The sequence below is a fragment of the Halichoerus grypus genome, chromosome 5, assembly GCF_964656455.1.
Source record: "Halichoerus grypus chromosome 5, mHalGry1.hap1.1, whole genome shotgun sequence".
In the NCBI taxonomy this organism is placed as follows: domain Eukaryota; kingdom Metazoa; phylum Chordata; class Mammalia; order Carnivora; family Phocidae; genus Halichoerus; species Halichoerus grypus.
The window spans coordinates 124,781,729-124,925,907 of NC_135716.1; the positions used below are offsets into that span (position 1 = coordinate 124,781,729).

General features: G+C 36.1%; 1 protein-coding gene and 1 pseudogene across 1 annotated transcript; one reads left to right on the top strand and one right to left on the bottom strand.

Annotated features, from left to right (window-relative positions):
- Positions 1–9,759: 9,759 nt before the first annotated feature.
- PIGK (phosphatidylinositol glycan anchor biosynthesis class K) lies at positions 9,760–118,228 on the top strand. Its single transcript, XM_078072888.1, has 11 exons — positions 9,760–9,914; positions 13,411–13,464; positions 17,624–17,715; positions 41,603–41,738; positions 43,416–43,527; positions 46,814–46,910; positions 49,246–49,363; positions 50,377–50,487; positions 54,790–54,962; positions 79,608–79,692; positions 117,873–118,228. The coding sequence occupies exons 1-11, from the start codon at positions 9,822–9,824 to the stop codon at positions 117,987–117,989; spliced, it is 1,188 nt and encodes a 395-aa protein (XP_077929014.1). The 5' UTR covers positions 9,760–9,821; the 3' UTR covers positions 117,990–118,228.
- LOC118522242 (protein tyrosine phosphatase type IVA 1 pseudogene) lies at positions 32,863–33,438 on the bottom strand (annotated as a pseudogene).
- Positions 118,229–144,179: the final 25,951 nt, after the last annotated feature.

The following is a 144,179-nucleotide window of genomic DNA, read 5'->3' on the forward strand; positions in this document are numbered from 1 at the left end:
CGGTGTCCCATATACATTATCATATTTAAAGTTCACAGTAACTCTGTGAGGTATGTCCACTTTAATCTCATTAAGTTAAAGATCTCTGTTCAATGAAGGACAAATGGACAAAGCTGAAAGACCAATAATAGGAGGGGGAGAACATATCTGAAATGTCTAGAACCAATGAAGGATTAAATACCTGTACTTTGTAAGGAACTCCTGCACATAAAAAAGGAAAAGATAGAAAATCCACCTTTAAAATAGGCAAAGAATTTGAACAGGCAGTTTATGAAAGAGGAAATCCAAAAGGCTAATAAGACATGCTCAAAAGTACAAGTACTCAGAGAAATGCATATTAAAAGACTAGGCTATCACTTTCCCCCTATAAGAATGGAAAAAAAAATCAAGTGTGGGGGGTGTAGGAATCCTCATGCACTACTGGTGGTAGTTTAGATGGGACATCTATTTTGGAAAGAAATCTGGCCCCACTTCATCAAATTAAATATGCAGATACTTTGCCCAAGTGATTCTACTCCTTCTTCTTTGCTCACAGAATCTTAGCTCTTTTTCTGGAAACAATGTTACCAGCAATAAAGGACAAGTAGTGATTGATCTTTGCTAGTCCTACCAATCCTGCACCTTTTTGTTGGGTCTGGAAATGGGCATGTGTCCAAGTCCTGGAAAAGCATACTTAAGGGAAAGCCTGCTGGGAGGCTACTAAGATCGCCTTCTTGATATACAAGGATATGATATTTGGAACTTCAGCAACCATTCTGCTACCATGAGAAACAAATAAGAGTCCCAAAGGCAATATGCTGAGACGGAGGATCAGGAGGACACTTGGTCTTTGAAGAAATCATTGAGTTTGCAAACCAACCTTGAAACTACCTTTCAGTGGACTGCTTGTCTTGCCAGCTAATTGAATATGTTTTTTGTTGTTTTTGAGCAAAATCATCCTTACTGATGCAGTGCTCAAATGGTCATTGAATGAATAAATGTTGATTGTGATAATTATCAGAAAACAAATTGTTTTTTGTTGGTCTCTATTTCTACAAAAGAAGATGGTAGAGAAGTAGAGGAAATAATGAATGCAGATATTATAATACTAAAAAATATTGGCTATGAAAATAGCTACACTAGATCCTGTTTAAGACTGCCATAACAGATTACTGCAAACTAGGTGGCTTAAAACAACAGAAATTTACTCTCACAGTCCTGGAGGCTGAAAATTTAAAATCAATGTTGGCAGGGCTATGCTCTCCCTGAAGTCTCTTGGGAAGAGTCTTTCCTTGCCTCTTCCAGCTTCTGGTGGCTCCTAGCAATCCTCGGTGTCCTGTGGGTTGGTAGTTACATTAATCCACCATTTTACGTGACTCTGTTCTCTGTGTGAGTCTCTGCCTCTTCTTGTAAGGACACAATTATTGGATTTAGGGGCCCATCCTAATGCAGTATGATCTGTCATTTTGATCCTTATCTTGATTACATCTGCAAAGACCCTCTTTTCAAATCAGGTCACATTCTGAGGTTCCAAGCATTCATAAATTTTGGGAGGACACTATTCAATCCACTACAGATCCTAGATGTTTTATTTATTTCATCGATAGCAGGAGTATCTGAACTCTAAATCTTCAATTTATATAGCATTCTCATGAATATCTTTATAGTCTCTCTTATTTGCATTTTAGCTGATATAAATCTGTTGTGAATAATGTAATTTCTCATTGTGTCATTATTAAAAGTCAGTTCTACACTATGATATATTATTTGTGGGAAATAGTTACCTTTCTGCTGATTCTTGTTAAAGGACATTACCACTCAAAATATTACAGACACCTCAGTGTACTGAGAAGCAAACAAGCAAACAAATAAAAATGATCGCTTAAATAAAATTGACAGCACTTTACTTATTTAGCATTTATGGTGGCATGGTATTTATTAACAGACTCTATTTTTCTTCCTTTTGGTTTTCCTAGAGATGTTAATCCTTAACAACAAACATCATTACAGCATTTTTATTTATAGAGATATTATTCATCATTACAGCATATTTATTATAGAGATATTATTCTACCCTCTCCCCTTCCAAAGCTATCTCAAATTATAGTATGGAAAATACTTATCTGGAAATTGTAACAGAAGATTCTAATTTTGAGAAATTTGGAATTCCAATTTTTAATATCAAATTATTTCATTTATGAAATTCCTTTGAGAAAAATTCCTTTAGTGATATATTTTGTGTTGATTTCAAAATGACTTCTGTCCTTTGTTCCTTCACTTGTGTTCCTTAATTTTGATCTGATAAAAATAGAACTTCAACTAGCAAAGAAGCTGGGTCTTATTTCCCTCAAGGTCAATGTTAAGTGCATTTCACAAGCTCTCCTTGGTAGATCGGCTACCAAAAGTAATAAATTTAACAGTTTCCTAATGTTAGCTTTAGACAAGGAGGCTATTTAATCATTGTTTTATTTTACTTGTCTAGTGGCTTTATTAACTTAAATATTTTATTTGACTGAAGTATTTGAGAGAGAGAGAAATGTCTGATTGTTAAACTAAATTTGGCTAAATCAATCAGTGAGCAGAGCATTTCCAGCACTGAGCAGCTGTTGTTACCAGATATAAAGAGAGGGAGAGATGTTAGTTATTCCTTTAAAAACCACTAAAAGTATTCATTTTTTATGAAAATAAAAGTGATGTTTGCTCTTCGTGGAAAATTAAGAAAATTGTATTTCCCATTTCTTTCTGGCAAATTCCCATTTATCCTTGAGTTCTAAGCTGTAGTTCCTCAGGAAAGCATCCCCTGATTAGGTGAGGCTGCCCTCCTATATGATGATGTCACCAGTACTTCTTTGTTGAACTTATCACAATATAATTAATTAATAACTTGTGTAATTGTCTGTTTAATATCTGCCTTCCCTGCTATTTCTAAGTTCTATGAGGGTGGGGACTGTGTCTATCTTATTCGCATCTGCATCCTCAGTTCTTAGCATATTCTCTAGCACAGGGTAGATGCTCAATGAATAACCGTTGAGTAAATGAATGGATAAATAGAAATAGAACATCCATAATCTCAATACCCAGGACTAGAAACTGATAACATTTTAGTAAGCTTCCTTCTTATTTTTGTCTTTTTTTTTTAGATGGTTAAGAAATTATTCCATATAAAATTTTCTACATTATTTTCACTTAATATTATCTAGTTTTTTTAATGATTATTTTTATTTAAGATGCTGTATAAATCCATCAGGATTTCAGAGAAGTTCAAATAATTCTGAAGAATGGAGAGTAAAAGCCCTCTAAAACCCCAGTCTCCCTTCTCAGATCTCCAGGGGATAACCACTGTTTACAGTTTAAGTACTGGTAGTAGTCCTCTCGCTGCTGTAACGAATTACCACAAACTTAACAGCTTAAAACAAACAAATTCACTATCTTAGAGTTCTGGAACTCAGAAGTGCAAAATGGGTTGGTAGAGCTGAGTTTCTCTTGGAGGTGCTAGGGGAGAATCCATTTCCTTGCCTTTTCCAACTCCTAGAAGCTACTCATATCCTTGGCTGGTGGCTCTTCCTCACTCTGACCCCTGCTTCCGTCACCACATCTTTTCTTCCCTGACACTCTTGCCCTCCTCTTATAAGTACCCCTGTGATTACATCGCGCCCGCCCAGAAAATTCAATATAATCTCCCTTACTCAAGAACTTAATCACATTTGCAAAGTCCCTTTTGTCCTGTTAGGTAACATATTCACAGGTTCTAAAGATTAAGACATGGACATCTTTGGGGAGCCATTATTCTGCCCTACCAAAGTACCTTCCCTGCAAGTTTCTGTAAACACACAACTCCTTCCCCTCCTCCACACCACTCCTGTGTCTTCCTAAGAGAGGCCTTCCAGGAAGTCCCACGTTTTATTAAACAGAGTATAATTAAAATATTTATTAAATCTTCCTGGGACTTCAGAGAATTTCACAAGATGCTTATTGAATAAAAGCAATATACAATTGAATAAAAATCAATTGAACAAAAGCAATTGCACTTATAGGAAATTTCAGCTCATGGAGAGTTGAACTCTCTCAATTAGCTTTGTACCAACAGAACCAGATTGACAAGAGATGATTACACTGCTAATGCGATATCAAGTCTTACATCACTAAAGCACTCGACATGATTTTCTGTCCAGGTCATTATGGCATTTTAATGACAACACAGGATTTCCAAAAATGAGACTTTGAAGGGCAATTGCTCTATTCTTACATTGAAGCAATGTTATTATGAGTTAGTTCTGAAGCTAATGAGAAGGTCATGAGATGGAAATTGATTACAGCAGGACAACAAACTATTATTAAATGGCTCACTGGAAGGAGGGAGGGAAAGTATTTGAAGCCAAACTGAAATGGAATTGAAGGTGGTCCAATATCAAAATTAGTACTAGGAAATGATACAAATACACTGGAAAGAAAACTCTTTTCCTTTATTTTAATTGATTTTTTCTATTTATATTTTATTAAATATCTCATTTCCTTTTTGAATTTTATCTTGCCAAAGAAACATTTTCACTGTTAGATATGAAGTGCTGTATACATCAGATCCTTGTGGTGCTGATTATTGTAGGAAACAGTTTTGCCTGAAGCAATTAAACTCTATGGTAAAAACCACATTGCAAAATCTCTCTGCCCGGCCGTGTTCTGATCCTGATTAAATGTATCCTTCCCAACATTTTATTTTGTGACAACATTTATTTAGTAGCCACAAAAGTATTGATAATAAGTTTATGCAAGTTCGTCTTCCAAATTGTTTTGGGTAAATATTTAAACCAGATCTTACTTGTCTAGGAATCCTAAACCTGGTCAACTTCCTGTGATCCTTATGTTGAAAAAAAAAAAAGGTACTACAAAACATTTGGTTGTACAAGTTGATATCCAAAAGTCATTCTTGAAATTGTCCTCTCTCTTGCTTTCTAAATATAATCCATCATTATATTCTGTTGGTTGTGATCTTAAAATTCTATTGAATTTCTATCATCTCCACCCTCGCTGGTCCAAGCTACCATTGCCTGGATGGTAGCCATGGCCTCCCAAATCCTCTACCTGCAGCCATTCTCATTGAAGCCAGCATGATTTTTGCCATTCTGAGGCTTTCCTCAACCTGACCCCCAAGGCTTTGAAGGGATGTGACACCTGCTTAGCAATGCAGTTTGCTCTTGCAGCACTCTCTTTCGTTCTTTGAACTGCATGTATAAGGTCGTTCAAAAAGTTCCTTTAATAATCCAAGCTTCCTTCTTCCATAAGTTCTGTGTAAGAGCTGGTTCCTGTCTTGAAAGCTCTTTTCTTCATTTCTGCCTCATTAACTCATTAATTTCAGCCTAGTCCATTTCCTCAGGGAAGCCTATTCTGGTTTTCCTTACAAGGCTGGTTCCCTACTAGAAATTCTCTTGTTAGACTTTTAACATTTGTTTAAGTGCTTCTACTGTTAATACCTGTCTCCCCTAGACGGTAAGCTCCAATGAGGGCAGCAAACTGCTCAGTTTTTGATTTCTCTCTTATTGCCTGTGACCAGCACAGTGCCTGGCACGTAACTGGTGCTTAATAAATACTCACTCAGCGAAAGAATAACACAGTGGTGTTCTTGGTGCAGACAGGAGGAGAGAGAAAAAGGTAACAAAAAAGAAGAAACAGTAGGGGCATAGATAATAAAAAAGAGCAAGAATGAACACTGATCTAACACTATGGTCAACAGAATTAATCTGAGTTATTGTTTGATTGAAGAACAATAGTAACAACATGGATAGACTCTGTGGTGAACTCCCTGTGAGGGTCATGCATAAAAACTTTTATTAGAGACGCTATGGATGTGTGTGATTTTGATCTCATAATCAAATGCTTGTTTTCTCTGTTAGTTGCTAAGTTAAGTCAATTATTCACTAAATGAGTAATTGAATGCTAGTCTAAATGCAGATTCTCGTTAACAATTTTTTTTAATTGAGATATAATTGACATAACATTGTTATAGTTTTAGGTGTATAGTTTTTTCCTTGTGATGAAAACTTTTAAGATCTACTCTCTTAGCAACTTTCAAATATACAATACAGTATTGTGTTGTTTTTTTTTTTTAATACAATGTGATTTTATTCCAGCTAAATAAAGCAGTGCACCAGTCACCTGGGCAATAAGGGTCACTCATGGGGCAAAAGCCAAGAAAGAAGGATTTTTCATGTTTTCTTTAATTATCAGTCACTGCACATAGCTCTCTTGCACACCTCCTCTCAGAAAATGTGGGCTAACAAATCCTGTGCTAAGAAGGAAAGAGAAAAAGGGAAAATGGAATTCATCTAGCATACTGTTGAAGGTGGTTTCTCCAATTTCTCTTCTATAAACTGCTCCATCAACACGGTTCATTCTGGATTATTTTGATATCATGACCACCTTCCCTGATTTTCATGCACAGAGTACACTCACTGGGATAAGCAGACATGTCCTTTCTGCACACAGGGCTAAAGTCTCTAGGGCATCCTGGTAATTTATACTGATTGCAGTTTGGTTTCTGTATTCTGAAGGCTGGCTAAACTCGAGTTCAGAGTCCAAAGAGGTTGCCAAGTCCCCGGCCAGGAGCAATAGCACCAAGTGCAGCGCCAAGAGCGCCTCCATGGCTGGCCGTCAGGTCACTGTCTGCTCCGGTGCCAGTGGGACACACAGTGTGCTCCAGGGTCTGGCAAGTGACAGGCTGGGGTGCGGGTGGGGCTCAGAATTATTAACTAGAGGGCGCCTGGGTGGCTCAGTTGGTTAAGCGGCTGCCTTCGGCTCAGGTCATGATCCTGGAGTCCCGGGATCGAGTCCCTCGTCGGGCTCCCTGCTCGGCAGGGGGTCTGCTTCTCCCTCTGACCCTAACCCCTCTCATGTGCTCTCTCTCTCATTCTCTCTCTCTCAAATAAATAAATAAAATCTTAAAAAAAAAAAGAATTATTAACTAGAGTCACCATGCTGAACATCACATTTCCAGGATCTACTTATCTTATATAGCAAGTGGAAGTTTATACCTTTTGAATGCTTTTACTCCTTTTTCCCACCCCTGCCCCCTGCCTCTGGCAACCACCAATCTGTTCTCTGTATCCATGGTTAACAATTCTAACCAAATTTTAAACAATGCTGTTTCACATATTAACAGATAAAAAAATTATTTCCCATGTTGAGTGGTGCTTAAAACTGTTTGTGTGTCCTACATTAGGGTATGAAGCTGGCTCTCTTCCGTACTTGAAATCGAGTGGTTCAATGAAAAAACAAAGAGAAATAGAAATCTACTTCCTTAACATGACAATGAGTATTCTAATCCTACAGCTAATGATAGACTTAATGGAAAAATCTTAAAACCATCCCTTTTAAAACAAAAATGAAAGAAGAAAATCTTGCTATCAACATTATTAGTTAGTATTCAGCCATAATATAATATAATCACAGCCATAATATAAGCTGTGAAAAAGAAATACAAGAAATAATATTGGAAAGGAAGAGACAAAAAGGTAATTTGAGGATAACATTAAAAAGCTAGAAAAACCAAAATGATTTGTCAAACAAAAGTTTTAAGTAATTTTCATTATTAATATAATTAAATACTTCTTATTAAAATGATGAAAGAGTACTCGGACAGAAAATATGATCTGCCTATCAGCAATAACTGATCAGAATACATAATATTATAGATATTACCTATTTATAATTATTATATATATGTATTTCCTATACAATGAAAAAAGAAATCCATTAAGAATAACAACAAATATTAACAATAAAAAAAATGTTAACTATGCTTAGGACGTGGCTTGGTTTAGATATCTCTGGCTTAAAGTTCTACTGAGAAATTAAAAAAGGAACCACAAATAAATGAGAGAGTTCCATATTCTAGAAAGAAGGACTAAATATGATAAAGATATCAGCCTTTCTCAAATTTATTAATAGATTTTCTATTATCCCATTAAAATCCAAAAGTATTATCTTCTTGTAACTTGGAAAAATTATCATAAAATTCACTTGGAAAATTACCGGGCAAAATCACAAAAATCAAAGAATTTTTGTGAAAAATTAAGTATACTAAAATGGTTAGCCCTAATGGCCAAATATTAAAGCATTTAAAAACAACAGCGGCTAAAATAACATGGTACTGGCCCCAAAATAGACATATATTTTAACTGAAGAGAACAGAAAGTCCGAAATACTTTATTTCTGATAGGTGTTTAATAAGAGAATTATTATGAGTCAATCGGTAAGGTAAGCGTTATGTAGAAAATCCTGTTGGATAATGGAATACCAATTTTGATAAAAGTAGTAGATCGTTACAGCAATGGCTCCCTAGAATCATGTCTCCATTTCTACACCCTTGTTTCTCTAGCTATGGACACACTACAAAGTTTTGGGTGGTTTGTTATGCAGCAATAGATAACTCACATAACATCTCATGGCATATACCGAAATATATTCTAGATAGTTGAATAGTTAAATATAAAATCAAAAGAAAATAAAACTTGATCTGAGACCTGCATGAACTTGTGACATTTCAGGTGTAAGACACTCTGGTAGTGTGCTTTCTTGGCTTTACAAGGGAAAACCTGAAATTTGACTACCTAACATTAAATACATCACAAAATACGATAGCAAAAGAAACAAAATGGAAAGAGAGACAAGAGACTGGGAAAAACAATAGCATAAAATATGGCAAGGCTTAAGGTCACTTCATAAAGGTATTCAAATTCATATGTATAACAAAGCTATGAACAGAATATGTACATCAGAGTACATAAGAGAGTTTATAAACACAAGGAAAGACATCAGATCTTGACAGCAATCAAGGAAACTGAAGTATAACAAACTAGAGGTAACATTTTGTAGCAAGGAATTTAGAGGGAAAAAATGGTATAATTTGGTGTTAGGTTGTATTTTGATGGCACTGTGAGTGTATACTTTGGAAAGCGATATTATTGATAGGCACTAACATTTTTGTACCTTTTGACTTACCGGAAATTATCCAAAGAATGTAATTCAACAAATGCACAAAGATTTGCTTTACAATATTATTTTTGTAGTAAAACTTGGAAACGTTGTATTGTCCAGTAGAGGGGCAATTACTTTGTCTCAGGCAACAATAAAGGGTGGAATTCCAAGTTACCGTTCAATTTTAAAATTATGAAGATCACGAAGCAGCATAAATATGTTTATGTAGTGCTAGATAAAAATAATTTAAAATTGAATGCATATAATAAACATAATGGAACGAATACACATGATCTTATCAAATCCTCAGACTCTCTTTGAAGTAAATTTTAGCTCCATAATTACGGAAGAAACAAAAATTTAAACAATTTATCCATGTTCAAGCTTTTAATAATAGACCCCCAAGCCTGTTAATTGCAGCATCCACCCATTTTTCCGTTTAATCCAATTAATCATCTTTTTGTGCCCAAAGGCTTGCACTTCCCGCTACATCCCGCTTCACAGCTTCATATATGCAAAGAATTGGCAGCGCTATGCAAAATAGGAAATAGCTTTTAAAGTTTACGGGATCACAAGTTTTCCTCCCTCGTCTTTCAAACAACTTTTTAAACGTTATATCTATTTTACAATAAAAAACTGAAAATGCAATTAAAGATAAAGGATCAAAGTCTTCCATCTATCATGCCCCATCCATCCCTGGAACTTGAACTCTGTGCAAGTGCTGTTTACTAAAGACTGGTAAAGGGCCGGCCTCAAGGAGGTGGGGCTGCGTCGCAAAAAAAAAAAAAAAACACACACAAACAAAAACCCGCCGCGCTGCTTTACGGCACTCGCTCCGCCCCTCCAGGTGCGGGAAGCTGAAGCCGGGAAACATGGTGGCCGCCTGCCTTCTCAGCAAGGGTTTGACTACCCTGGCAGGGTTGTTGCTTTTGTCCTTCGGCAGCTTGGCCGCTAGTCAGATCGAGGTAGGAGTCAGGCCCTCCGAGCGACAGGGCCCTGGGAGGACAGCTCTGTCGTGGCTGTGAGCGCACCAGCCGATTGCGATTCACAGCAGCCGAGGGGAGCATCAGCATCTTACTAGGCTGACCGGGCTGTGTGTGGGGGAGGGTGTCTGTTACAGGGGATGGGATAGGACAGTGTCGATCTGTTTCACCCTTTTAAAACGACGTATATAAAGAATCAAATGTCAGGAGACGGGGGAGGACCTGATCCATTGCTCTGACGAGTGTGCAGTCCCTAGCAGTTGAAATGTGAGCACAGGAGTGAAGCACCTACTTTCCTACTACTAAACTACACTGCTCCCCTTTGATAGGAGTCAGATGGCTACGGTGTTTTATTTTTGGCTCACAGGACGTTCTGGCCCTTTATCAAGCTTTTACTCTATCCAGTACTCTGACAGTACTTCAGGCCAGTTCTACTGGAGTCTAGATCTGTTTTCAGGCCTGCATATCCTGTTGGCTAGGGGGCCGGGATAGTTAGCCGACATTTGAAAATCTATATCCAAAGTTTAATCTTCTGCCTAGCCCACCTCCTATGGGATTGCTACTAAGTCAGAAACCTGCTTGTTTGTTTGTTTTAATAAACTCTTTTTATCTCATGTGTTGATCATCACTAAATTCTATGTTCTGAACTTTAAAAATTGCTTTCACCCTTCCAGTTCCACTGGCATAAGGTGGGCCTTGGTCATTTCTTGCCTACACTATTGCAAGAACTATCTTGTTTACCCCCAGGCTTCCAAAGTCCCTCACTTAGATGCTAGATTAGTCTTCATAAAAGGCAAACCCAGTCAGGTTATTCTTCTGATTTAATCCTTTTCCCGTTGCATACAGAGGAAAGTCTAAACATCATAATCTGGTGTCTGCCCATGTTTTGATCTTCTTATTGGAGTCCATTCTTTCTACCACCTAAGTACCTTGAGTTTAGACCAATGAGTTCTAAACTTTTTGAATACATACCCTCCAGTTAGAAGAGATGGCACATGCACCCTCTCTCTGTATCCATGAATTACTGCTAATCTATATAGTCAACATTTATAAGGTATATTTTTTAATGTAATACAAATAGGAATAGAAGTTCTGCCATTTTTCTCCTTTATTTTAGTGGATTATCTTGTATACTTCATTTTGGACACCATTATATTTTTTGTAGTTATGTTGTTGCTGTGCTTTTTCACATTAACCATGTTGTTTTTTTTAACCTTTTGTTTCTTCTCTCTTTTTACTAAGATGCAGTAAAAGCATTACCTCTGTAGTAATATGTACACTTAGCTAATGTAGCATTCATCTGCTCTAATCCATATATGCTTTGTAGTATCTATGATTCCTTAATCTTTCACTTAAGAGTACAATAGCTCCCTAGCTGGTCTGCCTCAAGTCTTTCTTTCTGCCAGTCTTTTCCAAGCTGCAGTCAGAGTAACTTTTAAAAATGCAAATCAGATCGTGTCACCCATAAACAACTTAATGTTTCCTTAAGGATAAAGAACAGAATCTTTGTTATGACCCATGAACAAGGCCCTTTTCCTGTCTTTGACTTCTAGTTGTGCTAATCTTTTAGTTTCTCAAAGCCTTTAAGCTCCTGTCTCCCATTAGGGTGGATGTTCCTTCTGTCTGGAATTATCTTCCCTATTCTCTTCATCTTTTGAATCCTAAGCTAAATGTCACTTCTCTAGGGAAAACTTCGCTGATGCTTTCCTACTTCCTACTGCCAGAATCAGGTCAGGTCAGATCTGTCTGGGAATCTATTGTATTCTTTCATGATACTGTGTATCTTATCTCTGTATAGAATTTATAGTTTGCCCTCATCTGCTTGATGTATGACTATCAAATTGGATAGTGTTCTCTTTGGAGGCAAGTACTATGAATATTTTTGCCCATCATTGTATTCTGCGCACTCAGGACATTGGCTGGCACATGGCACCCAATGAATGTGATGAATGAATGAATGTTACATTGCCGTGTGACATGTTTGCTTGCTTCTTTATTGCACTCTGGGGTTCTTGAGAGAAAGCAGCTTGCTTTTTAGTGATTTTTGTATCACTGTACATTACATGTAACTGGCACATAATAGGTGCTCCATTCGTTATATATAGAATGAATAATTTTGCAGTGCCTATATTGTCTAAACAATCACAAAAGAGTTTTGCCATATCAAATTTTTCACTAAAGTCTTAATGATGTAAGAATTTTCAGCTAGAAGGCACCTTTGAGATTATTGGGTCAGATCTTACTTTCTACATGAGGAAAGTCAAGTCTAAAGAGCTAAGTGACTTATCCCAGTCTCATAGTCATGTTCAAATTTTTAAATGAATGCTTTATCCACTATAGCACATTGTTTTCTTTTGCATCGAGGCAGCTCTTGAGAAAGGTTAAAAAATACATATATATGTACATATGATAAACAGATTTGAGGGAATTTTTTATTTTATTCTCCCTGAAATTTTCTTGCCAGATGAAAATTAAAACAGCTAACATTTGTTATGCAATTACTATGTTCCAGTCACCATTCCTACCTTCTGTATGTCAGGTAATAATTACTACTCTTTTACAGATGGGGAAATGGAGGCACAGAGAAGCTTTCCTAAGCTTTTACAGCTAGTAAATAATAGGGTCCAGATTTCAATCCAGGCAGTATGACTTCTCATAATTAATACTGTTTGATAGCAGATCTGGGGTCATTAAGGTTCATATTCACAATTATTTTAATATATAATAAATATCATGTTCTTTTGGTGTCTGGATATTATTGGATGTTGAGGTTTTCTGATGTTCCACAATGGCAAATATGGTTCAGACTTCTAACAGATTAGCGAAATGGTACATGGCAGCGTGCTAGAGAATGTGCTCAATCAAATATATTGATGTATTCAAATAAAGTAATTGGAAGCATCCACTACAGAGTAGGAAGTAATGAATGAGACTTCAATAAGGGGTATTAATTGGGTGCCTGGGTGGCTCAGTTAAGTGTCTGCCTTCGGCTCACGTCATGATCCCAGGGTCCTGGGATCGAGCCCCACTTCCCTGCTCGGCAGGAAGCCTGCTTCTCCCTCTCCCACTCCCCCTGCATGTGTTACCTCTGTAGCTGTCTCTCTCTGTCAAAAAATAAATAAAATCTTTAAAAAAAAAAAAAAAAAGAAAGGTATTAATTGTTATGTGGAGAATCAAGGCATGAAAATAAGTCATTCACAATTTGAAGACTGAATGGAAAACTAGAAGCATATGAGGAAGAGCTGGTTGTGTTTGAGATAAAAATGTTTAAAAACAAGCAGCCCCCCACCTCTAGGGCTCCCCAGCAAAAAATAAAATGTTTGTCCTTTATAAGGTTAAATACTAGAACCTTTATAAATTTGCATAATGATAACTTACTGTCGTTATAACTAAAGACTCCATGAATCTTAACTGTTCTTTATCAGTCTTTATTCTCAGAAATGTGGCTTTTCTAATGTTTTTGAAATTTGATTTGTAGGATCAAACAGAACATTTCTTTAGAAGTGGCCATACAAACAACTGGGCTGTTTTGGTAAGTATGTTCTATAAAGGTATATGTTGTTGTTCACATTAGATATGTGTCTGAGAACTTTTGTGTGAACCAGATTTTTGAAAAAAAAAATTATTTTCTCATATAACAAATTCCTTATTTTGATTTGACTATATTTTAAATTGACTTTATATCAACTAATATTCTGGCCTTCAGTATATTGTCAAGTGGTGATGTGTAAATAAACATAAGAGTATACTAGGGATACTATTGTTAAAGGAAGCATCTTATAAAATGTACAATTATTTTAATGATGGAAACTAGTAATTGTATTTCTTATATATAATATTAGTTTGTAGATATTCTCTATTTAGGCTTTTTTTTTTTTTTTTTACTTTTTTTTTTCTGCCCACAAAAAGAAATGATCATCATAGAAAATGCAAATTATATGGAAAAGTTTAGGAGGGGACAGATTAATTTTATCTTAGGTGACTCTCCCCTCAATTTAAAAAAAAAAAGGAAGACAGAGAAAATATCTTCAAGTCCCATACATGTCAGAATTAACATTTTGATTCTTCTGGCCTTCTTTCCCTTCCCATATAAGCATAAAGATAAATGATTTTATGTAACTAGGGTCATCTTATACCTGTTATTTTGCAACCCCATAGCAGTATATCTTTGGAGATCTTCCCCTGTCAATATGGAGATGCATAATCATTTCCAAAGGCTGTATTATTTTGTATTTTATGAATGAACCATAGTCTCTCGTTCATGGGCATTTAGATTCTAAATATTTTATTTTAAACAAGACTCTTGGACAGCCTTATACATACACCTTTGTGAACTTGACTGATTTTCTCTTTAGGATAAATTCCTAAGCCATAAGGCTTGTAAGTTATGGAGCATAATTGCTCTCCAGAAATGCTGTACCTCTTTTTTCTAATTCCAAGAAAACTGTGTATTATTAACTTTGCCATTTCTTTTTGACTGCTGGGTAACATATTAAATTTTGTTTTAATTTGAATTGTTTTGATTCTTAGTAAGGTTTGCTTATTGGCCTATTGTTTTCTTTTGCCTTTTTTTTTCTTGGTGTAAATTACCATTTTAATTTATCTGGATTTATAAATTTGTATTTTTAATTTCCCTAATAGAATACATGCCATCAATTTTGTTTTTCCTGCACTTGGAAAGTATTTGGATAGTAGTTTCACTGCTGGGGATTTATTTAATGGCATTTACATGATTAGGAGATATAATAAATTTGACTTAATGAAAAAATTGTAGAAAAGGGTTGACTGGAAGAAAGAATGAGGAAATAAGGAGGCAGGAAAGGAAGTGAATTTTTGTGAAAAAGGAAGGGGGTTCATGGGTCATTTTATTATTCTTCAACAAAGAACTCCTATATGCTACCCCTCAAAAGAGATTTTATGAAGGAATCGAACAAAAGCTGCTCAAGATAAGGAGACAAGTTTTCGGTGACCACTTAAAAGAGAGGGAAACTTATCAGGAGGCAGGCCACGATCCACCAGTTCCACAGGATAACTTGCTCTTCAGAAACCAAGGGCTCTTCAGTAACTAGTCTCTCTATGGGAATTCTTTAAAAAGGGAGTAACTGCCTGTGTCCCGACAACTAATTGCCAAAGGGCTCATCCTTTAGAATAAGAGCCTATTAGCTTACACTGCACACACACTGAAGCTTTCCTTGTCTGGAAAACCTCTAACTGAGCCCCTCTTCAACCTCAGTAACTTGAATCTCAGATGAGAAATGAAATGAGGATGAAAAAGAATTATTACTGAGCATTTCACAATTGCAGTTTCGTATTGTGTACAATAGTTTACACATTAACTCAGACTTTAGTAAAGTGAGACTTTAGTGAATTGTTCTTTCTAAATGGAAAATCATGAAATTTGACCAGGGCCAAGTTGAAAGTACTAAACATGCATTTTTTCAATGTTACGTAATTCAGATTTTAAAAATATACGTTTTTCTCTACCAGTTTGAATTACTTTGTTTTTACTCTTGACTAAATGATCAGAGGTAAATGGAATGCCCCTTTGCCATTGTACTGTGACTAAGAAACTTTCACCACCAGAGGGAGATAGAAGGAAAATTGGATTCCGTTTTAGTTTCAAGATCTGCTGAGTAAATCATTTTTGCTCCTGTTTAATAAAAAAAAGTTAAAATGATAATCCTTACTCATGGTTAAGAAAAAGTACAATGAGGAAGGGTATAAACTGAAAAATCATTGTACCCTTCTTTGATTCCCATTTTTATTCTCTGTGATCGCTATTATTATTTTCTTGTGCATCCTTTCAGAAATTTCCAATGCATATAATTACATTTGTGTCTACCCCTCCCTCCTTTTAAAAAGACTAATGGATCATATCACATGCTGTCTTACAACTGGTTTTTTTTGGTATTTCATTTTGAGAATATGAATAATTTATATTAAGTTGATATTTCTTGGTCCCTTCTCTTTTGCCACCTTCATTTCATGTCTAGTAAATTGCTGGTGAAAGTGAAGGCAGTTTCTTAGGTTTATGCTTAAATACTGTAATAGCTGAGAAAAGCCTTTTGGGTGTGGTAAATTGCACTGAATATACAGATTTTTATTATGACTAATTCAGATATAAATTAAATTATTTCTGCTTAAGTTATGGAATCTGTAGATTTCTAGCTTTTTGATTTCAGTTTTTGCTAGTACAGGCAATGTTATAATGAAAATTCTTGATTACATATTTTTGTGTACTTATATAAGCTAAATCGAAAGATAAATATATATTCAAACTTGATATATGTTGCAAATTATCCTCATAGAAGGTTTATATTAGTTTACATTCCCAACAGTAGGATATGAGTTATTCATTTCCCCACATGATTGCCAATACTATGAATTGTCATGGACTTTTGAATACTCAATTCGATTTGTGTTTTTTAAATTATGATAAAAGTTGAGCATCTTTAAGAGTTTATTGTCCATTTTGAATACCTTTATTATGAAATGGTTGGTCTCATCCTTTTCCCATTTTTTGAAAATTGGGTGGTTCATTTTTTCTTATTGAGTTATAACTATTTCAAGTTTTTTTTTTTTTAAAGATTTTATTTATTTATTTGACAGAGAGAGACAGAGACAGCTGGAAAGGGAACACAAGCAGGGGGAGTGGGAGAAGGAGAAGCAGGCCTCCCGCGGAGCAGGGAGCCGATGCGGGGCTCGATCCCAGGACCCTGGGATCATGACCTGAGCCAAAGGCAGATGCTTAATGACTGAGCCACCCAAGCACCCCTATTTCAAGTGTTTTATCTCATTTAGGACTTTATGGTATTTTTGACACATGGAATTTTGCATTTTAATGTAGTCAAAAATTACAGTCTTTTCCTTATTGGATTCCAGGTTGAAAATTCATTTTAATAAAAAAATCTTGTAGTTCCTTTCCATTTGCAGGGGCAGGAACATTTATGTGATTCTCAAAGCTGTCATTATACCTACGACCAGCAAAGGCATGTGGTAGGAGATAGGGAGGGTGCTCAGGGGTAGGTATACTTCCTTTGGAATGGATTTCCCAGGGGGCTGATTTTTTGAGGCATGGTGTTAGATTTGCCTAGTACCTTTGGTATCATTTTTAGGAATCAGTTTGTTGTTGTTTTTTTAAATGTAAAACTTATTTGGATTGTTTCTAGTTTTTTATTTGGTTTAACAGCTTCTTTATAATGTATTCTCTTGTGTGCATGTAAAAGTGTTTTGTATGTTATCTATCTATCTAACGTTTTTCATAACTAGAATTAGGAAGCAATCCAGAGTAAAAGGAACATTATATAACCCAAGATAGTTAATTTTCTATTCTGTGAAGAGATTATGGGCATTGCCTTTGATTCTAAAGAATTTAATCTTTTAGACTTAGGAACATTATAGAATCACATAAATTGAGAGTAACTAAGTTGGTTCAGTATTTGATTAAATTCCCCAAAGATTTGGTTTCCCTTAAGCTGACTGGCCTTTTTATTTAATAGCAGTTATGAAAGACCTCTTTCTAGAGAGATTGGTTTTTTTGACAATTCTTTATATGCTTTCCTGTTTGTAAGCCTATATTATGATATACTCTTTTTCTAGGCATCTCTAAATCCTACTTAAAGAGAAATAATTCTGTAAGTTGGTGGCTTATTTTCATTCATAACAATAATGTATTTGTTTTAATACTTTAGGTATGTACATCCCGGTTCTGGTTTAATTATCGGCATGTTGCAAATACTCTCTCTGTTTACAGAAGTGTCAAGAGGCTAGGTATTCCTGACAGGTAAGAATTCTTAATAAAGCTTAACTCTGAACTTCAGTGAAAATTACCCTTAGACAGTTGTTATTATTTTTGCATTTTTATGTTGCTTTGGAAGAGATAAACCTGATTTGAAGGTTTTTTTTTTTATTTTTGTTAGAGCATACCATCATGTATAAAATAGCTGTTACTTAAGACCATAATGTCAAATTATATAAAACAACAATCAGTACCTTATAAGGTGAAAAGATTTGATAAAGTATAATTGTTTAGTGTCATTTACTTAATTATTAAATGCTTCAGTCTGTGTTTTTAATTGCAGGCAACAAGACAATTTTGACTGATTCAAGTAGAAAAGTAATTTACTGAAAGCATATTGATTAGTTCACTAACTTGCTGGGAAGGCTGTATATGGACTTAAGTCAGGACATGTTAGACTAGGTAGCAAGAAAGACATCTGAAAATGGCTGGCATAAAACCATGCATTGACAAGAATGCCGCCACAGATTGCTGGCTGGACTCTGCTACTGCATAGCTGCTACCATTACCTTGGGAAACTTAGTGTTGCCGCTGCCAAAATCCAGCCTTTGCCAGCCCAGCCCCTTACTGTCTCTAGCTCTTAATTTAGACTCCTTGGTGGGAAAGTCATATTGGCAGAGCACAGATTAAAGTGCCTGTGTTCACGCTCAGGGGGTGACAGGAAGAATGACTGTATGGCATTTTTAGCTTCTATAAATGGGGGTGGGCTCTGCCTTCTATGGAGACTCATAAAGTGGGATATTTCCTAATTACATGAGGGAGTTCAGGTATGAGGCAAAGCCCCTGTGCCTCCACCCAGATACATGTTCTCTGCATTTGGTTTGTCAGGTACGATAGAGCTGTTTTTGCTACCACCAACAGAGTTATAGAAGAAACTGCATTCAATTCGCTTATTTAGGTTTGATTTATTTAGTCCAATGTTCCTCTCTTCCTTTGAGGCAGAATGGAAAGAACTTTGCAACCAGATAGATCTGAGTTTGAAATCTGGGTTAGTGGTGATTTTCATTAAGTCACTTCATGATGCTAAGCCTGTCTCCTTGTCTACTACATGGTCATAATAGTACCTTCTTTGCAGGATTCAGATCCTCGCAGTAAAAAGCAAATAGAGATATGTATAAAGTGCTGCAGGAGCAGAAAGGAAGCAGTGAATGACTCAGGAAACAAAGATATATTACATTCTATGTAAATAGATCATGTTAGCCTGAGAAGCTGACAAGAACTCTAATTTAATTCCTGGATTTCATCTGGAAATTAAAGGCAACTCAATAATATTACCATTTTAAAAAGTATATTAAATTAAGTCTGAGAAAGAATGCTTTGCTATATCAAGTTTACAGGTATTATTCTTGTAACTAGCCAGTTATTATAATTTGTCAATTGGTTTTCTTCTAATAGGGCTATGTAGTTAGTCCTTTGGCTTTTAACTGCTGTTGCTTCTATACCCTATGTGCTCCTCCAGGGAGTTACTATGCACAGTTTGGCAATAGTTTTCACTTAGGAAATGAATCTTTGTCTGGTCTATAGGTTATTATGATATGTTTAAATGGTCTAAGTAAGATTTAGAGGGACTTTTTAGAAATAGAATATAACTGTAGGATGTATTTTATATATTATAATTGGTAGGTTTGCCCCTAGGTTTCTGAAGAATGTTCTTTAAAAGCTTATTCCTGTTTCACCTGATAGCCTGTCTACCTCTCTGTTTATGACATCTTTTTTGGGGAATGAATTGGGGATTTAAACCATTTGTTATTTTACAAACAGAGATCAATATAAAAGATTCAATTTGGCTTTTAGCCTATTTATGGTGAATATTCCTCTCATTGGTGACTTGTCTTACTTTACTCCTACCTGGAATTAAGTATAAAGATATCTCTAGCTAAATTCTTAGGAAGTAAAAAATTATTATAAAATAACAGTTTGGAAACTTAAAATCATTAAGAACAGTTTTTAGTTTTAAAGCTTGAATTTCAAAATACAGTTTGAATTTATTTTTACACATTATGGAACATTTTTAAGTTAAAAATGTTATAACTTTTGTTCATATTTGAGGTATGTATGCCGAGAAAAATAATTGTTACATTTAATAAAAATTATGAGTAGAGCTCTGTTTTGGTTTTGTTTTTTAATTTGTTTGATTTTCAAGGGAGCATTTTACCTTTGTCTTGAGATGCAAGGATTTGCATTTAATTTTCCCATAGACTTCAATAAGAAATCAGTTCACAAATCGTTTGTTGAAATACATGACACAAGTGATTGCCTTTTATTTTGGAAGTTCACATCAGTTCCATAGGTCCTGTTTGAAATGTCACATTAGTCACATCACTACTCTTGTTCTGATTTCTCTCTGATCTTCTGTCTGTATTTCACATGTTCTGACCATACTGAGCCATTCTCTCTGCCTGGAATGGTTGTCTGTACTTCTGGCTCACTTCTGCCAAAACCTGGCTGTGATTCCAAATCTCTTGTGGTTAAAAATACAGATTTCTTGGCTCCACCTCTGGTGATTCTAATTCACTAACTCTCAAGCGACGCCTAGACATCAGGTTTAGATGTAGTTCTGATGCACACTCAAGTATAGGAAGCACAGCTTCAATTTATACCTGACCTTCCAAATTTACTTTACTCTAATACTTCTTTAAAAAAGCCTTTCCTGACCCCTTTCTTTGTTTCTGTGGTATCCTGTGTACATCTTGATTATAACATGATTATATGAATTATAGTATGTCTCCCTCATTAGATTATAAACTCTTTGAAAGGAATATGGATATTTTATTTCATTTTGTACTTCTAGCATCTAGCACAGTGCCTGACATATAGTAGGTTCTTAATAGGTATTAGATAAATAAACAAGTGACTTGGAAATACTTTGTCAGGTAGGCAAAGCAAACACAAGTTTGTACTTTAAAAATAAAAATACTTCTCTTTCCTAAATTGTGTTAGTTTAGTTTTTAACAAATGTTAATATGATATAAAAGACATTTTAATAAATAGTTTGTCAGAACTTAATAATACTATTTCAAAATGTTGACTCGGGAACGGATTTTAATGGTTATGGGGGAAAATAAAGAGACATACTATTATTATTTTTATACGTAAGTTCCGTGCAAGACAGATGTTTTATACTTTGTGTCCATGCTTTCTGTAACCTTACCCACCCTCAGGTACTTTTTTTTTATTTGCCTGGTTTTAATTCTTTAAACATTTTACTTTTTTGGGAATTTTTCTGCCCTCAAATAAATGTTTTGGACTAAATCCCTGTTTTGCTACCTCTAATATGCTTAAAATGCTTAGGATGAGGGAGAGAAAAGGCATAAAGCAGGGGTTAGGCCCCAAAATTGGTATGTGAAACAAAAATTGAGCCAAAATTATTTTTGAAAGTTTCTTAAATAGCACATAAAGTACAATATAGTATTGTCTTCCATCAAGTCTGACACAGCCAGTTTTTCCTCAAGTGCTAGGGCAGAATACTGTTTTCTTTTTCTTTGGTGGAGCACTTGATGAAGTGGTTTACTTAGGACTAGGGCATATGTTATGTGAAAGTACATCTTCTTAAGAGTAGAATTATGCTCATGCTGTAAGAGGCATACAGGATTGAGACTGACTGAGAAGATATAGAATCAGAGCTTCCATCTCATGTTTACTTTGGAGAGTAAATGCATTGACTATTAGGGTGGGTGAGATCTGCCCCCCTACTTTTTTTTTGGCTGAGTGCATAAGATTAGCTTTATGGAGTTAAATGTGTACATAATTTTTCTTACAATATGATTTAGCTCTACTACAAATTGGGTGGAGTGAGTTTTTGTAATGATCCCTGTCTGATAAACTATTTCTGTAGTTAAATCCAACAGCAGCTTTTCTGACTCCATTTTTCCTCCTTACTCTATATTTTAATCATTATGTAAGATTAATATTCCTGTTTTAAACCTTTTTCTTCATTTCCCCTTATTCATAAACTCTTAGTTTATGCAAAATAAAGTTCCAAGTTCCCTATGCTAGTACTTAAGGCTTTTGTAGTCTGGTTCCAAATCTGACATTCTGATAATTTCATTTCAATCCCTATGCTCCAGCCACTTCCTTCTTGTAAGTTCCTGTATTGGCCTCTCATTGCCTTACACTGGTCATTCCACCTATAGTTCTTTTCTTCCTCCCTCTATCTAGTTTTCCTATGCCCAGATTCAATTTATACACTCCCTAGAGCTTTCTTGGGTCCTTCTTGCATAAATATTTTATTTATACTTTTGTCATGGGGCTTTTTTTGTATGTATTGATCTAATTTCTTCAGTGCTGGTTCTCATACTGTGTTTGTAATCCTCACAGTACATTCTTTAGTATACTGTACAGAGTTGAATGAATGAATGAATGAATAGTATGCTAAAAACTACTAGCCAAGTGGAACCAATTGGTCTAGGCTAGAAAGGAAATATTTATGAATACTGCTTATTTATATCCCCTTTATTTATTTTTATTTTTTTTAAATATTTTTTTTTGAGTAATCTATACACCCAGTGTGAGGCTTGAGCTCACAACCCCAAGATCAAGGGTCAACAAATTGTGTTGGGGGAAAACTGGACAGCTACGTGAAAAAGAATGAAATTGGACCACTTTCTTTTGCCATACATAAAAACAAACTCAAAATGGGTTAGAGACCTAGATGTGAGACCTGAAACCATAAAATTCCTAGAAGAAAACATAGGCAGTAATCTCTTTGACATCAACCATAGGGACATTTTTGTATTTATGCTTCCTTTGGCAAGGGAAACAAAAGCAAAATTAAACTATTGGGACTATACCAAAATAAAAAGTTTTTGCACAGTGAAGGAAACCATCAACAAAACCAAAGGGCAACCTACTGAATGGGAGAAGATATTTGCAAATGGTGTATCTGATAAGGGGTTAATACCCAAAATATATAAAGAACATACAACTCGGTGCACACACACACACACACACACACACACACTCTCTCTCTCTCTCTCTCTCTCTCTCTCTCTTAAAAATGGGCAGAGGACATGAACGGACTTTTTTCCAAAGAAGACATACAGATAGCCAGCAGACACATGAAAAGATGCTCAACTTCACTAATCATCAAGGAAATGCAAATCAAAACAACAAGTGAGATACACAGTTGTAACAGTGGCTAAGATAAAAAAATGGAAATAACAAGTGTTAGCAAGGATGTGGAGAAAAGCTTCATGCACCATTGGTGGGAATGCAACCTGGTGCAGCCACTGTGGAAAACAGTATGGAGGTTCCTTGAAAAACTAAAAATAGAATTACCATATGATCTAGTAATTCCACTACTGGGTGTTTACCCAAAGAAAACGAAAACACTAATTCGGAAAGATATATGCACCCTGAGGTTCATTGCAACATTATTTACAATAGCCAAGATAATAGCAGCAGCCCATGTGTCCATCCACAGATGAATGGATAAAGAAGTGGTGTGTATATAGGCAACGGAATATTACTCAGCCATCAAAAAGAATAAAATTTTGCTGTTTGCAAGAACATGGAAAGATCTCAAGGACATAATGTTAAGTGAAATGAGTCAGAGTAGAACAAATGCCATATGATCTCACTTATATGTGGAATTTAAGAAACAAATGAACAAATAAAAGAGACAAAAAACCAGATTCTGGTTACCAGAGGGGAGGTGGGTGAGGGCAATGGGTAAAATAGGTGAAGGGGATTAAAGAGCACACTTATCGTGATGAGCACTGACTAATGTATAGAGTTATTGAATCACTATATTGTATAACTGAAACTAATATAACACTGTATGTTAATTATACTTGAATAAAAAGGAAGAGAAAAAAATTAAAATAGTGACTCAGAATGGTTAAATGACTTGCTTAAGGTCCACTAAAGTTACCATTATGTAATAGAACCAGAATATGAATTCAGATCTTTCGGCTTTATGGCTGGAGCATTTCCATTATATCACAACTATCTCTTCCCTAAGAAATTGCAGCAATTAATATTTATGTGACATTTATAATTAGAGAATTCTTTTAATAACATCTAATTTTATTCTTACTCCAGTCCTATAGAGATTGGTATTATTATGCACACTGATCGTTTTATACCTTATTAAATTAAAAGATCTAGGGGCACCTGGGTGGCTCAGTCATTAAACATCTGCCTTCGGCTCAGGTCATGATCCCAGGGTCCTGGGATCGAGCCCCGCATCAGGCTCCCTGCTCCGCGGGAAGCCTGCTTCTCCCTTTCCCACTCCCCCTGCTTGTGTTCCCTCTCTCTCTGTGTCCCTCTCTGTCAAATAAATAAATAAAATCTTAAAAAAAAAAATAAAAGATCTATATCTACATGTTGAATGTAGTACTGAGGTGTTATGAAAATACTTAATTTAATAAATATAAGGAATGCCTCTCCTATTTCCTCATTTACTTATTTTTTCCATAGTTTCTGCATTGTCTTAGTCTTCATTATTTGATGCGTCACATACTTCATACTTCTGTACATCATCATGCTTTGTAGCTATAATACACGCTTCTGTACTTCAACAGCTTTGTAGCTGTTTATTCCCTGTCTCTAGTCTTTTTTCTCTCTCCAACTCATCCTACACACAGCTGTTAGAATTCTTTCTCAGACACTGCTTTCATGTTTTCACTCCCACGATCAAGAACCTGCAGTGACTCTCTGTTGCCTTTCTGAAAAATCCAAAATTTTCATCCAGCCTTCAGTCTTTACTGCTTTGTTAATTCCAATTTACTATGTTCATTTGTAGATCCATTATGGCACCTACTACATAATATTTAGTCACTCTCATTTCTCTTTCTATGTATTTTATATATATATTTTTTACCATTTATCTCACCTAAAACACTTTATATCCTCTATGCCTTACTTTCCTACCCATATATCATTCTTTCCTTTGTGTCACTTGTAGAACATCATAGAGTACTCTGTATAGGGAGGTCACTGAGTGCTTAAAAAAAAAATTGCAATTCAATTTATATAATTTTATAAATAATTAAATATATATTCAAAATTTTATTGTTACTATTTTTATTCTATGATTTTGTCTAATTTTCTATGAACAAAGGGACTGGAACTATAGTAAATGTGCTTTGTAAATAATTTGCAATATATTGTAGTTATTGTCAAGGTATAATATTAAGTCACGCCTTTGATTGTTCTGCTTCTTGCCTCCTGTCACTTCCCAACGGTTTTTTTCTCATATACTCTGTAAAAATATAAATAATAGTGTTTGAATATAGATACTTATGTATTCTTAACAATCTGTCATTTTATTCTCACGTTGGCAGCTGATCTGTCTGCCACTCCACATGATGTTCCGGTGAAGTGTATAATATCTTGAATAGGGGAACATTTAGAATAGTTAAGAAGTTGAAATGTGCTCTAAGGAGGAGAATAGTGACAAGGGTAAAAGGAGCATTTTGGCAACTGCTATCATGCTCTTATCTTTAAATAATTAGAAACCACTTGAAAGACTAAGCAGACTGTGAAGGATTTTATGGAGCAAAGGGGTAATTTCTTTATTGATTTGTAAATACATAGGAAGGTTTTGGGATGTCAAAGAAGCGAGAGATGCTTATTTCTTAATCAGTACCAAAATGTTTTTATTACTGAAACTAGCTTCTTATCTGGTAACTTGATTTCCTTGACTTTGTTCTTGGCTATTTTGGGGTCTTGTTTCTTCCACATTGAGTTTAGAATCAGCTTGCCAAATTCTTAAAACTCTGTTGGGATTTTGATTTGCATTGCAGTAAATTTTAGATTAACTTAAAATGGGCTGTTTATGGCATTAAATCTTTATGTATGTATAAGGTATATCTCCATGTAATTATGTGTTTAACAGCTTTCAACTAAGTTTTATAATTTTTAATTTTTCTCCATAGCATTTTTGGTAGAATTTTTAGTTGTCTTATTTTTTTGTTGTTGCTCTTGTAAAGGTACCATTTAAAAAGTACTTTTCTTCTGTTGCACATACAGTTGGCTTTTCTATATTGTTCTAGCAACCTGCTGAGCTGTATTAATTTTAATAATTTGACTATAAATTTTTTTTTAGTAGCCATAAAATCTGCAAACAATGACAGTTTTCTTTCTTTCAAATCTTTATACCATAAACTCTTTTTTTTTAAAGATTGTTTATTTATTTGAGAGAGCGAGAAAGAGCACGAGTGGAGGGGAGGGGCAGAGGAAGAGGGAGAGGCAGACCCCTGCTGAGCAGGGACCCTCACGTGGGGCTCGATCCCAGGACCCGGAGATCATGACCTGAGCTGAAGGCAGCTGCTTAACTGACTGAGCCATCCAGGCACCCCAACCAAAAACTTTCTTTGAATCTTCAAAAGCTTGCATATTTGAAAATTTGGGGATAAAAATTATCTTTAAAGACCTCAAAATTAGTAATCCAGAGAAACCTTTATTTTGTCCATGAAAAAAAATGTGTTCCTGAGAGATAATGTGATATTTAAGGTCAACAATTGTGTGGTGGCAGACATAATGCTAGAATTCTGGTTATAGTGATTATATTATACTATGTTGTCCAATTCATCAGTATAAATGAATGAAATATTAAAGAAAAAGGATAAGTGAAAGCAATTAATTTAAAATAAAGATAAATGTTGATATGCTTTATGAAGCTGATGTTTGCATGATAATATACTTAATTTACTAATGTAAAGAATAATCTAATAACCTTACCAAAATTACAATAGCTAATCTTCAGAGTTTTTCTTGTAATAAGCTTTCTCTGGAGCTATTCATCTATTTCAGTTTGAAGGTAATTCAGAAAGTTATTTTTATTTTCACTTTGGTACCTCCAATAAAGTGAACCTATTGGTGTGTTGTATCTAGTATTTATATGAATGTGCAATAACTTGATTGCCTGAGTATTTGTGATGCTTGTTAAATAGTATTGGAGCACCTGGTGGCTCAGTCGGTTAAGTGTCTGACTCTTGATTTTGGCTCGGGTTATGACCTCAGGGTTGTGGGATCAAGCCCTGCGTCAGGTCCATGCTCAGTGGGGAGTCTGCTTGAGATTCTTTTCCCCTCCCTCTCCTCCTTTTCTGTTCCTCCCCCTGCTCATGTGTTCTCTCTCTCACTCTCTTTCTCTAAAATAAATAAATAAATTTTTTAAAAAAAATAGTCTTATTGGATGCCTTTTAAAGTCAGTTGTAAACCAATTTAAAATTCAGGTGCTTCCAAGGATTGTGTAAATGTAAGGAAATCATAATTTAGATGGGAGGCAATTAGCACAGTATTTAAGAGTACAGGCTGTTAGTAAACACTCTCTCTTTGTAGATGACATAACAATATATATAGAAAATCCTAAAGACCCCAACAAAACACTGTTAGAGCTAATAAACAAATTCAGTAAAGAGGCAGGATATAAAATCAGTGTACAAAAATCTATTGTTTCTGTACACTAATAACAACTATCAAAAAGAGAAATTAAGAAAATCCCATTTACAATTGTATCAAAAAATAATAAAGTACCTAGGAATTAATTTAATCAAGGAGTTGGAAGACGTGTAAACTGAAAACTATAAGGCATTAATGAAAAAAATTGAAGAACACAAATAAATGGGAAGATATTCTGTGCTCATGGATTGGAAGAATTAATATTGTTAAAATGACCATACTACCCAAAGCAACCTACAAATTCAGTGCAATCCCTATCAAAATTCTAATGGCATTTTTCACGGACAAAAAAACAATCCTAAAATTTGTATGGAACCACAAAAGACCCCAAATACACAAAGCAATCTTGAGAAAGAAAAAAAAGTGGAGCCATCACACTTCCTGATTCCAAACTTTAGTGCAAAACTGTAGTACTCAAAAACACTATGGTATTGGCATGAGAATAAACACAGCCCAGTGGAACAAAATAGAGCCCTGGAATAAATCTATCATATGTGGTCAGTTAATTTACAACAAAGAAGTGAAGAATATAAAATAGTGAAAGGATGGTCTCTTTGATACATGATGTTAGGAAAACTGGACAGCCACATGCAAAAGAAGAAAACCGGACTGCTAACTTACATTGTACATAATCGTCAACTCAAAATGGATTAAAGACTTGAATGTAAGACCTGAAACCATAAAACTTTTAGAAGAAAACATAGGCAGTAAATTCTGACATCAGTCTTGGTGATGATTTTTTAAATTTGACAACAGAAGCAAAAATAAAAAAGTGGGACTGTATTGAACTAAAAAGCTTCTGTACATCAAAGGAAACCATCAACAAAATGAAAAAGTAATCTACCAAATGGGAGAAGATATCTGTAAATCATATATCTGATAAGGGGTTAATACCCCAAATATATAAAGAACCCATATAACTCAATAACAAAAAAAGAAATAATCCAGTTAAAAAATGGTCAGAGGATCTGAATAGACATTTTCCAAAGAAGACATGCTGATGGCAAATAGTTATATGAAAATGTTCTTAATATTATTAATCATCAGGGAAATGCAAATCAAAACTACAGTATCACCTCCCACCTGTTAGAATGGCTGTTACCAAAAAGACAAGAAATAACAAGTGTTGGTGAGGATATGGAGAAAGAACTCTCATGCACTGTTGATAGCAATGTAGATTAGTACAGCCACTATGGAAAACAATAAGTAGGTTCATCAAAAAGTTAAAAGTGGGACTAACATATGATCGAGCAATTATATTTCTGGGTATTTATCCTAAGGAAATGAAAACACTAACTCAAAAAGATATCTGCACGCCCATGTTTACTGTAGTATTATTTACAGTAGCTGAGATGTAGAAACAACATAAGTGTCAATGAATGAATGGATGGATAAAGAAGATGTGGTATGTATGTACAATGGAGTATTATTTAGCTATAAAAGAAGGAAATTCTGCTAATTGTGACAACATGGATGGACCTTTGAAGGCATTATGCTAAATGAGATAAAGCAGAGGAAAACAAATACTGTATGATCTCACTTATATGTGGAATCTAAAAACAGATACAAGGAACAGATTGGTGGTTGCCAGAGGCAGGGGGTAGTAGGTAGGCAAAATGGGTAAAAGTAGTTAAAAGGTGCAACTTCCAGGGGCACCTAGGTAGCTCAGGTAAGCCATCTGACTCTTGATCTCAGTTCAGGTCTTGGTCTCAGGGTCATTCGGGCTCCATGTTGGGCTCCGCATTGGGCTCCACTGTGGGCATGGAGCCTACTTAAAAAAAAAAAAAAGGTACAGACTTCCAGTTATAAAACTAGTAAGTCCTGGAGATGTAATGCATAGCATGATGAGCAAAAAAAAAAAAAAAACGGTACAAACTCTAGAGTCAGGCCAGACTACAAAGTCTGATCTAACTTCAGAAGTAGACAGGAATGATGAGTTATGTTGCATTTGCTTCAGATTGCTACCAAACCAACAAAGAAGCAATGCAAAGTATATATGAGATAAGAATATGAGGAAGTGGCTACAGCTCTCCTCTTCTTGTTTGTTACCATGGTGATCCTGAATTTGGTAGTTCGTGAAGCCTGCAAAGCGTGAGAAACCAGCCAGGGCAGAGGGATCCAGAACAGTCACCAGCACTGCCTACTATCCCATTAGGCAATTTCTTGCTGTGCTTGAGATTTATACTTACATGTTTTATTTCCTACTGTATCATCAGGCCTTCAGCAAACCTGGAAAGGGCTTGTGAAAGTCCTGGCTAATTTTTTTTTTTTTTTTAAAGATTTATTTACTTGTTTACTTGACAGAGAGAGACCAGCGAGAGAGGGAACACAAGCAGGGGGAGGGGGAGAGGGAGAAGCAGGCTCGCCGCAGAGCAGGGAGCCCGATGTGGGGCTCGATCCCAGGACCCTGGGATCATGACCTGAGCCGAAGGCAGACGCTTAACGACTGAGCCACCCAGGCGCCCCAGTCCTGGCTAATTTTGTTGATCTTGGATGAACTATTTAATCTCTCTCAGCCTTAGTGCCCTTGTTTATAAGATGGAGAAAGAAGACCTATATGGGGTGAATTCTGGTGGTTCATCAATTGGTTTGGGAGTAATTCCCAAATTCCTTGCATCATTCCACAATTTCATGAATCAGCCTGTCATTTTTTCTGATTGTTGCACTGGCCTAGCATCAACTGACTTGGCATTAAGTTAATAATCCTGAATACTAGTTTTACTGTGACAGTCTTAATTACCATAAGAAAGGTCATAAAAGGGTATAGGTTTGTAAGTTGAGCCATTTTGAGTTATGAGTTGCCTGTATAGACCAGGCAGGAGTAACATGCCTCTTAGTAAGAAAAGGAGAAAGAAGCAGATGCTTGCAGAAGAGTTGAGTCACATTAGTGGCAAAACACTGGCATCCATAATGTTTCACAGGTTTTTATTGTTGATATCTCAAACTACTTTCTGGTCTCTGTAAGGCTTTATTCTTGAATTTTCATTGAATTATGTGCCATGCTAATTCATCTTCCTTCTTTGAACTAGCTTTAGTGATTCTTTACAAATAAGCCTAACTAGAGTACCTATTAGGGTGTGGATAAAGGGTTAACAAAGCCCTTTTCTAATATAAAAAAAATGGACTTTTGTTCACTTTGTAACTCTGTTCTTTTGGATATCTGATAAGGTAGGTAACATTGCTTTTGGTAAAATTGTTCCCTTACTGATTAGATAACTGTAAGTGGACCAGGATAAATAAATCATAAGTACTTGAGGAGAAGCCCATACCTTTGGGCTTTTCTGAGTGGGAGGATTCTTGTAACTGGGTTTGTTCCTTGGAGGGACCCTGAAAAGTATGTTTATGGAGTTATTGCATAAGAGGTTGACTCTAGTTGGGCATGAGGTTTCTAAACGAAAGTGGATATTCTGCCCACCCATATAAGTCTCACTGCCTCATCCTTGAGCTATCATCTGAAGCACCAAAAAGAATAGCTTGGGAGGATCACATGCACATATATACTTATGCCATGCTGTTAGCTATAGCCTCTTAGACTTGAAAGAGAAAGTCCTGGACAGTTATGTATATTGCTATAGATTGTTGTGAGCGTACTCCTGTGGAAGAGGAATGTCTTAACAATTTTTATATTTTGCTGCTATAACAATTAGCCACAAATTTAGTGGATTAAAATAATGCACACTAGTTTTGGATATCAGATGTCCAAAATGTATTGTCAGATCTGTGTTCCTTCTGAAAGCTCTAGGGGAAAATCTATTTCCTTATTTTTTCCAGCTTCTAGAGGCTTCCTGCTTTCCTTGGCTCATGGCCCTATTCTCATTTTGAAAGTCACCAGCATAACATCTTCAGTGACTCTTCTGTTGTCATATTTCCTTATTCCTCTTTGTTTCTGCTGTCACATTACCTTCTCTGACTCTGATGCTCTTGCCTCTCTCTTAAAAGGACCCTAGTGGTTACAATGGGTTTACCCAGATAATTCAGGATAACTTCCTCATCTCAAGATCCCTAACTTAATCACATCTGCAAAGTCACTTTTATCTTTAAAGGTAATGTGTTTACAGTTTCTGGGGATTAGGACACAGGCATCTTTTGGGGCCATCTTTTAGGTCTACCTGTCTTACTGGCAAATGTTTCCTGTTCTGTATCCTTCTAACTGAATTTGATGCCAACTGTGGTCATCTTGAATGTTTAATGGATCCTATCAAGAAGACACCTAGTGGGTGTGACAGATAGGAGTGTTTGGAATACTGGAAAAGTGAGGAATCATGAAACCCAAGAAGAGTTGGCCAAGAAAATAACGCCACGTAAGAGGTGCACTCAACTCCTTATGAATTAGATGAGTAGAATTATGATTATAATAGTTTGAAGAGTTAATGGGAAGCAAGGAAGTAGAAAAAGTGCCTGGAGGATGTTGACTGAGAATGAAGTAGAAAGGGAGCATAGACTGAGGGGACTTAGAACCGAGACAGATTTTTGATTTTGAGACAGAAGGACTTTATATTGTTTAGGGGAATATGCCAAAAGAAGGGAAACGTAAAAACTGGAAGAGAGGGAATAAAATTAATTTGGGGGTTCTTAGGTATCTGCATTGACTCTTCCATTTATTAACGCTGATTCTTTCTGAAGTACATTGAAAAAGTGCGGGGGGGGACCAATAAAATGCCTGATGCATTTGAGGTTATATGACTGAGGATGGGTCCTAGGTTGGTCTGATAAATAGGAAGGAAGGCAACTGGTAGGGAGTGGGGTGGAATATGCACTAATTTAATTTACTTCTTTTCTCCATCTTCCCTCTTTCCCTTTTCCAACCAATAAATACATGTTGAGAGCCTATGGTGTTTAGAATACACTTGACAATTTGTACAATTTAAACTGAAGTGGAGATATAGGGAAGAGAAAAGAGCAGGAGAGTAAACTGTAGCCTCCAAGAAAAAACGTAAATGTTTGGATGGTGGCAATGGGAGTGACCACAAAATAAGTCAGATTCAACTTGACATTTCACTGTAAGTGGTGGTAATAATAAGTATTTCTAAGAGAGTTCTGAGGATTCTAATGGAGAATAGATAAAAACAATGTAATTCTCTGTCACGTTATATCTGACTCTTCCTGAAGTGTTAAAAGGGTAACTGAAATTAACATTTGTGGACATAATTTGGTTTCTTGGTAACTACACATTACAAGACAGTATAAATATATGGTTGAACTAACATTAATACACATTGCTGTTTGATCAATTATATAATAATCAAATATCTAAATATTGACTAACAAAAATCAATGGTTACATAAACCTGATATACACTGGTATGAATGTGGGCAATGTAAACGTAAAATGAGCAAACAAATAACCATATAGTCTTTGATTCCAATGTTTGAAATTACTGAAGGAATGAACCACATAAGATCTAGCATGTTCATAGTTCCTAGGTTTTAGTTCTATATGATACTAAAAATATACAAGTGTTACTTATATTGAGTATTTTGGTACCTAATCTGTCTATATTTCTTATGTATTGATAAGATTCTGGCATGGGAAAAGATTTAAAGACTTAAGGCTCAATACCGTATGATTTCAGGAAGGGTCGGCTAGTACGAATGATAAGCAGATTTTAACTGCTGAACTGCTAAGTGTCCAGAAAGGTTGGCTGTAACCCACACAGAGGTTCTATGAAGCATGTAACCTGGTAAAACTGCTTTTCAGTATTCCTACAAAAGTTTCATTAGACTTATTCACCGAGCCAACTTCTTGGGTAATGTGCACAGCAAATTAGGTCCTGTCTGAAGTTCCACTACCAAGACAGTAGCGTCAGGCACCCCAGTTTTATTGGCCATTGATGTTTTTGCAGCACAGACACATTCTATAGTGATACTTCTCTAAATACAGAAGTTGCTTGATGTTAAAGCTCCATGGCTGCTTTTGTCTTACACTCTGTACTGCATCTCTTTGTTTCATTCCTAAGCACACAGGCATTGTAGCTCTCCCGTGGCCTGCAACACAGTGAACAGCAGCACAACAACCAAGTTCTTCACAAAACTTGATTTTTGCAAAACTTAACCAGTTATCAGTAATCTGGTTAGATGGTGGTACAGCTTCATCAAAAGGCCACTCAAGAACATGGATGCCTTCCTTTTCCATAAGAGCAGTGTTATGCATTGCTTCCTATACTCTTACTATTGTGGTAATGCCCTACTTCTTAAGTTTCTCAATAACTTTGTTTAAGGTCTTATTGGTTGGATTGTGTATAATAAGAAATATATTCTTGTATGGTTGACCTCCATGGGAGTTGAGCAGTTCATTCAAGCCATGTTCATTTAGTTTAAAATATTCATTAGAGTTATGAACTAATTTTAAAAATTGAATATAGAAATGTAAAGAAACTTCAACAGCCTCCACTTGAAATTCTCAGTGCTGTGATTATGAAGTTGGGAGTAATGGGAAATGAAATGAACCTCCTAACAAGAAGCAGGAAATCTTCCATCCACTAATATTGAGCAATGGAAAGGTAGTGCACTGAGGCTTACCCCATCTAGGTCAGAACTGGAAAATGCTTTGTGGATTTCAGTTCAACACTTCTGTGGTCAGGCTAACTGCTCTTCTGTGGCTTCTTGGAGCACTAATGAATTTCTACAGTTCTCTTGCCCTCATAAAAGCCATGCTGTGCTTGGCAGTAATCTTTCCTGTCCTTTCGAAACTTCATAAATGTGTGATGATAGAAAAGAATATACTTACTCATTGAAGATTGTAGCTTAACGCAACAGCGGGTACTGAGGTGGCAGCGACACAGGTGGCCGTGGCTACAGCCTCAGGACAGGGCGTCCATGGTGGCCAGTGGCAGGGTGGAGGCCGGGCAAGTGCTGCTAGGGGCACTGGGCCAGTATTGGGTTTTGAAAAAAAGTTGAAATCAGAACATTCCAGTCCCCAGGCATTTTTAGTCAGATTTTATTGTAATTTAAAAAAGATTCGGGGAAGATTTTTTTCCAGTTTTTTTTAAAAGGCGAAAACAGACTTAAAATCTATAGCTCTGTAATTAAATGGTTTATTTAAAATTTTAAAAATGTTTGTTATGAAGTTTAAAGCATAAATTTCATTGAGCCATGGAAAATAGAAATACTAAGGTGTGGTTCTTATGAGGAAAAGTGATGTCCCTTTAATATTTGTTGATGTGAGTATTGAAATTACTAAAGGTTTATTGCTGTTGTTGTTTGGCTCTGCTCATTACTTGGGAGTGGAGTAAAAGCCAGGGTATTCCATTGTGCCAAAGAATGCAGTAATGGATGGAAAATATGTGGGCTTGGAAATAAAATCTCAACTCCTCTGCTTACCAGCCTTGTAACTTAGGGCAAGTGGTTTGACCTCACTGAATTTCCTTATCTTTAGAATGAAGACAAGAGTATTCTTCAGGATTGTTGTGATTTAGTGAGAATGAAGTATCCGACAGGACTGCAGCACAGTGCCTGTCACAAAGTCAACCCAGCAAATATTTGTTTCCACCATTCTGTCCCTATTAAAAGTTCCTTACTCAGAATTCTGCCTTCCCCTTTTATTTTTAATTTGCTTGTCTACTAAAATTCTGTGTTCAAATTTGTTTTTGGAAGTTCTACCATATTGCTTGACATATCTCTTCTGAATTTAAATCAGTTTTCTCTTTTACTCTCAAGAAATGAAGTACAGTGGTTCATTCTGTAGTCTTACCTTGTTTCCATTTTTCTATAACTTCTACTCTTATTTTTCGATAATCTTATTGAAATGTGAATCTATATTTGATAACTTGGATAATATATTGTAGTAAGTGCTTGTACAATTTAATATGGAATGGTTAAATCAAATTCATGCCAGTGAACACCATTTTATTGCTTTTAAAAAAACAAACGGTTGCATTACATTCCATTGAGATTTATTATTCCAGTTAATTACTCTTTTTATATGTGAGAGTCTCCATTTTATATTTTTCTTCTTTAATTTTTGTCTAGTTGATTCTTATGATCAAATTGAAGGGCAAAGTGGTGGCAAAATACTCTTCACCAGTGTTTGGTCTCTATATCTCATCCTTTGGCAAGTAGATTTTTTAAATAAATGATAAAACTGATACCTCAGAAGAAGCATAGCCATCCAAGTCCTCTTGATGAAAAGAATATCTAAACTCTTTTGCTTAATGCCCAGAGAAAGTTAAGAGGGCCTTTTAATTTTTTTTGTTATTTGAGAATGGAAGTGTACCAGAGAAGACATAGTGTGGATATTTGCATGTATTTTTCAGTCAAAATTTGCAATTCAGGCGTTGTGGTCAAGTACTAGGAGAGTGCTTATAGCATTCTAAAAATTTTACATATAGACTGTTAAAATCTACTGGTGCTAAGCAAGACTCCAAGATATGTAAAGTGGTTGAATTGGGGAGACCTGACTAAATCAGTACAGATCATTACTAGAAAAATAACAAAAGTAAAATTTCTGTTAAACATGGGAATATGTGAAAGACTGCACATATTGATTCCCATTTTGATGGACTGTATGCAGTATATCAAGATTTTAAAAAATTTTATCCTATGTATTTTGACAAAAATAGGTTATGCTTGGTCAGTGGCATTCGTTAATGCAACATTCTTTATTTTACTCTTGACCTTTCTGTGAGCCATCCATAATGGTGGAGAAATGCAGTAACTTGTAATTTGGGTAATATAATGTACAGATTTGAATTCCAAGCCTTGAGGCTGGTGTGCTTGAGTAAGTCAGTAAACTAGTTAGTGGGAAGTTGAGCAATGGAAAATGGGAAGAGATAAAAAAAAAAATTGCCTACGGGAAAGGGGAAGGGCATGGGTGAGGTGGCTCTGCTGCTTGCCCCCTCCCCCATTATAGGAAGAGTCGTTAAGATTGGGGAGTGTTTGGAAGCAGAGATGAAGCAGTGAAGACTTAGGTATAGGCTATAGGTGCAGGTGCAGATGGTTGAGAGTGAAAATGTCAGGCTTGGTGGCTGAAAGACCTGGTGAGGGAAGAGCCAGCAGCAGGATGTAATCCCATTGCCTTTCTGTAGAAAAGAGTCAGGGGCTTCGGGGAGTTGATTGGAGACGGTGTAGGACATTAACCTCTGTACCTCTTTGAAGTTCTGTTCTCCAATTTTTGCATTTAAGTGGGCACTTAAAATTTTAAGTTATACCTTACTACATTTAAAGGAGAAATTATATGCTTTAGTGCTATTCTTTAATTTGAAAGTTTGCTAAGGTCTCTGGATGGTTCCATTTAGAATTTCAAGGGCTTATTTTATGTCAGTTATGTGCTATAAATATTGAACAGCAATAATGAGTTTATGCATTTACCTTAATTACCTGAGTTGATTAAATTATCAATATAAAACAAAACACATCATTATATTCTTCCAAATCCTAGTTCATATAATTTAAGGGTAATACAGGATTGTTAAAAGCAAATAAATGATCATGTCAAACAAACTGGGCTGGAATCTGAACTCTTCTATTTACTAGCTGTGTGACCTGGGACATGTTACTTAACTTCTGTGTGCCTCAGTTTCATAAGCTGTAAAATAGGGACGATAATAATACATATTTTGGAAATAATGTATGAGATAGTTCTTGTAATGTGCTTATCTTATTAGTGTAGTGCTTTAGATATATACCAAATGCCCAATAAATTCTATTATTATACTAAATCACATGTGACTTTAAATACATGAACCTATAACTAGCTAGCTCTACCTTCATGTGATGTGTCTGCTACTGTTAATTTCCTGTCTCTGCAATGCAGTTTTTGAGTTTTATTTCTAATAATATAAGTATAAAATACTTGGCATCCTGTAGTCTAGTAACGCCAGTTGTCTGACATTTGGCAAATTGAAAGTAATTCAGAAAATCCTAATGGTCTAGAACCTATGGCTAGCAGATTTGTTATGATTAGTTTCATAGTACATTGGTGATGAGATTTGTTAACTTGGAAATTCCTCAAGGCATGGAATAAAAGGAGGAGAAAAGCCTAAAAGTAAATTATCCTGGCATCAAGCTAATGATTATACAACAAAATTTGTTGAATTTGCTTGGTCCAACAGTCACTACATTGCTACAGAAGCAATAATCTACAGAGTATCCTGAATAATTTATGTCAGGGGAAAAAAAACCCAACACCTATGAGCAGAAACCCAGATATTTAAGAGAGCATCAAAGATCCCTATGATTCTCAGATCTCCTGCTGCCTTAATTTCAGCTGCTATTCTACACTGGGATGTTGATATTACTGAAGATAAGCCTGGTGTCCTAGCTCTGGGAGCTAAAGATGCTCTCAGGTTAAATACCTGGTTAGTAGCATGGCTATAGAGTGGAAAGTAGTTTTAAGTGAACATTTAAAAAACATTTTTACCAACACAGTAATTTATTTAAATTTAATTCAGTGAAAAATTTTTATTAAGGTAATACCAGTCTATTAATAAATGAAGAGTTACGCTTTTTGAAATGTCACACTCTAATGGTGTAGGGAAGTGAAAGATTACTCATCTTTTTAAAATGGGCTTTTTGGGGTGCCTGAGTGGCTCAGTTGTTAAGCATCTGCCTTTGGCTCAGGTCATGGTCCCAGGGTTCTGGGATCGAGCCCCACATCGGGCTCCCTGCTCGGTGGGAAGCCTGCTTCTCCCTCTCCCACTTCCCCTGCTTGTGTTCCTTCTCTTGCTGTGTCTCTCTCTGTCAAATAAATAAAATATTTTAAAAAATAAAATAAAATGGGCTTTTTGGGTGCCTGGGTGGCTCAGTCAGTTAAGTGTCTGCCCTCGGCTCAGGTCATGATACTGGAGTCCCAGGATCAAGTCCCACATCGGGCTTCCTGCAAAGTGGGGAGTCTGCTTCTCCCTCTGCCCTCCACCCTGCTAGTGCTCTCTCTCTCTCTCTCGATCTCTCAAATAAATAAAATCTTTTAAAAAAATAAAAAATAAATAAAATGGGCTTTTTTTTGTTTTGTTTTAACCCATTGGTTCCTGGTTCCTGATTGGGTCAAGGAAGAACTTTAGGGAGGTGAGTAAAAGAATGGCCTAGCAGCCTGATGCAGGGTTTACCTGTTCCTTTAATGTTTGGCAAACATAATGGAATTTATTTATTTTAGACCATTTTCCTCCCACATGTTTCTCAAATGTGCTTCATGCCTTCTTTCTTTGAGAAGGTTTAAAATTTCATTTTTATTTTAATTGTCCTTAAAATCTATATAAGCACAATCAAGGTATTCTTGATCAAGGTATTAAATCAGATACCAAAGAGTGGTAAGGGGTGAGAATATTAGTAGTTTTTTTTAATCTGTAAAAGGAAAGAAGTTATGCTTCACTAATACTCATTATATATATTTAAAGTAGCAAATACATACGATGTACAAATTAGTAGATATATATAGGTATGTCTTTGTATTTTTTTAACTAACAGGAATGCGTGATTTAAAATATGTGGAGGGGGGCCTGGGTGGCTCAGTTGTTTAAGTGTCTGACTCTTGTTTTTGGCTCATGTCATGATTTCAGGGTTGTGAGATTGAACCCTTGGGCTCAGCACAGAGCGGAGCCTGCTTAAGATATTATCTCTCCCTCTGCCCCTCCCCTCCCCGCTTGTACTCTCTCTCTCTCTAAAAAAATAAAAATAAAATATGTGGAAACTCATATAAACAACCGACATATTATTTGGATTCAAACCCAGTTTGAACTTTATACAATTTCTGTGCTCACTTTTTCTTTTGTTTTTTTGTTGAGAGAAGGCCATATTGCCATATGCTTTGTGGTGTGATGTAGGTTTTGCAGGGCCTTGAATAGAGTGTGAGGGTTGAGTCATCACACATGGTAGTATAAGATTGCCAGACTGTAAGAATATCATATTCTTGTATCAATTGGATATATTTGAGGGATTTTGTCTTAATTTTAATAAGATACAAAGCAAGTTTCTGTCATTATTTATAGGAATGTAGTAGTATGTCTTCAGTGTAGATTTATTTTCTTTGGTCAGTGATTGATTTAATACCCACTCAGTAAAGACTTAAATAACTGCTGGGATGCTAACTGGATATTCAAGTGAAAAAGACACTTTAAGGAGTCAACAAGTTAGATCTCATAGTAACTGATGTTCGAAGAATATTTATTGGCAAGGTCTTAAATATAAGATCTGATCCCTGAACAGTTGAATAACCTTTGAAATCATCTGTTTCCAGTCCTGTTTTTCTAATTGATTATCCACAAATGAAATGCTTTTTAAAAATGTTACGTTAACCGAGGGCTATAGTACTTATATGGAGGCTCAGAATTATCTGCAGGAAAAATATTGATTGAATTTATGATTTTTTAAAGATTTATTTATTTATTTTAGAGAGAGAGAGAGAGAAAGCAGGGGGAGGGGCAGGGGGAGAGGAAGAGAGAAAGAATCCTAAGCAGGCTCCCCACTGAGCACAGAGCCAGGAGGGAGCCAGAATGATGTGGGGCTTGATCCCACGACCCTAAGATCATGATTTGAGCTGAAACCAAGAGTTGGATGCTTAACTACTGAGCCACCCAGGCACCCCAAATTTATAATTTTAAGCTGAAATTCCTACTTCTTTATGACATTGACATTGTATAGATATTGAATGATCACTTAATTTCATAGATTAAAATTTATAACTGTTAAATAAATGGCCTAAAGGAATACTCTTATATTGAGATTTGGAGATTAGTTCAATCTTCTTTATTTTTTATTTTATTTTATTTTTATTTATTTATTTGAGAGCGAGAGAGAGAGAATGAGAGAGAGAACACGAGAGGGGGTAAGGTCAGAGGGAGAAGCAGACTCCCTGCTGAGCAGGGAGCCCGATGTGGGACTCGATCCCGGGACTCCAGGATCATGACCTGAGCCGAAGGCAGTCGCTTAACCAACTGAGCCACCCAGGCGCCCTCAATCTTATTTAATAGTGGCTTACAACAAAAAAGGTGATTGATAATAACTTAATGTAAGTTAGTCATCTTAAGTTATGAAGAAAGAAAAGATATATTTTCCATTTTAAGAGGAATAACTTTCACCATTCTGTGAGCATGAATCAGTAACAGCTGACGATCTGATCTTTGAATGCGGCAGAGTTGGAACCCTTTCAAAATAGAAATCTAGCCAATTTTCAAGAAAAATCACAATGTTTCAGTTTTGAACTTTAATGTATTTGGAACATATGCAGCAGAACACTTTCTTCTTGCTATCTCCTACCAAACTAATTATGTATACCACATTAATTTTTCCCTTATGTTTGGGAAGCTCAAGTATATGGTAGAATTGCCTGATTCATGTTCACCACTTTTAATGGTAAGATCAAGATTAAAAGTATTTAAGATAAATTTTATAATTTTCTCTCAAAGAAAATATATGCAAAAATGAAAATGTTTCATTCACTCAACAAGATATTTATTGAACACTTAACTATATGCCAGGCTCTTTTACTAAGCCCGAGTGTGAGTGATACAGTGGTGAACAGGATAGAGAAAGCCCCTATCCTCAGAGAGCTTATATTCCAGTAGGGGTGGCAGTAGGAGATGATGGGGATTTCAAATTCATAAATGAACTGTAGAAAATAAAACACGTAATGAGAATGGAGTAGCTCAGCTGAGATTGGGATGATAGGAAGATTTGGGAGAAGTCTAAATTTATTTGGTGAGTAGCCCCTAAAGTGGGAAAGGCTTGGCATATTTGGGAAACAGAAAGGCCCGTGTGGAAGGAACACAGTGAATGTGGGTGGTAGGAGCTGCAGTTAGAGAGGTAGACAGAAGCCACATTAAGTAAGCCATTTAGACCATGAAAGGAGTTTCAGTTTTCCCTTAATTATAATAGGGAGTCTTTGGAGGATTTTAAGTGAGAAAGTTTAATGATTTGACTTATTTCAGAAAGATCACTCTGGTAGTTATAAGGAAAATACCTGTAAGAGGGCAGGAGTGGAAGCAGGAAGCCAGGGAGGGAGCTATTTCAGTATCTAGTCTCTTAGGGAGGTGGAGTGCAGCCAGTGAAGAGTGACTGGGCTGGGGGTGTGTTCCTGTGGCACCCTGATTGCACGTGCATGTTTTCATACTTAAGCACTCGGGGTTCTGAAAGTTAATTTCTTTGCAATATCATAGTTTAATATGGACTCTGTAAGTCTTAAGAATGTCAAATATTACTAAAATTAAAAAAAAATGGGGAAGACAGTGTTAGCTCCTTCAACTTCCCTTGGTTCTAGGGCATAAAATACACTATATTGGGAAAAATTTAAGTTAGTAACTTCAAGTTCTGTGGATAAATTCATGCCAGATGGCTCTAATTTCTTTGCTTTAAAGCTTATACTACATCAGGATATGAAAACAATTAAAAAGCTCTTTTTAAATATGTACTCAATAATTATTTTAAGTTATTTTTAATGGAAAGAATGAACATAATTGCCTCATGATAAAGATAAAATGTGTCTGCTCTAACTTACTGGTTTAAGTAGCATATTTACTGGAATTTTTTTTTTTTCTAGTCACATTGTTCTGATGCTTGCAGACGATATGGCATGCAACCCTAGAAATCCCAAACCAGCTACGGTGTTTAGTCACAAGAATATGGAACTAAATGTGTATGGAGATGATGTGGAAGTGGATTATAGAAGTTATGAGGTAACAATGTTTGATTTAGCAACATTTTTGAAATGTAGTTATCATACTTTTAAACTCTAAAATAGTGGTAGAATAGTCTTATTTTTATTTCTTTAGACTTTGTACATAATTGTCACTGAAGCCTTGAATATAATTCTGTCTCTGGAGTTCATATTAAGGAAACAATACATGAGTAAAACTAACACAGCATGAACATTTCATATATGTATCTAGGATAGGACAACTTTATCTTGGCTTTTATATTAGAGTATTTTAGTGAGGTTTCAAATGTATCAACTTTTTTTAACAGTAAATGCATTGTTTGTCTTTTCGTATTTGACCTAAAATTTCAAGTTTTGTATATTTAGTATATATATTGAGGAAAAATTAAAATGATTAACAAAAAACTCACCCGTAATTCCACTACTTAGAGGTAATCACTTTTGATATGCTTCCAATGTTTTTATGCATATGATTAAAAATTAAAATGTAAATTTGAAAAATGGGATTATACTGTATTTTCCCCTTTGAAACTTCATTTTAAATTTAATAGGTAGTGAAGATGTTTAAAATTTGAAATCTTCCTTGGTGAAGTCTTCCTCAATAATCCTTCCCCTTTTACCAAGCCTACCAAAAGTAAGACAATTTTCTGTGTTCCCAGACCTGTTTTGAAGCGATTTTAAAATCTTATCTATCTCCTCCCAGCCTGTTAGCTCCTTGAGGATGTGGCCTATGTCTTATGTATCTTATACCTAGCAAGTACCTAGCTTTTGAAGGCACTCAGAAATGTTTGTTCAGTAATTAAATGTGTATGAATGTTGGACGTTCTACTTGTTGATTTAGTCATCATAAAATATAAACCAAAAAGAAGTCCTATTAAAACATTTAGCATTTTGCTGTTTTCTGGGGAAAAATATAAACCGAACATAATGCACATGTGCACAGAAACACGTACATACACATATAATTTATATACTCATGATCTAGGGGAAAGTTGAACAAGAAAGCTAGATAAATTTTCTGCTTTTAAATTTAGATCTGGGTAATATGACTTTAAATATGCTTTCGAAGAATCCTAGAGGTCCACAAATTCCAGGTTGGGAAATCTGGTTTAAAGTGTGATGAATTTTTTACATGTTGAAGATAACCCTAACAAAATTTAAGTAACAAAATACATTAAAAAAATCAAAGTTACACGATTTGGGGATTATTTATGGAACTATCCTTATGGTTTTATTTTTATGATTCATTATGGACCTATCTTTCAAGGTTTATCTAGAATTCACTAGGTAGTTGTACCAGTCAACTGCAATAGTTATAATGTTGCTGAATTTATTTACAAGTTTCTTTATTTTGTATTTTCCCAAAGAATTACCTATGAAGACATTAATAATTTTTAAATTTTGGGCAGTATTTTGCATAGCATTTAAAGTTTTAAATTTAATTAACTGATTTTTCCCCAGGATAGTTTCGTTAGCTGTTAGTATTTAATGGAAGCAAGTTAACTTTGAGGTATATATTTAAATAAATATATTTTAATTGAGTTATATTTCGCTTTATGCTTTGTTTTCACTTTATGCTGAGTAACATATAGAGAAAGAAGAAGGAATGCTTTTGAAAATAAAAAAAAAATTAATTACGTTTCCCCTGGTTCTGTTTCATCCCCTGATTTCTTCTTCTTCTTTTTTTTTTTTTCAGGTAACTGTGGAGAATTTTTTACGGGTATTAACTGGCAGGATCCCACCTAGTACTCCTCGTTCAAAACGTCTTCTTTCTGATGATAGAAGCAATATTCTTATTTATATGACAGGTAATTTGAGAATTTAGATATTTAGAAATAGAATATATTGTGACTCTCCTCAAGAAGAAATCTTCATGGAAAGAAATTTAAACACCTTAAATGAATTTTGGTTAAAATAATTTGTTTTGTAGTTCTCTTTTCTCATATGACAATTTGAAATGATATTTGGAGACAGTATAACATTTTATACTGTCCCTCAGTTTATTATCTCTATTTTTTTTTTTTTTTTACTATTACCCTGGTAAAGCTTGTTACCTTTTATTTAGTATCTCTGCTATAGCCTTGTTGCCTTCACTTTTGTCTCCTGTTAATCATCCTACTAAAGTAGTTAATAAAAATTGCAAATCTGTGCTTGATTTCCGTAAAACTTTACAATGGTTTCCGGTTGATGGAGTCTTATATTTTAGTGTGTATAAAGATTATTTGAATGCAGATACTCAGGTCTTTAAAATTCTGATTTAGTTTTGGTTCAGGGTGGGGCTTATGAAACTGCATTTTTTTGTTTTTAAGATTTTATTTATTTTTTGACAGAGAGCGAGAGAGGGAACATAAGCAGGGGGAGTGGGAGAGGGAGAAGCAGGCTTCCCATTGAGCAGGGAGCGATGCAGGGCTTGATCACAGGACCTGAGCTGAAGGCAGACGCTTAACGACTGAGCCACCCAGGTGCCTGAAACTGCATTTTATTTTTTCCTTTTTTTTTTTTTTTTTAAAGATTTTATTTATTCATTTGAGAGAGAGACAGACAGACAGAGAGAAAGCATGAGCAGGGGAGAGAGGCAGAGGCAGAGGGAAAAGCAGACTCCCTGCTGAGCTGGGAGCCCGACATGGGGCTCAATCCTAGGGCCCTGGGATCACGACCTGAGCTGAAGGCAGATGCTTAACCATCTGAGCCACCCAGGCGCCCCCTGAAACTGCATTTTTTAATATGTTCCCCACATAGAAGCTGTAATAGTCTTTTGTCTATACTTTGAGGAATATTGGAGATAAAGTCTTCATAATATAGTTTAGTTTTATTATTTATTTAGTTATATATATAATATATAATATATATAATAATACATACTGTTATTTAGTGATATTATTTGTTTCATTTTAGTTCTTGCACTTTCTCTAATTTTCTCCTAGGACTGTTTCTGTCCTCTAAACATTTACTAAAGCTATTGCCTTTGTTTATTGATGTCTTCTCAGTTCACTTTGTCTGCCTGATTATTCCTTCTCTTTTCAGTCTTAGCTCAGGAGTCACTTCCTTTGGTGATTTTCCTCAGTAAGCCTAGGTTGATCTATGTCTCCAATTGCCTGCGACAGTTGTCGTTTACACCTGTTATCCTAATGTAATCATTAATATTGCTTCCTTTTTCCCTCAGAAGTGTCCTGGTATATATTTTATAATGCCCAGAGACACTTCTTACCTCCTTGGCTGGTGTAGGCTCTCCTCTTTGCACTCCCATGTTAATCTGTAGTTTCTGTGTGAGCATTTAACTTAACTACTTTCTTGTTTGGATATTTATTGCCTTCATTAGATTTTGAATTCCAAGATGTCATTGATAATGGGGTTTTCACCTTTTTATTTCTAGTGCTCTGTTTTATGGTGGTATTCAGTACATATGAATGTTGATCAAACAATATTTAAAAATGTTTTCGGAGGGCATTCCATTCAACCGATGATAAAACATTTGCAGAATGGTTTTTAGATGTCACACAGCAGGATGGTTACTGACTTCTACTTGGTGGTTTACTTTTCTTTGTCTATCATGTTGCATTTACTTACAGCTTTTCAAATTCAATTAATTTATAAACTTTATAAATTAACTTAGCAGAGCTAAGTCAGGAAAATTTTCATTTTAGTTTTTATGACAGTTATAAGAAATTTTCAAGCATTTGTGGCAAATATTATGAAGTACAGTCTTATAGTATAGCTTTATCTGATATACTAAACTAAAGGTTATACAACTTTTTTTCTAAGTCTTTGGATACTCTTTCAGGATAACTCCAGGTACAGAAGAAATTCCAGTAGTTAAAGATAGGATTTGATAAACTGTGGCCCATGGAAGGGTTGCCTGTTTTAGAAATAAAGTTGTATTAGAACCAATGGTATCCATTTGTTTTACATATTGTCTGTGGCTGCTTTTACACTACAATGGCAAGAGTCTAGTAGTTGCAACAGAGACCGTATGGCCCATAAGTCTAAAACATTTACTACCTGGCCCTTTACAGAAAATTTGCCAACCCATGTAAGAGCGTAGGAGGGCTGACAATTAAAATGATAATAGCTAATATTTAATGAGGCTTACTTTATCTCAGGCAATATTGTAAATCAGCGTGTGTATGAATTCATTTCATCCTTACAGCAATCCAAAGATTTAGGTGCTGTGATATATAGTTGTGTGGGTTGTGCACTGCAATAAGTGTATGGCTACGGGGTTGAGTGGGAGCTGCAATCTAGTATATGTTTACACATAGTAAGCTGTGTGCCCTGCCATAGAGTTCTAATGGGAGGAAGAGAGACATAATTACTAATCACTTTTGAGCTCACAGAACTGCATATATTCAGAGGGGCCACTGAAATAGACAGATTTTTCTATTTTGATGCCCTGTGGGAAGTACCTTCAAAAAATCCACACAAAGGAGCTTTATAGGCATGCTAATGATGGTGCCGACATATTTCTTACTTCACAGCGAGGGAAACTGAGGCATAGAAAGATTAAGTTATTTACCTAAGTTAACCCAGTCATTAAGTGGCAAAGCTAGCATTTGAATCCAGACAGAATGGCTCTATCCATGCATTCTAAATGTCACAGTCTTCTGGTCAGCTCTCATGGGACAGTGGTTGACGGTAGTAAAAATTTATATGTGAGAACAACACTTCCTAGTAGTATAGCATTCCAAGTATACACTGTGAGTAGTACTAGCATACTATGGGACCAGCTAGTGTTTGCAACCCCTTTCTCACCAAAATGTTTGCCTGGTATTTGGGAAATTATTTATCTATAGAAACTCACTTCTGACATAATAATGGAGCCAGTGCAAAAATATAAATGTGCTTTTATAGAATGGAATGATAGAAGAACTTGTGAAGATATTATATCTGCTATTTTTTGCACAGTCTATCATGATTCCATTTTTAATTGGTGTAATAGAAAATTATTTTTTTTGTTTTCATAGTACTTTACATTTTAGAGTATAAAATAAATGATATTAAAATATTGCCATGAATGAGTAAATGTTTATATCTGGATGTATGCAGTTTGCATTGGAAAAAATGCATGTATTTGATCTTTTTGACTCTTTCTACAAGGACATGGTGGAAATGGTTTCTTGAAATTTCAAGATTCTGAAGAAATTACCAACATAGAACTTGCAGATGCTTTTGAGCAAATGTGGCAAAAAAGACGGTAATTAGCAAATGACTACTTTTCATAAGATAAATTAGTACCTAATTTTTCCATGGTTAGTAGATTTGTAGATCCTATTTTATGAGATTTTAACTTACTTTAATAACTTCTTCAACTCTTTTAGATTTATGTTTGTTATTTCTACTGAACTATTTTTAAAAGAAACCTAGGTGTTATTAAAGAGCATAAAAAAAGTTAACCTTTTAAGGTCATCTCTCTGTTATTTAGCAATGTTTTTGGAGGAAATAAGAGTCCCACCAATCAAGTTCCCCGTTATGTAGGGGGATTGTGAACATATATTTATTTTCCAACTTTAGCCTATTGTTATTTTTTGTACATTCTCTGACTCTCTACGTGATAGCAATACATTATTTCTTCTTTGGAAAAAGTGCTGAAATTATGATTAATATAATATTTGTAACCTAACTCACATTAAGGATGATATATTGTTAGTAATCCATGGTAAGCACCTCTCTAGTTGAAAGTTGTCATATGAACGTGAGTGAATATAAAGCAGCAGAAGTGCTTTTAACTTGATTACCTTCAATAAACACTTATGGGTTACCTTCTAAAAACATGGTGCAGGAAGGAATATGATGCTTATTCTGCCTTCACAGTGTTTAAAATCTAGTGGAAAAGAGAAACGTGTATACGACTCTTCTACAAATTAAATGTAAATACTGAATTACATGTATAAGCAGAATGAATGGAAGTGTCAAAGGGAAGCTTTTGCTAGGTACTGGTTTTATCTTAATGTATACTAGGATGTATACTAGGTGCTAGGCGCTGTTTTATATATGCTGTCTCATTTAATTTCAATAACAACCCCATGAGGTATATACTGTTATTATTCCTATTTTCACACATGAGTAAATTGAGGCATAAATAGATTCAGTAACCTGCCAGTCCAACACTGGGACTCATTCCTAAGTGCTCCAGTCGTAGAGCTCTCTGAATGGTTTCACTGTACTGCCCCTCATAACCTTAGATGTTTCTGATCCTCAGGGGCCTCCACAGATTTTTGTCTGAGAACAAATATGTCATATGAATTGTTTCTTTTATCACCTGCTTAGATATTGTGGCCCAAGATTGCTTGCTTTATTTTCTAGGTGCAATGTTAGCTGTTTACCTAGATCCAGTGTCTGAGAGAAACCTTTGAAAAACGTATCTGCTCCCTAGTTTCACCAGCTAGGCAGCACATTCTAAATACACAGCCAATTATGTTATTTTCACTTAAAAAAAGCCCTGGTTGGCTTCCTCAGACTTACAAGATAAAATCCATACTTCATATGGGATACTACATGGATTGACCCTACCCTACCTTTTTTTTTTTTTTTTAAAGATTTTATTTGTTTATTTGACAGAGAGATAGAGAGCACAAGTAGGCAGAGTTGACAGGGAGAGGGAGAAGCAGGCTCTCCGCAGAGTAGGGAGCCCGACGTAGGGCTCGATCCCAGGACCCTGGAATCATGACCTGAGCCGAAGGCAGCCGCTTAACCCACTGAGCCACCCAGGCGCCCCCTACCCTATCCTACCTTTTTGAAACTAATTTCCTCCATTTCCCCAAATTTACTGTAAATCCTAACTACATAGTACTATTCCCCTTTTCTGAAACAATTCTACTTTTTCAAATTTAGGTGCCTTAGTAGAGCCCTTTTCCTCTCCTGGAATGTGCTATTCCTTTCTTTGTTAGTTAAAATAACTCACCCTTCATTGCTCAGGCTGGACATCACCTTTCTCTGACATGCCTTTCTTTACAGTTCCCTCTCTTCCTTTCTCAGTGCTCTTAGAGCACTTTGACTTTGTTAGACTCTAAGCTCTATGAAGACAGGGACTGCTGCTGGATCCTCAGCTTAAGATCAGGCATATTATAGGCTCTAATAACTATTTTAACTCTTACCACATTCCATTTGGTTAAATGAAGTCTCTCCTCTCTTCCAGTTAGATTTTAAGCTTTTTGAGTATGGTGGCTAAGTCATATATGTTTTTTCCTGAATCTGGCTCATTTTCTAGGACAGCTGGGGTGCAAATAAGTGTTTTTTGAATTGAGTATTCATTTGGATTCTGAATCATGTGGCCAAGATGAGGGAGGGGGAAAGATTTGGGGCAGCCACTTCGTAGTACAACCTGTTGAGGTAGTTTCCTTGGACAGGATTATAGCTTTAATATTTCTAATATCAAATTTGTATTGGGAATTCTGAAAACTCACAAATTTTTAACTAATGAAATGAGTAAGATATGATTTTAACATCTTCTGTTATGCAAGTATTATAAAAATATTGATGTTTGACTAACAGCATGATTCATGTTAAAGATAGTACCACTTTTCTTTCAGCTACAACGAGTTACTGTTTATTATTGATACTTGTCAAGGAGCATCCATGTATGAACGATTCTATTCTCCTAACATAATGGCTTTAGCTAGTAGCCAAGTGGGAGAAGATTCACTCTCGGTAGGTGCATATTTCCCATTTGTAAATTGCATTGTCTTTGGAATATGTAGCTATTTTGGAAATCACTTATATGCTTTATAAATATATCTTAGACTTTTTAATACCTTAGAAGGAAATTTTGATTGCATTTAAAACATTTTCTTATAATGATGCTATTAGACGTATACTTCTTTTTTCTGCTTTGCTTTTAAAAAATTTTATAAAAGTACAATTGACTACAATATTGTATAGTTTCAGGTGTACAACATAATCATTCAATATTTGTATATATTGCAAAATAATCACCACAATCAGTCTAGTTAACATTTATCACCAGACCAAAAAAAAAAAATGTCACCATACATAGTTACAGAATTTTTCTTTCTTGTGATGAGAACTTTTAAGGTATACTTTCTTAGTAATTTTTAAATATGCAATACAGTATTATTAACTATAGTCACCATGCTGTACATTACATCCCATGTCTTATTTATTTTATAACTGAAGTTTGTCCCTTTGGCTTCCTTCACCCATTTGGTCTATCCTCCACCTCTCATCTCTGGCAACCACCAGTTTGTTCTCTGTATCTATAAGGTTGGTTTTTGTTCTTTTCGTTGTTTTAAATTACACATATAGGTGAGATCATATGGTATTTGTCTTTCTCTGACTTACTTCATTTAGTATAATGCCCTCAAGATCCATCCATGTTGCCACAAATAGCAAGATTTCTTTCTTTCTTTCTTTCTCTTTCTTTTCTTTCTTTCTCTTTCTTTTCTTTCTTTCTTTCTTTTTCTTTCTTTCTTTCTTTCTTTCTTTCTTTCTTTCTTTCTTTCTTTCTCTTTCTTTCTTTCTTTTCTTCCTTCCTTCCTTCCTTCCTTCCTTCCTTCCTTCCTTCCTTCCTTCCTTTCTTCTTTCTTTCTTTCTTTCTCTTTCTTTCTTTCTCTCTTTTCTTTCTTTCTCTCTCTCTATCTCTCTCTCTTTTTTTTTTTTAGCGCTGAATAATATGCCATTGTATATGCTTTGTTTTTTCATAGCATCAACCTGATCCTGCAATTGGAGTCCACCTTATGGATAGATACACATTTTATGTCTTGGAATTTTTGGAAGAAATTAATCCAGCTAGCCAAACTAATATGAATGACCTTGTAAGTATTTGCTTGATTTGATTATAGCACATAGGTATGCTTAATGTGATAAGTGAAGTCCTTTACTCCCTGTACTGCCAGGGTACTGTTTCTTATGTTGAATGGTAACCTTTTAAACTGTTTTTGAAGATGGTTAAGCATCTGCCTTCGGCTCGGGTCATGATCCCAGGGTCCTGGGATCGAGCCCCACATCTGGCTCCTGGCTCAGCGGGGAGCCTGCTTCTCCCTTTGCCTCTCCCCCTGCTCCTGCTCTCTCTCTCTGTATCTCTGTGTCTCGAATGAATAAATAATATCTTAAAATAAAATAAATTAAACTGTTTTTGAGTCTCCCTTTACAGTAATCTCTCTCTCTTTACTACAGGAAGCCTAAAGTTTAGCCCAGTTAACTTGTTACTTTCATTCATTTGCTCATGCTCTTTTCTCTACCAGAAGTGTGCTTTTTTTAGATTCACCTACTGAAATTCTACCTATTCTTTGGGTGTCAGATCAGATCCTACCTCCTCTAGGAATAGCCGCATAGTTCTTCCCTGTTGGAATTTAAGTAAGATAAATAAAGTTTTTCAGAGCTTTATTTCTCTCTTCTACCATTTATCATAGTCTGCCTTTTTTTGAACTTATTGAGTGTGAGTAATAGGACATTTTTGGAGGAAAAGGACTTTCTCTTACCTATTTTTGTCCACCTTTCAACTTCTAGTACAGTGTTTTGTTTTTTTTTTTTAGATTTTATTTATTTATTAGAGAGAGAGAGTGAGTGAGAGAGAAGCACAAGCAGGGGGAGCAGAGGCAGAGGAAGAAGCAAGCTCCTCACTGATCAGGGAGCCCGATTCAGGCTCGATTCCAGGATCCCGGGATCATGACCTGAGCTGAAGGCAGACGCTTAACCGGCTGAGCCACCCAGGCACCCTAGTACAGTGTTTTAATGTGGCTTCTTGAATTTAGTTCAGTCTTTTTTCCTGACTTTTCTATGCTGATTGTATCCTTAAATAAATCTACTTTGAAGTTGCTATTGAAAGTAGGCATAATAAATAAGCTTGAAACAGCAATTCTGGATTGGATAATTACTGTGCATCTATGACTTTCACTCTTTTTTTTCATTAGTTTATACTCTGTTCTTTTATTCATAAACATTTTTTGAGCTTTGGCTAAGTGCCAGCCGCTGGCTGTGTCCTAGTGAAAGAGGCAGACACTGTCTCTACCTTCATGGAGCTTCAACGTGAAAGGAAGGCCGAGTAGACGGGGCTTGGGACTCTTGCACATCAGCCAAGCTGCTTTGCATTGATGTCTTTTATCAGATAGAAACATTTTGGTAATTTTCTTTTTAATTAAAGAAGTTCTGCAAAATTCTAAAACCACTGTTATGAGCTATCATATTTGATAACATAGAACTACTTGCTACATTTTGAAGATACATAATTTGATGCCTGTTAAATCTTAATGTGAACTTGTTATAATGCTACTTTATAAGAAAACTATAGTCACCTACGTTCCGGTTACTTTAGTTTTTAAATTTATTCCCATTTTAAATTATATATTGTATATTTTATTTAATATGTGATACACTGTGTCAAAAGTTTACAGCATATGCACTTCACACTTCAAATGTCTAATGGATTTTTTTAAAAAAGAACTTATTCCTTTGAAATCATACAGGAAAGACTGAGGAAACTTATGTTTTATTTGTTTATGTGTTTTTTTCCCCACAATTGCTGTATAGTTTTTAATAAACAGTCCTCACTAATATCTTGTGCCCTAGTTCTGTTTTTTTAATTGAATGATGATTATTTTAATCTTGTTCAGTAAGGATGACCCATTTCTTTGAAGTTAAATATTCTAGTGATTTGATATATCTTAAGATGTTATGGAATAATGCCTATTCTGTTTATTATATGTGTATAGGAAAATTTGTTGGGTATCAGCTGTATTCAGAGTACAATATTAGGAGCTTTAGGAGCAGCAAAATTAGAAGACATGGTCCTTGGCCCCTTAACAATTTATAGTGTCATTGGTAACAGCTGAAAAGCACATTTACAGAGTATCACCTATTAAATGAAGTCTTTGTATCCTCCAGGTAATGTTCTTTCTTCTGTGAACATGTAAATTTTGCTATGTACCTTTAAGATGCTTTTAATATTGCTCTGTACTTGTTTATATTTGTGACGTTCCCTCGAGGCTTTGAGGTTCTTAAATAAGAAGTAAAAGGACCATGTGTATTTGTAGATTCTCAGTGAATATTTGGAATGAATGAAAGGACATGACAGCCATGCACATTTGTATGGTTCCTTTAAATACAGTGGGTTTGGTGTTTAAAATTTTTCTTGAAAGAGGTAGATTTTCAGGTTTGGAAGAAGAGAAGTATAGCATACTCTAGGAAAGTGGAATACCTGCAGAGCACAGAAGCTGAAATCCTTGTCTTCAGTAGTAAGCATATAATCTGGCTAGAGTATGAAGATTCCGTAAGTGAAGGAGATTATTAAAAATTAATGTTGCTGAGGCTAAGGAAATCAGATTGATAGGATAAAATATCTTGAAGGAAGGAATAACTTCATAGAAAGTGGAAGTATGATCATTTTAGCAGCAGGAAGATAATACTTTTTATCTTGTTCCCAAGCTCATTCACCTATGCTTTTCCTGGTTTCTTCTGCTGGTGCCTAAGAAAGCCCACCAAGTTGCTTGCTCATATAGGAATGCCTTCAGTATTCATAGGACTTCAATCTTTGTGTGTTTTGTTTTATCTTTTACTATGTTTCTTCAACCTTCAGTCTGTATGTCCTTCCTGTTTGGCATTTTACTTTCTTGTAAAGTAAGTTTGGCTTTTTACTTTCTTGTAATGTAAGTTTGGCATTTTACTTTCCCCATCCTTTTTGCCTTCAGTGCTTCTTAATTTATATTCGATCTCTTCTTTGTATTTCCTTTTATTGTTTTCCTGAACCAGGAAGGTATTGTGTGATATTAGGCCAATTACTTAATCTTTTTGAGCTTTAGTTTGAAGGAGAGATAATAATCTTTATATACCTCAGAGTTATTGGTAGTTTAAATCAGAGTATCTACAAATTGCTTTGCACAGTGCTTGGATCACTATGCTTCATAAATTCTAGCTGCTCTGCCCTTCCCCACCCATCTCCCATCATATTGGTGATTATCTATGCATATTGTCTTGTCTCCATAGGGGTGGGCAAGTGCTGTGGGCTGTAGGCCCTTACGAGCAGTCCTGTCATGGTTTTCTTCATACATCCTGTGGTTCTGCCAAACTAGGTTATTTGCCTTACACATCTTTGCAGCTGCTCCTTAAGAATGTTACTTTTCATCTGTAATCTCCCTTTTCCTTCAGAATGTAGCTTAAATCCCACTCCTTTTTTCTTATCCTCAGGCTATGAAAAGTTTATCCTTTTCTGAAGTAGAACCTGTCACCTTCTTTTTCTACCTTGTTATGTTTATTCATCTCTGACTTGACTTAAAGCCTGAGGATAGGACCATGTTCTGTCAACTTTTGTATCCTCTGTGGAAGATAACAGTATGAAATATATGTAGTAGATAATTTTTCTGCTTTGCTGAATGAATGAGTACACGTCTGTCCTTGGTAATTCACTAATGTGGAATACCGGGGATATGATTAACACAGACATCATCATGAGATCTGTGTGAGATGAAGTCATGGTTTTCAGGCTGTATTCTTTGAGCACTAGAGTATCTGGAGGTGCCTTGGATTTATTCTCATTATGGCTAAACTAAGAAAGTTACTGCTCGCTGAGATGAATGTAGATGCAGAAAAAAAGCAATTCTTTTCATAGTGTTACATGTAAGTTCTCGGTAAATTTAAAGTTCAAAATATATTTTGTAGCATATGATGCAAAAAAGTGAATGTTTTTTTTCCCCTCCCTGGCCAGCTTCCCTTTTTCTCACCTGCTCTAATGTCTGTATAGCTTTCTTAGAAGATCAAGTACTACTATAGCAATGAAACTTTAATCTTTAGAATCAGCTTCTTTAGGTTGGGAAAGCTTTGAGAATACACTACAGTCAGGGTGCTAGGTGGGTCAGTCAGTTGAGCGTCTAACTCCTGGTTTTGGCTTAGGTCATGATCTTTGGGTCATGGGATCGAGCACCATGTTGGGCTCCATGCTTGGCGGGGAGTCTGCTTGGGATTCTCTCCCTCTCCCTCTGCCCCTTCCCCTACTCACTCACTCTCTCTCATAGGTAAATAAATCATTAAAAAAATACACTACAGTCTACTATACTGTATTATTGAATTGATAAAAGTTGTATGTGTATGTGTGTATTTATTATTGATATATATATGTTTTTCAGTTTCAGGTATGTCCTAGAAGTCTCTGTGTGTCTACCCCTGGACATCGCACTGATCTTTTTCAGAGGGATCCTAAAAATGTCCTGATAACTGATTTTTTTGGAAGCGTACGGAAAGTGGAAATTACAACAGAGACTATTAGTTTGCAACCAGATTTAGAAATCATGGAAAGCAGGTATTCATCTTGAATTATTATTTTATTAGAATATTCTAGTCTCATAATTTGTAAATTTTTATGTAACATGCTGTTACATAATATTAAGAGATGAAAGTTGTTGTTTGTTAATAAAACTACACATTTCTACCCAATCTTCACTTTATGTAGGCCCTACACTTTTCAGGTTTATGGGCAAAAGCTGTAAATATTAAGGGGAAGCTACGATCATGATTAAGATTATGTTGTAGCTCCAAAATACAGTGTACATAGTAGTGATTTGAGGCCTGCTCAAAAGGAACCAAAACTTTCCTTGTAAGTGGCTGAGATCCATACTTTTCATTAGTGGAGGTATGTATAATGGTTCATAAGACCTTCATGAAAGGGCAGGTGTGCAAATGTTTCGAACATTAATACTCTAATGAGCGTGTATGCTTTCACCTATTGCAGTAGAAGGTGTTACCTGAAGTGACATTGAATAGGGAAGTTGGCAGCTGGGCATTTAGAGTGTAATAAGGGCCCTAGGAATCTGGCAGATGTAAGGCAGATAAACATAAAAAGGGGAAGCGAGTGCCAAAACTATGTAGGTGCCAAATACATATTTTAGACTATAACACAGTGCTTCCATGTTCAGAATTTCTGTGGGTTCCAGCAATCTGGTTACTTCTCTGACTGCCATATATTTTGGTTCCTAGAGTCTGGTTTGTTTGTGAGCTGTCTGGTGGTTTGTGAGCTGGGGTTCAGTGGTATCTCGGGCTTTTCTCTAGTGTTGTATTCTATTAATCTGGAACAATTTATCTGGAGCTATTGTAAATTTGGAGTGACCCTCTCATCAACAGGTGCCACTGTTTCTGCTTTATTTAGGGGCTCTTGGTAATTGATTAGGGAAAGGATGGGAGGTATACACCAGGTTCTCCTTTCTTGGGGAGTAGATGCTATGTGAGTGTGCAGTGAGTGTGCGTGCATGCACACTTGTAGATGTGTGTGTTTATGTGGGTGAGAACGCACAAGCAGGAGAGAAGGAGATTGAGAAAAATTGGTGGGGGATTTGGAGTATGTGAATTTTAGAAATATTTATAATGTTTCATTTGTTTATTTCCCTGTAAACATTTTTAAAGGCAAAATACTTTGTTAGGATTAAATAGTGTCTCAGTTAATAGCCTCTTTCTTGAAATATATAGATGATATATTTTACTAGCATTAAACTTTGTTATTTGTGATTATCTAATGCTATCTATTGGAAACTCATACTCCTAGGAACTTTTCTGGACTGCTAACTGGCAACATAAATTACTCTCAATTTTGAAAATTTCAAAGACTTGTAATTAAGCTTACACATGTTTTAGGAATAAATTTAAAAATTAGCACAAAATGCATCTTTTTTGAAGATTTAAAATTGATATTATTAATCATTTCCTATTCTGGATATTCAAAGCCTTGGATCTTTTCTTTTCCAATTTCCTATAGCTATTGGCTTAAAAATATTTTTTAAGACATCAGATGATACTCTACAGCAATATCACTTTTATTTGTTATTTTGTTATATTTTTTAAGATTTTATTTATTTATTTGAGAGAGAGAGACAGAGACAGAACAGCATGAGCAGGGGGGAGGAGGCAGAGGGAGAGGGAGAAGCAGACTCCCTGCTGCTGAGCTCCATCCCAGTACCCTGCGATCATGACCTGAGCTGAAGGCAGATGCTTAACCGAGTGAGCCACCCAGGCGCCCCTTATTTGTTATTTTAAATACTGAATTTCAGATTACCCTTGTGAAATAGCTAAACCATATGTTAATACTTAGCAACTAAAATTGAAATGTCTTTTACCAAATTTATTTTGTAATTTTCCTTGAATTTAAGCCTATGAGATTATAAGATACACCTTCTCTTAACCATCTGAACATTGTATTAATTTACTTTAAAGGCTAGGACCCTCTTTATACTTCTTCTGAACTTATTTTCTATTCTCTCAACTTAACACAATATAAAATAATGCAATAAGTATACATTAAAAAGTTATTTCAATGGAATCTGAGTTTCATTATATATTCTGGAAGAATGGAATTTTGTCTCATAAGTTATCTCCGTGTATTAGTTCAAGAGCAAAAATTGTTGGTGCTGAAAATTATCTTAATTTATCTTTAATTGAGGAGAAAATTTTGAGCATTAAAGCCATACACCAGGCACTGTTGAATTACAGCACCCTCTAGTGTTTATAAATAAATTTTATTTAGAATATTGTGTACAGATGGTTTCATGATCACAGGTATATGTTATCCAATTAATTTAGGAGATTAAGTTTCCAGCACGCCTCAGGAATTTTTAAATGGATGCTACAAAAATTATCTCATTGTACGTAGGTGGTATTTATATGCAAGTAAGAATGGCAATCGGATATTTGTTTAGAGAAAATTATATTCATGAGAGATCAGATATCACAAAAAATATTTTATTAAGAAAATTATGGGTTAGGATGTGTATGTATTTTTTCAGATCTTAGGTTAAAAATGTCAATATAGTCACTGTTAATAAAAGTGGCAGTTATGCTTTTAAAAATATTACTGTTTACATATGTTAGGAAAACAATGGAATTAATTCATTTAGACTATTCATATTTCATATTTTGCATACAAGAGTGTACTAGACCAAACTCAGATGATGGAGAACCTTAGTACATAAAATTGACTGATGTTATGGTATGATATTGTTATGCGTCTTCTGAAGCAGATATTGAATAAGGTACAGTCATGAAGTTAGTAACAACACTTTGTTTCTGCATGTGTCTTAGTAGTTGTGTGATTAATTTGTTTGCAAGAACAGATGACATAAAATAAGGATTGATTGAAGTAAGTTTGGCTTATATAACTTGATTCTATATTGCTTCAATTGAGTATACATAGGTTGGCTTTTTATAAGTATGTGGACAACAGCCTGCCCTCCTGAAGGAGTTGGGCTTTTTAGAATCTAGTGATAAGTCCATGTTAGCATTACTCAGATTACCAGTTTTGTGTCCTTACTGTATGGGGAAAATAGCCTCTGGCTTGTGGCTGTCAAAAGATAGGCACATTTTAATGTTACAAAATGTAGAAGTCTAAATTCAGTACGCATTGCCCAAGAAAAAAGGGGAATCCAGGACAGAATTAACTGTAAAGATTGAACTTTTATCGTAGTTGGTTAGATGAAAACTTACCTAGTCTGACTTTTGCTTTAGGCTCTAAATTTGGGCACTTGATTCTGTTTATGAATGTTTTGTTGCTATAATTTTATTGTTATACTAGAATTTCTTTCTCTTTTGAGACAATCTTTAGCAATTGAAATTTTTTGAGTCTAGCAGGAAATTTGAGACTGGACTGTTTTCTTACAGATTTCTTACAGACCTCCAACAGAAGGGTAGAATATGGCCTCCTCAAGGTCAGTCTGTTTTGAACACCAGTGTAGGCCTCTTTCAAGGGCTTGTTAAGGGAGTCCCCACCTCATGTACATCAAAGATCAGACAGTTGCTGCCACAGTCATTATATTTTGAGCCCTTTCTACTTGCTTCATGCTTTATATGACACATTAGCCAGGACTGTTGAGTTGTAAATAATGGGATCCAACCTGAGCTACATTATTTCCTTAGGGACATTTGTTACACAGGTAATTCTGTGTTTTATGGAACCCAAGGAGTGACCCTAGGAAGGGACTGGAAACAGGAACCAGATGTCAGAAGCAGAGGCAGCACTCTCTTTTCTTTCTCTGCTGCTCTGGCCATGTAGGGAGTAGAATGTGTACACACCACTGCTCTGGAGATTTATATCTCTTCTGTTGATGATAAAGCCCAGATTGGCAATGAACTTGCTCATTCCTGATTCCAAGCTCCCTGGAGGGCATCGTAAATTAGCCCAGCTTGGGTCAGGTAGTTACCTTTGGTCCAGCTGGGCAGTAGTGGGGTCGTATCACACAAAATAAGGGCTGCTGGGGAGCCCACCCCAGGTGTGTAAGACCCCAAACAAGGTCTTGAGAGCTAGGCAGATATCCTGCCAAGGTGTTTATATTAATCTCCTTTTAATTCACATGATAACTGATGAGGCAGATATAATTTCCTCATTTTGTAGATGAGTAAACTGAGGCTGAGAAAGGTTAAGAAACCTGCCTGAAGTCACACATCTAACAAATGGTGGAGCCAAGATATGAATCTGGGAATGCCTCATGCTTCTAAGAAATATATTCTTATTTTAGTCTCTTATAATTTACCTTGAGCTACTTGGCTTGCTTGCTTTTTAAAGGATATAAAATATAAATGATATTTCATTGATGAATTTTCACAAAACAACTGCTCATGTAACCACCAGAAAAAGAAATAGAATAATGTTGGAAGCTCCCTAACCCCTGTGTCCTTCCCAATCTCTGTCCTCTCACTCCCTATCAAAGTTAACCACTATCCTAACTTTTATGGAATTTACTTTCTTGCTTTTCATTTTATATCACCTAAGCATGTATCCCTAAACATTATGTTTTGATTCTTTTCCTAATATTACATTTTTAGAATGCATTTATGTTGTGTGCAATTGTAGTTTGTTCAATTTTTTTTTAATATTTTATTTATTTATTTGGCAGAGAGAGAGAGAGAGAGAGCAAGAGAGGGGACACAAGCAGGGGGAGTGGGACAGGGAGAAGCAGGCTTCCCGCCGAGCAGGGAGCCCGATGCAGGGCTCAATCCCAGGACCCTGGGATCATGACCTGAGCCGAAGGCAGACGCTTAACGACCGAGCCATCCAGGTGCCCCTGTTCCATTGTTTTGAGTTTTTAAAAATTGCAGTCTAATTTATTTACAGTAAAATCACCCTTTTTAGTATACAGTTCTGAGTTTTGGCAAATGTATACAGCTGGATAATCACCATGCTCATCCATCACCACAAGAAATTTCCTTATGCCCCTCTCTGCCCTTACCCATATCCCTGGAAACCACTGATCTGTTTTCCATTCCCATGGTTTTACCTTTTCCAAAATGTCCTATAGATGGAATCATATTCTGTACCCTTTGAGCCTGGCTTCTTGTATTGGCATAATGGATTTCAGGTTCATCCCTATTGCCACGTGTATCAGTAGTTTATGTTCAGCAAACTACTATCCAGCAGTAAAGAGGGACACAAACTACAGATACATGGGATGCAGGTTAGTCATTCACCAATTGAAAGACATTTGTTTTTGCCCACCAGTTTTTGACAACTGTAAATAAAGCCACTATAAACAATTACATACAAGCATAAGTTTTCATTTTACTTGAATGAAATACCCATCAGTAGGTTTGCTGGGTCATATGGTAGCGCATTAACTTTATAAGCAATTTTCAAACTATTTTCCATTCGTCACTGTACCGTTTTGCATTCCCACAAATAGTTGTTCAACATTCTTAATTATACTTGGTATTGTCTTTTTAATTTTAGCTCTTCTAGTAGATATGTAGAAATATCATTATGATTTTAATTTTCATGGCCCTGATAACAGGATGTTGAGCATCATTCCGTGTGCTTATTAGTAATTCATTTTTCATGAAGTATCTATTCAAGTCTTCTGCTCAGTTTTGAAAAATTGGGTTGTTTCTTCTTAATTGTGAGATTTCTTTATACACAAGTTCTTTGTCAGATATATGTATTTCAAATGTTTTTCTTAGTTTTTGGCTTTCCTTTTCTATCCTTAATATCTGTTGAAGAGTAGGAGATGTAATGTTGATGAAGTTCATTTATCAATATTTTCTTTATGCTTAATGTCCTTCATGCAAAGATGCTTAAACTAATTCAAGGTCACAAAGACTTTATTTTCTTCTAGCAGTTTTATAGTTTTAGCTTTTATGTTTAGGCTATGCTTTACTTTAAGCTTCGAGTGCAGTGTTAAGTAGGGGTTGAAGTTCATTTTTTCTATATGTATATCTAGTTATTCCAGCACCATGTATTGAAAAGATTGAATTCCTTATTGGATTATATTGGCACCTTGTAAAAAGTCACCTGACTACCATATATGTGAGTCTGTTTCTAGGCTCTATTCTGTTGTATTGAACTACATATCTTTACACCAGCATTATACTATCTTGATTATCTTAGCTTCATACTAAGTTTTGACGTCAGTTTATATATACCATACAAACCGGTTTCTCAAGGTTCTTTTGACTATTCTAGATCCTTTGTGTTTCCATGTAAATTTTAGAACCAGTTTGTCAATTTCTTTTCTTTTGCGGGGGGGTAGGGACAGAAGGAGAGGGAGAGAGAATTTTAAGCAGGCCATGCCCAGTGCAGAGCCCAATGCAGGGCTCAATCTCACAACCTGAGATCATGACCTGAGCCAAAATCAAGAGTTGGATGTTTAACCTACTGAAGCCACCCAGTTTGTCAATTTCTTAAAAAAAAAAAAGCCTGCTGAGATTTTGTTTGGGATTGGATTGACTCTATATTAATTTGATGAGTGTGGATACCTTAACAATATTGAATCCTCTGATCCATGAACATACCTCTACATTTATTTAGAATTCCTATAATTTCTCTCTGTATTGTTTAACAGTTTTCTGTGTAGATGTTTTCTACACTTTTCATTAAATTTTTTCCTAGCTGTCTTTGTTTTTGATGCTGTTTTAAGTGATATTTTAAAAATTTATTTTTCATTTGTTGTTCAACTACAGAAGTACAGTTTTTATATTTAAAAAAATTTTATTTATTTATTTTTGAGAGAGAGAGAGCATGAGTGGGGGAGAGGGGTAGAGAGAGAAGCAGACTCCCCGCTGAGCAGGGAGCCTGATGCGGGATTCAATCCCAGGACCCCGGAATCATCACCTGAGCTGAAGGCAGACGCTTAACCGACGAGCCACCCAGGCGTCCTAATTAATTTTTATATTGACTGTGTTCTGGGATCTCATTGAATTTGGGTGTTGATCAAATCAAACCCAGTCAAAATCCCAGCAGGCTTTTTTGTAGAGATTGACAAAATGATTCCAAAAATTATATGGAAATGTAAAGGACCTATTTTAGTATTTCCTATATTACATGAATTTTAGCCTCTATTTATAATGTTTACTAGGAAATCAAATCAAAATTTAAATATACGTATTTAGTAGAGTCATCTGTTTTGGAGCTGGGCAAGATAGACTGAGGAATATGAAACGTTGTGATCAACAATTCACTGACTATTGCTCATAGAAATTATAAAATGATTATGAAACCTTATGAACCAGAAATTCATCAAAATGGTTCAAGCAGTAGTTGACAGGGTTTATCCCCACTATTCTGCATACTAGTATGTTTTTTCAAAGTGATTAACTTAGTCATTAGTATGATTCCATATTATCTTAAGCATCTTATTTGCCCATTCATTTTATATTGTTAGTTATAATTGTTAGTCACTACAGTCATTCAAGAACTCATTAAATTAGAATTTGAGAGCATAAGTTAGATGTGATTATTTGATTTATAAAGAGAAAACTGATAATTTAATTATCCTTCTTATCAGTTTGCATACATTAAAGTTTTTATTGTTATAGTTTCAAATAATGTGTTGATCATTTCATGGACAGATTTTTTATTTATTTAATTAATTTATTTATTTATAATAATGTTTTGTCTTTTTTTTTTTTAAAGATTTTATTTATTTATTTATTTGAGAGAGAGACAGAGAGAGCACATGAGAGGGGGGAGGGTCGGGAGGGTCAGAGGGAGAAGCAGACTCCCTGCCGAGCAGGGAGCCCGATGCGGGACTCGATCCCGGGACTCCAGGATCATGACCTGAGCCGAAGGCAGTCACTTAACCAACTGAGCCACCCAGGCGCCCTGGACAGATTTTTTAAAGCAATTTATTTCACTACCTACAATTAAACAAAAAAATCCATTGAGTTGGTTTATGACTTTTAAGAAATCAGTGTATGTGAATGGTATATAGCAGAATATAGTATTGTATCCCTTTGTGTAAGTAAAACTTCTCTGAATAGAAATTAGCAAATATTATGTTTCCTAGGGATACTAATTTCCAACTAATGTTTATTAATGTTTAAAACTGATCAAAGCAAAGTTACTTTTAAACACTAAACATATAGGACCTAAAAAATGTAAACTGCAAAACAATCTAAAAATGATATGATGTTATTTATAAAATAGAACATTGGGGCACCTGGGTGGCTCAGTCTGTTAAGTGTCTGCCTTTGGCTCGGGTCATGATCCCAGGGCTCTGGGATCGAGCCCTGCATTGGGCTCCTGCTCAGCGGGGAGCCTGCTTCTTCCCGTACTCATGTTCTCACTCACTCTGCGCTCTCTCTCTCAAATAAATAAATAAATAATCTAAAAAATAAAAATAAAATAATCTATCAGGCTGTTTAGGGAGTAAGGTTTGAATTACATGGGAAAGTAGATTGTGGGACCTTTAAGGTTTAGCTCTTTGATGCTATGTTCTGTGACTCTCTTACAAATTGTAATATTGTTGCTCTATTCCACTAAATTAAGCTTTAGTGTCTTAAATGAGTTAAATCAACTTAATGTCTGTTATCTGAATAGAGGATATTATAGCATAATAACCAAATTCCAGTCAATTCATTGGAATCAGCTCCTGAATTTAGAACGTTTGTCCTTTACTAGCTGTGTACTGTGGACAAACCACATGATTGCTTTGATTCTCAGTTTCCTTATCTGTTAATGGGAATAATAACTCCACCTTATAAAGTTAGTAAAAGAGTTAATTTTTATTTTCCTTATAAAGGTCTTAGTTCTGTGCTCAAATATAATAAAGTGCTTAATAAGTGTTCAACATTAGTGAGAGGACATATCACATATACTGATAAGAATTATTGCTGGAATTCTATTTTTAATGTATTTTTGGCCATTTGCAAAAATTATCTATTCTACTTTTATTAATCTAGTACTAGAAAGTACTCATTTTGTATCTGGAGGTTTCTTATTTGGAGTACTACAAAGAATTGGGAAGTTGTGTTTAACCAGAAGATGGCAGTAGAATTACATGTTTGTACATATGGAACAGTCATATTTTTTTAATGCCGAAGATTGAGGTAGTTTGTATCTTCAAATAAATTATGATATTTGTTTCTTCATACCAGTGACAGGAGAAAAAGACTCTTGATAGTGAATTTCAGGTTAAAAAAAGGATGATAAAAATTTTCTCTATATGTAAGTTATCTTGCTTTAATAATATGGAATTTTAAAAAATAGGTAAATACAAGATCTTTTTGAATTGCTACTCTTCTGGCATATTTTTAGCATATTATACTTTATCAAGAAATTGAAGAGTCATAAAAAATTTTAAGGTGTGTTTGAAGATCATTTATGATTAATTAGTAATAAAGATAGAGCAGTTTTCATTTATAATTTATCAGTGGGGAAAACTGGATTCAATATTTTTAAAATTGATTTATATATAAAACTTTAGGGTTGTAGCTATTAGGTAAAGCAAGAAGCAGAAGACCTATTAATAATATAAATCTGTAATCCCCATTTCAGAAATTGCCATTTTTATTGAAATCATGGTACACCTTGTCTACCTGATCTTCAAGTATTCTACAGGTGAGGTATTGCCAGTTGTACCTTCTAGTGCTAGAAGGAACCTTTAAGGCAATCTGATGTAGTAGAAAGAGTATGGAGATGAATGGACTTGCATTCAAATTCTGGTTTAGTTTTCTGCTTTTGTCTTCAGGCACATTATTTAATCTCTCTGAAACTCAGGTATTTTATCTCTAAAAGGCTGAACTACTCTCTCCCTCCAGAGTTATTGTGAGGATTGGGGATAATGTATATAAAAATGAGCATACTTTGTCAATGCCTTTTTTAAGAGCACAGCATGTAAAACTCATGGCAGCCATACTGATGTCTCTCCTTCAATGCAAAAGGTACAGTGGGAATGTTACCTTCTTTATTTGGTGTACTATATAGCACTGTTTGTATAGCCTGGTTTACATTTTTATCAGCCATGCTACATATTACTCATTGACGGGAATTATTGTTAGCTTGGCCTTCCCATATTTATGTAATTTATTTTTTTTTAAAGATTTTATTTATTTATTTGACATAGAGGGAGAGAGAGAGAGAGCACACAAGCACGGGGAGCGGCAGGCAGAGGGAGAAGGAGAAACAGGTTCCCCATTGAGCAAGGAGCCTGATGCAGGGCTTGACTCTGAGATCATGACCTGAGCCGAAATCAAGAGTCAGATGCTTAACCGACTGAGCCTCCCAGCCGCCCCTAAAGTGTGTGTGTGTGTGTGTGTGTGTGTGTGTACATATATATATGTATTTTCTATATATGTAGTAAATTCCTACAAGGTAGCAGGTAATTAAAAATGCTTATTTCAAAATTAATTTTCTCATAAAATAAAAAACAGGAAATGGAAAACATTTGATTTTGGCTGTGTCTTGGTAGTATAAATAGTAATTAAATATTTATATGAGAAAGGGAACATACTATGTTTCTTCGTGAAACAAAGATTAATAATTTTCATTTGAGCTGCAGACAACATTAATCTATCTAACACTGACTAGTTCTGTTATTTCTCCATCTTTGTTTGAGATTCAGGTATATAAACTTCTTGTCATACTCAATAATATTCCGGTCTTTGTCCTTTCTTTAATTCTATGAAATTGTCACATATTATTCTGAAAGTACTTATGCTAAAGAAAGCACGCATATTGTTACGGAATTTCTTTTTTCAGTAAGATTGGTCAACCTCATTTTAACTTCGATATTAAGAGTCTTTCTTTGTTCTTCATCTCATGGGATCAGCTTCTAATGTTAATTGATGTTTTCTAGTATGATTTCTCAAAAGTGAAGAACAAATTAAAATTAATGAAATAGGAGAGTTCAAAGGATATGATCTCAGAATATGTCAGTTTGTCACATGATAGTAAGTGTGGATGATGGCTGAGAATTACTTTGCTTCACACTGAGTAGTAGTGGACCTAGTTTAATGGGTATGAACAACACTGCCAGTCAGAGATTCAGATACTTGGTAAGCAGTTTAAACTGGGTTGTATTAAAATTAGTATATCTAATTTTTTAAATGTTTATTCTTACACCAAATATATGTATATTAAGCATATGTATGTTGAGAGATGGAGTAAGAACATAGTATTTTACATTTCTATTAGGTGATTTAAGGACTGCATGCTGTAGGACAATCTTTTGCACTTTTACTATAAGATATTGAGACAGGTAATAATGAGCTCTATGGTGAGACATAAATTATGAGTATTAGCAATCTAAGGCCTGGAACTACTTCCCTCAGTTTCTGTTGCTTGCAAGACAAGGAGTTGTTCTAATTGGGGTTTGCATAAATATTATGTAGACATTTAAATCTTGTATCAAATGATAGGGAGAGTCTAACTTATGTTTTAAAAAATAACTAATGTTCATAGTGATTTCTTTTTAGTATGCTAAAACCCTGTAGTATGTCTTCTGAGTCATAGAAAACGATTAAAATATATCTTGTATGACTTCAGTATTACGGGTGGTTTTTTTTTTTTTCCTTTCTAATTTGTTGAAAATTAGGCATAATAAAACCTTGAATATCTAGAAATTAGGTAACTTCTAGTAATAAAGAGTACATGAAAGTTGCCAGAGTTGGCTCTGAATATGAGAAATCCCATTTTTACCTTAGATGTAAAAACACAACTTGACTTTAATGGCCTTCGGCATTCATAGTTTGAAATTTCATCAGAAAGAAACATTTCTCAATAAAAGAAAAACCTGTAGTATTTAGAATTAGATACATTTCACTTTCCCCAGAATAAAAAATGAATATAAATGAGTTAGAGATGTGGTTTGAAGTTAATAATAAAGAACAATCAATTGACTTCAGTTTCAGAATTGTTGCTGACTGCATTTTTCTGAGAAAACTCTGATGTTATAAAATACCAAGATGCTCAGTAAATTGCAAAAAAAAAAAAAGTACACTTTTAAATACATAGCTGAGCTACAAAGAAAGCAGTTGCATGGAAACAACACAGTTTGATGGATGGCGTTTCTGGCTTTTTCCAGATTGAACTAGAACTGGTGGCATCCCCTTATTCAGTGGAAGTGCTGCCCGGGTTCAATTTTGTATATAATGTTTCTAGGTAGTTGCAGTTGGAGTTCCAAACATGCAGCTTCCCTAGGCATTTGGCAACAAGCTCAGATTCTTTGTCTCCCTTTTCTAGGCCTACTTAGACTTAATATAAAACGTACCAGTGCGTTGGGTCCCTCTCCTGTAGCCAACCCATGATGTGTCCAGGTACACCTTAATACATACGTGCCTTTAAAAGAACCATGCTTTTATCTTGCTGCAGGCCCTTTTATCTCTGAGGCAGAAAGTGTTTATAAGAGCCCATTACTGAATAGTGGCTCCCAGTAGGCAGCTCCACTTTCCTCAGTGATAGGAAAATCTGTTGGAGCGATACATATAAGGAGCTAAAATCCAAGGGGTAAGTAAACGTGGAAGTCGAGGCTCCCCTAAATGATAATTCCTGTTATAGAAATCTAGAGTTTTGAGTTAGAATGGCTTTCTGTGAGGGTCAGGACAAAAAGCGGTAGGTCCATTTGTGGGTAGTTAGGGTCAAGAAAATAACTCAGCTAAATTGATTACCCAGCTAAACTATGGTGAAAGAATGAACAAAGAATAAGAACATTTTCAAACATACAAAAGCTGAGAGTATTTTGAATCAATACACCTTACTTAAACAACATCTAAAGCAGATGTACTTCTTGAAGAAGGCAAAGGAGCCGGAAAAGTCTGAGTGGAAGGAAGAATGCTGAGCTTATTAATTAGTAAAAATGGTAGGAAATTTAACAAAATTGAGTATGTTTTATCATTATGATGATAATGATGATAATTGGGAAAATAAGATAAATCAAAGCACTAATGTATTTAATAACAATAATACATAAGAAGGAGAGGGGGAAGTGATTGGTTTTAAAGTATTCTGAGGTTTTTTTGAGGGGGAGAAGGTAGTAAGTTTTAATAGCTTTAGACAGTAAGGTATGTATGCATTTTACATTTGAGAATGACCACTAAATTAATAGAAATATAGGAAATAAGATAGAAAGAGTACAGGACAAAAAATGGAGTTAAACAATTCCTGCAAAGAAATGAAGGTGAAACAAGAAAAGACTGGAAAAATAGAAATTATGAAGTAAGAAGAGAAATAATTATAATTATGTTGCTTATAACAATACATTTAAATAAATTAATTTTAGTTAAAAACAGATATCATCATATTAGGATAAAAAGAAATCTAACTACAGACAGAAAACATAATGACATTAAAGAGCTGAAAATAAAAGGATTACCAGGCACCTGCTAACTATAAAAAGCTTATATGGCTATATAAATATCAGACAAATAGACTTAAGGAAAAGGCATTAGCAAGCATAAAGAGGGTAACTAATGGTTCAAAGTCTTAACTCATTAGGAAGAACATGTTAACTTTCAGTTACCTAATAACATAACTATAATATATTTTTTTGTTTTACATACTTAAAAGTTTGATAAATTCACCATTGTAGAAGAAGATTTCAACATCACATTATCAGAAACCTTTTTTCAGAAATTGATAAAAGAGTTCCCCAAATGTTTTTAAATTCAAGTATGAGCAACATGATTAATAAGCTTGATCTGGTAGATTCAACAATTAGAGAGTAAACATTCTTCTCAAGCCCAAATGTAATATTTTTAAAAAATTGACCCATAGTTGGCCAAACAAGCACATCTTAATAACTGTAAAGTGTTAGAATCTTATGAAACTTTTTTTTCTGTTCACCATATCATTGTTACAATCAATAGCAAAAAAAGAATTGTTTAAAATTTATTTCTGTGGAATTTCTAAAACACACTTTGAGTAATTTTTAGAATAAATAAAATATCAATGGAAATTTTAAAAACAGAAATGAGTAATAATGAAAATATTAAACATCAAAAGTAGCAGGATACAGTTTCTGATTCTGGATAAGATGAAATAATTTACAACAGGCTTATGTGATCCCCCACCAAGAACAACTAGAAAAAACAGACAAAAATATTTTTAAAGATATCAGAGAAATACAATTTTAGTATATGTGCTGCCGAAGCAAGCACGATATCAGAGAAATACAGAAGCAATGAGGACCGAGAAGCTAAAAATCCAGATTTGGGAATACTTCTCAGAGGTGAGCTGAAAAATCTGTAGCCATTTTCCACTGGGTTAATTTACAGATTCTGGGAGAAGGCCAAAAGTTGAGAATCTGAGTTTGGTCCAGGAAGTGGGTTATTGCTTGTGGTTAGAGAAACCAACAGAATTTCTGGTGATTGTATGAGGCTAGAGTAACACAGTTGTCACTCAGTCACAAAATCACTTTCCCTTTTAAGATATTTGCCAAATTCTGAAACTAAAGGAAAGCTAACTACTAAGCAAGAAACCTCTGAAAACCAGAGCTGAATTTACTATTCTTGTAATTCTGAGGAGGTAAAGGTCTTAAGGGTGAGAGTTCCCTAAGAACATACCAGCTGAGGGTTGACAGTTATGGGGACAGTGAATTTATACACAATTTATAGTTACTTTTCCTGTTGGGTATACTTACTGATTCTGGGTGCAGCAAGAATAGAAATTGGCAAACTACAGCCCTTTTGCCAAATCTGGCCTGCTGCCTATTTTTGTAAATAAAGTTTCATTGGCAAATAGCCATATTTGTTCCATCATTCATTTATATATTGTCTTTAGCTGCTTTCATGCTATAAATGGCAAAGTTGGGTAGTTGTGGCAGAGATTATATGGCCCAAAGCATAAAATACTCTCTGGCCCTTTACAGAAAAAAGTTGTTCACTTTTTTGGGTTTGGCCTCTGATAAGGGTCACTAATGGGGACAGACTTTTGGCAGTTTAGTGGGCCTAGAGTGCCTAATTCTGAAGCTACACAGGACAACAGGACAAAAATCTACAGCAGACACCTTTGAAAGCATAGTGGAATTTTCTGTAGTCTATCTTGTATTGAGGAGATAAAGACCTGCCAGGCTTCAGCTTAAACCTTAAAGGTCCTTACCGTAAGAATAGGGGCAAATTAAAGGTAGAATGAGTCTTATTAAAATTGTAAGGCAGTCTTAGTTCAGTTCAGTCTCTGGTTGAATGGAAGTGATCAGACCCCCACCCTCAGCTGCCTAGCAGAGGAAAGTGTGGATCTTTACAGATGGGAAGTAGCATTGTCAGTAGGTTTTTTATTTTTATTTATCAATATGCAGTGTCCTATATATGATCAATCAAAAATTACTGGGTACCTACAAGATAGGACACTATGACCATATACCAAGAGTAAAAACAAAAACAAAACATAATATAGAAGCAGACCAAGAAGTGATCCAAAACTTCGAGTTAGTAGATAAGAACCTTAGAAGTTCATATTAAACACATGGTTTTAATATGTTCAAGAAAAAAAGGGAAAAAATTCTTGAAAACAGATGAAAGGATAGGGAAACACCAGAGAATATGAATATATCTAAAATAATGAAATGAACATTGTAGAATTGAAAAATGTAGTATCTGAACTAAAAAACTCAGTGAATGGCTTAATATCAAATTGGATGGATCAGAAAACAGGATTAGTGTGCTTGAAGACAATTCAATAGAAAATATCCAAACTGAAGCAGAGAAAGAAACAAACAGAAAAGAGAGTAAGAAACAGTAGATTCAGTAAAACAGTGTAACGTGTATAAATAGTGTCTTAAACTAGAGGACAGGTTGAAAATAGGGAAGAATCAATAGTTAAAGAGATAATTAGCAAAAACACATTCAGCTAACTCTGCTCACCCTGAGCTAGATGAACCACAACTTGGCACATCATAGAATGCTGAAAAAATCATAGAGAAAAATCTTTAAAGTCCACCAGAGAAGAAAAGACATGTTACCTTTAATACTGACATAAACAGTGGAAACCAAAAACAATAGGATAATATGTTTAAAGTGCTGAAAGGAAGAACACTTCAATCTATAATTCCATACACAACAAAAATATCTTCCAAAAATGAAGGTGAAATAAGATGTTTTCAGACAGATAAAACAGGATTTGTTGCCAGTGCACCTGAACTAAAATAAAAATAAATGGAGTTCTTCAGCCAGAAATAAAATGATCTTAAAGGGAAACACAGAAATTCAGTAAGGGGTGAAGAGAAATAGAATAGGTAAGTATATCATTTAATATAATCACATATTGAAGAGACAAAAAAAGAGATCTCATTGAGTTAAAAAAATATTTGTAGAGTTAAAATATGAAAGAACAATAATGCAAAAAATGGATAAATGGAAATGTAAAATAATATTCTTATTGGAGAAATGGTAAATGTAATCAGTTTAATTAGACTAACAAGTCAAAGTTGGGTGTTCTAATGTACAAGGTAACTGCTATAATAAGGGTAAATATATGTATCATTACCATGTTAAAAGAGGAAAAAAGGATTAATAAGATATTTGGTTAAATCAAAAGAAGAAGGAAAAAGAACATCAAGTAGATGGGAAATAGAAAATAGATAGTGGTTATAAATCCAGCTATATCAGTTATGAAATTAAATATAATTAGACCAAATACTCCATTTGAAAGAATAGGTGGTCATACTAAACTAAAAACAAAATCCCCAAATGTGAAATTTTCAGTATAAGGGCAGAAAAGTCACTTGGAATGTGGCTAAAGTAATATTTAGAGGGGATTTAGGAAAAAAGTAAGTAAAAAAATAAGCTAACCCTCCAAGTAAAAAACAAAACAAAACAAAACACCTTGCTTTTTTTTTTTTCCAATTGTAAAACATATATACCCTCTCCCAACAAACTGCCAACAAACAGTAGGCTTAAATGGTTTTTATCTCTGACATCTACCAAACACATGTTGAGCTGACATTTATGAACAGCATAAAAAAAAGAAGCATTCTACTTAACTCATTTAGTGGAACTAGTTAATTTTAAAACCAAAACTAGATAAGAAGAGTATGAAAAAAGTATAGAGCCAGCCTCACTTATGATCACAGATGTATAAATGGCTCAGTCCCAGGACTCTGGGACCATGACCTGAGCAGAAGGCAGACGCTTAACCAACTGAGCCACCCAAGTACCCCAAGATTGAATCTTTAGAAGCATCTCAGTGATATTCAGACAAGACAAGCATGCATGCTATAATTTCATCAATTAATCATTTGTACAAGAAGTCCACACTAATGCAAAGAAGACAAGGGGGCAAGGGAAAAGATAGGGGGTATAAGAATCAGGAAGAGACAAACTTTGTGGGTTTTTTTTTTTTTTTTTACAGGCCATATAATAGAAAATCTAAGAGAGTCTACCATTTCATAATTATTAAACTTAGAGTAGAGAAATAGGAGTAGGGAAAGATGTCATGCTACTCAAAGCATAGCAAATTTAAAAAGATTGATAAAGTTGACTGCAACAAAATTAAAATATATATATTAAAAAAAGTAAAGAGAAAGTGTGATGAAATTATTTGCAACATGTATGTCAAAGAATTCTGTCCAAATTATATAAATAAATCTGCACAATGATTAAAAAAAAAAGACAAGTCAATAGAAAAATGACCAAAGGAAATATATTTGGAAAAGAGGCAAGACTTGTTCGGTGACCATTTAGATATGTTTTTAAAAAGTAAGTACAAATTAAAACAATGAGAAACTATTGTAGAAAATTCAGAGGTAATGATGGAGGGAAGTGGGAACTTACACATTTCTCATGGCAGCATAAATTGATACAGTCCCTTTGGATAATAATCTGGTTGTTTCTAACAAAATTTAAAATGTGTATAAGTTATGACCTAGCAAATCCATCTTCTAAATAATTACTGCAGAATAGGGGTTGGCCGACTTTTCTTGAAAAGGACCAGATAGTAAATATCTTAACCTTTGTAGGTCATACAGTCTTGGTTGCAAATGCTCTGCTGTTATAATGCAAAAGCAGTCACAGATAATACAATAACAGATGAATGTCTGTGTTCTGATAAAAATTTATTTATAGATGCTAAAGTCTGGATTTTATATGTTTCATTTCTCATGAAATAGTATTCTTTTTTAACTTATTTTTTCAACCACTAAAATATGTACAAACCGTTCTTAGCTCATAGGACATACAGAAACAGGTGACATGCCAGATTTGGCCTGTGGGCTATAGTTTGCCCCTGTTGTAGAACATCTCTTGCACATGTAGACAAAGTAGCCTGGAAGGATATTTATTGCAACATTATTTCTAATAATATATAATTGAAAGTAGATGTCCATTAATATTGGAATATCTAAGTAAAATGGAGCATTTTCATATTATACCATATAGCTATTAACAGGAACAAACTAGGTTGATAATCACAATGACGTGCTTGGATTTCAAAAGCATAATATTAAATGAAAAAAGCAAGTGGCTCAGTTAGACATAGAATACAATTTATTAATGAAACTATAGATATTCTGCATACTTTTCATGTATCACAGATATGTATGTTATAGCAAAATAAAATGGCTAGAATAATACACATAAAACTGTAGTTATATGTACCTAATAGAGTGCCAACTGCAGGGTAAAGTGCTCAGTAATTTTAACAGGTTCCCACTGACCACCCCCACACTGCTATTTTCTAATTGCTTTTGACTCTACAAAGGTAATTTCTTATGTATACAAGTTAGCTGGTTTTGTGAACTTTTAGAAAGCCTGCCTACAACTTCTACCAGTAAGAGGTTACTTCTGAAGTCACTCAGTGAGAACTAGAGCTTGGTTTTCAGGGATTTTGTTAAAACTGCTTGACTGAGTTGCTCAGGAGGTATTCTTTTTTAACTGGTGTGTGCATTTTTATACCATACTGCAAGCTGACAGAAAATAAGATGCATTTCAACAGTTGGGCCATAAGTTAATGTAATTTAGTTTTCTTGGGAGTTAACTCTTTGTTTTCTACCTCAAATTATGTCTCTTTCCCCTGGTTCATCTTCTTCCTTGTGCTTTTTCAAAGTAAGTAATAGTCAAGGTTATGTTTTAATATCTTCTTTCACAAGTTTTTAGTTTGATAATTACAAGAATGATGATGCTGCAAGTTTGGGAAGGGATCTCATTTCAAGGAAAATGATGCATTAGATTGTCATCTCGTGGTATAACCAATATTCACAAAAATAATCTTCAGTGACTCTTGGGAACTTTCTGGAGTTGTAATTGCATTTTGTGTTTGTCTCTATTAACCAATACATTTGAGTTTCTTTTCTCCCTTCTTTAAACTTTCAGAAATGTCATAGGGCCCAGGTTTGTCAAATGTATCTTGTACAACAATATATGTTGCCAATTGTATGAATGCTTGGGCATTTTTTAAAATATAGTTTAGGAGTGGAAATTTTTCCATGTTTTTTTTTAAAACAAGATTGTATTAAGAAATTATTTTGGTTTCTTTATATACTTTTAGTTTCAAGTAATGAGTTTGAGTTATCATGTTCAAGAGGCTACATGAACTTTGGCTAACTTCCTGTTTTTGATATGTTTTGAGAATTTCTTCTTAGTGATTTTGGATTACTGTAGGTGATGTGTCTTGAATTATTTATTGATCTTAATTTTTAGTTTGTACTTGGCATAGCACAGTGTCTGCTTTCTTCTTCTTTTTTGTTGGGCCTATTTCCTGTGTTTGAAGAGGTAACTTGGTGTTCTGCTCACAGTAAGCTTTGTCATTTTATACGCAAATAATCTAATTTCAATATGGCAATAAAGAATAAAAATCTTGCCTGTTTCTGAATCAGGATGTTCTCATATATGGACACAGTAAGGAATTTTACAGTGTTATTTCAAAACTGCTTGGATAGCACAGAAAGATTTTTGAGGGCATCAGTGACAGAATAAAAGAACACAAGAGATGAGGGTGTGTAAAGACTGACTTTATAGGTGTCAGGATTTTGCCTGCAGTATTTTATTTAGTTATGCAGAAGATTTGGATAATATTTCAATTTGAGATGGTAGCATCACTATATTGGATCCAAAACCCTTTTATAGTATAAGCAAATTCCACTTACTGTAGTTTTCTACAAAAACACAGTTTAAAAAAAATAGTCAAGTAAAAAAAGGAATGCACAGCTTTTTCCACATAGAAATTACTCCCTTGTTAAGTTATTTAGGTAGATCTTAGTGAAGGATCTGGAAAAAGGTAAAAGAAGAATTGCATTCTTTTAGGAGGGGCTCAAATATTAAATAAAAGGAATACAGGATGGCTTTAAGAAAGAGAACCTTATCATATTGCAACAGAAAATTCCCAGTTTCCTTAGGTTGGCAGCCATATATACATTGAAATTAACATTTGTAGTCTTCTCCTTTTCTGAATTATACTATAAGCATGAACTACTTGATCAGAGGCCTGGCCTCTGGATTTGGGAGATGGGGCTTAGAAAGTGTGGCTGTCCTTAGGTGACAATTTGGGGAAAGCACTCATTCTGAGAGAATGGAAGATACCTTACAAGGGGTGGTGGGGAGGGTTTCCTTTGGAGGCTTGGTGGTGAAAGGAAAGAAAGAAGCAGCTGAAGATAAGGGTCCAAAGGAAATAAGATAAATTTTTTAAAAAGACAAATTATTCCCACCACCACCACCACAAAAAGTACCATTTTTTAAAGAATCTACACTTCACTGAAGCCACAGTGGAGGGTGCTCTTGAACTGAGAAACCTAATAAGCCAACTTACCTCTCTTCTCATCACAAGGTAACTTGCTATTGCTGATTCTGGAGAAAACCAATACAAATAATCTTCAACAGAAAAAGAAGCCAGGATCTACATAAAATTGCTATAAGAAAATAAAATTTAAATAACACCTTCTCCACACACATATATACACACACATACACAGAGGGGTTAGGGGGAGAGAGAGAATGAAAGGAAAAATAAAAACAGAAAAGAAAAGCCACAAAGCAAGGAACTTGAAACACAACACTTGAACATGAATAACCTATATTAAACAAGCAATTGCATTATGAAAGGACAGTATGAATCAGAGTTCCAAAACTCACAATTGAAATGGACAAACAACAGGAAGATGTATGAAACAGGAGCTGATTGAACTCTGGAAGGAAATCGACAGAAAAAGACAAAAATCATTTCAGAAATGAAAACTAAATTACAAGGTACCCAAGGGAAGATAGATATTACCAAAAGTTCAGTAAGAGATATAAAGAAGAGAAATGAAAAAGAGTCAAGAAAATGAAACTGAAATAAGAGTGCTGAAAGGATCAGAGAGAGAGTGATAGAGAAAATCCAATATATTTAGTTCAAGAACTCAAACTAGAAAAACAAATGGAAAATGAACAGACGTAACATTTAAAATAATAAAAAAAACTTTCCCGAAATAAAAAGAGATCTCATCTCCATATTGAAAGGGGTCCAATGATGGACAGACATTTTTAAGGAATTCAAAATGAGAAATAATTGTAATTTATTGTGAAAACACTGAATAAGTAAAAAAACTTCTAAGTCCATAGTGATAAGTGATACAAAGATTACTTGTGAATTGTACTTAGAATGACTTTTTTAAAATGTCCTGCAGTTATTTTTTTTTAAGATTTTATTTATTTATTTGACAGAGAGACAGCGAGAGCAGGAACACAAGCAGGGGGAGTGGGAGAGGGAGAAGCAGGCTTCCCACGGAGCAGGGAGCCTGATGCAGGGCTCGATCCCAGGACCCTGGGATCGTGACCTGAGCCGAAGGCAGACGCTTAATGACTGAGCCACCCAGGTGCCCCTGTCCTGCAGTTATTAAGAAAATTTTTAAACCTACCTTTGGTTGATGCATATGTTTAGATGTGAACTGTCATGACATCTGCAACTTACTTTCACATGTTTCAGAAAAAAAATACAACAAAAAGAAAATACAGAAATGTGTCTGGAATTTTTCATACTAACTATTTGGCATTTTTAAAAAGTCACTCGAGGGGCACCTGGGTGGCTTGGTCAGTTAAGCATTCAACTCTTGGTTTCAGCTCAGGTCTTGATCTCAGAGTCGTGAGATCAAGCCCCACGTCAGGCACCACACTGGGCGTGGAGCCTACTTAATTAAAAAAAAAAAGTCACTCAAAGCAAATTGCTAGATTTCCAATATTTTTGTATCTTTTACAGTTATTGAGAAACATTTTGTGAATTAAATGTATTCCATCTTATACATTGTTACTTTACATTTTTGGAATAAGCAAGGAAAGAGTGTCTTTTTCATATTTCTTTATATTTTTAAAATTACTACAGTGATTTAATCTTTATTAATTTGTTTCAGCAGATATTTATTGAAATTGCTGGTGCCTTAGCAGGACTCAAGGCAGTGGTACTGAACTGTATTGAGTGGTCATTGTATTCTTCCCCTCCATAGACGCACAGTAAAAAAGAAATAAATACACACAAATATATGCCAATTTCACTTACAAATCTCTTTGTTGATTAAGGAAAAATTCTTTGTTGAATGATTTTTTTAAATGATTGAATTGTGAGAGCTATTTATATATCCTTGATACAAATCCTTTTTCAGATATATGATTTGCAAAAAATTTCTCCCATTCTTTAGGTTGTTTCTTCACTTTCTTGATAGTGTCTTTTGAAGCACAGAAGTTTTAAACTTTTTTTAAAGACTTATTTATTTATTTTACGGAAAGAGAGAGTGGGTGATGTGAGCAGGGGGAGGGGCAGAGGGAGAAAAAGAATCTCCAGTTGGACACCCAACTGACTGAGCCACCCAGGGGCCCCAGAAGTTTTAAATTTTGATGATATTCAATGTATCTATATTTCTTTTGTTGCTTGATATGTATTTTATATACCTAAAAAGGTAGATAGACTTCTTAAATGTACACTGTGAAATTGTACATTTTAAAAAATGGTTTTTTTTGGTAATGAACATTTATTTTATTTTTAATTGTGGTAAAATGCAATGTATCAGTCTGCTAGGGCTGCCATCATGGAGTACTACAGACTGGGTGGCTTAAACAACAGAAATTTATTTTCTCACAGTTCTAGAGGCTAGAAGGCCAAGATCAAGGGGTTGGCCTTTCTCCTTGCCTTATAGATGGCCACTTCTTCCCTCGGTGTCTTCATTTGGTCGTTACTCAGTCTGCCTCTGTGCCCTGATTGATCTTCTCTTCTTATAAGGACATTATCACATTGGATTAAGGCCTACGCCAATGACCTCACTTAACCTTAATTACCGCTTTACAGACTCTATTCTGACTCATATTCTGAGGTACTCATTCAACATATGAATTGTGGGGGGACACAGTTCAGCCCATAACGTATATGTAACATAAAATTTACTATTCTAACCATTTTTAATATCCAGTGCAATTATCATGAACCGTCATCACTGTCTATCTCCAGAGCTTTTTTCATCTTTCAATACTGAAACTACCCTTTGAACAATAACTCCCTGTTCTCCCCACCTTTACCCCTGGCAACCACCATTCTGCTTTCTGTCCCTTTATATAAAGCAATGTTTTAGGACAATTTTTTTTCATCATGAGTGGGTCTTCAAAATTCCCCCAAATTAATTATATTTATACTAATTCTGCAAGGCATACACAAGCTTTTACCTAGTTAAGAGGTTCTTTAAGCTCTTAAATCATAGGCAAAATTTTGTCCTTGTTTATCTGCCTTTTTTTCTGGAGAGATTCCACATTTCTCATCATCACATTCCTTAACTGCAGCCCTAGAAACTTAGACCAGTCTTGTTTGGTTATTTTTCAAGACAAATGAAGGTTTCAATTTTTAAAATTTAATTTTTAAGTTGATAAGTTGCTGTGTAATTTACAGAAAAAATGGGTAAAGGAGGCTTAAATATGTTTAAGTCTTACTGTTTCGAAATCTAATGATTATTTCCTATTTCAAAAAAGGGTCAATAATTTTTAAAAGAGCATTTTTTCTAATTCTCTTCATTTGGGGAGATTTTATTCTTACTGTGTACTATTTTATACTATCTTAAGTCTGTATTATGTCAACTCTGCCTCTCATTGTAAATGTAGGTAGTAAAGAAAATATTTTTTCATATAAAATAATCTCTCAGATAGTTATTGTTTTCTTCATTTTATTCATACATTCATTCAGCAAACATTTGTTGAGTATTATATAGTAAACATTGGATAGATAAGAAAGAATAAGACATGGTTTTTGTCTTCAGGGAGATGAAAAATATATCTAGACAGGTTTAAATAATTATATTTGAAAGAAGAGTAAATAAAGAAGGAATTGGTGGTTGGTCCCAACAGGAAACAGAATGGGGAACATCCAAGAGGCATAGAGCTGCAAGGCCCACTGACAGGTAGCAGTAGTTGGATGTGGCTGAAACAATAGACTGGTACATAGAGAAGGAGTTGCTAGAGATGGAGGTTGAACGTGGTTGGAGCCAGGTTTTGAAGACTTTAAATACTGTATTAAAAAGTACGCCCTATAAACAGGGAATTCTTAAATATTTTTAAGTCCCAGAGTAAAAGACAGGATCTGAGAATATTAGATGATGTTAGCTAATCTTACTGTGTAGTAATTAAATGTGTTCTGAATGTACTTATAGTTACGTCACTGAAAAATTATCACTAGGTGGTTTTTCATAGATTTTAATAAATACTGATTATCTCAGAAACATTAAATATAGATTTTTAATAGTTTTCATATTTGGCATATTTAAATATTTGCCGTATTTAAAGAGTATTTACCTGAGGCGTGTGTTTTTTAATTCCTTTTTTTCAGATATAAGAAAGACTGGATGGATGAGGAACTCATGGAACCACTGAAATATGCTGAACAACTTCCTGTAGCTCAGATAATACACCAGGTTTGCTTCCCCCGTTTTATTCTTTGGAGAGAAACAAGAGTTTTAATCTTTGAAAAGTAATTGCCTTTGTTAGGTTTTTCAAAATCAATGTGGAATAGCTGAAAGGCATTCCAGGCCATCTATCACTATTTAGACCCCACTTAATACAGTTGGGAGTCTCACTCAAAATGCAGTATTAAAAGGCTACTTGCTGTGCATAGTGGAACTCTTACTTATATAAAATACAGGGTAAAATCAGAATTATCTTTTGTTCATTACTTAACATCAAGACTTAATTTCAGAAAACTTTCATTTGAACCACTGTAGCACTTGTTAGTGACAAGGAAAAAGAGCTGAAAAATTGTCATTTGGTGTGATTTTTTTGAGTAGCTAAAATAAGAAAACAGTCTTTCCTTACTTCCTTCACCCTACCCCATTATCAACTCTTGTAAAGTGTAATTCTAAATGTCATGTGGGCAGGTTTTTTTTCATTTCCAATTATAATGACTCTATCATCCGTTCTGCATATCTGTAATCTTAGAGAAGGCAGTGTGGTAGGTATTTAAACTAAGATTTTATGGTGTGACTTTGACAGCATATAAAGTCTGGCTCTGCCCTGGCCAGAATCGAAGAATTTTAAGTGGTCTGTTGACAAGAGTCATGGCCTTCAGAACTACCAGATTTTTCAGAATCTATAGATTATAGAAAATATAAAAGCTCTTAAATATCAGAATATATCAGAATCTGAGGTGACTGTTAATTATTATTATGAGTCTTTTCATATGTCTTTGTCAACCAAAACGATTTTCATTTAGCAGATTTGGTTAGAAGAAGTTCTGGTTTGAGCTAATTAAAAGAAACAGGCTTTTACTTTAAAATGTTGGCTATATAGATCTTTTCGTTGGCATTGAAATTTAATATTAAATTCTATGAGAAATTACAAAAAAAAAAATATGACCAGAAATTTGCTGCTTTGGGAAGCCTATCTGTGTTTGGTAATCAGGTCCAGTTTATATGTCAGGAATTCCCTAGTGTTGTCAGAGCTTAAATGACCTAACAGCCTGCAAATGTCACATTTAAAATTCTGTCTTCATGCCTGACTCTCAGCATAAATGAATTAAACAGCAGAGCAGGCAGCAAGTCAATATGTTCTTAACAGTAAGAGTGAGCAATGAAACAGTTTGTGGTTTGTTCAGAATAGGTAAATAGAATCTGCCCAGAGCAGTTCACCTGGAATAAAATCTGAAACAGGAAACAAGAATTAACCTTTAGGATGGTTGACCAGATGAAATGTCAGTCATATTTTTATAGCATGAATGAACCAGTAAACTATGCTTTATGTAACAGCTGCATTTTGCTATTATACACTGTATGAATTCAAAGATGAAAATTTTTGACTCTGGTAAAAATTTGCATTATGGTATATTTGGCAATATGAGAAGCTATATTAATTTTAACAGTGAATTACAACATTATAATAAAAATTATATAGTACCTGCAATTACAAAATTTCAATTTTTAAGAAATTTGCAGGATAAAAGATTCATTTTCTTTTATTTTTATTGAATAAAATTAATTCTGTTCTCAAGGGGTAAACAGGAAAGGGCATTGTTAAACCAGGCTCTTATTTATTCTTCTTGTTATTTCCTTTTACTGACAGTACTACAACTTTGGGACTGTTACTATCACCTGTCCAAGTGGTCTTTAAGAAATATAGGAGTTATGTTGCTAGAAGTTCACTTGTAAGTGAATTATTTGAAAGCAGTTTTTTCCTCTAAGAAGATAGTAATACATATCCCAATTAGGTTCAGCCAATCCCTCAAAAGCTTTTTAATGTATAATATATCCAAATTATAGCATAATTGTCATATATATGTAACCTCCACCTGTTACTGTTTCTATACTATAAGCCACTATTTTCCTCTGCTCTTGATTCATGCCTATTTTGAAGCATGTATCATTTCTATTTGAAATAACATTATTTATTCATATGTCTTTCATTTCGTACTTGATTGTCTTTCTGGACATTCTTAATTTCTTGATATTCTTTTCAGCATCTTACCTTGTGCGATATATGCATATATCTGAATGTATGGATATGTATTTTTAATGGTACACTGAGAGCCAGCAGCACCTCTTTTCCCGACTACCCAGACATCAGAAGCCAGAGCCTCTCACTTGTAGCACAGTTTAGAAGCTGTAGGAGAGGAGGAGCAGGGACAGGGTCTCTAACATGAGGAATAACTTGAGAAATGGAAGAGAGAGGAATGGGTCCCAGTTTTCTGTGTAATTCATTTCTTTTTTCTTTTTTTTTTTGAAGATTTTATTTATTTATCAGAGAGAGAGAGAGAGAGCACAAGCAGGGGGGAGTGGCAGAGGGAGAGGGAGAAGCAGGCTCCCCGCTGAGCAGAGAGCCCAATGCGGGGCTCGATCCCAGGACTCTGGGATCATGACCTGAGCCGAAGGCAGCCGCTTAACCGACTGAGCCACCCAGGTGTCCCTCTGTGTAATTAATTTCTTGTGTATGTTACTTAAATAGCATTTTACAATCAGGAGCTAAGCAAGATTCTCAGTGTTGCCATTTTATACTGTCAAATTATTTACCATTTTTAGGGGTCCTAGCAATATGATTAGGGTAACACAAGAAACTCAAATTATAAACAATAGAATTAATAAAAGAATCTGGTAAGATAGCTAGATATAAGATAAATAAAACTGATAGCTTCTCTGTATTTGCAATAAGCACACAGAATGGAAATGGGAAAATTTTTCTTTCACAACAATGAAAAGAACTATAAAATACTTAGGAGTAAATTTAACAAGTAAACCACAGGACCTATGTAATAAGAATTATAGAAACATACCATGTTTCATAAGCAGACATACCAAATACTTCATGGGCTGCAGGGGACTTAATATCATAAAAGTATAATTTCTTCTGAATTAGCAATTCTAATTAGAATGGAAACAAAATGTTTTTAATGGTAGGAAAAAGTTGACCACATAGTTCATGTGGAAGAACAAATATCCAGTAGTAGCTAAAAAGGGAGATGCACCTGCCTTACCAGATATCAGAACATAGCCACTAGAATTAGATACATAAGAGCAAAGGAATAGACATATTTGTCTATTGGGACAAAGGAATAGACAAATGGATTAATGGAATATAATGGAAGAAATGAAGATTTCAAATTTTATTTATTATAACTCACAATAAGAAATACATTTTACATGCATCATGACCCTTGATGTGTTTATATGTTTGTGTTAAAAAACAGAAATAAAGGGGCGCCTGGGTGGCTCAGTCAGTGACTCAGTGTCCAAGTCTTGGTTTTGGCTCAGGTCATGATCTCAGGGTCATGAGATCACCCTGCGTCTGGCTCTGCACTCTGCGTGGAGTCTACTTGAGATTCTTTCCTTACCCCTCTTCCCACAGGCCCTCTCCCCACGCATGCGTGCTCTCTCTCTCTCTAAATAAATAAATGAAATCTTAAAAAAAATAGAAATAAAAGTTTCATGAAGCACTTACCCTTGTTATATATGATATATACTGATATTTTCTTTATTTTGTATTTTTTAAAATGCCAATAAAGCCTACTAAATTGATTTTAAAAGCAACAAGTAGTCCTAACCTGTGGCTTGAAAAACACTGGAATAGAGAATCCAGAAAAAAAATTCATTATATTTGATCATTTAATATATGATTAAGATGATGCATCATTTCAGTAGAAAAATGGTTAAGTTTCTATTTCGTACTGTATATGATGTAGATTTTCTATAAAGACTTAAAGTAAAATAAATAAAAATTTTAGAAGAAAATTTAGGCAACTGCATTTATAATCTGGAAGTAAGGTAGAACTTTTTAATAAACACAGAAACCCAGAAGATATGTTCACTTCCAAAAAATGGAATATTTTATACAACACAAGATACCACAACATTTAAAGACTAATGTAAAAATCAAGACAAAATGTTTACAGAGAAGACAATAGTAAATTAGTTAATATCTAAAATATACACAGAACTCTTGGAAGTTTTTTTTTTTTTTTTAAGTTTTTTTATTTATTCATTTGAGACACAGAGATACAGAGAGAGAGAGAGAGAGAGCATGAGCAGGGGGAGAGGCAGAGGGAGAGGGAGAAGCAGGCTCCCTGCTGAGCCAGGAGCCCGATGTGGGGCTCGATCCCAGGACCCTGGGATCATGACCTGAGCCGAAGGCAGACACTTAATCTGAGCCACCCAGGCACCCCAAACTCTTGGAAGTTTATAAGCAAAAAAAGTAACTCAGAGAAAAAAGACAAGAGAGATGAAAAGCAGCTCAAGAAAAACAAACCTAAATTACCAATGAATGAAAGAGAAGAGTCTCAAACTCAGTAAGGAAGTGCACATTATAAAGTTGGTGGAACTATTTTATGCCCATCAAACTGGCAATAATTAAAATCACACTTTGGAAAACAATTTGGCAGTTCCTTAAAGGGTTTAAACATAGAGTTACCATGTGACCTAATGATTCCAACCTAGGTATATAAAAACATGCATCCACACAAAAACTTGTACATGAATGATCATAGCAGCATTATTCATAATGGCCAATAATTGGAAACAACCCAAATGTTCATCAGCTGATAAATGGATAAATAAAACACAGTGTACCCATACAGTGGAATATTATTCAATGATGAAAGGGAATGTAAAACACAGTGTACCCGGGGCGCCTGGGTGGCTCAGTTGGTTAAGCGACTGCCTTCGGCTCGGGTCATGATCCTGGAGTCCCGGGATCGAGTCCCGCATCGGGCTCCCTGCTTGGCAGGGGGTCTGCTTCTCCCTCTGACCCTCCTCCTTCTCATGCTCTCTGTCTCTCATTCTCTCTCTCTCTCTCAAGTGAATAAATAAAATCTTAAGAAAAAAAAAAAGAAAAAAAAAAAAAAAAACACAGTGTACCCATACAGTGGAATATTATTCAATGATGAAAGGGAATGAAGTACTGATACATGCTACAACATGGATGAACCTTGAAAACAGTATGTTAAATAAATGAAGCCAGTCCCAGAAGACCACATATTGTATGGTTACATTTATACAAAATATCAAGAATAGGCAAGTCTATACAAAGAGAAGGTAGATTAGTGGTTTCCTTGGACTGGAATGAGGTGGAGAAATGGGGACTGACTTCTGAATGGGTACAAGGTTTCTTTTCTTGGAGTGATAAAGATGTTCTAAACTTACTGGTGATCATTGCATAGCTCTGTGAATATACTAAAACTATTGAATTATACACTTTAAAAGGATGAATTTTATAATATCTGAATTATAGCTCAACGATATTTTAAAAATTAAAATTACCCATTTCTGGCAGAGATGCTAGGAAAAAGGTACATGTATACCTTGTTGCTAGGTATCTGAATCATTTCTACCTTTTTAGAAAGTCATCTTGTAACATCTCTTCACATTTAATATATTCAGTACACCCTTCAACCTAATGGTTCCACTCATGAGAATCTAGTCTGTACTGCTAATATATGAATAAAAGTACTAATATACAAGAATCTCAATACATCTCAATACAATATTTGTGGCCACCACATATTGGAAACAATGTGAATGTTCCTCAGCATCGTTGATACAGTTGTATATGATTTTTAGAAGCCACAATTTGGTAGAGCAAATATATTTTTTTCTATATTTTCTTATAATTGGATTGACTTTCTTATCAACTAATCTTTTCCCTTTCTTTCCTTTCCTCTTGACTCATGATAGAAAGTTTAATATAGGCACTCACACCCTGGATTTTCTCCCTCTTCCACTCCTTCCTGGGATGATGGAATCACAGTTTAGGTGATAGGGGGTAGTTGATATAGCTTCACAGCACTGAGAGATTCATACGTACTGAGATATACTGTTATATTGTGCTGTTTGGGATCGGCATCAGTCTCTTCTGGTACTCATGGAGATGGTTGGTGTGCACAGCACATCTGTTAATACTTAACATACCACCTCTGCACATGGTTGCAGAGCTCTAGCAATGTTAGAGGAAGAAATCAGGGTTGACACTGCAAAGACCAGCTCCTTATTTGTTGTCATTCCTCCTCTATCTTTTTTTATCCTTGCTGACTTTCTCACTTTTCTTTCTTGCCCCTTTCCCCCCTATTTCTTTCTATTTGAGTCCTGTAAGCTAAAGTTATATAAATTCTTCCCAAACGTTGGTGAATTTTGTTAGTATTTTCATTGGAAAGTGCATTTAAATGCAGTGTCTGATACATAGTAGACACCGGACAAGTAGATAACTATTGATGGTTGAACTTAAGGATCTTTGACATGCTAAGAAGCTAAGAGAGTTAAGGGATCTCCAAAGGTCACTAAGAGCTTGTTGACAAACCTATTTATGATTTTCAGGTTTCTTTCATAGCCAACAATGGTAGTATTAATTAAGCATTTTTGAGTACGTATGCAAATTGTAGGATTCATTATATTAACAATTTAGGCAATCTACTAATTTAAAAACTACAAATCATAGAAAAGTATAAATTTCCTTTACTGATACAAGGGATGTTACTATATAGGAAACTACAACTAATCTTTTTAAGGATTTATGAAGTTTGTTAGGACTTAAAATATTATGAAGAAATAGAAAAACCATACAAAGAAAGTAGGTTGGTTAACCTTGCATGCTCATATTGATAATTTCTCTTTAAAGGTGATTATTTGGGGTGCCTGGGTGGCTCAGTCAGTTAAGCATCTGCCTTTGGCTCAGGTCATGATCTCAGCGTCCTGGAATGGAGTTCTGCATTGCGCTCTCTGTTCAGCGGGGAGTCTGTTTCTCCCTCTCCCTTTTCCTTTCCCTCCTGCTTGTGCTGTCTCTCTCTTTCAAATAAATAAATAAAATCTAAAAAAATTAAATAAATAAAGGTGATTATTTTTTCTCTTAATCTGCTTATTAGGAAAGCCGGTATAAAACTGTTACTGAGACAGATATAGAAGGAAGTGGATTATTTTCCCATATAAATGATTTTATATTTACATCACAGATGTTAATTTTAAAATTAAGCCACTTTTAAAAATAGCTTAAATTTAAGATTAAGGTTTGAAATACGTGACTCTACTATGGTACTTTTATGGAAAGTTGGTATTTTTTTTTTTGTAAAAAGAATTGCATGCAGAGGTGTCAGAGAACATTTTCTTTGAGAATTAAAAGTAGGTTCATTTCACTTTAACTTGTAAACATAAGTTGATTAGCATCATGTGGAGTTTATTGAGTGATAAAATAATGACAAATAAAGATTTAAAAATAGACACAAAAATCTTTTCAAAGGAGAAATTTGTTTATAGTTAGGAATGTATATTAGAATGGTCTCAAATACAGATGTTACTTAAGCTTTCTTTGAAGTAAAATATTTTAGAAATGTACTGAGAAATGAAAAGTTCAGTAATAAATGAATATGTATAATTTAACTTACAAATTTTTTTTTAGTCTCATCTAGTTAGGTGTGTGTTTTATTTTTTAAAGTTTTGTGTCAAGAATCAATTTTGCTTAGCCCTGGCAGATATTAAAATATCTAGGCCTGGGAGCGCCTGGGTAGCTCTGTTGGTTAAGTGTCCGACTCTTGATTTTGGCTCAGGTCATCAGCTCGGGGTCCTGAGATTGAGCCCTGTGTTGGGCTCCACACTGGGTCTGGAGCCTCTTGAGGTTCTCTCTGTCTCTCTGTCCCGCCCCTTGCACTAAATGAATGAATGAATAAATGAATGAATAAAATATCTAGGCCTGTACTGTTTAGATATACAAAATGACACTAATACAAAAATGTAAGTAAGTTTTATGTGCAGAATTCATAGATCATCTCACTGTCCTAGAAACCTCAGTATGTGTATAGATTATACAAATGATGAAGGTCATATCACAGATCAGTGGGAAATTAAAGAACTATTTAATAAATGATGCTAGGACAATTGATTAAGTATTTTGGGGGGAGGACTAGATTCTTGCTTTATAACACATGGAAAATGTAAATTCTAATTGGTTTATAGATCAATACAAAAAATGGAAAATATCAAATTAATGAGAAAGTATATTGGTAAATATTTGTAGGTAAGGATTTTCTAAGCATGGAAGAAGTACGAAGGAAAATTGACATATATAACTTTCTAAAATATAAAAGTTTATGTACATCAAAATGAAAAGGCAAATATCAAGGTGGAAAAATACTTTCCTCAGAGAATTAACATCTTTAAATATCACTTTTACAAAGTGATAATGAAAAAAACCTAACACTCCAGTAGAAAAGGAGCAAAGAACTTCTACAAATATGCCTCAGAAGTTGAAATCAAAATGGCTAGTAAACTGATGAAAACATGTTACTATTCATTAATAATCTAAGAATTGTTCATTTCAACCATAAAGTACCACTTTAAAAGAATCTCTTAGGTTAGCAAAGACATGAATAGTAGTAATACTCAGTAATGACAAAGCACACACACTACTGTAGAGGAGTCTACATTGGCACAACATAGTAATTTGTACCAACATTTGTAAATATGTTTATGAGCTATGTTTATATAACATGGCCAGTTGAATACACATGTTTATTTTCCTTCCTGAAAAACTCTACTAAAATGACAGTAAAGACATAAAAATATATAAACTCCAAAAGACAAAGAAAATGTAAGAGGAGAGAAGAGCAGATGAGAGGCAATAAAAATTGGAAGAAGAAATGTAGTTGAACAAATGGTAACCAACCAACTTAGCAGAGTGGAAAAGCTGAGCCCTAACTTCCATCATGGGGGAGACCTGTAAAAGCAAGCCGATCTGTACTGTAGAACCCTGGAAAGGCAGGCACCAGGTTGGGTGCAAAGAGGAACTCCCAGTGACCTCCTCCTATTTAGTTCTCAGAACACTGGCATCTAGGCTTATATGCTATCAGATAGAAGGTTGGAGAATTACTTCCTGAATATACACTAGTCTAATAGAAAAATAATATACCTTTTAATATTTACAGGACCCCAGTTTAATACCCAAGTCACACTGGTTTATCCCACTGGTAAGCCCAGTGGTTGGTAAGTGTTGCTAATGCATGATTGCTGTTTTATGTTTTCACTCTAACTTTGAATATACAACTAAGAATTACCAGACTGTTGAAGAATGTCCTTATTTTGAAAGACAAAGATCAAAATAAGCAAATAGAACAGAAGAAAATTTAGTAACGCTACCACCACCTTAGAAGGAAATGAGAAGATATTTTATTTATGAAACAGGATGCTATAAAGAAAAGGAATATTCAGAAAATAAGGAAGAGCTCTTGGAAATTAAAACTATGAGAGTAAAAATAATTTCAGTAGAAAGTTTTGAGGGCAAAATTAAGGAACTGTCTCAAAAGGTAGGACAAAAAGACAAAAGGAAAATTAAAGAAAAAAGGTAAGAAAATTGGAGGAATAACTGTTGGTAGACAGTTCTATATGAGTCTCTCATATTTCTCTACATCTTGTGAGCAGAGACACTGATAGGCTTTTGTTCTGTATTCTCTTGTCAAAGGTGTTTGTATAATGAACAGAGTTGGGAAACAGAGATAGTGACTCCCTCAGGAGCAAAGGGCAGATTTGTTTGCTATGCAGTATGATAAAGATAATATTTCCCTGTAGGGCAAAGATTGGACAGATTTGTTGCAGCATCTTTTAAAAAAGCTTAGGATTTTCTGATCTGGGGATTTCCTAATCTGTTACATAAATTTATTACGTGCATAGTATCTGCCTAGATACTGCATTGTCCCTATCGGACTTGGGAGGCAAGGAGAACTGGCCCAGCCATGAAGAAGCTCATGCTGCCGTGAGTAATAAAGTCCCTCGTCTCTGATCCAGGAGTCTCATGTCTTCTGCTAGTATCCATAAAACTGTTCCAGGCTAACCTGTTATCCTGGAAGCAGGGTAAAATTTCACACCTTTTACAGTTTTAGACAATAACTGGTGAAGTCCAACATCTGACTAATACAAGTACTAGAAAAAGAGGACAGAAAAAATGGAGGGGAAGATATATTAAAGAAATAATACAAGAAAACTCTTCCAGAACTCAGTGGCTTACTAAGTGATCAGTACTATGAAACAAATAGACCTCATACCAAGGAACATCATTTTGAAATTTTAAAACAGTAAAAAATAAAAAGGAGACTCTAAAAACTTCCAGAATGGGAGAGAGAGAGAAAAAAAAGGCCACAATAAAAAAAAAATTAGAGTGTCATCACACTTCTCAGTAGCAACACTTAAAACAAGAAAGCACTGGAGTGATGTCTTCAAATTATGTGAGAAAATATTTCCAATTTAAGATTCTATTCATTGCTAAATTATACTTCAAATATGGTATAGAAAGATATTCAAAGTTTCAAAGCTTTTTTTTCCCCTCCTTTCTCAAGAAGTTACTGGATGACTTACTGAATGAACGAATAAACCAAAAACCTGAAAACATACCATCCAGGACACAAGAGATTGATCCATCACCATGAGGTGCTAGTGAAACTCCCAGGTTGATGGTGAAGGAAGTTTCAGGTGACAGCCATATAGAATAGAAGCTGTATTCCTTAAAGATAGACTATTCAATTATATGTCAGTAAAACTTGTGTGTGTGGGGGGGAGAGTATGAACTGGAGCAGGATGATGGAGTGCTCCAGGATGATTGTCCGTGGGATCAGTGGAGTGATGACAAATTATCTGATATGTTTAACCATACTAAGAGAAGGTTTAGTAATATCTTAAGAGTAGATTTAGTAATAGCTACAGAGAAAAGCCGACAGGGAGTTTGAAGTAACTATTAATTTCAGGAAAGAAAAAAGTTGTGTAAAAAAAGATGTAAAATCAGAGTGAATTTTGTGGCTCAACTCAAACAATAGTTATATAGTTATAATAATGAAACAATAGATTGTTTTACCAGAAATTTTAACATAAATATATAAGGAAGATAAGAAGAGGAGAACTGGTCCGGGGAGGGGAGCATGATGATGTCAAGGAACAAATTTATCGTGCATTGGAGATCAGTAGATACAGTATCTAAGATTGCAAAACAAGTCAAATAATGGTATAAGTATATTATCTAGAAATATTGGAGGTAAATACCAGAAGAAATAGGTAACTCTGAGGCAGGAGAATTGGAAATGAAGTAGTAATGGAACTATTATTTTTTGTTATGAAGTTCATGTCACTAGTTAGCTTCTAGAACAGTGTTCAGGCAATACTTTACTAAATATAAAAATTTACTAAAAATAAAAATTAAGTGAAAAACGATAAAGAAAAGTCAATGAAACCCTTTGTTGTTTCTTTGAAAAGATAAAATTGATAACACGCTTACCTAGACTGAATAAGAAAATAGAAAAAAACTACCAAAATCAAGAATTAAAGAGGGAGCATCTCTACAGCCCCTTTAGAAATCAAAAGGATTCTAAGTAAATTTTATGAAGACCTTTATCCCAACAAATTAGATGACTTAGGTGAAATGGATAAATTCCTAGAAAAATACAAATTTTTTTTTTTAAGATTTTATTTATTTATTTGACAGAGAGACAGCGAGAGAGGGAACACAAGCAGGGGGAGTGGGAGAGGGAGAAGCAGGCTTCCCGCCAAGCAGGGAGCCCGATGCGGGGCTCGATCCCAGGACCCTGGGTCCATGACCTGAGCCAAAGGCAGACACTTAACGACTGAGCCACCCAGGCGCCCCTAGAAAAATACAAATATTAAAAGTGACTCAAAAAGAAACAGAAAAGCTGAATAGACCTTTATCAAGTCAAGCAATGAATTTGTAAATTAAAATCGTACCACAAAGAAAAGTCTAGACAGTCATGGCATCAGTGGTGAATTCTATGAAACATTTAAGTAAAACACCATACATAATCTCAGAAAGTGAGGAGGAGGGAACGCTTCCCAACTCATTTTATGAGGCCAGTATACCATGATATCAAAGACATCACAAGAGAAGAAAACCATGGATCAATATCCCTCATGAACATAGACACAAAACCATAACAAAGCTTTAGCTACAGGAACAAGAGACAACTGTGGTAAAGCCAAGAGTTGAACATGGACATTCTAGCACCGGAGCTTGTATTCTTATACACTTGACTACATTGTGCTATGAAAGCAACAAAGATATGCTGTGAATTCAGTAAATACTGACTGAATTTAAACCTCCAATGAGTCTGTCTGTTCTTGGTCCTGATGATTATTGTCCCCATTTGTGAAATTAAATTTATCTTACTATCTCAGCCTGTTTCTATATTAGACAAGCATATATATGCATGATTTAAACATTTTGATTAGAGACCTTTCAGTAGATAGATGCTTTCCTGGGATTTAAGATCTGGGAGAAATTCAAATCTGTGACGCTATAGCATGAAACAATTTTATCTTTTTCATTAATTCCACACCCTCCACTAAGGCAAAGACTCTGTGTAAACAAAGGCACAAACCCATATATGCTTTAAAAAACTTCAACTTAACTCAAATGTTATGTATCAGTGAATACTTTGCCTTAACAGAGATATATTATCCACTTTTACCCCCCACTGTGTTCTTACCCGTATTCCAAGCTTTCTCTGAATCCCTCTATTTCAATTATAAGGCTCCTTACAGTCCTTTAATATTTTTAAAGATTAGTGGATTGCAAGATCTCTATTTTTTAATGCATCTCTGCACAAAATGGATATGCAGATGATGATGCAGTTTAACCTTACTGTTCTCTTTCATTCAGACAAGCTGCTCAAAAAATTACTATAGAGCTCTGTATCCATTAAAGATGAAGTTTACTAGAGAGAGGCCTGTCAGGCCCTGGTTTAAAACATAGAAGGTTATCTTGCAAATGTTGTTTCCTCTGTGCTTTCTTAATTCCTTTTTAATCCTGGGTAAGTTTTTTTTCCAGTATAACCAGTCTGTATAGTGCCCTGGTATATGCAGTGTTTCTCTTTGGGAGTACTCTTGGCATCTGAGTGGAACAGTTCTTTCACTGTGCGGGACGGGTCTGGGCATCACAGAATATTTGGCATTCCTGGTACCATTAGCACTTCTCAGTCATGATATCAAACAATGCTCTCACCTTTTCTGAACTCCTCCCCTCATGGAGGGCAAGACCTCAGCTTGAGGACCACTGCAGGTAATGATTTGCAATGTATGCCCAAAGAAACTTTTATTTGTCTAATCCAGTTTCTTGATCTTATGATATTTAAATATATATGTAATCAGAATCTCTGCTCGCTTGTCTAAATTCTGAGGTGTTGTCTTAGACTCTACAATTCTAGCCGCTATATGAAATGGATTCAGATCATTTTTCTGTTCTTTTGTCCTTGTTTATGATTACTCTTCATCTTGTTTTACTGTAGCAATTTTGGCATTTTAATGTTTTTCTATTCCAGTAATACCTGCCTCATTATAGCTAAACTTTACCAAAGGTGACTGAAATGTCTATCAAGTAGAAAATCCGACACCTTTTTAGTAATGTGCCTATTGAATTATCGATATCTGGAAACTCATCAAAAGGTTGCTGAATCCATATCACTCTCCCTGCCTAAGGACTGACTAAGATTGCTTTCAAATCTTATAGAGCTTTCCCTAACGATTACAAATTTAAAATGGAAGTCTAATGGAAAATAATATACTGTTCATTTATTTTCATTCAAATTATAAGGCAAGTAATAAAAATTAAACTACTTGAAGGTCATGTGCTGTTCTTTTAATATCAACTGGGATATGATTTTAAATTTATATAAATTAACCTCTGCTTTTATATTATAACTTAATGATAGTCACTTCCAAAATGTCACTTTTCAAGGGAGAAATGAAATGGTAAAGCTGTTTGAAAATAGTGATCAATATTTCAATACTGATATTTTATCAACTTTATGTAAGTTTGAAAAATTTCATTCATCTATAAATTTGTCACCATAGTTTCTGATATATTAAATTTCTGTATTAGAAATGAAAAACGTGAGGGGCACCTGGTTGGCTCGGTTGGAGGAGCATGCAACTCTTGATCTCAGGGTCATGAGTTCAAGCCGCACATTGGGTGTAGGGATTACTTAAATAAATAAATATTTTTTTAAAAAAGAAAAATGTGATCCTCACTAGTCAGTAAGTATTCCAAAATAAAAAACAAACAAACAGATACCAGTTTTCACCAAATTTGTAAAGATTTTTGAAATGAGAATTGTTGATATTGGTGAAGAGGCAGTGCGATGGGTGATGGGCATGCTCATAAATTGCTGATGGGATTGTAAGTTAATACAGCCTTTCTGAAAAATAGTTTGTTAGTGTGTGTGTATTTGTAAATAATAATAATAATTCTACCTCTAGGATTTTATTCCAGAAGAAGGAATTAGATTAGGGCAGAAAGATTTATGTTTAAAACTGTTAAGTTTGTTGTAGCATTTCTTAGGAAACAACATAATATAATAGAGTGAACTGGAATTGAATCCAAGTTTCACCATTTAATAACTGTCCCATCTTGGGCAAGTTTCTCTCTCTGTTTTTTTTTTGTTTTTTTTTTTTGAGAGAGAGAGAGAGTGCGTGTGAGCACATGCGATTTGTGGGGGGAGGGGCAGAGAGAAAGGATGGGAGAGAAGCTTAAGCAGGCTCCATGCTCCAGCGTGGAGCCTGACAAGGGGCTGGATCTCAAGACTCTGAGATCATGACCTGAGCTAAAATCAAGAGTCAGACACTTAAACAACTGAGCCACCCAGGCACCCCTTGGGCAAGTCTTTTAATCATTCTTTTTTTTTTTTTTTTAAGATTTTATTTATTTATTTGACAGAGACATAGAGCCAGAGAGCACAAGCTGGGGGGAATGACAGAGGGAGAGAGAGAAGGAGGCTCCCCGCTGAGCAGGGAGCCCTATGCGGGACTCGATCCCAGTACCCTGGGATCATGGCCTGGGCCGAAGGCAGACGCTTAACCTACTGAGCCACCCAGGCGCCCTCTTTTAATCATTCTTTTGCAGCTCATCCTTTGGAAATACGATGATAATGATGACAGTGAGAACAATAATGTCTTGACAATGTCTTGATGATGACAAGACAGCAGACTGCTTCATATGGATAAAATGCTGCTGAATGTATCTAGTTAGGTCCCTGTCCAGTTTTCCATAGCATCTGTTACAAATGTTTGCTACAGTCTTTATGCCTCTACTTCACTTCTATCCCCTTTAATGCTCAGCTTATGACTTAGTCTCCTAAGTCTGGAGAAAAATGAGGTCATTAGGTAAAAACACTGTCATTATTCCTTTCCTGTATCTTCAGACTCATTTGTGTCTTCATGAGTCTTTACGTTTTCTGTCCATTTCAAAGGAAGAAGTGTGTGAATTGTTCAGGGATACCTTGCGTACACAGTCAGGAGCCTTGTTCCATTAGGTAATGCCTCTCTCTCTTGTCTTTACACTCTCCACTGTTGACTTAGGTGTCTTTAGTCCTTAACACAGTCTTCCTCAGTTCTGCTTTCCCTTAAGGCTTTACTTTTTTCTCTGTTCTCTCTTGTTGATGTTTTAAAAATAAACTAGCTCTCAACAACAGAAAAATAATCGATCCAGTTAAAAAATAAAGGACTTCAACAGGCATTTGTCCAAAGAAGATATACAGATGGCCAATGTGCACATGAAAAGGTGCTCAGCATCACTAATCAATGGGAAAATGCAAATCAGAACCACAATGAGATACCTCTTCATACCCATTAGGATAGCTGTTACGAAGTAAAATAAAATAAAATACAGAAAATAATGAGCATTGGTGAGGATGTGGAGAAATTGGAACCCTTGTGCACTGCTAGTAGAAATGTGAAATGGTGCAGCTGCTATGGAAAACAGTATGGTGGTTTCTCAAAAAACTTAAACAGAATTACCATATGAGCCGGCAGTTCTACTTCTGAGTACATAACAAAAAGAATTAAAAGCAGGAGATGAACAGATATTTGAACCCCAAGATTTATAGCAGCATTACTCATAATAGCCAAAAGGTTGGAGCACCCCAAATGTCTATCAGTGAATAAACAGATAAACAAAATGTGGCATATACATACAATGGAATACTATTTAACTTTAAAAAGGACGTAAATTCTGACACATGCTTGAACTTTGAACATGTTATGCTAAGTAGAAAAAACCAGACACAAAAGTACAAATGTTGTATGATTCCATTTATATGAAGTACCTAGAATAGTCAAATTCAGAGAAAGAAGCTAGAATGCTGGTTGCTAGGAGCTGAGGGAGGAAGGATGGGGGAGTTAATGTTTAACGGGTAGAGAGTTTCAGTTTGAGAAGATGAAAAGTTCTGGAGATGGATGGTGGTGATGATTGTACAATAGTGTGAATGTACTTACTGCCACTGTACACCTAAAAATGGATAAATTGGTAAATTTTATGTATAGTTTGCCACAATAAAAAAAATAAACTAGCTCTCTTCATTTCTTCATTCCTATTTCTTTTTCAATTTACTTTATTCAATGAGCTTGTACTTCAGCAGCTGCTCTGTAACTATTCTTGCAAAGTTTACTACAATTCCTTAATTTTCACATCATCCTAATCTTTGACTTCTTTGTGGTATTTGCTTCTGTTAATCTCTCTGAAACCTTTATTCTTTCCTCCTGAACCATCACTGTATGCTGGTTTTCCTCCAATGTCTGATCACATCCTTCGAAAATCTTATGTTGATATCTTCCTAGGCCTATCTGTAGGATTCTATCCCTTTTACAAATTCCTACTAGACATGTACTCCCTACTGTTTGATCTACCATAATGGTTTTCAAGTATCATTTATATGCCAGTGATCCGCCACACATTCTCATCTCCTTCTTGAGTTGCAGAACAGTATTTTATTGTCTGTATGATAGCTCCACCTAGATATTGTCTAACAGAATTCACCCCTTTCCTAAAGGGTTCTTCTACTATGTTTGGTATCTCAATGCTACTGTATTCTCAGTAATGTTGCTTTAGAATCTTGGGTTGTTTTTTTTTTCCCTCTGTCTCTCCCTCCTCCTTCTCTCCCTTCCTCCCTCCATCCTCTCTTTCTCTCTGCTTATCTCTTCTCCCTCTCACAATATTCATCCCTCCCATTTATTCTGTCCCTTAAATGTCTCTTAAATTCATCTGCTTCTTTTCATATTTGTTGTGCATCTGCAAGTAGGTGCAAAACATATTTTTTGGTTAATCATAATTATCATCAGAAAATAATTAGTACCATTAAAAAAGTTATCACTCCCATTTTGTGCATGGATGAACTGAGGTACAGAATAGTTAAGTAACTTGCCTAAGGTCGTCCATGTTGTAAGTGACAGAGCCAGAATTTGGATGTAGGTCTGTTTGACTTCACACCCTTCCTCTTAACTACTATGCTCTAGTACTTCCTATGAACGTTGCGAAGTTCTTACAAAGGAACTTTGTCCCCAGGAAATGTGATGAATGAGGTGTCAACAGATGTAATGCATGTTATGGTTAGTTGAAACCATATTTTGGAAGGCATAAATATCAACAGTTAGTTCAATATTCAGTACATGAATATCCATTTATTTAGAAACTGGCCTAAAGAGAATCCGTTACCTTCACAATTTTGTTCCTGATTTCCTTCTCCACCCCAGTTGTCCTTGGCTCCCTGGTGAGGGCTTGAAACAAAATAGAAATGTGAAAGGATGTGGGTACAAGAAGTGATAGGAGAAGGTGCTAAAGGTAGCTTGATTAATTTAAAATTTACCTGTAGTTGACTTGCTTGAATCGAGAAAAGTCTCTCCTATGTAGCCACCTGATCTGAGGGTCCATGTTTAGTTCTCCTAGTTCAGCAACAGTAAGAATTTGATAGCCTTCTGTGACCTGTCCTAATCATCTAACAACCATTTATAAGATGATTTTTAAAAACATCTTTTCTAGTTTCCATAAAACTGATGATAAAAAGGACGTTTGGAATATAATTCATTCCCTGTTAGCCTGTGCTAATGCTTTATCTGTTCCCCACCACTGAGAGAGGCCTAACAGATAGTGGTTTGTCCACAGTTGTAAGAAAAATGAGTGTCACAGAGCCCTGACGATCTCTGACTTCTATGACTGGACCTTGAGTACTTGAGAATTTTCTGTACACAACTAAAATAAACAACCAGTGATTAAAAACAAATATACATTTCTTTCATAAATTGAAGTAATTTAGAGTTTTTCACATTCAGAAAGCAAATATCCCTAATGAATATTAGACATTTGACCCTTTGTATTGCTTTAAATATTAAGAATTTGATAATTAACTTTACTCCCTTTGCAGTATAGCTTCATCATCTTAGTTACTAAGACAAAAGCCTTTCAGAAAACTTTTTGGTGTCTCTTCTTAGAAAATATAAAATTTTAATTCTTCTTTTAAGATATTTTATATACATAGTGAAGACTTGTTAAAATATGTCTTATAATGAATTTTCATTTTATTAGGATACCATGATAGAATTGTAATGGCGGTTCTAAATTGAGTTTTTGTCTTTTAAAATTCATTGTAATTTTGCAAATATGCCAAATATAAAGAATATTTTCATTTTCTATATTCCTTTATATCAAAATGTATCACATAGCTTCTGATGTCCTCTTAGCTTTTTCTATTTGTCTTAAGGATTAAGTGTAGTCCATAATATTAGGGGCATAAGTGTGCTTTGGTAGAGGATTATTAGTGAATGAATAAATGCTGACTTTCTGGGGATTGAGACAAACAGTATGAAAAGTGAGGAGATGTACCCTTTTCCAGCTCCAGGAAATGGAAAAGTAATATGCTCCTTGGCCAGTTCCTTAGCTATATATTTGTACCAAATTTTAAGATAGAGAATCTGTACAAGGAAGAAAAAAATACACAGTGAGGAAAGTAGAACCAGATCACTCATGCCCTGTGCATCCTGTGCTTCTAACAGGAAGGTTTTAATTTACAGTGTAATAAGGTAAGTTAACATTTTAATCTTTAAAAAAGTGAGGGAAATACATTGTTGCTTGTATCAGTTGGCTGTCATTGTTAGATGACTAGCCTAATGAACTCGACAGCAGTTAAACCCAGGGGTCCGCCAAAAGCAGAAGTAACATGGAATAAAAAGAAAATGAAACCCAAAAGAATCTCTGCCCATATAGATCAGGAAACTGGCTGTTTGGATATAGACATGCTGAGATACAGTACCCTTCAGCTTCATGCTACATACTTGGCGGTAGTTAGAGTAGTTAGATACTGACTAGCAACAGATCAAAATAGTGTAAGTAGGAGTTATTTAATCTGTCATCCAAATTGACCTGAAATCACCTTAATGTGCTTCCCGATAGGAGTTTATTTTATTTTATTTTATTTTTAAATATATATTTTTTAAAGATTTTATTTATTTATTTGAGACAGAATGAGAGAGAGAGAGAGAGAGAGCACATGAGAGGGGGGAGGGTCAGAGGGAGAAGCAGGCTCCCTGCCGAGCAGGGAGCCCGATGTGGCACTCGATCCAGGGACTCCAGGATCATGACCTGAGCCGAAGGCAGTCACTTAACCAACTGAGCCACCCAGGCGCCCCCCGATAGGAGTTTAGATTATCGTTCACTTTAAAACTGATCTATGCATGTCAGAAAAGTCATTTTTTATATTAAAGGAATCAATATCTTTAGTTACAGATTTTTAGCATTCAGTATTAACTTTGGTTTCATTGTACCAGTCATGTTTGGTGGGTAACTCGTGTAGTATATTTCAATTTTAATTTCTGATAACTTCTAGATAAGCATAGATTTCTTTAAAAGATTTTTTTACTTTGATCTACTTTCACATGTATTTATCAGTACATCAGGGTATTTAATTGTTTGATTTTGCTTGTGTATCTTTTTTACCAGTTCTATCTCCAAGGTTATTAATACTTTGTGAAAATAATATCCATGTTACCTAATTTTGATTAAGAGATTTCTACCAAACCAGAGAGGGAGACAAACCATAAGAGACTCTTAATCTCAGGAAACAAACTGAGGGTTGCTGGAGTGGAGGGGGTGGGAGGGGTGGGGTGGCTGGGTGATGGACATTGGGGAGGGTATGTGCTATGGTTTGCGCTGTGTATTGTGTAAGACTGATGAATCACAGACCTGTACCCCTGAAACAAATAATACATTATATGTTAATAAAAAATAAAAAAATAAAAATAAATAAAATAAAATGTGCCAATAGACATCTTAATCTTGTGGAATAAACATGTTTACCTTTAGGTAGTGTTATTAAATCTGTAACATTGCTAGAGAGAGATGTAGTAATTATAAATGGATACGTTAGACACTAATTAAAATTTTTATTCTGGTAAATAGCTCTGTTTACTATACCTAAAATTGTTAGTCTGTGATAAAGTAGATCTCACTGACATATTAACAACTCATTTTTAAGAGTTTTCAGACTTCTTATTTTACTTCTTTCCTTGGCACATCTTAGTTGGCTGTTCTGCCAAAAATAAAATAAATTAGTAATTGTAATAGACTATAAACCTTAGCCTGCTGTTTTCAACTAGTATAGAAGTAGAAAAGGGCTGTTTAAGAGTATTGTCATTGATTAAACCATATACAGGCCCTTTTTCATAGGCAAGATCATTACTAGTAGAGTATGGGAAAAACAATTTTAAGATTTGTTTTTGTTGTACAAATATGTTAAACAATCTTATAATGAATACCATGACTAAAAGTGACTACTTTTGTTAAAAATACTTTCTCAAACTTTAGATAATTTATTTTAAAAGAAATTTAGTTTATAATCTTTTTAGGAATGAGCAGATGATATTGCAGAAAAATTAACTGAAATTAATTTTTGTCCCTGAAGAATGACTTCACTTAAGCACAGAGGAGGCTTCCTGATTTGTTCTTTAGACTGTGTATTTCAAAAGAGAAGATGCCAGTCTAACACTTAAAAGCATTTTGATGATTCGCTTGGGAGACTCACATTGAAGAAGTTAGGAAAATTCTGTCTAAAAACAAAGATTTGGAATTTAATTTTTTCTTAAACAGTAAAATAACAGCCCATTATAGTAATTTTTTTCTTAACTGTTTACCCATTTAGAAATAGTTGTACAACTGGAGGCAAGCATTATTCGTTATTGGTGTATTAGGGTTGTTTTTTTTTTTTTTTTTGGTACAGCATAAAATGTAATTAAATGTACTTTTTGGATTTTCAGATAAAATAAGTTGTAATAATTAATCACTGACAGTTTTCACATCAGAGAAAATTTTCCTAGTGGTTTGAAATCATAAAGTAATGTAAGAGTATACTGATTTCCCACTGCTTTCGTAGAACGTAGATTTTTAAAAATCCATCCAATACTTGCATCTCTTAGATGACATCTCTCCAAAAGATTATCAAGTAAAGGACAGATTCAGATAACTCTAAAAGAAAATCACTATACAGTTAGGGAAGGGCAATCTTTCTTCTACTCTCTTAAGTTCTGTGGCTGGGCCTGAGAATTAAACAGAAATAAGACAGATAAACAGGAGAAAAACGTACAAATTTTATTTAGTATTTTTATGTGCATGTGAGGGTATTCGTAAGGAGAATGAATACCCAAAGAAGCAGTTAGGACTAGGAGCTTGTATATTTTAATAAAGAAACAATGCTTTTGTGGAGAAGTGATGAGACAAAGGGGCTTGGAATAGGGGCAGTAAATTGAGGGGGAAATGACTAGGAAATATAGGAGGGAAACTAATGGAAGGTAAGGGCTATTTTAGTAGGTTAGTTTGTATAGACTGATTTTGGTGTTGACTGCCAGTATCCAGTGATAAGAATGTTGTCTTCCTGGAACAGAGAAAGCATCTTTCCATGGGAAATTTTTTGATCGGCTTTCAGGTAGAAAGGTGGAGATCAGAGAGCCCTTCCTGCACCTGCTGTTTCTCAAGTGCCTTCAGTTCAAAATAATCACTATGCCAAAGTGGCTCATTTGGGGGTGGTATGTTCCGGACCATTAACAACCATTCTCTAGAGCATGGTTGGCAAACCATGGCCCACAGATAAAATCTAGCCTGCCACCTGTTTTTATAAATAATGTTTTATTGGAACATACCTAAATCTTTTTGCTCACTATTGTCTACAGCTAATTTTGTACTATGAGGCAGAGTTGATGAGGCAGAGTTGAGTACTTTGCAATAGATTATATGGCTGGAAAAACCTAAAATATTTACTATCTGGCCCTTTGCAGAGAAAGGAAGAAAGAACCCTGCTCCAAAACCTTTTCTTCATCTGTAAAACAGGGTAATAATATTATCTATCTTAAAAGCTATGCTTTTAAAATTCTTAAAATAATGCATGACATATGATAAACATTTAAGAAGTGTTAGGTTTTATTACCTGCAATTTCTACTTGACTCTCTTGGGTTCTTCCCTAGGCATTCTTAGTGGTACAGATCCCTTTTGTTTTACACTGTGACTGAAAATCCCTTTCCTCGTTCTAGACTGAGGCTCTTCTCCTTTCCAAATCCATTAGGAATATGGAAATCTGTGTAGACTTTACAGATATACATATCTTTTTTACTCTCTGGCTTAAAACTAGATAAGCTGATGTATCTTTCAAGGCACCCACTGTCAAATTTATTGCCATAAAGTTATTTTTGTATCATCTATCTTTTTAATGTCTGCATAATCTATAATCATATCCCCTCTTTGATTCTTCTCTCTTTTTTTCTTTTAATCAGTTTTGCCAGAAGTTTTATCCATTTTACTGAACTTTCAAAGAAGCACTTTTTTGGTTAGTGATATTTTTCTGTATTTTTTTGTTTCACTTTTATTGAACTCCACTTTTTTTCTTTTTTCTGCTTATCATGGTTTCATTTGCTCTTCTTTTTCTAGTTTCTTTGGGTAGAATCGTAGATTACTGAGTTTAGAAATTTCTTCTTTTTTAATACAAACATTTAAAACTATACGTATCTCTGTAAGCATGTTTTATGTGCCTCCCACACATTTTGAAATGTATTTTCATTTTCATTGAGTTCAGAATAATTTCTAATTTCCCTTGTGATTTCTTTTTGGGTTATTTAGAAATGTATTTAACTTCCAAGTATTTGGGGGATTTTCCAAATATCTTTTCTATTAATGATTTCTAGTTTAATTCCACCATGTAGAATACTTTGTATGATTTTAGTCCTTTAAAATTTATTGAGACTTCTGTTATAGGTCACAATTTGGTCTGTCATGGTGAATGTTCCATGTGTACTTGTAAAGACGTTGTATTCTATTGTTATTGGGTGGAGTGAAATAATATCAACTGTATCAGATTGGTTGATAACATTCAAGTTTTCTATATTCTTACTGATTTTTTAAACTTATTAATTCTGGGGCACCTGGGTGGCTCAGTCAGTTCAGCGTCCAACTCTTGATTTCAGCTCAGTTCATGCATGATCTTAGAGTCATGAGATGGAGCCCCATGTCAGGCTCCACACTGGGCATGGAGCCTGCGTAGGAATCTCTGTCCCTCTCCCTCTGCCAATCAATCAATCAATCAATCAATCAATACTTGTTAATTCTGAGATTGTGCTGAAATGTACAATTATAATTTTTCCTTTCCTGTCAGTTTTTGCTTTGTGTATTTGAAGTTCTGTTGAAGAACATACACATTTAGAATTCATGTGTCTTTTTGATGAATCAACTTACCAGTATGAGAAGGTCCTTTTTATCCCTATAATATCCGTTGTTCTAAAGTCTACTCTGTTCTAACATTAAACAGCCTGCCCAGCTTTCTTTTCCATGGTATGTCTTTTTCCATTTGTTTACTTTTAATCTGTGTCTTAAATTTAGTTTCTTACAGGTAGAATATCATTTTTATATTTTTAGTCAACCTGCAATCTTTTCCTTTTAATTGGAGTGTTAAGATCCTTCCACTTAATGTAATTATTAGTATTTAAATTGCATTTAAATCTGGTTGGATTTAAATCTACCATATTGCTATTTGTTTTCTGTTTGGGCCATCTGTTTTTAGTTCCTTTTCCCTGCATTTTCTGCCTTCTTTTGGACTGAGTATTTTGTATGATCCCATTTTATTTCCACTTCTGGTTTGTTAGTGAATCTACTTTGTTGCCGTTGTTGCTCTAGGATGTATAATATATACATCTTTATTACAGTTTCTTTAAATATTATACTATTGCATGTATAACATAAGAACTTTATAATGATATATTCTTAATCCCTCTCTCTTCTATCCTTTGTGCTGCTGCTGTTGTTTGTTTTGATTCTACATATATGATGATCCTTGTAATACATTATTATCATTATTGCTTTAGTCAATTACCTTTTAAAGAAACATGAAAATGAGGAAAAATATTTTTATATTTATCCACCTCTTTGTCAGTTCTCTCTCTCCTCATTCACTTGTGTAAGAGTGCGTTTTTGTCTGATATAATTTTCCTTCTGCTTGAAGAGCTTTCTCTTAACATTCCTCCTAGTCTAAACCTATGATAGATATACCGTATAGAGTATAGGTATTTGGTATATACTGCCGTATAGTATAGGTCTGTTGAATTCTCAAAGCTTTCGTTTTACTGAAAAATGCTTTATTTCACCTTCATCCTTGAAAGATTTTTTTCACTTGGTACATTTTCCCTAGAATTCTAGGTTAACTGCTCTTTTCTTTTAGTGTTTTAAGATGTCTTTCCACTGTCTTCTGGCCTCCTTCCGTCATTCTTTGTTCCTCTGTACCTTTTTCTTAAAGGGCCAGATAGTAAATGTGTTAGGCTTGTAGGTCACGTCATATTTTAGGCTTATAGGTCATCTGGCCTTTGTTGCAACTACTCAACTTTGGTTTAGTATAAAAGCAGCAATAGATAATATGAAAGTAAATGAGTGTGGTTGTATTCCAGTAAAACTTATTTATATAAATCACATGACTGGCCCATGTGCTGTGGTTTGCTGAACCCTGCTCTCTAAGAACAAATCTCTTTTTGTCTGACTGCTTTTAAGATGTTTTCTTTATCATTGTTTTTTGGCATTTTGATGATGATAGTCCTTTTGCATGGTCCATGTTTATTATGCTTGATTTTGAGCTTTGTGGGTTTGGTGGTTTATTGTTTTTGTGAAATTTGGAGACATTTCAGTCATTATTTGTTTTAGATATTTTTCTTCCTCCCCACTTGGGACTCCAGCTGCGCAGATGTGATCCTGCTTGATATGGTGCCACAGCCCACTCTGTTGATTCTGTTTCCTGCTCTTTTTCTTTCTATGCTTTATTTGAATAATTTCTGTTGCTATCTTAATAGTTCTCTGCTAATTCTTCTATAGTGTCTAATCTGTTAATTCCATTCGGTATATTTTTTCATTTCGTGTATCATATTTTTCATCTCTGAAGATCCTATGTGGGCCTTATTGATGTATTCTCTTTCTCCCTTCATATGTTCATGTTTTTCTTTATATCCAGTTTATAATAGCTATCTTAAAAGCCCTGTCTACTAAATCCATCATCTCATTTATGTCTTTTTCAATTGATTGATTTTTCTCCCAGCTATGGGTCATATTTTTCTCCTTTCCATGGCTTTTTTTTTTTTAATTGGGTGCTAGATATTTTAAGTTTTGTTGTTGGATTTTGGATTTTTGTTTTATTCATGTAGCAGTGTTAGATATTGTTGTAGGATCAGTTTGAGCCCTTTAAGGATTGCTTTTAAGTTGTTTGAGGCAGATCCAGAGCAGATCCTTCTTTGGAAGGGGGGTGGGGAGATAGCCCCACTATTTCTGATTTATTCTGCTTTACTCTGCATTAGACTCAGTATGAGCTGTGACCTGGTGCTCTGCATATTATGAATTTTAGGAGAGTGTTTGGCCTGTTGCTTCTGGTGTTTTGTGTTGTTTTCCTCTGCCAGCTTGTTTTGCATGCAGAGATGACACTGTGCAGAAGACTCCAGAAGACCCTCTACAAATATCTGGAGGCCTGTCTCTGTGCTGCCCCCTCCTCTCCAGTGGTCTGCCCTGCAAACTCTAGCTGCCCAAACCTCCCTGAATTCTAATCTGTGTCTCCTTGACTCAGCAAGACTGCCAGGTTCTGTTTGGGTCCCCTTCCTCATGCCACAGCTTGGAAGCTTTCTTCAGGCAATAAGCTTGGGCACTTGAGAGACTCACTTATTTCCATTCTTCCAGGGGTCAGAAAACTGCTGCAAATTGTCCAATATCTGAAAACCATTGTTCCTTACCTTCTGTATGATTTTCTAGTTGTTTGGAATGGGCCGATAGTTCCTGTAGCATTTAACCCTACATCTGCAGAAGCAGAGCTCTGATTACATCTTAACAGACACAGATAAATAACTGTTGATAAATGTACTTTTATTATTTATTTATGGGAACAGTGGATTCTTTTTTAAGAACTAAGAACTAAAAAACAGATTCATTTATTTCAAACTTCAAATTGTTTTCACATTTATTAAATAATGTTTTTAATTTCTCACTAGGGATTCTTAAAATAGATTATATTGTTATTTGATTAATACAATTCTTTATTTTTTCCTTAAGTCATAAAACCAAGAGTATAAACTAGTAGATTAGTATTTAATATTTGAATATTTGTATTTCTTATTTTCAAGGAGAAAATAATATGTAACTAAGACAAATTGATTGCTCTATTGTATTCAAAGCCTATGAGACCTTGATAAGGTTCAGAAATGGATAAGACACCACCAACAGATCACAGTGTGGTAGAATCACACACACAAACTGACTATAGTGTACGATAGGAGCCAATTACCTTTGGTGCCTAGAGAAAAAGAAATTAATTCTTACTGGGGTATGAGAACAGGCTTCAGTTGGAGGTGACATTGGAGCAGGGTCTTACAGAATGAATAGATATGGAAGAGTAGGAGGAATTAGACTAGAATGTTTCATTTTCTTCACTTCTATTTTTTGAACATATAAAGTTAATATATTAGTCAGTTATTCACCCAAGGAAGAGTTACCAGGCATAATGAATCGTTTCATTTCAAGTCTTGGTTGTTAGTTTTCTGTTGCTGTGTAACAAATAAATTTAGTGATTTAAAAGCATTTATTATCTCAAGTTTCCACGCTTTATGAGTCTGGGCAGAGCTTAACTTAGTCCTGTGCTCACGGTCTAACAATTCTTTGATTAAGGTGTCAACCAGTATGGCAGTGTCATCTGAGGCTCAGGGTCCTCTTCCAAGTTTACTAGTTATTGGCAGAATTCAGTTTCCCGTGGTTGTAGGGCTGACTGAGTTCCTGGGCTCCCAGAGGCTGTTTGCTTTCCCTGCCTGTCCTGCACACCACAACATGGCTGTTTGATTCTTCATGAGCAGCAGGAGAGCATCTCGGCGGTTTCTAATGTATTGATCTCTTTGACTTCTATCTCTGATATATAGACTCTCTTTTAAAGGGCTCACCTTATTAGGTCAGCCCCTCCTCCCAGGATAATCTTGTTTTTGATTAACTGAACGTCAACTGATTAGGGACCCTAATTATATCTTCAGAATCCCTTCATCTTTGCTACATAATGTAACCTAATCATAAGAGAGATAGCCCATCTAATTTACAAGTTCCGTCCACACTCAAGGAGAAGGGGTTAGATGGGGAATGTACACTAGGGAGAGGGAATCTGGGGGCTGACTTAGAATTCTGCTGACCACAGTTTGATTTATACTATTAATATAATTTGGAGACTACAAATTATATTTTATAGAGAAGATATAGAGAGACTGGAAATACTAATAAACCAGCACAGATCAAACAGTTGAAAACAAACAGCTGTTTTCTAAAGTTATTAGACTAGTAGCTTCAGTATATTGTATTTTTTTTCCTTTACTTAAAATATAGTTTAACTGAACTGTTGTGATCATTCTATTTTAAGAAAAGAATTTCATCGAAACTTTGAAAATTTTTCATTTGCTTCCCAGTAAACACGTGCAATTTTGAAAATCCTCAGTTTCTTCTTTGGACATAATTTTAGTGCTTAGATCTATGCTCCATTAACTATTTTGCAGTTCTATGGTAATGTTCTCCTAGCAACATGAAAGGGGAGGCTGAATATTCTGCACAATTGGCAGTGCAGTGTTGCTTAGCTACCTATCTTTTTAATTTGAAATATTAGGCATTTCAATAATAGGTAGCCCTTAAGCTCTTAAGTGTTTGCTCATGACACAGTGCAGTGTTTTATGTGTGCTTTTCACCTTTGTATTATAGCTGTTATTGTGAAAGTTTTTAAAAAAATAGTGTATTTAATAGCAGTCAGTAGAGTACTTTAACTACATAAAATCAGTCATTTTATGAGAAGTTCTAATATGGACACAAATGAAATTATAAGCTATACTTTAATATGAACTTACCTTAAATGCAGCTGTACTACCAAATGCAATAATTATACCAATCTGTCATTTGATTGCAAGGAAAATCATTGTAGAATGTCTAAAATATTACCTATAGTTGTTTTAAAAATAGCAATCTTGTTATACTCCAGCAGTATCATTAAATACATACTGAAAAAGCACTTTATTATATTATGTTGCTGTCATGCTATTCATGTTACGTTTTCTTAAACTTAGGATACCAAGTACTAAACAGTATTACTGCAGTGCATCTCCTAATTTGGAAAAGATGAGTATATGAAGATTCTTCTAAGTGGATTCTTTCAATAGAAGTTTTTCCTATATATTCCCTTCCCCCTACACACACAAAAAATAATTAAAGAAATACATATCCATTGTAGAAACGTATTTTCAAAAGTATATAGAAGTTTAGAGGAGAGATTAAAACTACCTAATTCTATTTCATCCAGAGAAACTCTATTAAGACCTTAATATATTCCTTTTCTTTGAATATTGTTATAGAAGATCATATTTCATACTTAATTTGAATCTTGCTTTTACTTTCTTATTATTACAGCATAAGTGTGTTTCCAAATCATTAAAATTGTTTGAAAACATTTTGATTACTATTTATGTAGATGTACCATATTTCCTGTATTATTGTTTATATGGATTGTTTTCTGTTTTTTTATTATGTAAATAACACTGAGAAGAAAATCTTTGTGCAAAACCTTTGTCAGCATTTCTGAGTTTCTTAATGTAGCTCAGAGTGTAACAGTTCCTCTGAATGAAAAAATACAAACATTTTAAAGACCTCTAAACATGTTAATAGATTATTTTTCTGAAAAGTTGACCATCCTCATTAACATTTACTAGTGTAATTTTTAAAAGATGAAGAAATAGTTAATATATTATTTTTAATTTGTTTTTATGATCAAGAAGATTGAATTTTTTCAGTGTTAATTAGCCATTTGTAATTATTTTGTGAAAATTTTCATTTCCTTATTCCATTTATTAATAAATCTTTGTGTCTATTGATTTTGGGGAGATCTTCATGTACTAAACTTATCCCCCTTTCTGTCATATTTTCCCATTTATTCACCTTTTGGTTTGTACACTTTGCAAAACACAGAGCTTTCAAAAAGTTCTTTTAAAAATCTCTTCACCTTGGGGCGCCTGGGTGACTCAGTCGTTAAGCGTCTGCCTTCGGCTTAGGTCATGATCCCAGGGTCCTGGGATCGAGCCCCGCATCGAGCTCCCTGCTCAGCGGGAAGCCTGCTTCTCCCTGTCCCACTCCCCCTGCTTGTGTTCCCTCTCTCACTGTGTCTCTCTCTGTCAAATAAATAAATAAAATCTTTAAAAAAAAATCTCTTCACCTTTTGGTTTTATTTTCATTTATTGCTTTTAGATTTATAAATCCCTTTAGTGTGCAGATTCTCCTACATTTTATCTCTTTTTACTCCATTCACCTGTGGGTGGGCACTGACTCAAGCTAGTAGAAGCTTCTTGTCTCAAATCCCAGCTCACAACTGGGCATTTACAGAGTGAATCTTTGTAGCCCTAGATGCTTGCTACACCCAGAGGGCATCCATTCTTTCAGCAGTGTTTCCCAGTTGCTCCAGTTCTGGCTGGTCAGCAGCAAACTAACATGTAAATCTCCACCATCGTGGATCTTCCATCACCTTCCTTCTGCCTTTCAACAATGCCTGGCTTTTCTCATCACCTGACTTTGCTCTGCTCTTCACCAACCCAAATATGACACGTTGTTCACGGGCCAGCTTTCCCAAGAAGTCCTTTCTGAGTCAGCTCGCAGGCCCTTGGCCTCGTGTGTTCTGGTCCCCACAATGAGTTTCTTCTGCCACTGCTCTCCACTGGTACTTTTTTTTTTCTTTTAAAGATTTTATTTATTTCTTTGTCAGAGAATGAGAGAGAGAGAGCAAGCAGGGGGAGCTGCAGGCAGAGGGAGAAGCAGGCTCCCTGCTGAGTAAGGAGCCTGATGTGGGACTGGATCCCAGGGCCCCAGGATCATGATGTGAGCTAAAGGCAGACGCTTAACCGACTGAGCCACCCAGGCATCCCTCTCCACTGGTACTTTTAACATAGCTACCATTAGAATGTGTCTCTAGGTGCCACTTTACAAAGAAAATTTTAAAAAAACCTTTCTACATCTAATATTTTTACATCTAATTCTAAACCATGTAAAGTGTATTTTGGTTTATAATGTTGGGCTAGCAACAAAACTGTTTTTTCCAAATGTTAATCCAGAGCACCAGTAAGAATATTTTCTTGCCCACTTTTTTGTGATAGCTCTTTTATCATGTACTGAATTCTTGGCTACTGGGCTTGATTGCCTGCTTTCTATTCTGTTGCATTGATCTTTCTATTTTGCATGAGAACAACATTTTAGATTAGTTTTATCATATCCTTTTTTATATTCTGGTCTGTTTACTCATTTTTATAGGGTAATTTGGATTGTTTACCTTACATCTCATGTTATGGCTATTTCTGTTATTTTATGTTTTTTATTGCTGTTGTGAATGGAATTTTTTTTTTCTGTTCTGTTTTTTTGACTCATTTTTGGTAACATATTCAAAGTTTTTTTTATATTTATCTCAAATCTGAGCTCTTAGGGCGCCTGGGTGGCTCAGATGGTTGGGTGTCTGCCTTCGGCTCAGGTCATGATCCTGGGGTCCTGGGATCGAGCCCCACATCAGGCTCCAGGCTCAGCGAGGAGCCTGCTTCTCCCTCTCCCTCTGCCTCTCTCCCTGCTCATGCTCTCTCTCTCTATCTCTGTGTCTCAAATGAATAAATAAAAAATCTAAAAAAAAAATCTGAACTCTTTATTTTTCATAATTATGAATTTATTTTGTAGAGTTTGTTGATATCTAATCATAATATTTGCAGATGAAAATTTACTTCTCCTTACTGGAACTTAGGTCTAGATTGGCTAGAAATTCCAGAGCACTATTAAGTAATAATGTTAACAGTGGATATTCTTGTCACAGGAAAACTAAAATCATAGTTAAGGAAAAACTATGGTCAATTTTATATTTAGCAAATTACAGTAAAAAGTAAAGCATCTTCAATTACCCTACATTAGATTAATTGCTTTGCAAATTTACCATGAGTAGGGTGCATCAGAATCCTGGGAGATGTTCATTTCCCCAGCAGGGGGCAACATCTGGGTAACACTAATTACTAACTTTAAAAGGAAAGGAGCTAGACATCTGGTCTAGATTGCAACTGAGAGGAGGAAGGCTAGAGGAAGCTAAGTGAATTAGTCTCTGGGTTCCCCTATTTCATTTCCGGGAGAGCAGTTCCTGGCATGGTGGCAATTGGAGTCAGTCTGTTTCCAGGAACCATAAGAGAGAACTGGAAGAGCATCAATATAGCTCCTTTACTGGGGAGGTTATGCAAAGAATATTCATGAAATTTACCTCTAGAAGACGTATAGCAGGTATTTTTCCTGGATGGCTTCATCAGAGTCTGGCTCTAGATAACTGTTAAGGTGTAACAGATGCTTTGTGAAAGTTAGATGAGTTAATGGGGCTGGATTTCTTATTCGAGGAGGGTCAGAGGAGATTATCTTGTCAGACCACCCCCCCCACCTCAGCAGAGTTCATGGTGGACAAGAGGTTGATTAGTTGCCCTTTATGCTGTTCTTATTTGTACCATTCCTGCAGAAATCTGAAGCCACAAGTATGTAGATGGGAACTTTATTTTCTTATGATAATAAAGGATCAGGGTGTTTCCTTCCACATTAATTACATCAGTGGTTGTATTCCATAGCTTTTGATGCATAATAAACCACTCTAAAACTTAGTGGCTTACAGTATCAACCATTTTCTTAGCTCATAATTCTGCAAGTTGACAGTTTAGGCCAAGTTTAACTGGGCAGTTCTATTCTCGGCTGAGTTCCCTCATGAGTCTATGGGCAGTCCTGGGTTGGTTAGGCCAGTCTGCTTCTGGGAGTTGGCTGGTTCTTGTCTGGGGAATCTGACTTCTTCTCCACATGATGTCTTTGCCTCCGGAAGCCTTGCCTAGATTTTTTTCTCATGGTGGTAGCAGAGTCTGAGAGAGCAGAAGCAAGCAAAGCCTTGGAATTAGGAAACTTGCTTGTGTTGCATTTTGTCGACCAAAAGATGTCACAAGGATATAAATTCCATTTCTTGGTGGGAGTTGCTATAACAGCACATATTGCAAAGGGCATGGATACAAGGGAAGTATGGAGAATTGGGCCTTTTTTTGCCACCAATCTGCCACAATTAGGTGAATGAAGGACTCAAAGATGTGCTTAGGGCACTCTTTCCTTGTCAACGTGGATTTTAATTTTGCTCCCTTTTTATCTCAGCCTGTTGCCCTTGTATCTTGTATATTTTTCTCTTCGTACCATTCTTTTATTTTCAATTTCTTGTGCATCTTTATTCAAGTCAATGCCAAACAAAATTTTTCTAAAATGATCTTTTGGTTCCTGATTGCATCTTATTCTGAGATATGTTCTGTGCATCTTCAGGATATTTCTTTATTGTGTGTGGGAGTATTTTTACTCATAGACCTCTCCGTGTTTTTTCCTTTTTCTTAGAACGCTGTTGGTATGTGCCAACAGAGTATGTGGATGCTTCTCCCTATCTACTTCAGTTTGAATGCCTTCTCAGACCTGCATCTGAAGAATAATTTGTTATACGTTTCCTGTGATTGGCAGGCAGTCATCAAATGTGGTTTTGCTAAACTAAACGAGGATCCGAGGATCCTCTGCTACCACGCTACCTATGTATGTCTGGTTTGGGGGCACTTTAAAATGGTGAAGTGTATGGAAAAACCTGTTTCTTAACATGGCGCTACTACAAGGATTTTTCCTATATTTTCCCTTTTCTTCAGAGCTTTTCATGTGGATATTGAAACTTCTTAGATGCAGTGAACCATTGTCAGTCCCCCTCTACCTTCTGACTTGTTCTTTACTGGGAACTGTATTCAGATGGTAAAGAGATTTGCCATTGGGGGGATAGGAATGAGTTACACTACTTTGGCTGCCTCGTCAAGCCACCCTTCTACTCTGAAACACAATCTCTTGAATAGCAGGCAGGAAAAAGGAGAGAGCAGAAGTCCCTTTCTCAGTTGACAGAATTATTGTGTTTCCCAGTGCAAAGCAATCCTTTTTCAGAAAAGCAGGCCACTATTAATTTGTTTGCAGACCTGGTTTCTAGGACTTTCAGATAGTGAAATTATCTGAGGTTTCTCATCAGAGGTTAAATTCATTCTAGTAGGATGTGCTCTTGTCTTTCTGTGTCTTCATATGTATTTTCCTCAGAAGATAGGAAAGGCTGCACTGGAAGATTCTACGTAGATGCCATGTTAAGCTAAGAGTCCAAGTTGTATTTAATTAATAATTCATTTGCCATTTTCTGTTAATCAAAAATACGTAATACAATAAAAAATATAGCAACTGCAAATAGCCATTTTGAAAGCTGAGATTTGCTGCTCTTTGTTAGTCTGTACAATGTTATACTGTAAATAAATACAAAATTCCATTATAATTTTGGAGTGATTACATGCATTTCTTAGTCCTCCATTATTATATTCAAAGCTCTAGCACTTTGCTCTTCTCTCTGGTCCTCTCCTGGGCATCAGTGGTCTAAATATGGGACACATCTTATTGAAGGAACCAGGAAGCAATGCCTCCAGAATTCTCTGAGCCAGTCTTTGGAATAATAGATCAAAATAGCTGCCAGGACCAGTCTTGGGAGAAATGATAGTGACTTCCAAAGAAGCTTTCGTTGTCTTCTTCCTGGCAACTATTTCTGGCTAAGTTTAAGATCTAATGGTACAACTCTGACCTCAGGGAATCCATCTCATTGGAAAGTAACTAGAGTTTCTACAGCTGCAGAACTAAGATTGCTATTAACTACTTGATTATTATTTCAGTAATCTCTAATGAATCATAGAGCTTAAATGACGTTCACCTTTTTTTTTTTTTAAAGCATGAGTTGGTTTAAATACTATCTGAAAGTTACAGTATTTTTAAACTCTTGAAAGTTCACATCACCTGAACTCTTTTAGCACTGAAATTCATTAAATTGGTTTATGGAATAATCGTCTGTATTGTATATTATAGCCTGTCCTTCTGTAGGTAAGAGTTTAATGCCAGATTTTGATAATATTTATTTAAATTTTTTAAAGCATGAACCTGTGTGTGTGTGTGTGTGTGTGTTTTCAAATACCATCTAAATCCGAGACTCCTAGTTATTGGGGAAAATGTGAATCTTGTTGCCCCAATTAGGTCAGTACTCTTAAACTGAATTTCCAGAGTACATCTGCAAACTATTGTATAAAGGTGTGCTTCCTGGGGCGCCTGGGTGGCTCAGTCGGTTAAGCGGCTGCCTTTGGCTCAGGTCATGATCCCAGGGTCCTGGGATCGAGCCCCACGTCAGGCTCCCTGCTCGGTGGAGAGCCTGCTTCTTCCTCTCCCTCTCCCTGCTGTTCTGCCTACTTGTGCTCTCTCTCTCTGTCAAATAAATAAAATCTTTAAAAAAAAAAAAAAAAAAGGTGTGCTTCCTCTAATAACTAATAATGACAACCTTTTCCCCATTTATGGAAAAAGAATTTTTGGTTTAGCTTTTTCAACCCTTTGGCATGGATTACAAATTGTTTGAATAATAGAAAATAAACATGACAAAAACCAAGCAGTAGTAAATCATGTTTAATTCACTCACTTGTTTTTCATTGTCACATGCTTGTGATATCTACCTTCCCTGTCCTTAGTATAACTATGCTTTATATTAATCTAGATTTTCTACTGGAATTAAATTAAGATTTTTCATAGTGTTTCACAAAAGCTCTTCCATCTGAAATGCCACTGGACTTACCATCTTATAAGAGACTAGAGGGAAAGAACCTCTGTCATCATCATTTCACATATGATCAGAACCATTGCAGAGTTTTGAATAGAAAGTAACATGAGGAAGAATTGGATTACAATATTTTTGGTGTTTGGGGAGTTTTCTGGAAGGAGTGGGAGGGGGTGAGAATAGACTTAAGAGTTAGGGTAGCACGTAACCACTGTAAACAGTATTGTCAGTTGTGTTTATATTATGTGGTTGATTAAAACTCTAGCGTGATATGAAAACAGTAAGGTTGATTTCTCTGTTAGTTTGACCAGTTAATTTTGAATTGAAATTTATACAAAAATCAGATTGTTTCAAACATTGTTCCTCATAACTAACAAACATAAAAGAAAGTTATCTAAAAAGTACTCTGAGTTTCAAATCATCACTTTTCTAGGTAGGAACAGGTAGTTATAGACTGACTACATTCTCAGAAAACACATCATTGTTGTAATTATGCATTCATTCATTCCCAGGAGGTCTGTGTTACTATGCCCATTTTACAGATTCAGAAATTCAGAGTGGTGAAGTGGCTTCACAGGTAACATGGACTTTAAGTGTTAAAACTAAACTTTGAACCCAAAACAGTTGTTTCTAAATCCCATGCTCTTTGAACCACACCACACTGAGCCCTCGTTTTTAAATTATTTATTTAATTTTTTTAAATGACAAAAGTAATGTGTGCTTAAACAATACCTATATGCATACATATGAGGCTTTTATTATTATACAAATATGTTTACATATTTTATAAATATATATTTGTATTTTAAGAAAATGTGTCTAGCAGCAATATGATTGATAGCTGGAAAAGAGAGGGCATCTTGGAGGAAGAGAAGCTAGTTAGGACACTATTTCAGTGATCCTGACAAGAAATGACAAGAGCTAGAACCAAGGTAGTGGCAGTGGCAATAGAAAACTTAGAAAGGACAGACATGACAGCGAGAAAACCTGTAAGAGTTAGGAACTCATGGAAATGGGAAGGTCTGAGAGTTGGGGGAGCTAAGAATGACTTCCAGTTTTATCACTTTGGCAACATGGTGATGCCCCCCGTATGGATGGAGTGATGGAAAACAGGGAAGAAAACGGAATTGGGTGGAGGACTCAGGAATGAATTTGCTCTTGGCTATAGTAAAGTTTGTGATCCTTTAGAATATCCAAGTAGAGATGTCTGTTAATTGTACGTAAACCTAGGGTTTAGCGTGGAGTTCCATGTTAGTGATATAAATTTGGGAATCATAAGCTTGCTGGCAGAGGTCAAAACCAGGGTACAGGTGTTACCCAGAGAGATTATTTATATAAAGGGAGAGAATAAATGGCTAAGGGCAGAGCTCTAGACAACACGAGCATTTAAGGAGCAAAGAAGACTGAAAAGGAATGGTTAGGGAAGTAGGGGAAAAACCTGGGGAGAGTATCACTGAAGCCAAGAGAGGAGAATTTCAGAAGAGAAGGAAGAAGTTGCAGAAAGATCACCTAGTTGAAAACCAGGCATTTCCATAGATAACTTCTCCATTTATAAAATTAAAAGAAAAATAGAGTTTTGTTGTATCAAAATATTCTTTTGAATTCTTTTAGTGGGTTTATAATGTTGTATACATTAAGCAATTATACTAGCATGGCCCTTACTGACGAATTCTGGTTGATTTGACTTGATTTGTTTTATATTTAAGCTTGCCTGCCTGCCTACCTGCCTTCCTTCTTTCCTTCCTTCTCTCCCTCCCTTCCTCCCTGCCTGCCTCCTTTCTTCTTGTAATGTGATGAGCTTAGGATTGAGTAAAGAACATTAGGTGTCCTATATATGGGAAACCAAACTATAAGGTGCAGATACCTCTAAGAGATTTATGAACCTTCCTTGGCTAGTTTACATGGTGACTAAAGAAAATTTTAGATTACAGTTCTCTTTACTCAATTCTACTCTAAAATATGATTCTAGGGGCCTCTAGGTGGTACAGTCAGGCGACCGACTCTTGGGTTCAGCTCAGTTCATGATCTTGGGTTGTGGGATTGAGCCCTGTCTTGGGCTCCACGCTTAGCGCCATGGAGTCTGTTTGGGTTTCTCTGTCTCCCTCTGCCCCGCCCCCCATCACGCGCATGTTCTCTCTCTCTCTCTCAAATAAATAAATCTTAAAAAAAAATATGATTCTCATATCATAACTATCCTTACAATCTTGGCCAGTAGTTTAGGAAGTAAACCTCATAAAAAGATCATAGTTACAGACCTCCAATTTCAGGGACATAACGTAGCTGTTGCAATGACAACTAAAGGGAAAAGACTGATCTGCCTTTCCTTGCTGGACAAAGAAATATACAGGACACTTGGCTGGGTGTTGAGGGGTAGGGAATGGACAAAGGGATATAAAATGAATACAGCCAGACATTTCCCCCTGGAATTTTGCAGGGAGATAACCAATAAAGATAATTATGTTACTCGATAGAAGTAAGAGTAGAAGGAGCTACACATTCAAAGAAAAGAATATAGCAGGTGGGAAAATCTGAAGGAGTTGGCATTTTAGTTGGTGAATTTCAAATAGGGTTCAGAATGGAGTAAGGAACATTCTGTCTCAAGGGCTTACCATGACCAAAGGTATGGGCCCCCAAACAAGTATTTGTTGAATATCAGAACAAATGGAATTGGATAGCATTTGTTTTTCCAGTGACTTAATCAGTATAATATACGTATGTCTCCTGTGTGCCAGGCACCGTGACAGGGGGTGCTGGGAGTACAAGCAAGATGACCCTCATAGAGTTATAGTCTAGTGGGAGAGACAGACAAAACCAACAAACTAATGAATATATAAATTCAAAGTGAGAAGGACTAGTAGGCTACTGAAGAGCTTGGGTGAAGAGAGCTGTTTGGCTGGGTAGTCAACGAAGCCTCTTTGAAGAAACAAAATGGCGTCTGAAACTGACCTTTGTAAGAACCACATTGAAATATTTACCCAGTTAGAAGCTTTTGTTGTTGTTGCTGTCCTAATACACTTAATTTGGCTAAATTACTTCCCCTTCAAACACAGCCTGTGAAATTTCTGTTTCCCATCAGTATTTGTTTGACCCATTATTGTTAAGTTTACCGTGTCCTCTTTGTTTTGCAGAAACCAAAGCTGAAAGATTGGCATCCTCCTGGGGGTTTTATTCTGGGATTGTGGGCACTCATTATAATGGTTTTCTTCAAAACTTATGGAATCAAGCATATGAAGTTCATTTTCTAGACGTGATGTGTGAAGAAGATGGCATGGAAGACTGCAACCTTGGATAAAGTTTTATGTCATTATACGTTTTAAAAAATACATTGTTCTTGTGTGAATTGGGCAAAAAGTATAGGGAAACTAAATTTGAATGAACTATTGATTTTATAACTTAAAGATAAATAACTGTTAATGCAAATGCTAAGTGGCACTAACTATACTTGTTTTTTGTTGTGCATGTTATTAAAAAGATTGGACAAAGATCAGAGTATATTTAATGGCTGTTTTTGAAAATAAAAATTTCCCCTAATCTTACCCCCTTTTCATTCGGAAAAGAAAAAAATGTGAAGACATTTAAATTCTCACTAGCAGAGGTAATTTCTTGTTAGGAATTTTGTGTGTGTCCTCCTAGTCTTTTTTTTTCAATGTACATATTTTTTTCCTAAATAGAGATCGTATAGAATATTTCACTCTGTAACTTTTCATTTTACAATATGTTATCAACCCTTTCCCTCTCCTTGGACATTTTTCAGAACACAGTGTGAATGGTTGCACAGTATCCATTTTATGAATGTACAGTAAGTTATTTAACACTCTTCTGTTGTTGGACCTACTTACCTTGTTCTCAGAATCTTCCTTTGGTTGATTCTTCAGTGGGTTAGTATTTTACTGTCAGCCATTCATGGAATTCTGCAGCTTTAATTATAAGTAAATATAAAAAAATGAGTTCCTTAACTTATGGTACTGATAGTCTTTGGGACCTTATTTGCTGTCAGTTTGCCTGGAAAATATAAGACCTTTGAGAATTTCATATTATTGACTGCTCAAGAGAAACAGACCCCATCATTTTACATTTCTAAGCATTCTGTGATCCTCAAGAATTGATTACCTCCTCTTCAATTTCCATATTGAAAGAGACATTTCATTCTGTTTAAGGTGAACCTTGTCACTGGCTGGGTCTGTACTTTTCCTGAGATAATCCCATAGAGTGGATGAGAGTGGATGACTGTCTGGAAAGGTCACACGTAGAACCCTGCCTTTTTGTTTGACTGATGCATCACTTAAGGCAGAAAAGACCCTTTTGCTCTCCAAGAAGATTTAAGAATTCACATGAACTTCATCACTGATTTCTTTTAGCTCATCAGCCATCTGCCTATCTTTCTCATAACTGGCAATAGTATTGAGATTGTGTTTTGCCATCAGCCCCAGATATTGGTTTTTTTTTGTTGTTGTTGTTTTGCATATCAGGGGGGAAAAACCATGAAAGTTGAGTGTTCATGTCCCACAGGATACCTTTTTGTATTTTATCTGTTTTTTTTTTCCCCAAGAATTTATGTGTTAATCTTTATTCATTACAAAGATCTGATTTATAATTATAGGTAACATTAAGAAGACAACTCTTCCTCCACAATAAAACCTCATAAAATTAATATTCCTTAGGATTTGTTTTCCTTTTAACACTTAAAATATTGCCCTTTAATTACATGCAAAATGGTCGTACACTTCACGGGCAGAGGATTAATTGTTAACTCTCAGGTTAGAACAAATGATATTAAGGCTTTTTGCCTGCTCTGAATCTTCATTTGAATTGATCTTTTTATTGGTGTACTCGATGAATTCAGATATTTTATCTGAATAAATGGAGAGGGATTCTTTTGTACATAGAGGGGAAAACAAACCTACTCTTGACTAGCCAGATCATAGTAGCACTAAGAGACAGAAAAGGTTGACCAGAGCACCCTGCAAACACTTACACAAGGTCATGAACACTAGGGTGAGGCGGAGCTACTTAGCGTCAAAAGGAAATATGATTGATCTTGAGCCAAAGTAATTTAGTTTGAATATAATGAAATACACCCTGACGGTAAAGACTGCTGGAAAGTATAAGGCTTCCTCTCCAGAGGCTGTAGAAGGTGCCCTTCTTAGTTAAAACCAAACTGGGAAAAGTAATACTGGATATAATATACAGGATTAATTTTGCCCAGGCAGAGTTTCAAAGGGCAGTTATTTCTCTTTCTGTTTCATTATTGAATTTTCAGAATATAGTTAAAGCAGAAAGCTTAATCTATGTTAAATGTTCAGCTCATAACCATAATGTTTTTACATAAAGTATATTCTGCTTTCAATAATAAGTAAATCCGCTGCATGTGGTAAGTGGGTAATTTTGTAAATGCAATTAAATAGTCCAGACTTCAAATTATACCAGAAAAGCGCATCCTTAAATATACTCTGGAGCCACAAAGAGCTGAACAATGGAAAGGGGTTTTCTTCTTGCCTTTCTCACAGTGTTGTTGTGAGGATCAGATGAGATAATGTTATGACTAAACACTTTGGAAATTGTTAATATATGGTGGTGCTATTTTCCTTATTTTGGCTTAGGAAGATACCAACAGGGAAGTTAATGATCCCACTGTCCCTTGTTCTGCTGCACTTACTTACCTGTATAAGCTACTTAACGTGCTTCTTGTTCTCTTTGGTGTTCTTTTTCTCCCCCTCCCGCCTGGGTGTCCTTTGGGGGAGACGAAGAATATAGATAAATGGGTCCCGGCACACATGGCCTGACCTTTTAGGGGAGGGACAGGATATAATGATGCCATTCGGCAAAGGCAGCCTGCAGGAGAAAAAGAAACCAAATGATGTGGATTTTAAAATTATGAAAGGCATTCATTTGCAGTTTATGAAAGGGAAATGTAGTTTGGATGCAAAGCTGATTAAATTGGATCAAGAAAAATTGGAATTAAATACATAAAATAATGCATGCATTTATGGTTTCAATTTTTTTATATCCTCAGCTAGTTGAAAATGATGATTCCCACAACAAGCATAACTCAGCTTGTTTCTGCTTACCGAGTATTTTCTACTATGGTATATGTTGATAACATTTCTTCCATTATGTAGGTTGTATAGCAGAGTTACAGTTACTGTGGGAATCATAATTTGAAATTTTGACTCGTATGTTTCTGGAATCTTTACAACAAATGTTACATTAACATACAACTTTTTCCATTGATTTTACCAAAATTTAAATCCATCTGTAGCAGTTTCTGTTTTAACTTGTGAAAGAAATATTTTATAAACATACCACAAGGTATGTCTACAAAATAATGAGATCAGCATCCATTTTGGCTCTCTGAGGTCAGCCTCATTACTTCATTGTCGCATCTTTTACCCGAGGGCATTTCCCACAAAGGAAGTGTTCTCCGGGATCGCCGTTCTGTTGCTGCCTGTCCCATCTGCACACGTCCTTGCCTTGTAAATACGAAAGTCTTTCCATTCATGGACGATACACCGTGGTGGTACCCAGTCTTTTTTATCTCAGTGCAAAAATGTTTCTGTTTTGGAAATGTGCTATGAAATGTTCGGTTTATTTCAACTGCATAGACCCTTGAATATGGGATTGATGTAGTTGAAGGTGTGACCAAGACACTGGTTATTAAAAATTCACTTAGTTCAAACATAGCAAGGTGGAAACTCTCATAAAAAGGAGCTTACTGTCTGCTGTGGGCTGCTTGCAGCCTCAGAGACCTCAGGGGACTTCCAGATATGCCTGTGGACCAGCCAGTCGTAGGGCCTGTCGCCTGAGGCTCACGTGATGGGGCTCATGTTCATGCGATCTGACCTTTTCAAACTGTGGAAGTACCAGCCGCTGACCATCCTCGGGTTTCGGGGACAGCCGGCAGAGTGACGTAGGACACTTTCCTGGGGACATTAACTCAGGTCATCAAGGAAGAGCACGTCATACAGTGCCTAACACAGGAAAATTTCACCCCTTTGTTCTTTGCTGGCCAGGACTCTACCTAGCCCTTGTTTTTAACCTCCACTCAGGCCCAGGGGTCACTCTAAAGAACATTAGCCATGGTGCTCCCAGACTCTCCTATTCCCTTCTCTTCCCAGAGCCTTAGAAGTTGATGTGTTTAACTCCCTCTGTGGTCTACCCACTTCGTTAGAAATACACCTTTAGCATGATTGAATGGACAGTCTGTCCTCACCCCAGGCCCCTGATGTCTGGATAATAATCCAGTCCGAAGTTTTCTGATGTCCCCCCATCCCAGTGGGTACTGCATTTCCAGGAGACATCCTCTTCTCCCCACACCCCATGTTAGTTAGGACTTTTAAGTTTCAAATGATAGAAACCCAACTAGAACAAATTTAGACCGAGAAGGGAATTTGATGGGGATCTGGCCTGAGCCTCACCAGGGACTGGAATGGCACCTGGATATTCTTCTCTGCATTTCTTCATCCCTCCCAGAGACTGGCTTTCTCATATGGGTGGTAATACCAGAGCCTTATGTCCTGTGCTTCACCACAAGAGAGAGGAATATTACTCTTCCATTATTTCTATTCTAAAAGGCTTGTGGAAGAACAGACTAATCTTGCCGGCATCAAGGGTCCACTTGGCCAGAAGGTCAGGGTCCTGTAAGTACATCAGGACGTGTGGTGGCATACCCCCGGCTGTTAGGGCCTCTCCTAGAGAAGGGAGCGAGCACAGGAGCCGGGTAGTCACCCCTACTACTGCCTCCGGCTAGCTTGCTATTCGTGCGTGGTCCATGGCTCACGTCAGGCCCCACCTCAGACCCACTGAACCAGAATCTGCATTTTAACAAGGTCCCCGAGGAAGTTCTCATGCACGTGAAAGTAGGAGAAACACTGATCTACTTTGTCTTCCTAGACTAAACAACCCAACTTTATCCTAAAAGGAGACTGTAAAAGATAGCAAATACTTGTAAAACAGCCATGGGTAGCATATTTTATGGGTTTAATTGACTTCTCAGCATTATTATTGACTTCTAGTCAGACCTTTTAAGACTGCACCACTCTCATTTTTTTTTCTTCTGAGCCTTTTCCAAAATGTTTAATGGTTAAACAGGCATCTAATTAGCACTTACTGTAGTAAGTGGCTCATGTAGTATCTGCAAATTCTTTGACACTCCTCTCATCAAGAGGTGGAGCCTAAATGCCCCTCCCCTGAATATGGCCTGGCCCTAGTGACCTAACTCTAATAAATAGAATGTGGTAGAACAATACTGCGTGACTTACAAAGCCAGATCATAAAAGGTGATCTAGCATCTGCCTGACTCTTTTTCTCAGGACGCTCGCTATTGGAGCCCAGCCACCAGGCCCTGCGGAAGCCCAGGCCACACGGAGGAGCCACGCATGTGTATTCTGGCCAACAGCCCCGGTTAGGTCCCAGCTAGTAGCCAACAGCGCTCCCGAGAGATGAGGGAGACAGCCTGCCGAGGCTTCCTGACTGCAACAACTGAAGAGGCTGACCCCCAAGTGAGAACCTCCTCGTTGATCACCAGAACTGTGAGACAATAATTTGGGGGAAAAACTATTTTATTCCACTAAGTTTAGTTTGGTTTGTTGTGCAGGGATTGTCGCTGAAACACTGTGTTAATGTGTTACCCACTCTGGCAGATGCTTTGAGCGATACAAAGAAACAGGGTTCTTTTTTTAAGAGTTAAAAATTACTTCTTGAAAGACTCACATGAAGAGATGAAGTAACTACATAGCAGAAAATGACAAGTGCCATTTAAGGCGTTTTAGAAAAAAAACCAAACCTATTCGTAGTTGATATATACATATGTTATTAATATTGTTTACTTCCAGGGGAAGGGGCAGAGAAGACTTTAAGATGGAAGTGAAATTTGACTAAGCAATCAGATTTCTGTATTTCTTTACCCCCTCCATTTCCCACGACTGCTCTTTCAAAACTATAGATTTTCTTCATTCCTGTCCCACTGACTCAGACTTTCCAGTCATTGGAATATTTTGCTTTGTAATCTGAAAAGGAAATTGAGGGAAGGTAACCGGCTTAACTTCCTTCTCTACTGCCTGCAAATTGACCTCTGTTTTCCTCCATCCCATTCCCCCCCCCCCCCCCGCCTTTGGTCTTGGAGATTGAGTCATTGACTCCATCCCTTCTTCTGGGATATTGCTTACTAATAAACGCACCTCTCCTTATCCTGCAGTCAGTCTTCCTTTGCATGGATGTGATTTCCCTTACGTTTTCAAAGATGTTCAAGCTTTCTCATCTTAAAAGCTCAAGATCCTATTTCCCTTTTAAATGCAAATATAGAAATGCTATATAGTATAGAGTTCTGTTCTACTTCATTTCATAGCCTATTATTTTGAATGAATGGGTGGCATTCACTGACTTGACTTCCCTGCCCTGTATTCGTTTGTGAACCTTTCCACGAATCTAGCTTCTGCTTCCACCACTGCCCCGAAACTATTTTCTTTACTGATACCAATGATCTCTTAATTTGCCAAATCTGGTGGGATTTTTCTGCCTGTACCTTTCTTCTCTCTCCCTAATATGTAACAATTGTTGATGACATTCACCTTTAAAAACATTTCCTCCTCTGCCCCCATGGTCCTGCTCGCTCACCGAGTTTTCTTCACTCAGCCTCTCCTCGGTCTTTGACATCCCATAGCAGCCCTTCTGCAGAATTCTGCCCTCAAACTCTTCAGATTCAACACTGTCCCTGCGTACTTTCATCCCCATCTGTGGTTTCCACTGTTACCTCCACGTCACCGGCAGCCAAATTTCTCCATCTCAGCATCTCCCTTGAGTTCCAGAAATGCCCTTTTGTACTGGAAAGCCCCACAGGAATCTCAAACTCAGTATAACCCAAACTGAACTTATAATCTCTTATTATCATCTCACTACCCAGCTCTTCTCTATTTCTTTTTCTCAGTTTAGATTCTGAATCCTCTCTGAATAGGGGCATATTATAAAGGTATCTGTGTCCCACGTAAGTGCTCACAAAAGCATGTACTGCAGAGGAGGCTCTTAGTAATCAGGTGGGCGAAATGATATATTCTGTGGATGTCAGTTAAACATTTTTCCCAGTGCTTGCTCACTGGGCCCATGGCGGGGGGGAGGGGATGTGGTTATGGTGGCCAGGATGGAGACTATGGGCTCAACTGAGTAGTGCCTAGTCTACCGACAGCAGAGACCTGCATTAAAACTCAGCCGCTAATTGGTGCTTCCATTCCCCAGCTGACCAGTAATAGGTTGATTATATTGACCACCATGGAGTGGGCAGAAATTTCTCCACACTGAAATAGACACATATATTGGGTATGGATTTGCATTCTCTGCTCTTAAAGCTTCTACCAGCATCACCATCAATAGACTCACAGACATCTTTATCTACCATCATGGCATTCTGCACAGTATTGAGTCTGAGCAAGGAACTCATTACCCAGCAAAGGAAGTGCATCGGTGAGCATATGACCATGGAATTACTTGAACTTACCACATACCCCATAACCTGGGAGTGGCTGGCTCACTGAAGAGGTAGTTATGCCCCCACCTGGAGATAGCACTCTGAAAGAAGGGGGTTCTGTTTGACAGGGTAAATACAGGCTTTGAACCAGAGACCACTACATGGCATTATTTCACCCATGGCCAGAATACACAGCTCTGGGAACAAGGAGTGGAAAGGGCAGCTCTTCTCACTCTTACACCTAATAATCCATTCACAGAATCTCTGCTTCCTGTCCTGCCAACTTTGAGTTTGCTAGTATGGCGGTCTTAGCCCTGAAGAGAGGAATGCTTTCATCCAGGGGACACCACAGTGGCTCCATTAATTTTGAAGAGAAGACTGCACCGAGCCATTTTGGACCCTGATATCACTGAACATGCCAAAAATAAGGGGTTTCTATACTGGCTGGAGTGATTGAGGCCAATTACCAAAGGGAAATGGAGTAGCTGCTACACACTGTAGGCAAGGGGGGGTCCATATGGCAAAGGGATCTCTTTGGGGGTGCGCCTTACTAGTTCCATGACCAATAGCAAACATTAATGGAAAGCTGAAACAACCCCCCCCCCAAAAAAAAAGCAGGATGATTGAGGACTCAGTTGTCTGAATGAAGGTTTGGGCCACTCCACCCAGTAAAGAACTGACTGATTCAGCTTCTGGCTGAGAGCAAGGGAAATAAATAGGTAGAGGAACATAGGAAGCCATAGATATCAGCAATAGCCCATGGCCAACTACTGAAATGAGGATTTTGTAATAGCTTTACAGATCTCCTCTTTGCCTATTACATGTTTATGTGTGCCCGTTATTTCTCTCTCTTTCCGCATTTTTATTTTATGCAAGCTGGTGGTGCTTAACCTTATAATATAGTATTAAAGTAAGAAAATATTCAGTGGGACTGATGGAAGTTAGGGGGTAATTAATAAAGCCAAGAGTGCATACAGTGCCATTCTGGCTGTGCATCTCCTCCTTATTTGGTGAAGGGTGAGAACGTCTTTGCTTGGACAAATAGCAACATCGCGTTAGATGGAAATATAGAATTGTATCATTGTTGTACAGGCCTCAAATGTGTGTAGAAGAGTGAATGCAGAAGCTAAGTAGCCAAAGGGGTATACCTGTCCAATTATCAGTTCATTGTCTCTTAGCTCCAGATCCATTCATTATCCATCTGTGATAATGGAGCTGAACCCTTAAGAAGTTCTTTTGTGGTTAACATGATGTTAAGCTTTGTCAATTGAGGGTGCTGGGGGAGTGTGGCAGGAAGAAGGAGCTTCCCTTCCCGTTTCTGGTGTGCTCCTCCCATGTCTCCTGCTGTCGGTGTGTTTTCTGCGGCACCTTGTGGCTGGCCCCACAGAGCACCAACGAAACGGTTGCTGGGCAAAGCACCTCGTCCTGAGTGGCTGGCTAGCCCCAGCAACCTGGCTCCCGCAGCATTGCAGCAGAGTACATACGGAGGGCACCTTCCCCCAGCACACGTCCGTGGGCGTCTCCATCATGGGGTGCTGCTGGCCAGGCACCTCCTCCTGGACAACTTGCCCCACGCCCTATAGGTGGCTGATTTTCAGGAGTTCTTAGGTGTGGCTTCTTTCAGAGGATAGCTTTGCCTAGCTCTCCAGAGAGCAGCTTTCCAGCAAGTTCCATGGAGATGACCTCTCAGTGAACCTCTCTGCTGTCCAGTGAGCCCCACTGCACCCTCCCCAAGAATGTCTGGACCTCAGCCCCCTGAGGGGTGGCTTCTTCCTTGGGTCCCCTCTCTCAGCCCGAGGGCTGGTGGCTGCCTCTGACACCTGCTCTTCTTCTAGTCTGTTGAGTTCTCTTTCCCTTCACTGGCAAATTCCCCCTTACTCTTAGTCCTCATTCAAATTGCTATGGGATTTCTGTCTCCTCTTTGGACTTGGACCAACACACCTCTCAGGACCCCGATGGCATTAAATGGTGAGATTCTTGGCCACAGTTATTTAAATTGTTCAAATTATGCCTCTGGCTGGATTCAAGGGAAAGCCCTCTTCCCTCTCAGAATGCTGGACAAAGGATTGGAGCCCCTTCTTACCACCTCTGCCTCATTCTGAAGGCCTCCCTGGGAGACTTTCACGGAGGGTTAAGAGATGGAAGAAGTACCTCCTTCCGACACAGTCTGGCAGCTGGGGCCAGCCCAGGCGAAGAGCAGCCTTATCATACGTGCGGAAACCATCCAAAAAGGGGCTCGTTGACTCTGTTTTAAAAACTCTGGATTCTTTTGGCTCTAGGCAGCTTCTTTTTGCTCTTTGTAATGAGTACATGGAAATGAAAAGATTCAGGCAACAGGATTTCTTGTAACCTTGCCAAGAGAGAAGATGGATCAAAGGGGAAGAAATATGTTAGAGGCACACTGGTGGAGGAAATATTCTAGTTCGGTTAGTGAGGAAAGTGCTTACAGAATAAGAAGGCCGAAGAGAATAGTGGTTAAGAGCCTGAGTTTAGCATTTCTGTAGCTTGTCAGTCTGATAAATGCACATTATATAAGGAAAAGAATAATTAAAATTACAAATAAGAAAATACACTTATAAACCAATAAAACCAAAGGCGGGGGAGAGAAATTGAGGCTGAAATAAGGGAAACTAAATAAAAGGAATAAAAACAATACATTACACGAGTTAAACAACAAAACCAAAATCCCAGTTACAAAGTATAACTGGGGAAAATGAGACTAAAGAATTAAAATTTTAGATGTTAGAATCAGAAGCTTAGAATTCCAAGGATGTGTTTGTGAATAAAGCAGAAGTAGGAAAGGGAAACAAAAATGTTTTAAAGTGGCAACAATGGAGGGAAAATTTAAATGGAATGTAAAGAGTAAGCCAGGTAGCTGAAACTATTTTAAAGGAAGATAAAAATAAAACTAAAACTAGTCAAAGGAATCTAACATTCTCTAAGTGCTAAACGTTTAGAGAATGAAACAAACTAAAAATAAATATGGGAAAAAATGGATGAACAATTTAAAACATGAGAAGAGCAACATTTTTTTTTTTTTTAAAGCAAATTGTCTGCTTTTTAAGAGACACCTGGCTTTTGTTACTTTTATTCTCCAGATACTCAAACATCCTCCAATTCTAGTAGATTGCCTCTGTAACTTTAATCCCCAAGGTCAGGTTTTTTGCAGAGTACACCCTTGGGGCTCCTTTAGGCCGAAAGCCAAAGGTAAGAAGCAGTTCAAAATGTTTAGCCTCTTTCTCCAAAGGCTCCTGGCTCCTGTGTCTACATGGCTTTTAACTCGGTACCTTGAAGGGTTGGGTGAGGAAATAGGCAGGAACGCTACAAGCCCCGTCCAGCCCTGTGGTCTGCCTGAGCTCTACAAGCAGTTGCTTGCGTGTGCCCGTCACTGACTGTCTAGAAGCCCAGCAGTCCTTCTACAAATACACTACCTGCCTACACACAGCGTGCAGGGCAGAGGCGACGATGAAGCCCCCTTCCATCTCTTCACATTGTGGCTGCAGCTCAGTCATACTGTTTTGTAATATTTCTGGCCTTAGGGAGAAAGCTGATCAGTGGTTTTCAAACTTTTTGGCTACCACCCACAGTAAGAAATATATCTCCCATTGTGACTCCTATGTGATGTAGTAAAGATGTTGGGGCTCGGAGCCGACGGCCAAGAAAATTCTTGAGACGTCTTTGGTGCAAACAGGTGGTTTTATGAAAGCATGGGGACAGGACCGGTGGGCAGAAAAAGCTGCACTGGGGTCATGAGGAGGGGCCCATTATATACTTTCCAGTTGGGGGATTTGGGGGAGGTTAGGGATAGAGTCAGTCTCTAAGGAATTTTGGAAGCAAGGTTTCCAGGACCTTGAGGGGGTTAGCTTTTGTTAGGAAAAGGTCATTTATTACTGTTTAATAAAGACTCAGTCATGAGACCCTTCAGATATATATCAGTGGGTCATATGCTTGGGGGATGATTGTCAACACATATCTTGGGGGGTAGAGATAAAGGAAGTTTCCAAAGGAATTTTTATATGTTAAAGAAGACTTACAGGATCCCAGGGGTCGGGCCAAGATTGCCTCTTGCCCTTAGCAGAGTGTCAACATCGAGGCAGCTGAGTTCCTAGAGGAAGGTCACTCTTCCTGTTTCAAGGACGCATCAATGGGCTGTAAGTAGTAAGGAAATTTAATTTTTCTTTTGCCTTTGTTTCCCATATCACTACGTATATATATATGACTAAAAAAGAAGTTAACACAAAAGAAGTACCCTCTCTAACATCCTACACTCTGTTATTTTCAATCGTTTTATATTCCGTATTATAGAATTGTCTCAGGTGGGAGCCAGATCAATAGTTTTCAAAAATATTGTGCTTCCATCTGCAGTAAGAAATACATTTTACACTGTGGCCTAATGCACATATATGTGTATGTATCAACATAATTAAAAGTTTTACAGACGGGTACTGACATTCTTCCTAAAATGCACCTTTTAATTTTCTATCCTATTATGTTATAGTTTTATTGATGGCTTCCCAGTAATATCTGGCTATACTTGCATCAACAAACTTCCTACCAAGAAGACATAATGAAAGCCTGGAGAACCACAGTCAAGAATAATACCCAACAGGGTGGTAAATTATTACAAACATCTTTGTACTGATAATGCACTTCACCGCTCCCTGGTGTTGCTCTGTGTCCTCACGTTGTGTCCTTATTCCTCCAACATTTGCCAAGTACAAATGCCTTCTATGTGAATGGCACTGCCTCTGTCTCTAAGGCATTTATAGTAGGGGAGCCAGAACACTGGTGAAGAGAGTTCCAGGAGAGATTCTAGAAGGTGTCATTGAATTGACAATAATGGTTGGACACAGTTTTTCGGAAAGTGACAAAAACCCAACACAAATATGCTTAAATAATAATTTTTAAAAGTATTTATTTACATCACTGAATGTCCGGAAGAGGTTTGTCTTCAGGCTCAGCTCGATCCAGCACTAATGACATTCTAAGCTCTATCTGTCATATCTGCTCCCCCTGGGATGGCTCCAATCACAAGGTGATTCCTCTTGTGGTAGCAAATATGGCTTTAGCAGTCTCAAACCCCCAAGCACCATGAGCTGGGGGAAGAGTTTGTATCCCTGCATAGGGCCATGTTCCCATCCATGAACCAATTATTGGGTCTGGGAGACCGGATATGCCAGTAGGTTTAAGCCAATCAGAGCCCATCCCTGGAGCTCTATCTAGAATTAATCCCTCATTAACTACATAATGAAGTGTGGAGGGATTGATTTTCCAAAGAAAATATGGGGACCTATGGCCTGAAAGGTGGGAACATGGAAGCTGGGCTGCCCATGGCAGCAGGTGTTAGAGCCAGTGTGCAGCCAGGGGCAAGGGTTGTGTGGGGAAGGCTTGTCAGAGCTGTGAACACAGGGGAGGGGGTGCACTCAAGGTGCAGGAGCGGCATGAGCAAACCTGGAGCCACCTTAAATCAGCTGGTATAGCTGGAGCTTTGGGACACATATGGAGGAGCCGTGAGAGATGGGACCGAAGCTAATGAGGCAGGCCATGGGTCCTGAATCCAGGCTATGGCAGGAGACTAAATCGAGCAGCTAGTCAGGATTCAGAGGAAGGTTCTGAGTGAAATTTATACTTGATGAGACTCATTTTGCCTTGGGGAACAAATGAGTTGGAGAAAGGCAATCCTGGAAGGCCATGGTCGTCCAGGCCAGAGTTAGGAGCACGGAACAGGGGAGCAGTACCTGTGAGTGGGGACGGAGGGGACGAATTGATGCAAAACTCTCCTTTTCTCAGAACCCTGTGATATGGACTTTCAGTTGGGTTGGCTCATGCAAAGGAGGGAAAGATCCTTTAATATTTAATTGATTTCAAACAAAGATCAAATAATTGCCGAAAGCTTTACTTTTCAAAGGGGGAAGAAACTACCTATTGGGGGAAAAAAGCCCATTGTGATGTAACTCATCATACAAGTCTATCCCATCAAAGAGTTAAATTACTTTGCAATAAATGAGATGGACTAAAGACATTTCTAACTCACCAGACAGGCTCTCGGGGCAGGATTCATCTCCTCCCTATCCCACAGAGCCTTGGGTTCAACTGTCTTGTTATCAACATTCCATGTGTGCACCTTTATCACCCACTAGATTATGAGGGGGAGGACAGAAACGTCTTCCTGTTGACTGAAACGATTTTTCTTTTCCTCTCTCCCCCACTTTCCTGAGCACCTCTACTTGGATCAAGGCATCACGCAGGCACCAGAGACAGAGTTGAATCCCAGCTGGACCTGAACCCAAACTCCTTGGTTTTGGGGTGGGTTCTAGTGTGGGAAGTGAGACATTTAATGAATGCTAGGAGAGACATCTATACAGAATAGAATGGGAGGAAGGGTCAGCTCCACGTGGTGAGATCAGGAAATGCTTCGTCAGAGGCAACGCGGAACATGAGTCTTAAGGCTAGTGGCCAGAGAAGGTGGGCAGGAGAGAGGAAGGGCATTGAGTGGGAAGCACTTCTCAGGTAGGCAGATGTTTTAACATGGGGGAAGCCATAGCGACTTTGACCTCACGGGTGTCTACAGATCTATGTAGCCATTTCTTTTAGGCACTTTTAAAGGACCCCTCCACCCATGCTGGGACTGAGTTATCATGAACCCTCCGTGTATTCTTATTTAATTCTTACCACACCTTCACTAAAAGACCTGCTCTTGCTCTCTCTTTTTAATGTTGATCCCTACTTTTAAAGTTTTCTTTCTTATGCCAGGGTGGCTCGGTTGTTTGGGTGGCTGCCTTTGGCTTGGGTCTTGATCCCAGGGTCTTGGGATTGAGTCCCTCGTTGGGCTCCCTGCTTGGTGGGGAGCCTGCCTCTCCTTCTGCCCCTCCGCCTGCTTGTGCTCTCTCTCTCTCTCTCTGACAAATAAATAAAATCTTAAAAAAAAAAAAAATTCTTACCACAACACTGAAAATGGAAACAATTGGAAGGACCCCAGTTTTACAGAAAATAGAGGTCTAGCAATGCAGTTGAGAGGCACCCAGCTGGGAAGGGAGGGAGCCTGGACTTCTGACATCGGCTGGCTTACAGGCTTTTGCTTCACGGGGGCACACAGCGACTACCCTGAACTCTGTGGGCAAAGACTGCCCTTCGCAGCTGAATAAGATAGGACAATGAGGGCTCACTTTTCTGCCCTCAGCTGTGTCATTTCTCCATTTTATTTGCCAGAATCAGACCAACAGTTTCGATACCTGCTTAAAGAAGCCCATTATAGACAGAATAAACTGTACACACACACACACACACACACACACACACACACATTTGGCAATAGTGATGGTTAATCTATGGTGAAAGACATCTGGTTTTAAGGATACAGGTTTATTATTACTAAAATAAGCCAAACAAGATTTTTTCTCTCCACATTAGAACCACTTACAATTAAATGGAGAACGACGAATAATCTTTCAGAAATTGAAGCATTGATACTTAGTTATTTTGATGTTTTTCTTTAAAAAGTAATTCTTAGCAGAAGAAAAGTTTTTAGCATTCCTAGAAACCCATGAAACATTGCTTTATTCCTATGACTTCCATGCTTAACAAGCTTCAGTGATACACGGCTAACATCACCAAGTCGACATCTTCATCATGGAATTCAAGGTCGGCAACAATAATAAAACCAAACGGATATTGAGGTAGCTATTTTAATGGCAGAAAAATACAGACTTTAAGGAAAAGGCTATGGTAGGGATAACAGTGGTTAATACCAAATGATAAAAAGTAATTTAACCGGGAAGATAAAATAATTACAAACTTGTCTGCATCTCACCATAGCTAATGCAAAGTGTTTGTAGACTACTGGAAGAAAACTCAATGTCATACTGGAGGGCTTCAAAACACTTCTCTATTATTATTTGAGCAGACTAAAATTAGTAACAATGTAAAAAATTTGAACAACCCAATTGGCAAACTTGATTTAATGGACAAATATAGGAATCTAGACCACCAAAATTTTAAAAATACACATTCTTCTCAAGTACTCATGGAACACTTACACAACTTGGCAAATGTAGTATATAAAACAAATATTGAATATTTCAAAGAATTAGCATAATGACCACATTCTCTGGCTATAACAATTAAGTTAGATATCACCACACAAAAATTAGTAAATCCTTATGTATTTGGAAATTTTAAAAAAATTGTATTTTGTTTTATTTTACTGTTTTACTTTGTTTTATTTTATTTTGCTTTGAAGGTGGAGATGTGTCCACCTTAAACTTTTTAAAATTGAAGTATAATTGACATACAATATTGTATTAGCTTCATTGTGATTCAATATTTATATACATTACAAAATGATTACCATGATAAGTCTAGTTACCATCTATCACCATAGAAAAAAAGTTTTTACAGTATTATTGACTATAGTCCCTATGCTGTATATCCCCATGTCTTATGTATAACTGGAAGATTGTACCTCTTACGCCCCTTCACCTATTTCATCCATCCCTCCCACACCTCTCCCCTCTGGCAACTATCAGTTTGTTCTCTGTATCTGAGTCTCTGTTTTGTTCATTTGATTGGCTTTTTAGATTCCACATATAAGTGAAATCATATGGCATTTGTTCTCTCTGACTAATTTCACTTATCATAATAACCTCTAGATCCATCCATGTTGTCACAAATGGCCAGATTTCATTCTTTTTTATGGCTGAGTAATATGAGTAATATTCCTTTGTGTGTATGTGTGTGTGTGTATATATATATATATATATATATATATATATATATATCTCACATCTTCTTTATCCATGGACACTAAACTTCCTTCCATATCTTGACCTTCAGCCTTTGTAATTAATGCTGCAATGCATATGTATTTCTCAGTTCTTGTTTTTGTTTTCTTCTGATAAATAGCCAGAAGTGGAATTGCTGGATCATATGATAGTTCTATTTTTAATTTTTAAAGGAATCTCCTTATTGCTTTCCATAATGGCTGCACCTATTTATATTCCCACCAACAGTGCATTACAGTTCCCTTCTCCACATCCTCATCAACACTTGTTATTTCTTGTCTTTTTAATAATAGCCATTCTGACAGGTGTGAGGTGATGTCTCATTGTGGTTTTGATTTGCATTTCCCTGATGATTAGTGATGTTAAGCACCTTTTCTCATGTCTGTTGGCCATCTGTATGTCTTCTTTGGAAAAATGTCTATTCAGGTCTTCTGCCCATTTTTTAAGATTGTATGTTCTTTTGGTGCTGAGTTGTGAGAGGTCTTTGTATATTTTGGTGTTGACCCCTTATTGGATAGATCATTTGCAAATACTTTCTCCCATTCAGTAGGTTACCTTTTCATTTTATAGATGGTTTCCTTTGCTCTGCAAAACCTTTTTAATTTGTTGTAGTCCCATTTGTTTTTTCTTGCTTTTGTTGTTATTGCTGAGACCAGTGTGAAAGCTTACTGCCTATGTTTTCTTCTAGAAGTTTTATGGTTTTAGTTCTGACATTTAAGTCTTTAACCCATTTTAAGTCTACTTTTTGTATAGTGTATAAGAAAGTGGTCCAGTTCATTCTTTTGTGTGTAGTTCTCCCGTTTTACCAGCACCATTTATTGAAGGGACTGTCTTTTTTCCATTGGATATTCTTGCCTCCTTTGTCATAGGTTAATTTTATAAGTGTGGGTTTCTTTTTGGGCTCTTTTCTGTTCTATCATTCTACGTGTCTGTTTTTGTGCCAGTACCATACTGTTTTGATTACTATAGTTTTGTCGTATAGCTTGAAATCTGGGAATGTGATATTTCCAGCCTTGTTCCTCCTTCTCAAGATTGCTTTGGCTCTTCAGACTCTCTTGTGGTTCCATACAAATTTTAGGATTATTTATTCTAGTTCTGTGAAAAATGCCATTGGTGTTTGATAGGGATTGTATTGAATATGTGGATTGCTTTGGGTAGTATGGACATTTTAATAATATTAATTCTTCCAATCCATGATCATGGTATGTCTTTTCATTTATTTGTGTTGTCTTTAATTTCTTTCATTAATGTTTTATAGTTTTCAGAGTACAGGTCTTTTACCTCCTTGGTCAAATTTATTCCTAGGTATTTTATTCTTACTGACACAATTGTAAATGGGATTGTTTTCTCAATTTAAAAAATCTGAATAAATGGGAAGAATGGATGACTTTTTCTTATAGCACAGTTCCTAATCTCAGGCAAAATAAATATAGAATAAATGATGAAAATAGAAAAAAAAAAAACCCTAGCATTTGTCAAGTACCACAGTAACAATTATTGCAGCAAAAATCATCTATGGGTGCTAAAATTAGTGTTTATGTTGAGAAACAGGAAATTTTCATATTTAAAAACATCTTCCTGCAAGATTCCTAATAATTATAAAGGGGGAAATAGTAACTTTATAGTGGAGAAACCTGAGACATCACTTGCATGAGTCAAGGTTTTCCAGAGAAACAAAACCAATAGGATACATCTATCTCTATATTTCTCTATCTATCTATAGAGAGGTTAATTTTAAAGACTTGGCTCATGTGATTGTGGAGGCTAGCAAGTCTGAAATCTTGGGCAAGCAGGCAGGCTAGAAATTCAGATAGGAGTCGATGTTATAGTCCTGAATCTGAAATCTGCAGGACAGGTTAGTAAGTGGGAAACTCAGGCAGGGTTTCTATGTTGCACTCTCAGGGGAAACGTGCTTCTTTTTCAGGAAATCTCATTGGATGAATGCCCCCCTCCCCATTCATACCATGGAGGGTAATCTGCTTTACTCAAAGTCTACTTTGATTGTCAGTGTTATCAAATCTAAAAAATATCTTCACAGCAATAGCTAGACTGGTGTTTTTCCAAACAACTAGGCACCACAGGCTAGCCAAGTTAACACATGAAATTAACCGTGACACCACCTTAATATAATGATCAAATTTAGCATCACTGTTAATGAGACATATTGACATCTTGTACCTCCTGATACCATGCACTTAAAAAAGTACATTACTTTAATGGTACTACATGGCCTTCATTTAAACTTGACAGTCGCTGAGTTCATTTAGCTCTAACGCTGAATATAAGATCTATACAAAAATCAATTGTATTTTTGTATATACTAACACAAACAGATAGAAAATTAAATTTAAAAAACCATTTGTAATAGCACCGAATCTATCAAACACCTAAACAGATATAAGAAAAGATGTGGAAGATCTCTATATGGAAAACTTCAAATTGTGTTCATGAATTGAAATATTTGTTATTGGTAAAATGTCAGTTCTCCCCAAACTGATCCATAGAATCAATGCAATCACAATAGAAATCCCAATAGGTTTTATTAAATATGGAAAATGATACTCTGATTCTAAAATTCTATGTGTATGTGGAAATACAAAATGCCAAGTTAAAGCAATATTGAAGATGAATAAGCTGGATACTTCCTACTTCTAGATATTGAGACTTATGAAGTTATAATAATTAAGATAATGTGATAATGGTACAAGAGATAAAAATGATACAGAATTCAAAGTTAAGAGACAATCCCACATATATATGGTAGCCTATTTATCGCCAAAACAACACTCTAATTCAGCGGAGAAAGGGTGGTATTTACAATAAATGGTGCTGTTTCACTGGATTTCCTTAAAGGGGAAAAAACAAAGAAACCCTTGACCCCTACCTCACCTCATATCCCAGAATTAATTTGGGATGGATCACAAATCCAAATACAAAAGAAAAAAACATAAAGCTTTTAGGAGAAAACATAAGAGATGGCAATGGGCCAGGTAAGAATTCTTAAATAGGACACAGATTATACTATATATGAAATCGAGATAAATTAGAATTAAAATTATTAAAATTAAGAACTTTCAGTCATTAAAATATACCACTAAGACAGTGAAAAGGCAAGTCATACACTGCAATATATATAACAAAGGAGTTGAAACTAGATTATATAAAGAATTCCTGTAAAGAAGAAAAAGCATGACAACCCAACTAAAAGAATGGTCAAAAGCTTAGACTAGGCATGTCACAAAAGGGGATATGCAAATATTCAATAAGCATATGAAAAGATGCTCAACTTCATTGTTCATCAAGGATATGAAAATCTAAAACCATGGTGATTTACCACTATATAGCCAGCAAAAGGGATACATTTATAAGGACTGCTAATACCAAGCACTGGTAAATATGTGGAGTAAATGGAGCACTCAGTTATTGCTGATGGGAGTGTAAAATGGTGCAACTAATTTGGCAAACTGGCAATATCTAGTAAGTCCTAGCACAGGTGTACCAGTGATTCAGCAATTCCACTCCTTGCAATATACCCAATAGAAATAAGCTCTTTGTCCACCAAAATGCACATACAAGAATGATCATAACAACTGTATTCATGGTAGCCCTAAGCTGGAACTGACCGAAAGACCAACAATATTAGAATTGCTAATTCTGATGCAAAGTCATACTATATAGTCACAAAAAAGAACCACTGCTATATGCATCAACAGAGATGAATCTTACAAACATAATTTTGACTAAAAGAAGCCAACACACAAAAAAGTACATAACAGATAATTCTATTTATATGAAATTTAAAAATAGGCAAAACAAATCTACATGGGTGCAAGTAAGAAAGTGCTTACCCATGACAGGGAGATTGACTGCAAGAGAGTATGAATGAGCCTTCTGGGAAATGTACTATGTTGTCATCCTAATGGTGGTGACATGGGTGTACAGATATATAAAACTTCATCAATCTATATACATAAAGTTTGTGTACATTATTAGATAAAAGTACCTGGGCAAAAATTATTCATTTAAAAAAAAGAATGAGCAAGACATTCTTCAACATTCAATAAGGTGAGGGGAAAATTGCCCTACAAGATACCAAGACTTATTATAAAGCTATAATAACTAAGACTGTGTGGTATTAGTAGAAAGATAGACAATTTGGTTAGAATGAAACAATATAGAGGACAGAAATAAATCCTCACATATACGGAAATTTGCTGATCACTGGAGAAGAATGAATTCTCAGTAAATGGTGTTAGGACAGTTGGTATTTATATAAAACAAAAGTGATTTCTACCTCACTTTATGCAAAAATATAAATCCCTTACTGCCACATGAGAGACAAAAACTTTGAAATTTTTAAGAGTGAACTATAAGGAAATAATTATTGATCAGGAGCAGTGGAAGATTATTAAAGAGGGTGTAAGAAGCTCTAATCATATAAGAAGATTGAAAACATGACTACATTGAAATGAAAAACTTCTGTTCATTAAAAATCACCATAGAGAAAAAGGAAAGACAAGCCACAAATTGGAAGAAGATATTTGCAAACATACAGTCAACAATAAGTACCATATAGAATATATTGAGAATTCTTTAAGAGAAAAAAAGAAAAGTGAACTAACCCAGCAGGAAAGTAGACAAAAATGTAGGCATTTTACAGACGAGATAATACTAACTAAAGAGAAAACATGCTAAACCTGATAAGAAATCAGGGAAATAAAAGCCAACATCTCAAAGAGATACAATTTACATGTACCAGAAGGGCAACATTTTACAGTCTGAAAATACCAAGTCAAGTTTTAGCAAAGATGTGGACAACTAAGAGCTGGACAATTAGGAGTATAAAGTAGAGTATAAACTAGATGCGGACAATTAGGAGTATAAAGTGTCCAAACACTTTGGAGAACAATCTGGCGATAATCATGCATGTGTGTACCATTTTACTCTATAGCTCAGCAATTTTATTCCTAGGTCTACTCCCTAGGAGTATAACACTTCTTACACACATGTACCAAAAGAATTTCCCAGGATTGATCACAAAAACGTACATATTAGCAACAAACTGAAAACCCTAATGTTCACTGAAAGAATGGAGAAAAATAAGTTATGGTATATGCAGTCATGAAAATAAACTAGAGTTACATGCAGAGAAAATGGATACATCTTGGGAAGAAAAAGCAAGTTTCGGAAGACTATATACAATGTTATGAGTGTTATAATATTTATTACTATGTAAAACTAAATAAAATATTGTTTATTGATATATCTGTATGTAATAAAACTATTTAGAAATAAGAGAATGGTAAACTGAAATTCCAAGACAATAGAAGGATCACTCAAGTGGGCTTCAAGGATAGTGGTGATATTCTCCTCATGTTTGCTTCATAATTTACATATTTGTCACTTATTTAATATGTATCCAAAATTACATACACTGTGAATATGATGTAATAGAATATTTCAATATTCTAATAGAAATTGCTACGTATAGGTTAAATTTCTGCCAGGAAGTACATGGTGACTGAAGGCAGAGACTCCAGTGACAGACCCTGTCGCTTCCAACCTAACTCCCACTGACTAGCTGCATGACCTTGGGAAAGTTACTCATGTGCCCTGTGCCTCGGTTTTCACATCTGTAAAAGGGGAATGATAAAAGAACCCATTTTTTTAGGGTTATTGTGAGGATTAATTGCAGTTATACGTGTAAACCATTTAAAGGTTGCCTGAGACATGGAAAGCCACGTGTCAACTCTCATCTTCATTGCCCTGGGGGCCGGATGCACTTCTCTTACTCTCAGTTTACTTATCTGCACAATGAGATAATAAGATTATTGTGAAATAATATATATGAAGTGCATTTCATTGTGCAGACCACCCAGTAGATATTCAGTGATAAAATATAATTTTAAAAATTTGGATTCAATCTCACAGAAAACAAAACCTATGTTTGGTTTTAAAATGAAAGAACTAGGGGTGCCTGGGTGGCTCAGTTGTTAAGCGTCTGCCTTCGGCTCGGGTCATGATCCCAGGGTCCTGGGATCGAGCCCTGCATTGGGCTCCCTGCTCGGCGGGAAGCCTGCTTCTCCCTCTCCCACTCCCCCTGCCTGTGTTCCCTCTCTCGCTGTGTCTCTCTCTGTCAAATAAATAAATAAAATCTTTAAAAAAAAATAAAATTAAATTAAAGAACTAGTCTCATGGTAAAGAAGTAAACATGCTGACACTTGAGATGATTTATGTACATAGCAAAGACATTCTTTTAAGTGTAGTTAGACGTGGCATTTACCAGATTCTCCAACATCTCAGTTGGGATTCTGTTTGAAATCCTATTATAATGTCTTTGCTAGTATTTTATGAAATAAAATTTTGTGATTACAATAAAATTTTTGAAAGTGTGGGAAGATCTATAATCCTGTCCATTCTCTGTTTCATGAAGCATTCTCTGTTTCATGTAGTGTCCTAGCCCTTTTTCTATGCTTTTCAAAATGAAACTGAGATCATACAAATAAATATGTAGAAGAACAGGCAATGAAAGAAAAGGATTCCAGAGTGTCCACATATTCAAGAAGGTAATGATTACGGTTCCTTGTGGAGGCCCCCGCCAGCCACCGGCTCAGCTTTACTGACTTGGTTCCGTCTTGCCCTGTCTTGTAACCAGGAGGTAATTGGACACCAGATGCTGGCCAGTTAGGGACTCAAGATGGTGACTGGGGTGCTCCACCTGAGGGCAACTTCTCCCAAGAGTTCTCCTTTTCCCTCACGTTCTGGTAGGGATAAAAGCATTTGGGATCTGCTTCATGGAAACAAAAGTGTTTTGGGGGTTTTTTGTTTGTTTCATTTTGATTTTAAGATAAATGTATACTTAATTGTTATAGACCCTCAGAAATCACCAGCTGGAATTCCCAGCAGCTTTGGGAAGCTGTCAAGTTTAAGATAGGCTAGAATTCATCTCATTTTAGCCTCCCTTTTGTAGTTGAACCAGATGAGTCAGAGCCTGGGCTGCTTCTACATGTGTTATAGCATTTGTCAATATTAAATTTAATTTGTGCTAAGAGCAGCTTGCTAACAGCGAGAACACAAAGCTTGCTGAACTTCACTTTGTGTGTTCAGTACAGCCAACATTCACAAACCTAGTGAATTCAGCTACATTATCCTATCCAAATCTAGGTCAGTTCTGTTGATTAAAAACGTTATAGGTTTGAGGACTGACCCTGTAAAAACCCACTTAAAATTTAACTACTTCATCACCTATTCTGTCTCCTGCACTTCTCAAATGGAAGAATATCTACCGGTTACCAATCCAATGGGCCACCACTAAGAAGTCATCATCAACAACAGACATTTACTGAGCGCCTATTGTGTGCAAGGCCCTGAACTAGGCTTGGGGCTACAAAGACAAAGGAGAAACAGTCCCTGCTCTCAAAGAGCTTACAGTCTAATTAGACTAATAGGACAAATACGTAAAGAGACAAGAACAATCCAAGGTAGAATAGAATATTAGGGCACTGAGTAAAAACAAACAGGATCTCAGCCTTTTTTTTGCTTTTCTATGGCGGCTCAATGGCCTGAGTAGGTGGGGATGAGTGAGCTGGAATAGACGGCTTGTTTCTCTTCATTTTCAAGCCTACAGACACTCTCTCACCTCTCTCCATTCCAAAGTATCTTCTGGCATGTGCTAGAACCTGGGCAGTGGATTCACTTTTCCCCCCAGTGCCTTAGTGTTATAGTTCTCTTTGAGGTGGCTTTTCAGTAGGGTGACTCACTGTCCCAGTTTGCCTGGGACTTGTCCTGGTTTTAGCACTGACAGTCTGTCTTGAAGCTCCCCCCACCCCCTTCCCCCACCTTGGGGGGAACCAGGACAGCGCTTCTGAAGAACCTAGTCCTGGAGCCAAATGTAGTCCCCCCACCTACTGTGCTCATTGCCTGGCAGGGTCCACCCCAAACCTGTTCCCCAGGTAGGTCTCTAGTTTAAAAACCTACAAGGAAGACCTTAACAGCCTCCAAAGACCACTGGTTGAAGAGCCCAGTGTAGACAAAAGAAGACAATCAGGAGAAAATGATGGCAGAAGGATGGGATTGAGGTTCCAGAGAGAAGCAGTGAAGATGGAAGGAAGAATTGGCTCAGGTACGAAATAAGTAGGAGTGTTACCCTCACATCCTAACACCGCAGAGAGAAGAGGAATCTCAGAGTAAGTCTGAATTAACAGTCTGAATCACCACCCCAGTGGAATTCAGGGTATATTTCTGAAATGAGGTCACTCCTACATAAGGGCAACTATTTGGGTGGGTATTAAATAGGTATGGATATGCTCACATAAGACTGTATGAATTCTGACAAAATTCCACTTTGTTCCTTTCACTTTCACTTAGCATTCATTTAGCTTCCAAATCAATAATTCTAACTTTTGAGGTGAGTTTTTACTTCAAAATGAGGTTATATCCTTCAATTTTAATGTAATTAAAATAGATCGGTAATGGAGAATAGACAAAGGCAATCTGTCCTGAGAGGTGTTGTTTGGAATCTGATGCACATACTGACAGTAATGTCAGGATTCTGAGAGACCACACACAAATTTCTCTTTCAGGTACAGTATTTTGTGTTTTGCTTTCATTTATTTTTTTGAAGAAAAGCTCTCACTCTGAAATCTTAGGAACTTGGGAGTTCCTGAATTGCTCTGGTTTTATGTCTAGCCCTTAGGAGCACATCCCAGGGTTAGTGAAGCACAGGGACTTAGTTACCAAACACCCATTAACCATAATGGAAATCACACAGCAAAGTCCCCACGCAGCACACTGAGTATTTACCTCCTAATGTTCTTTTAATGTATGCTTTCTTGGGTGAATATTTACTGTAGAATATTAAATGTAGGATTCCTCTTTTTATGGGCCATTTGGAGTGATTGATTTTGTTTGTGAATTCCTGTATCTTTGCCCATAATGGCTATCTATTGTAATGGCCTCTGCCAAATGTTCTTGCGTTGAAATAACACAGGCCATGGATCGACCAGCTGTGGCTTTGTATTACTGGGGTCTTAAAAGCTAGGAGGTAGCTGATGACACAGCTGGGAAAGAAGAAAAAGGTGTCTAACCTAATGAGTATGACTAAGTCTCCCAACACAATTGGATATTGAAATCACTGAGGTCTGTAAACATGGTTCTGTCGCCATCTTTTCTATCAGAGTTGATGTTTAATGGTGTTGGATGGTGTTGAGATGGAGAGTCAGGAAATGATAGTGGCAAGATAAGAATTCAGTTGCCCACAGCCAGCTCCGTCGGCACAATCTATTCAGAATTCTAGGCATTTTCTTGAAATGCTATAATAAAAACCACTGCCCAAGTGATTGGTCTTATACCTATTTATACCATATTTTTAAAAATATAAATTCCTATACTCCCATATGTTAGCTACATTTAAATTTAAGCTATTTCTCAGTGAAGTTAGGGATTTCAGAATTTGGTTGCTTTACACTCTTTTGAGTATTTGGGAAGGAGGAAGAAGTTACAGAAAAGATGGAGTTATCATATGGTCTTTTTAAAAAAACAAAACAAAACAAAAAACCAAATCCTAAAACCTAAAGATAACACAGACATTTGAGATATTATTAGATTAGGTATTACAGCTACATTTTTGCATGTCCCAATTACACTTTTCCAAATTTCCATAAAAATAAAACTTGTTAAAGGAGCTACTTACATCTGAACAACGTAATGTCTTCAAGTGATGGTAAAGGTGGCCTATAAATCCATCACATGAAATTCATACTCTTTCATACGTCACACAAAGTATTGTGTGTCCAGAGTACATGCTGCAGAAGAGATTGTGCTGGAATAAAATTCTACAGTCTCTTTAAAAACTATGATAAAGTTTAAAGAGAGCACATACATTTCAATTGTACAATTTAACAGCTCAAGCTACACCACAATAATCCCAACTTTGTTTCTGGCATATAAATATCCAGACTGTGTTTGCACCCCAACCACAGTACCCCGTATAATTAGTAGTACTAGTTAGTGCAAGGGAATGGAATCTTAGTACTAATTAAGGAAAGGAAAAGGAAGTGGCAATGTGAAAAACCTTTAATCACAGGTCAGGTCATGTTCTGTAAAACAATGTCGGTCTCCATACGTAATACTTGCTGGTGCCTTCGAATTTGGCATTGGAAAAAAAAATGCATGCCTTCTAAGTCATGTGGGAAAAAAAA

Coding starts and splice junctions, on each gene's coding strand:
- PIGK (XM_078072888.1), top strand. CDS start 9,822: ATGGTGGCCGCCTGCCTTCTCAGCAAGGGTTTGACTACCCTGGCAGGG. Junction 13,465..17,623: donor CAAACAACTGGGCTGTTTTG/GTAAGTATGTTC, acceptor TTAATACTTTAG/GTATGTACATCCCGGTTCTG. Junction 46,911..49,245: donor CAAATGTGGCAAAAAAGACG/GTAATTAGCAAA, acceptor CTTTTCTTTCAG/CTACAACGAGTTACTGTTTA.